The sequence below is a fragment of the Lithobates pipiens genome, unplaced genomic scaffold (assembly GCF_037356315.1).
Source record: "Lithobates pipiens isolate NorthernLeopardFrog02 unplaced genomic scaffold, aLitPip1_a1.2 Scaffold_30, whole genome shotgun sequence".
Classification (NCBI taxonomy): Eukaryota; Metazoa; Chordata; class Amphibia; order Anura; family Ranidae; genus Lithobates; species Lithobates pipiens.
In genome coordinates this window covers 37886-159781 of record NW_027507791.1, presented here as the reverse complement: position 1 = coordinate 159781, position 121896 = coordinate 37886, and the positions used below count along the sequence as shown (strand labels likewise).

The 121896-nt window shown below is 44.5% G+C and overlaps 1 protein-coding gene across 1 annotated transcript; it reads right to left on the bottom strand.

Annotated features, from left to right (window-relative positions):
- Positions 1–1083: 1083 nt before the first annotated feature.
- Positions 1084–87559, bottom strand: NEMF (nuclear export mediator factor). The gene is made up of 33 exons (XM_077463532.1): positions 87394–87559; positions 87112–87180; positions 86192–86294; positions 83552–83677; positions 80789–80937; positions 78109–78176; positions 75453–75539; positions 73408–73481; positions 68382–68452; positions 67437–67512; positions 66751–66813; positions 57738–57815; positions 55810–56018; positions 53987–54169; positions 45934–45997; positions 44240–44328; positions 41883–41986; positions 36702–36764; positions 34939–35051; positions 31181–31238; positions 30467–30525; positions 27068–27188; positions 24584–24860; positions 22609–22657; positions 22482–22528; positions 22057–22195; positions 18407–18484; positions 18132–18326; positions 15317–15349; positions 7474–7580; positions 5571–5614; positions 3147–3226; positions 1084–3034 (listed from the first exon to the last, which is right to left on the bottom strand). The coding sequence occupies exons 1-33, from the start codon at positions 87450–87452 to the stop codon at positions 2957–2959; spliced, it is 3213 nt and encodes a 1070-aa protein (XP_077319658.1). The 5' UTR covers positions 87453–87559; the 3' UTR covers positions 1084–2956.
- Positions 87560–121896: the final 34337 nt, after the last annotated feature.

The following is a 121896-nucleotide window of genomic DNA, read 5'->3' as shown; positions in this document are numbered from 1 at the left end:
TGTATAGGGTGCATTTTTTAATGCTTGTAAGATGCCCCATTCTAAAGCTTGACACCTATACTAACACTATAGGAGTATCTGAAATGCAGTTAAGTGTAAACAAACCCTTATAGAGAACATCTAGTTTAACCTAAACGGCAGCCTCAGAGTGCATGCAATACGATTAACTACTCGTTGTTCTGTTTTAAAGCGTTCACCTTTTTCAGAGAAAAGTAAAATGCAAAGGTGCCTTTCCCCGATCAGTTGTACTGACCCTGTGGGTGATAAGGTGTCACTGCCCATGCAGGGGGTGTAGCGGTAGCGGTCCAGGGATTTGAAATCCCAGCACTCCTTCCTGTAGGGGTAGGTAACCTGGGGCCCTCCAACTGTTGTGGAACTACATTTCCCATGAGGCATTGCAAGGCTGGCAGTTGCAATTACTCCCAGAGGCATGATGGGACTTGTAGTTCTGCAACAGCTGGCAGGACCCAGGTTCAGGTTGCCTACACCTACAGTATCGCTTCCGGGATGCATTAGAGCGATTCCGATTGGTCAAAGCAGTAACGTGCAAGCACTGACTGATCAGAATCGCTCTGTTGCAAGAAGACAAACTGTTCATGTTAAAGGGTCATATACATGGGCCAAATATTTGGGCAGCATGAGCTAGTTTGAAAGAAACCGGATGACATTCAGGCCCGTGTATACTGCAGCCAGGCTGCCTTTTTATGACCAAAATAGGTCTGCTGATTGGCTGGCTGAGAACGGTGACCAGATGTCAGTGCTGATCAGTGTGTTTGAAGGAGGGGGGAGAGAGATCACTGTACTAACACCGGATAGAACAGCAGCTCCTCCCAAACACCTATTTATTTTTCTTTCGGCCCACTGGGTTGAATGAAAAAATGATAGTGTGTGCCAGGCTTTTAAAGCAGGTTGAGCTCACTGCAGACACCTCGGTTACTGGCTTCTCACAGAATTGTTTGATAACATGTCTGATCTCCACTTAACCAATTGTGGCTGGACGTACCCCAGACCAAAGAAGACCGTCCGGTCTACAAATCTTTTTTTTTTTTTTTGTCCAGAAGGATTAAGGTAGGGAAAAGAGAATAAGAAAAATACATAATTGTTTTTTATTTTTCATTGTGCAAAGTGAAAACTTTGAATACACTTATTACATCATAACATTACTTCTCAACTTCTGCTGGCAGTTTTGATTATAAAATTAAAATCTTGTGAGCATTTAGTAGAAGGGTTCTAGTTTGTACACAATCACATCTTCTGCACTATAGAGACGGTGCTCCCGGAGAGCTGGAGATCAGCGCACACAGATGTTTGGAAACTTCAAACACAAGAATATGCTGACAAGCTTCTTAGGGTTGCATTAAATGTATGTCTTGGCTGCATTTGTGCTTTTGCTATGCTTTACATAGTTTGTTTGGGCCAAGCTGGCCCAAACAAACTATGTCCCTCATTAACATGTGCTGTATACGTGTTATCAGTGCTCAACCAATCAGAGAAAGCAACGAATAGAAAACTTGCTCTGGGTGAGTCAGAGGCAGGCTTTTAAAGACACTCAGCCTTTCTAACTCAGCCAATCCGAAATGGCTTTGTATTCAGTGCTAGAATACATTGATTTCTCTGATTGGCTGAGCACGATCAGATACTCTCTTGTGAGCCAGGTAGTCTTGGCTCAAACCCGAAACACAGCGCTATATGTTGCCTCAGCTACATACAATTTGTACATCACATGTTAATAAGGGACATAGTTCATCTGGGCCAGCTTGGCCCATGTAAAGTGTAGCAAAAGCTGAAAGTTCAGCTTTAATTCACAACCTAATTACAGTTGTAAAAATATTCTCAGCCAATCCTCATGTTCTGCTGCTTTTAATTCCTGGGGCTCAGTGGGGTGTTCAGCACAATCTCTGTTACCGGGCTGGTTGCAAACAGGTTTTTCCATCTGGGGGGGGGGGTTGGGCACTGTAATCATTGCACTTTCACTGTGGCCTTGTGCACACGAATGGGTATAGAAAATTGCAATATGCAGCATATAGTGCTGCGGTTGGGAAACCTGTAGAAAAAAAATGACAGGCTGACCATATGTACATAGATGCGTTTTAGGGCTGGACATCTGAAGAAACATGCAAAACCGCAGCAGAGCCTGGCACCGTTCTGTACAGGCTAAGCAGATACAGCTGTCAGCCCAACTGCAACATTACCCTGGCTTTTCCCTTGTGAATGAGGCTTAATACCCAAGAACATTACCCTGTCCCCCCCCAGTATATGTGGCCAGGAACCAAAGCACTGCTGCACCCACTTTTAGAGTTTTTTGGATTTGCAACCAACCTTACTATCCCTTCTCATCTGCCAGTATAAGGTCCAGATAATCTACTAAGAGAACTACCATTTTTGCCCATCTTTAAAGAAAAAGTAGGACAATTTGCTTTTAAAGCTGTTTTCATAGTCGAAGCAGGGTTCTGACAAACTAAAAACAACAATCAGCAGTGGGCATTTAAGGAGGGTGTATTATTTCCTTCCTCCTCCAAGCCAGTTTATGGTTTACAGTGGAACCTGCTGATGGTGTAGGAGCGTGGAAGGGTTAGCACCTCTAGCAAGTTCATACCACTGCATGTTCCCGCCGGGAACCATTTATATCACTACCTATTGCAGTTTCATCAGCACAAGGGCAAGGAAAATCTCTCCAAGGTGGATTATGAAAAGCAATAATCTATCTTGCCCATATATTATATATATTTATTTTGGCTGCAGTTATTTCAGTGGTATTCCATTTTAACTCACAAATCAGAATGTTTCCACCCATCTTTCTTTTAGGATTTTGTAAATACCGGTAATTGTGCGGCTGATTAAAAAAAACTCTGCCCTTTCTTACACTGAAGCCCAATTACATCTTGGAGCAGTTTCATCTCAGTTTTTTTAGCAGCTCCTGATGAATTTCGTATGTACAGTCACTTTGATCAGACTCTCATTTCTTCTTGATATTAAGTAAATTGGGGGCTGAAACTTTCACCTTTCCTGGCATGTTTCTGGACAAATCCGTGTCCTGTGAGACAAAGGAATAGAAATCAGACAAACGCCTTAATCCAGGCTGTAGATGTGTTCTCTATATTATAGAGAGAGAGATATTGGGGTGTTTCCAAGACTGGAATTCCTACCTTGACGCTGCGTAATAAATCCTTTTCTCTAGCAGAGCACTCCTTATAATGCATGAAACTGTTCAGTGCGGTTTTAGCAGCTATGGAAAGAATAAAAAATGTTCAGAAATCCACAGAGGTGAACTGCACAGTGCTGATAACAAGGCTTGAGATTTTAGTGTAGCAGAGGTGCTGTGTTATCTCACTGAACTGAAGCGCCATTTCACTTTTCATTGTTATATCAGTTCAAAAAGTATTAAAAAAAAAAAAAGTGGTGCATTTAACCACTTCAATGCCAGGCACTTGGACACCTTCCTGCCCAAGCCAATTTTCAGCGCTGTCGCAATTTGAATGACAATTGCGCAGTCATGCTACACTGTACTCAAACAATTTTTTTTATTTTTATCGTTTTGTTCCCACAAAGCTTTTTTTTTTTTTTTTTGGTGGTATTTGATCACCTTGTATTTTTTTGTGCAACAAATAAACGACCAAAATGTTCGAATTTTTTTTTTCTTTGTTTCTGTTAATTTTTTGTAAATACGTTTTTCTTCAAGGACGGACACTGGTATGCGGCACTCATAGGCGCCACTGATGGGTACTTATGGGTGGCATTGCTGGGCATCACATTATATAATTGTGACAGTCAGTGCCCATTTGTGAGCACTGATTGGGCATAATTTTCACATGTGGATGGCCATGTAGTACATGTTGCTGGCTTCCCTGGTCCTATCTCCACCCTCTGCCGCCGCTGATAATGTCCCCCCAGTCTTGTTCCGGGTTTTACATCTTTTTTGTTGACTGACGAGGTGGATATGACATGACTTCTGCGCACACAAACGTATGAGAGTTATGCACTTGCCGGCCATATAACTTGCATATACGGCGGCTCTCCTGCATTGCCTCATGTACCTATGGAAGGTATCAATGATTACTTCATGGTGCCAACATCAAACTGCCGACAAATTTTTTTTATTTATTTTTTTCCCCCTTGGATATGGACTGTAAAAAGGCAATCATATTTAAAGTAGAAAAGTAATTTATTACATATTAAATAAGGTAAAGCTGAATGTACATAACAGCAAACTGATGATACACCGACATAGCATGGTAATGGAATAGCAGAGATATCCTGCACCCAAAAGGGTGGATTGTTATATGAAGCCAAGTGCCTTTAAAGTCCATATCCAAGGGGGAAAAAAAAAAAATAGTATTTTTTGTCTGGATCATGTACCTAGTACGTGATCCAGCACTTCTCCGTTGAGAATGTGCCGCCGCTGGTACCGTGGACTTGATCTCCGCCTGCAACCACCGATTGTTCGTTACACAGGCAGAAGGGCAGTCTACCTATGTAAGGAAGGCATTGATCCTCTGTTCCTGCAAAGCAGGGAGATGAACCAATGCCTCTCCCTAGTAAACGCACCTCCTACAGTTTATTAAAACACCAGCTAGGCACACATTTAACCCTTTGATTGCTCCTGGTGTTAACCCCTTCCCAGCCAGTGTCATTAGTACAGTGACAGTGCTTATTTTTATTAAGCACTGATGACAGTTTTGGTGTCGCTCGTCCCCAAAAAGTGCAGTTAGTATCCCGACTGTCCATCGCAATATTGCAGTCCCGCTATAAGTTGCTGATTGTTGCCATTACTAGTAAAAAAAAAAAATCCTATAGTTTGTAGACAATATAAAACTTTTGCGCAAACCAGTATGTAGCAGAATACATTTTAGCCTATTTTCTTTATTTTTTTTTTTTAATTGTCAGTCTTTTTATTTATAGTGCAAAAAAAATAAAAAAACTTCAGAGGTGATCACATACCACCAAAGGAAAGCTCTATTTGTGCGGGAGGAGGGGGAGAAAGGACATAAATGTTATTTGGGTACAGCGTCGCACAGCTGCGCAATTGTCAGTTAAAATAACAGAGTTCCGTATCACAAAAAACTGCCTGTTTATAAAGGGGGGTAAATCTTCCAGCAGTCAATTCATTCTGACATGGGGCAGATGCACAGAGATTGTACACAAGCAGCGCATGCACAAAAAAAATTGCTGGCAGGCAATTAAGACACTTTTTTGGCACTTCTGTAATACTTCCTTGACAGCAAAGTTTAAAGAAAATGCTCTACTTCAGTGACCAGAAAGATCTGAAGAGGCCCTGATTTTCAGAGATTCACCAACAGTTATTGTATGTGTATGAACAGATTGTATGACACACCATGAAGACTGCAGGAACATCCAATTGGTGGTTATTAGAAAACAGGTTTTCCCACTTTAAGTTGTTCTAAAGTCAGAAGTTTTTTTTAAATCTTAATGCATTCTATGCCGTACTCGGCAGCAGGGAGGGGCAAGGAGCAGCGAAGAGGAAGATCGGGGCTGCTCTGTGCAAAACCACTATGTAAATTTGACATGTTTGTTATTTCTAAACAAAAAAACCCCCAAAATTTTAATCTTACCTTTTCCTTTCTTCTGCGTTCCTGGAGTTAGTTTAACTTTATATCTAAAAAAATAAATAAAAGAGTAAACATTTATATACAAACACAATATTGTAAAGTAACAATTACACAACAAAATAAAGGAAACAAACGTTTTAGGATTTTCCTGTTGCAGAAAAGTGGGCCTGCGAGTCAGAAGCATCTCCTCAGAAAAGGACTGCAGCCCCCCGTAAAAAAACACAGGTTACTAACAAAGATCCTGTGTCATGAATAGCTGCTAAACAATACCTTTATATTTTAATGTACACTTACAGTATCTCACAAAAGTGAGTATACCCCTCACATTTGTCTATATATTGTAGTCTATCTTTTCATGTGACAAAACTGAAGAAATTACACTTGTCTACAATGTAAAGTAGTGAGTGTACAGCTTGTATAACAGTGTAAATTTGCTGTCCCCTCAAAATAACTCAACACACAGCCATTAATGTCTAAACCGCTGGCAACAAAAGTGAGTACACCCCTAAGTGAAAATGTCCAAACTGGGCCCAATTAGACATTTCCCTCCCCGGTGTCATGTGACTCGTTAGTGTTACAAGGTCTCGGGTGTGATTTGGGAGCAGGTGTGTTAAATTTGGTGTTTTCACTCTCACTCTCTCATACTGGTCATTTGAAGTGCAACATGGCAGCTCATGGCAAACAACTCTCCGAGGACCTGAACAAAAATAATTATTGCTCTACATAAAGATGGCCTAGGCTATAGGAGGATTGCCAAGACCCTGAAACTGAGCTGCAGCACGGTGGCCAAGACCATACAGCAGTTTAACAGGACAGGTTCCACTCAGAACAGGCCTCGCCATGGTCAACCAAAGAATTTGAGTGTATGGACTCAGTGTCATATCCAGAGGTTGTCTTTGGGAAATAGACATATGAGTGCTGCCAGCATTGTTGCAAAGGTTGAAGGGGTGGGGGGGGTCAGCCTGTTAGTGCTCAGACCATACGCCACACACTGCATCAAATATGTCTGCATGGCTGTCTTTCCACAAGGAAGCCTCTTCTAAAGATGAAGAACAAGAAAGCCTGCAAACAGCTTGTTGACGACAAGCAGACTAAGGACATGGATTACTGGAACCGTGTCCTGTGGTTTGATGAGACCAAGATATACATATTTGTTTCAGATGGTGTCAAGTGTGTGTGGTGGCAACCAGGTGAGGAGTACAAAGACAAGTGTGTCTTGCCTACAGTGAAGTATGGTGGTGGGAGTGTCATGGTCTGGGGCTGCCGGCACTGGGGGGGGGCTACAGTTCATTGAGGGAACCATGAATGCCAACATGTACTGTGACATACTGAAGCAGAGCATGAACCCCTTCCCTTCAGGGACCGGGCCGCAGGGCAGTATTCCAACATGACGACCCCAAATACACCTCCAAGATGACCACTGCCTTGCTAAAGAAGCTGAGGGTAAAGGTGATGGACTGGCCAAGCATGTCTCCAGACCTAAACCCTATTGAGAATCTGTGGGGCATCCTCAAATGGAAGGTGGAGGAGCACAAGGTCTCTAACATCCACCAGCTCTGTGATGTCATCATGGAGGAGTGGAAGAGGACTCCAGTGGTGACCTGTGAAGCTCTGGTGAACTCCATGCCCAAGAGGGTTAAGGCAGTGCTGGAAATAATGGTGGCCACACAAAATATTGACACTTTGGGCCCAAATTGGACATCTTCCCTTTTTCACAATTTTCGGGGGTGTGCTCACCTTTGTTGCCAACGGTTTAGACATTAATGGCTGTGTATTATATTGTATATTGTAGCAAAGTGTTATTTCTTCAGTGTTGTCACATGAAAAGATAGAAGAAAATGTTTAAAAAAATGTGAGGGGTGTACTCACTTTTGTGAGATACTGTATCATTTGATGGTAAACTCACTTGTAATTGATCAAGGCAGTGTAAGGTGCGCAGACCGGTACAGAAAACAGCAGGATATCTTCTGCATCTGGCTGACCAGTCAATGAGTCCAAAAGATTTTCGGCTTCCTGTAGGAAGGTAAGATAAATGACATCAGCAAAGGTATAAGATAATAAAGATAACAGAAATGACTCAGTCCCACCCTGCCAGTATGTGTTATATTAAAGCTATACCCTGAAAGTATTGCTGTTTTGGTTGGAGTTGGTAAAGTTTCATTCTCCCCGCTGGGCCGTGGTTCTCTTTGTCCTCACCCCATGTATCTGATATATACATATTAAATCAGAAGTGACATTAAAAAAAAAGGATGAAAAAAAGGTGCCCACATGTACAGCGAAAATAAAAAGTCTACACACCCGTTAAAATGTCATGTTAATGTGATGTAAAGAAATGAGACAATAACAGATATCAGAACTTTTTCCACCTTTAATGTGACCTATAAACTGTACTCAATTGAACAACAAACTGAAATCTTTTGGGTGGGGGGGGGGGGGGGAAGCTGTGTTCAGAGTTAAGCAATCACATTCAAATTCATGTTAAATAGGAGTCAGTACACACCTGCCATCATTTAACCACTTGCCGCCCGCCCTATTACAAATTGATGGTGGCAAAGTGGTTTCATAATCCTGACCGGACGTCATATGACGTCCTCAGGATTATGAGCCGCTGCGCGCCCCCGGGGGCGCGCATCGCGGCGATCGTTGTTGCGGGGTGTCAGTCTGACACCCGGCAACTACGATCTCGGTAAAGAGTCTCCGGAGACTCTTTACCACATGATCAGCCGTGTCCAATCACGGCTGATCACAGTGTAAATGGGAAGAGCCGGTGATCGGCTTTTCCTCACTCGCGTCTGTCAGACGCGAGTAGAGGAGAGCCGATCGGCTGCTCCTCTGACGGGATGGGGGGGGGGGGGGGGGGGGTCTGTGCTGATCGATTATCAGCACAGCCCCCCCGAGGATGCCCACACTGGACCACCAGGGACGCCACCAGACCGCCAGGGAAAAGGTAATCCTCCCTAGACCACCAGGGATGCCAGTCAGCACAATGGATGCCAATCAGTGCCCATAATGGATGCCAATCAGTGCCCACAATGGGCCTCACTGATTGGCATGCATTATTGTTTGGCACTGATTGGCATCCATAAGTACAGTATAACACCAATGCCGCCTATGAGTGCCCACCTGTGCCGCCTATCAGTGCCCACCTGTGCCGCCTATCAGTGCCCACCTGTGCCGCCTATCAGTGCCCACCTGTACCGCCTATCAGTGCCCACCTGTGCCGCCTATCAGTGCCCACCCAAGCCCATCTGTGCCGCCCACCCATGCCCATCTGTGCCGCCCATCCGTGCCGCCCATCCGTGCCCATCTGTGCCGCCCATCCGTGCCCATCTGTGCCGCCCATCCGTGCCCATCTGTGCCGCCCATCCGTGCCAATTTGTGCCACCCATCAGTGTCCATCCGTGTCGCCCATCCGTGTCGCCCATCCGTGCCGCCCATCAGTGTCGCCTATCAGTGTCGCCTATCAGTGTCGCCTATCAGTGTCCATCAATGCCACCTCATCAGTGCCACTTCATTGGTGCCCATCAGTGCCGCCTTATCAGTGCCCATCAGTGTAGCCCCATCAGTGAAGGAGAAAACGTACTTATTTACAAAGTTTTGAAACTGAAACAAAAAAAAACATTTATTTTTTCAGCGCATTTGTAGCGCAAAAAATAAAAACCGTAGAGGTGATCAAATACCACCAAAATACCACCAAAAGAAAGCTCTATTTGTGGGAAAAAAATGATAAAAATTTCATTTGGGTACAGTGTAGCATGACCGCGCAATTGTCATTCAAAGTGCGACAGCGCTGAAAGCTCAAAATTGGTCTGGGCAGGAAGGTGTTTAAGTACCTGGTATTGAAGTGGTTAAAGTGCCTCTGATTAGCTCCAAATACAGTTCAGCTGTTCTAGTAGGTCTTTCCTGACATTTTCTTAGTCGCATCCTACAGAAAAAGCCATGGTCCACAGAGAGCTTACAAAGCATCAGAGGGATCTCATTGTTAAAAGGTATCAGTCAGGAGAAGGGTACAAAAGAATTTCCAAGGCATTAGATATACCATGGAACACAGTGAAGACCGTCATCAAAGTGGAGAAAATATGGCACAACAGTGACATTACCAAGAACTGGCTGTCCAGATGAGAAAAACAAGTAGAAAACTAGTCAGGGAGGCTGCCAAGAGGCCTACAGCAACATTAACCACTTAAGATCTGGAAGGATTTACTTAATGACCAGGCCATTTTTTTTGCAATATGGCACTGCGTCGCTTTAATTGACAATGGCGCGGTCATGCGACGATGTACCCAAACAAAATTGCTGAACTTCCTTCCCCACAAATAGAGCTTTCTTTTGAGATATTATATATATATATATATATATATATATATATATATATATATACACACACACACACACACACACACACACACACACACACACACACACACACACACACACACACACACTTTTTTTTTTTTACTTTTTGTTATAATAAATATCTCAAAAATTAAAAAAACTTAAATTTCTTCATCAGTTTAGGCTGATATGTATTCTTCTACATATTTTTGTTAAACAAAAAATCCCAATAAGCGTATATTGATTGGTTTGCACAAAGGTTATAGCGACTACAATATAGGGGATAGATGTATGGCATTTTTTATTTATTTTCTTTACTAGTAATGGCGGTGACCAGTGATTTTTAGCTGGACTGTGACATTGCGGCAGACAGGTCAGACACTTTTTTTTTTACCAGTGACATTATTACAGTCATCAGCTAAAAAAATAAATAACCACTGATCACTGTATAAATGTCTTTGGCAGGGAAGGGGTTAACACTAGGGGGCGATCAAAAGGGTTAAGTGTGCCTAGGGAGGCGCTTTCTAGCTGTGGGGGGAAAGAACTGACTGGGAATAGAGAAAGATCGCTGTTCCTGATCACTAGGAACAGACAATCAACTCTGTACTTCCCTGACAGAGCAGGGATCTGTTTGTTTACATTGGCAGATCCCTGTTCTGCCTCTCTAAGGAGCGATCACGGGTGGGCGTTGGACATCGCGGCTGCCAGACCCATGCATTGGCTCCCCTGCTGTGCAGGGTACGTCGTTTCATGCATTAGGGCCGCTCTGCCACAGTATATATGCAGTGGGCAGTCCTTAAGTGGTTAAAGGAGCTGCATAAATAACTGGCAAGTACTGGCTGTGTGGTACAAGTGACAACAATCTCCCGTATTCTTCATATGTCTGGGCTATGGGGTAGAGTGGTAAGACAGAAGCCTTTTCTTACGAAGAAAAACATCCAAGCCCGGCTAAATTTTGCAAAAACATATCTGAAGTCTCCCAAAAGCATGTGGGAAAATGTGTTCTGGTCTGATGAAGCCAAAGTTGAACTTTTTGGCCGTAATTCCAAAAGAGATGTTTGGCGCAAAAAGAACACTGCACATCACCAAAAGAACACCATACCCACCATGAAGCATGGTGGTGGCAGCATCATGTTTTGGGGCTGTTTTTCTTCAGTTGGAACAGGGGCCTTAATCAAGATAGAGGAAATTACGAACAGTTCCAAATACCAGTTATTATTGGCACAAACCCTTCAGGCTTCTGCTAGAAAGCTGAACATGAAGAGGAACTTTATCTTTCAGCATGACAACGACCCAAATCATACATCCAAATCAACAAAGGTATGGCTTCACCAGAAAAATATTAAAGTTTTGGAATGGCCCAGCCATAGACCAGACCTGAATCCCATTGAAAATCTGTGAGGTGATCTGAAGAGGGCTGTGCCCAGGAGATGCCCTCGCAATCTGACAGATTTGGAGTGCTTTTTCAAAGAAGAGTGGGCAAAGATTGTGCCATGCTGGTAGACTCCTACCCAAAAAGACTGAGTGCTGTAATAAAATCAGAATGTGTACTCTCCACTACCTTCGGCTTACCCAGTAAAGACTTCTATATCTTCCTCATGATCCACCACATTCCATCTACATTACCTACATCCACTTTTCATGATCGTCCTGCAAGCACACCGCCCCAGTGTGAAAGCACACACCGCACAGAATGGGAGACAGGTTTCAGGCGCTTTTTAAAGGCCATTTCAAGAGCTAAAATGCCTAAAACTGCCTCTGTGTGAAAGGGGTCTAAAAGTTCCCTTCACTGGAACTAAGGGGTCAAGCCCAACCCCTGAAAAACAACCCCACACCACAATCCTCCCCTCCACCAAATGATTTGGACCGGTGCACAAAGCAAGGTCCATAAAGACATGCATGAGAGAGTTTGTGATGGAGGAACTCGACTGGCCTCAACCGGACCTCAACCCAATAGAAGACCTTTGGGATGAATTGGAGCATGGACTGCGAACCAGGCCTTCTCATCCAACATCAGTGCCTGACCTCACAAATGCGCTTCTGGAAGAATGGTCAAACATTCCCATAGGCACACTCCTAAACCTTGTGGACATCCTTCCCAGAAGAGTTGAAGCTGTTATAGCTGCAAAGGGTGGGTCAACTCAATATTGGACCCTACGGACTAAGACTGGGATGCCATTAAAGTTCATGTGCGTGTAAAGAGAGGACATGAAGACATTCATCTTTGAAACGGATTATACATTGGCAAGAAAAAGAAATAAAAAATTAGGCCAGCGGAGGATAACCTGCCCTGCTACCAGCATGCCTCGGTTTTTGCTAGTTTCCTAGGTGATGGATGTTATTTCTACAGTTCTACTGTGTAAAATACCAACCTTTTACCAACACCGATTCTTTATTATACATCCCAGGACACAGTATGTTCATTAAATTATGATAGCGTTTTTTTTTTTTGTGAAAATATAGCTGAAAAACAGCAGCTAATAAACTCCGCGCCACTTATACAAATGTAAAAAGAGAAATAAACTAATAATCAGTGAATCAAATAAACTAAGTGAAACACTAATAGCTGCTCCCTAGAAACAAGAGAAAAAAAACTTGTCGTGCTGAAAATAAGGTAATAGTAGGAGCGCTGAAAAAATTATAAATATAAATGTCAATTACAAATGTGAAAATTAATAATCATAGAACACCTACAAGTAATAGACAACCTATCACCATGAATTAAAAAACAAATAGTTGCAAAGAAATGGATAATATAGATAATACAATAAAAAATAATAAATAAAGTCCCAATTGGATACTAGAAAAACAAAAAATATATATATATCCACAGTCCAAGGCAGTGATTCATTCAGTGAAAAACTCCGTCTAAATCCATATGCCAGTAGGCGGCTGAAATCTTCTACAAAGTTGTGACACGTCCCTTCACCAAAATTTTTGGACACAGAAAACACCCCAACTGTGAAGATAAAGTTGTCTTCTTACCAGATGCTGTTGACTACTTTATTTAAAAAGATAGTCAAATAGGCTTATGCAGGTGAATTCCCTGCTCACATGGAATAAGGTGGACCTCTTATGGAAAAAACCTTCTCCTCATAGATTAAGACAGGTCATAAAAAAAGGAGAGCAAACAAAATCCATAGTGTGACACCGTTTAATAAAAATAAATTAAAAAACATAAGGCCAAATGGCTGCTTACATATGCCGGTGCCCGGGCACCGGCATATGTAAGCAGCCATTTGGCCTTATGTTTTTTAATTTATTTTTCTATGATTATTAATTTTCACATTTGTAATTGACATTTATATTTATAATTTTTTCAGCGCCCCTACTATTACCTTATTTTCAGCGGTTTTTTTTGCCAACCTTGAGGTGATTGAACCCTGGCAAAAATGACAGGAAGTGCCCTCCTAGGTATGACCCTCCCTGTTAGGCAAGGCTTTGTTTTTTCAGCGTCTTAGGTGAACAAGCATTTTTGGTGGATGCTCAGGTGACACTGTAGGACTAATTCACCTTTCACATTTACAGCATCTAGTTAGAGGGAATTCCAATGATTCCGAATGCCCTTTGCCTTGGTATTCTGACATTGTGAACATGCCAGTGGACAACCCTTGGACCCTTGCAAATCCACCCCCTTTATGCAAGGTCCGATCTTCCATCCTTCTTTACAGTCGCTGGCTTTAAAAACATTGCGGTTGACCACAGAACCTGGAAATATTATTTAGTTTGCGGTGGGGTTAGAGAATTTCATCCTTGCAAGAAATGGGTTGCAGCCTGGCTTTTCCTCAGCGGATGAAGCCTTCTATGTCTTCCACATAGGGACCTTCAAAAGCTTCACTCCAAGCATTTTATAGATTTATTACACACAGAGCGATACATTTCCAGCATTTCTTTTTGAGGATTCTGGCTTATAGCTAGTGAAAACCCGAAAGTCAGTATCTCAGAAAATTTTAACATTGTGAAAAATTAGCTAATTAACTCAAAACACCTGCAAAGGTTCCCTGAGCCTTTAAATGGTCTCAGTTTGGTTCAGTAGGTTACACGATCATGGGGAAGACAGCTGACTTGACAGTTGTCCAGAAGACAGTCATTGACATCTTCTACACGGATGGTAAGTCACAAAAGGTTATTGCTAAGGAAGCTGGTTGTTCACAGAGTGCTGTATCCAAGTATGAGAATGAGAAGTTTTGTGAAAAAAAAAAAGTTTGGTAGAAAAAAGGTTCACAAGCAACAGGAATAACTGCAGCCTTGAGAGGATTGTGAAGCAAAGGCCATTCAAGAATTTGGGGGAGATTCACAAGGAGTGGACTACGGCTGATGTCAGTGCTTTAAGAGCCACAACACACAGACAAATCCAGGACATGAGCTACAGCTGTAGCATTCCTTGTGTCCAGCCACTCCTGACCCAAAGACAACGTCAGAAATGCCTTACCTGAGGCTAAGGAGACATAGGACTGAACTGTTGCTCAGTGGCCCAAAGTTCTGATGAAAAGTACATTTTGCATTTCATTTGGTAATCATGGTCCCCGAGTCTGGAGGAAGAGTGGAGAGGCACAACATCCAAGTTGCATGAGGTCCAGTGTGATGTTTCCACAGTCAGTGATGATTTGTGGAGCCGTGTCATCTGCTGGTGTTGGTCCTCTGTGTCTTATAAAGTCTAAAGTCCATGCAGCCCTCTACCAGGAAGTGCTAGAACACACTTCTCTGCTGACCAGCTTTATGAAGATGCTGATTTCATTTTCCAGCAGGACTTGGCACCTGCCCACACTGCCAAAAGTACCAACACCTGGTTTAATGATCATGGTATAACTGTGCTTGATGAGCCAGCAAACTCACCTGACCTAAACCCCATAGAGAATCTGTGGGGTATTGTCAAGAGGAAGAAGAGAGACACCAGACCCAACAATGCAGACAAGCTGAAGGTTGCTGTCAAAGCAACCTGAGCTTCCATAACACCTCAGCAGTGCCACAGTCCCAACCAAGTATTGAAAGCATACTATACTGTACATAGACATACATTACAGTAAGCCAACATCTCTGTATTAAAAATCTTTTTTTTTTATGGGTCTTATGTAATATTCAAATTTTCCGAGACACAGAATTTTGGGTTTTCACTAGCTGTAAGCCATAATCATCAAAATTAAAAGAAAGAAATGCTTGAAATACATCACTCTGAATGTAATTAATAACATATAGAAGTTTCACTTTTTGAATTAAATTACTGAAATAAATGTACTTTTTGATGACATTCAAATTTTTTGAGATGCACCTGTATATACACACACACTTTTTTACTTGGTATGGAAAATTAGAAACTTAAAGAATTGAGATTAGTTCATAAAAAGAAACACAGAGCTCTGAATACCCAATTGAAGTAGGTGATGTAACATTTAATTAGAGGAGAAGACAAATACCTCTGATCCTGCGGCATCCTGATCTGCATCATCCTGTGTGTGAAACAGAATAACTTATGATGAATGGGTACACATCAACCCTATCTAGAGATTCTTTAAAAAGACCCTGTTAGGTTACAAAAACAGTCATTGCAAGAAACAAGGTAATATAATCAGCCTGTGTCCTTTATTTCCTCTTCATTCCAGCCCTGCAGTCTCTATCAGTGTGTTGGACATTTAACACTTCTGAGATGTCAGATGCCAGCGTTCTGCCACATGGTTGGCTCCATTCTCTAAAGTCTAAACACAATGTAACTGCTGTAGTGATGTTAGGGTTGAAAGAAGGAGCCATGGTATTAGACGGGGGACACAGGCATTCAACACTCTATAAGTGCTGAAATGCTGTGGAGGTCTCAGAGCTAGATCAGTAGGAAGGAGACACGTCTGTCAGAGATGTTAGAATAACACCTCTTCTATTAAGAAGAAAAGTCTGCTCATTTTGAGCGTGGCTCCAGGTAGCCGGGACTAGCGAAGGAAGTGTCGCTGGCCCCGTCACCTGGTATGGAGTTAAAGGGGAAGCCCTACGCCAAAAAAAAACGGTGTGGGGGTCCCCCCCTAGGTTCATATCAGACCCTTACCCGAGCACGCTACCCGGCCGGTCAGGAGCGCGCCCCCCCCCCCCCAAGCCGTACCAAGCCATGTGCCCTTAACATGGGGGGTGCTTTGGGGAAGGGGGGGCTGCGCAGCCCCCCCACCCCAAAACACCTTATCCCCATGTTGATGAGGACAAGGGCCCCTTCCTGACAACCCTGGCCATTGGTTGTCGGGGTCTGCGGGCGGGGGGCTTATCGGAATCCGGGAGTCCCCTTTGATAAGGGGGCCCCCGAATCCCGGCCCTCCCACCCTATGTGAATGAGTATGGGGTACAATGTACCCCTACCCATTCACCCGTGAAAAAAAAAAAAAAAAAAACACCACACAAAAGGGTTGAAAATAATTTATTGCACAGCTCCGGGGGTCTTCTCTCCGGACTCCTCCGCTATCTTCTGCTAGCTCTTTTACTAGCGGAGGAGCCCGGCTTTCTTCTTCGTCGCCGCCTGGGGGTCTTCTTCTGACTTCAGGGGTCTTCCTCCTACTTCGGGGGACTTGTCCCCCTCTTCGGTTCTTCTTGCCGGGCCTCCGCGGCTTTTTCTAGCTCTTTTACAAGCGGTGGCCCAGTCTTCTATCGCCGTTGTTTTCGTCGTCACCTTCTGTTCTTCTCTTCTTGAGCTGTTGACTCGTCACTGTCTCTGGACACAATGACAGGGACGCTGTGTGCGGCGACTTATATAAGGACATCGTCGGGTGATGTCCCCGCCCATTATGATGTCACAGTCCCAGAGGATGCTGGGACTGTGACATCATAATGGGCGGGGGCATCACCCGGCAACGTGACTATATAATTCACTGCATGCCGCGTCCCTGTCATTGTGGCCAGAGACAGTGACGAGTCAACAGCTCAAGAAGAACAGAATGCGGCGACGAAGACAGCAGCGAAAGAAGACCGGGCCACCGCTTGTAAAAGAGCTAGAAGAAGAAGGTGCGGAGGCCCGGCAAGAAAAACCAAAGAGGGGGACAAGACCCCCGAAGTCGGAAGAAGACCTCCGGGCGGCGAAGAAGAAAGCTGGGCTCCTCTGCTAGTAAAAGAGCTAGAAGATTGCGGAGGAGTCCGGCGAGAAGACCCCCCAAGACGGAAGAAGACCCCCGGAGCTGTGCAATAAATTATTTTTAACCCTTGTATGTTGTGTTTTTTTTTACATTTTTTTTCACAGGTGAATGGGTAGGGGTACATTGTACCCCATACTCATTCACATAGAGTGGGGGGCCGGGATCCAGAGGCCCCCTTATTAAAGGGGGCTCCCAGTTTCCGATAAGTCCCCCGCCTGCAGACCCCGACAACCAACCGCCAGGGTTGTCGGGAAGAGGCCCTTGTCCTCATCAACATGGGGACAAGGTGCTTTGGGGTGGGGGTGGCACACGGCCCCCCCTTCCCCAAAGCACCCCCCATGTTGAGGGGACGCAGCCTGGTACGGCTCAGGAGGGTGGGGCACTCGCTCGTCCCCACCCCTTTCCTGACCGGTCGGGTAGCATGCTCGGATAAGGGTCTGATATGGACCTGGGGGGGACCCCCACGCCGGTTTTTCGGCGTAGGGCTTCCCCTTTAACTCCATACCAGGTGACGGGGCCAGCGACGCATTCTTCGCTAGTCCTGTCTACCTGGAGCCGCGTTCAAAATGAACGGACATTCCTCTGTGTGTGTGGGCAAGTCCATTCATTTCAAAAGTACGGCAGATAGTCCGGCGGACCTAGTCCTCTGCAAAAGTACCGTGTGTGGGCAGGTACGCTAGTTCGGACAGTCCGGCAGTTTGTCCGCCAGACTAAGTCTGCCGGATAGTCTGATCGTGTGTATGCGGCATATGGGTTGCTAGTATTTTGACTTTAGAACTTCAGAAAACAGATGTAAACAGTAGAGCTGTGGCCACTGCATTAGGGCTAGCATGCATTTGGAGAGGGTGGGGTAGTTTAGATCAGAGAAGAGAGGCAAAAAGTTTAAGTGTAATTATTTTTTAAAAAGAATATATAGAGGTTTTGCAGATGTTTTTGTCATTGTCAGTATTCAGAACAAGAAGGCAGATCTGGAGTTTTGACTTTACATTGACAAACCTAATCTGCATGCTCATTCCAGGTTAGTAATGCAAAATACAGAAATCAGAGGCAGCCAGCATTTTAAGATGGAGATCAGTAGTAGCAACCCTCCCTATAAAGGGTTCCTGTCCTTCACATCAGATGCACTCACCTTCTCATCCTGCTGCTCCTCTAAGGTAATTTCTTCTAAATTCTGTGTTATAAAGACCTCAGTGGACCCTCCAGATTGTTTCTTTGCAGGTTTGTTGCCCCCTTTACCCTTCTGTGGCTGCTTCTTTGCCGTTTCCTCCTTTTCTTTTCCTTTTTTTCCCTTCTTCCCCTTGTCCTCCTTGTTGGTCCCTGCAGACTACAAAGTTGCAGGATTACTCTCTGCATAAGGGAACGCAAAGAATCTGCTTAATAAAAATGGGCAGCGTACATCCTTACCCCCAACAACTGCATGATAAGCTCTCGGTCTTCATCGTCTTGGTCTTTATACTTCTCTTTCATCTTCTTCATTTTGCTCTGAAAGCGTCAGAAACAAAGAGGAACTTGTCAGAGAAAGGACGACACCAATACCACCACAGGAAGCAAGATAAATCTTAATGGTGTTGCTCTGCTAAGTGAGAAATTGACAATGCACTTGTCATATTGCAGAAGAATACATGCTGTAAAGACAGAAAGCAAGGAAGGGAAGCACTACATTTTTTTATTGAGTTGAAATGCAACCAAGTACTCTACGTGACTCCCGTTGGGGCACTATTCCTCCAAAATGACTCCAACAGTGGGACCCAGTGACACCAATGATGGAGTATAGTGGGACCCAATGACACCAACGATGGAGTATAATTCCTCCCAAAGACACCAATGATGGAGTAAAATTCCTCCCAATGATGGGGTAAAATTCCTCCCAATGATGGGGTAAAATTCCTCCCAATGATGGGGTAAAATTCCTCCCAATGATGGGGTAAAATTCCTCCCAATGATGGGGTAAAATTCCTCCCAATGATGGGGTAAAATTCCTCCCAATGATGGAGTAAAATTCCTCCCAATGATGGAGTAAAATTCCTCCCAATGATGGAGTAAAATTCCTCCCAATGATGGAGTAAAATTCCTCCCAATGATGGAGTAAAATTCCTCCCAATGATGGAGTAAAATTCCTCCCAATGATGGAGTAAAATTCCTCCCAATGATGGAGTAAAACTCCCAATGATGGGGTAAAATTCCTCCCAATGATGGGGTAAAATTCCTCCCAATGATGGGGTAAAATTCCTCCCAATGATGGAGTAAAATTCCTCCCAATGATGGAGTAAAATTCCTCCCAATGATGGAGTAAAATTCCTCCCAATGATGGAGTAAAATTCCTCCCAATCCCAATGATGGAGTATAACTCCTCCCAATGATGGAGTATCATTTCTCCCAGTGACACCAATGATGAGTATAATTCCTCCCAATCACACCAACAACGGGGCACAACTCCTCCCACTGAGGCCAATGATGTGGCACAACTACTCCCACTGAAACAAACGATGGGGCACTACGGACGTTGGGACCTTTTTCTACTCCCAACAGCCACAGTCCGGCCCCTATAAATTCTGAAGGACAGTAAACTGGGCCTTTGTTTATAAAGTTTGGAGACCCCTGTGCTGGACAGATGGGGAACAGATCCCCATTCGTCTTTTTCTGGTGGCACAGATTGGATTGGATGTCGGCGGGTGTAAATAGACACATGTCTGTATACATCCGCCTCCCCATAGAGAACAATGGGTAGTCCAATCAGGTATGCCTGAAAAATGGACAGGCGAACCTGACTGTTCCACTGCTGTGAAAGGACAAACTTTCAGGAGATCCACTTCATTCTTTAGGTAGGGAAGTCATTCTGTGAAGCGCTGGATTCCTTTAGGTGGGTTGAATATCCCCAGGGAATTGGCATGGGAAGGCAATCAGCTGGCTGCTCTCACATGTACAAAGCTCAGCTTTTGTGGGAAACATGTCCAAGGGTTTTAATGATGAATATTTTGTTTATAAGAATCGTTAACCAATTGCGGACCAGCCGTCGCAGTTTTAGTGAGGCAGATTGACTCCGCTGCACGAAATCATGTTATTGTATGTGATCTTGCAAGGCTTGCATAGCAGGTGCTCGCCGCGAGCTCCGCGAGTTTGACCGTAGGTCCCGTGCACTCGATGTCCACGGGGATACCCGCGATCATCTCACGGAGAGGAAGAACGGGAAAATGCTAATCTAAACAAGCATTTCCCTGTTCTGCCTAATGACACTGATCACAGCTCCCTGTAATTGGGAGCGGTGATCAGTGTTGTGTCACACACAACCCCTCCCCCCCCAGTTAGAATCACTCCCTAGGACACACTTAACCCCTGCAGTGCCCCCCCCCGGTTAACTTCTTCACTGCCAGTCACATTTACACAGTAATCCGTGCATTTTTAATCGCATTGATCGCTGTATAAATGTGAATGGTCCCAAAATAGCGCCAAAAGTGTCTGATGTGTCCGCCATAATGTTGCAGTCACAATAAAAATCACTGATCGGCGCAGGAAATGGGTAGGGAGGAACAATTCTCCAAGACCTGGACCTCATGGACTATGTTTCGATATTCCTCAGAATTTATCCCATGGGCCACAGAGGACTCTACCGAGGCACCTGTGTAATCAGGGTGGAATGTCTACCTCTTGATCCCTAAGCTCTTTACTGTCCTGACCCCTCTTCCCTTACTCTCTTCTCCCTTCCCCCCCCCCTTACATGTTGCAGTACTACCCAATTATTGATTACTTGACCTCTAGTCTCATTAGACCGGAATGGTGACACACACAGAGCTTCCCCCCCCAGAGAGAGAACATGGCCAGATTAAGAACAAGAGCCCTAGCCTACCTGTAATGAGTGGGCCTCACTCGTAGAGAGGATAGTGGTGCACACATACCCACTTTAACTTAGACTAGACATTGTAGGTATATAGGCTCTTACATTATACTAGACAATCCGAAGCTCAACATCGTATTTTAATCCCATGATAGTTTGACACCATTGTAACAAAGCTGGTTTCTTCTGATTAAGTATCATTGTACAACGAATCTGTTTGTTTACTTTGTATTTTCTCTATCTTGCTTTCTATATATCAATAAAATTAAGATTGAATTAAAAATCACTGATCGCTGCCATTTCTAGTAAAAAAATAAAATAAATTATTAATAAAAATGCCATAAAATTATCTCCTATTTTGCAGACGCTATAACTTTTGGGAAAACCAATCAATAAACGTTTAATGTGATTTTTTTTAACCAAAAATACATATTCTTCTACATATCGGCCTAAACTGAGAATTTTTTTTATTTTTTATATATTTTTTTGGGATATTTATCATAGTAAAATTAAAAAAATGTGTTTTTTCCCCCAAAATTTTCACTTTTTTTGTTTATAGCACAAAAAATAAAAACCGCAGGGGTGATCAAATACCAGCAAAAGAAAGCTCTATTTGTGGGGAAAAAAGGACGTTGATTTTGTTTGGGAGCCACGTCGCACGACCGCACAATTGTCAGTTAAAGCGACGCAGTGCCAAATTGCAAAAAGTGCTCTGGTCTTTGGCCAGCCAAATGCTCCAGGGCTAAAGTGGTTAAAGCCAACATGTTTCAAGGGGGTCCCCTTCATCAAGGCTTGAAATTAGCTGAACATTTTACCCCTGCTTTAGTACAAGCAGTACTGATACACAGAGATTTAGCAAAATGCTAAGACAAAATATGTAATAGAGGTGTCTTTAACCCCTCTGCTTCCATACCCAATTCTATACCCACAGTTGATCCAGAGGAAGGCAAAAAACCCCAGCAGAGCATGATCCAATTTGCTAAAGCAGGGGAAAAAATTCCTTCCTGATCCCGAGAGGCAATCGTATTTTCCCCAGATCAACCTTGCCTATAAATGCTAGTACCCAGTTATATTATGTACACTTAGGAAATAATATTGACAAAATAATAATTTTGTCTTGTGAAATGTAATAATCTCTGTACTATGAACACTCTAAACTTCCAGGTAATTGTGTCAGCCAGGAGATTACCATTGGCAACCAAATAGCTCAGATAATTCATACCTTTTGCCCTCTCTTTACTGATGGCTGCACTGCGCCCTCTTGTGGAAGAGACTTGGCATTAGTCTTATCCATCTTGTCTGCATCTTCCAACGGTTGAGATATTGCTGAATCATTTGGTTTCTTTTTCTTTTTCAGTTCGCTGATTTAAAAAAATAAAAAAAGAGAATAAATCCTTACTCAGATGATCCACATATGACCACAACACAGATGTATATGTTTAAGAACTATAATATACTGAATCTTATCATCAATGGGTTCTAACAATACTATAAACAAAAATACCAAATGCCAATTTTCAGTGCATATTTGAATCTGGTTGACTGGAAAGTAAATTCAGATATTTTTAAGAATTAAACTATATTTAAATGCCATTTTTTTACATCTCTAAGTAGAACTAATCACTGGTTAGATGAGGTTTTTCTTACCGTCTTTCTTTAGCTGATAAATGTTTGCAACCAACTGACTTGTCATTCTAATGGAAAAAAAATAGAGGATATAAATAATAAAAATAATTATTTTATAGATGAAAGAAAATACTGAACAGATTCTTACCACTGCTGGAGGTTGTGCAAGCTCTGCAGCTGCTGTCTTGGCCATGGTCCTACGGAGACAGAATCGGTTATGTTGGGTCTTGTAGTAAAGAAGTTCCTTTGAGCAACAAATGCAAACTGTCCATAGTGCAATGCAGCAAGTTTTGGACAGAATGAAATTTGCTTTTACTTTCTGTTTTGGTGACAATATTGTCATCATAATAGAAGGGGGAAAAAATTGAAATGGGGACACATACAGAAATAAAAGGCTAAAGGGGGTGTTTAAAGGGAAAAGAGAAAATCTGAAAGGTGAACTTACACCGGTCCCCCGCTGTCAGACACCAGGACTTCACTTCACTGGTCTAGGGAGTTTAAATCCTCTTGGCTTTCTCTCCTCCAGCGCTGACAGGATGGGCTAGATGGATTCTGATTGGTCAGCGCCATTCACGTCAAATTCCCGGGACTGGTGAATCGGCGGCCGACAGCTGGGGATTGTGGGACACTGGTACAGGGAGACCGGGGGGGATGGGGAGAGGCCCAGTGCAAGTTCACCTTGCAGATTTTCTGTAAAGGTGAACTTGCACTTTAGCCTTCCTGTAATCTAATAGCAATGAGTGTATGTATGCTGGATATTGCTGTTACTTTGCAATAAGACCTCATGATGCTGCTGCATGTCTGACCATTCTCCATGGCTGCCTGTGACTTGGTGAAGGAGTGGTCATTGCTTAGACTTCCCATAGGATCATCCTAATGGACAATTCCACCCACCATCAATTCACCAACAGCAGAAGCAGCAGTCTGAGGCATATTAATCCTTTAGGTTCCACTCTAAAAAATATGTTTTTCATAGTTTGTTATAAAATTTTACATAGAGGTATTTTTTTCTCCTTCACTGATGTGCACTGATGAGGCAGCACTGATGGGCAGCAATGATTGCACTGATAATCAGTGTAGATGTCCCTTTCAAACAAGCTGGCTACCAGTGATAATGACCCCCCCCCCTGTACTGTGCAGGGGCAGCGCTTGCGCAGTACGAACCACTACAGAGCCGCCGAAAATACCAGAACATAAACAGCTGTGAGTCGGCTGTACACCGCGCCAATGAACACGACATTGTGCCAGACGATGACGCACGCTCCCGATGCTCGTGCTACTCTTCAAGGGGCGGGTGTATTACTGTTGTGGGGCGCGTTTAAACAAATGAAGAGTGCGGATTTTGCAATCTTGATGGGCGATGTCAAGATTTGCCAGAGTATGAGTGGTTTTAACAATAAAAACGACACGTCTTTAGGTCGTGCAAACCCGCCCATCAGCATTGCAAGACCCGCCCTTCATTTCTTTAAACACGCCCCGCAAACAGCTCTGCCCATTAAAATTCGGCTTCTTCTGTAGCCATCCGCCCCTTACACGATATAACACTAATACACCCGCCCCTCGCAGAGTAGCATGAGTATCAGGAGTGTGCAGCAGCGTCTGGCACAATGTCGTGGTGATTGCGCAGCCGCCGTGTACAGCTGACTCACAGCTGTTCAGCTTCGGCTATTTTTGGCAGCTCCGTTGTGTTTTGTACTGCACAATCACTGCACCTGCACAGAACAGGGGGTCATTATCCACCGGGGGACCTTTCTCGGCAGAACACCGGCTCTCCTCTCGCTGTCAGCGTGAGGAAAGGAATGCTGATAACAGGCTTATGTGTACATCGTGATCAGCTGTGATTGGACACAGCTGATCATGTGGTAAAGGGCTGCTGTGATTGGCCCTTTACCCCGATCAGCTGTGTCCCAAAAACACAGCGATCAGAGCGTGCCGCAGCAGGTGTAATCACTGGAGGGCATTATATGATGCCCTACCAGAACTGACCGAGCATTCGGCTATAGCGTGGTTGGGAAGTGGTTTAACAGTATAGGCACTTACTTTTAATGTTTTACATAGCTATACCCACAAAAGGGACCAGCCACTTTAAATTACTCTAAGTAAAGTCTAAGAAAAGCAGCAACCTCTTTGTCTGAAGATGGGAGAGATCTATGGAGGTGTCGGGGAATTCCGTCTGTTCATCTCCATCCTCTTCTTTAATGGTGCGGTTGTCTTCAGCAGAATGCAAGCTTTCATTATCACTGTCCTCCTCTGAGTGTACATCTTCTTTGAATTCTTCATGGCCTGATGTCTCTGTGACCTCAGCTGTCCCTTCTACAAAATTATCTTGCAGACCGTTAACGTGCGATTTCTCTTCTGGTTCCTCCTCACTGCTGTCTTCACTTCCATCTTCTGGGGCCTCTGGAAACAGACAAGACGCAAATCAACACTCTGTCACATGTCCCAGATGATTGACAGGAGGGAGGGGGCAGAGCTGAGCCCTTCCTGTGCCGAGGGGAAGTGATGTCACCAGCCCAGGCACTGAAGGAGGCAGACTACGAGGGACCCCCTAGTAACAGCCATTTAGAGGCGAATAAAAAAAAAAAGTCCAAACTTTTTTTTTCTTTTTTAGGATTATTCATTACTTTTTTTTGGATGCAACTCCACTTTAAGTTCACGTGAACTTATTGTTTCGCCTTGTGTGAGCAAAGCATAGGTTCACTTTAAGATCATCACATAATATACAACCTGGGTTGAGCGGCGTGCTGACGTCACCGCCATTCCCCGTTGGTCTAGGAAGGACGGGCAGTGTGAACGAGAGAGAGCCGGCCGGCTCGTTATTTTATATACACGCTTGTACACGGCTGAATTGTGAGTTTGCAATCTTGATTTTATATGGTTTAATAAAAGTTTTATACGGAGTTACGCCTTTTCTGTTTGTCTTATCTCACTAAATCAATGTGGTTGGAACGAGAGATGTTCTGAGGAGGGGATATACAGATTGGAGATATCAGCTGTGTTTCTTAAAGGTCCGGATCGGGGGTTAAAATTACAGGCACGTGCGATCTCCTTAAAAAGAGATCTGGCTAGCTGGTAAGCCTTACTGGATCTAGTGGTGGAGGATTCACCCAAGTGGACTGAAGTTTCATCCCTTTATCCTCCTGCCTCTATACTTGATATTACTTTTGGACTACTCATATTTGTTTTTTATTATTGTTTTTCACCTTTTTATTTGTGTTTATATCAATTTTTGTACACATGGTGGTAAATAAGTTTCGTGATGGTGGTAATGATATAATTTAGCACTATTTACGGTACATGATTTTCAGCGCAGCTTTCTTTTTTTTACATTTTTTAAATAATATACAACCTGATTGTACAACCCTCAAACAGCTTAAAGGGGTTGTAAAGGTAAATGTTTTTTCACCTTAATGCATTCTATGCATTAAAGGTGAAAAAACATCTGACAGTGCCGGCTCCCCCAGTCCCCCAATTTTACTTACCTGACCCCTCGAAAGTCCCACGCTCGTCCCCCGGCGTCCTTTCCACCGTTCAGCCTGGCCGCTGATTGGCTGGAGTGGATGGATGGAAAGCAGCGCAGCCATTGGCTCCCGCTGCTGTCAATCACATCCACTGACGTGGAGCGCCGGGGCCGTGTGATACAGCGAGCGGCTATAGCCGCCGGCTGTATGACGGGAGTGCGCCCTCAGATGCTTCTCACCGTGCGAGGGAGCTCGCATTAACGTGAGAAGCACCTGCAGGTGGAAGCAGAGACAGCCGCCGAGGGACCCCAGAAGAGCAGGTTGGGGGACACTCTGTGCAAAACGAACTGCACAGTGGAGGCAAGTATAACATGTTTGTTATTTAACAAAAAAATAATTCACTTTACAATCCCTTTAAGGCTGGTACACACTGTAGTTTCTTTTTTGTGTGAAAAACGGACAGCTCTGGTCGGGAGCCGCTGTACTAACCACACAAGGTTACACCAGCGATCTCCCCCGCTGAGCTGTTGTGTTATGACAGGACTACCGCCCCCCGCCAGAATACTCCAATCAGTGCTTTCTGCCATTGGCTGAGAGCCCTGATCGGGAGTCGGTCAGCTGCTGATTTTCCAGCATGCACGTTCCCGACTTCTGTCAGACAGACCGACATACACACGGGCAGATTGTCTGCTGGTATTTTTTTTGGACCAGAGGTGTCTCCTAACATTCTGCCCATGTGTACAGGGCTTTAGACTCAGTAGCCTTGTAAGATGAAGTTGTGCCCAAACAATCCATTTAATTTATCTGCAATCAATCAGGTCCTTACACTGCAGAGAATTTGAGAACGCTAAAAAGATGATAAAATCTGATTGTAATGAATTTGGCTAGCTTCAAGAACTTTACAGCTTGCAAAAAACTTTTGTAGTTTGTGTATAACTTGTACTGTAACGTTACACTTTCCTAAAAGCTCATGTCAATTGAGCCATTTCCACTAAATAGAAGTTTCTAAAGTTTATAAGTACGGGGGGTGCTTGCATACTTCCTTTAAACTTTGTAGAATGCCCAAAACTTTTAAAAGATCTAATAGACCAGATGGATACAACACATGTTTGATTCACAATGCTATACACAGTTCTACACCCTCACCTAATGCCTCAGTTTCTTCTGCTGCCAGCTCCGAGTTACTTCCCGTCACACTTTCCAGGTCTTCATCCTTAAGTTTCACCTTGCGCTCCCCTTTATGCCTCCAAACACAAGTCTCATCCACCTAGAGGAAGAATAGAACATGTTGCAGCTACCAGCATTTTTAGAGGAGTTGTAAAGGCAGCACCCCCTAATACATGAGCCTCATCTCTGTCCAGCAATGTCCATGAGTGCCTCGGCTGTCCAGGACACTCCCTCCTGATTGGCTGAGACACAGCAGCAGCGCCATAGCCTAACTGACTTTGACAGCCATTCAGGAGAGAGAGGGGGGTGGGGCCGAACAGCAGCTCCATGTCTGAATGGACACACTGAGCTGCAGCTCGGCTCGGGAGCCCCCATAGCAAGCTGCTTGCTGTGGGAGCACCGGGCCAAGAGCACAGAGTAGGGACCCAAGAAGAGGGGGATCCAGGCTGCTCTGTGCAAATCCACTGCACAGAGAACGTAAGCATAGCATGTTTGTTATTTAAAGCGATTGTATACCGGCAAAAAAAAACAAAAACAAAACACCTGTAAGGTAAAGGCATAATGAGCTACTATGCGTTTCTTTGGGGTTCACGTCTCCAGCGCCGAGTGGCCGGACCTGCGATGACTTCACTCCTGCATCCTCTTTCCGGTAAGGGGCTCAGATTTTCTGGCAGGATCCGATGGACCTTCAGAGCGCATGTGCCACATGCAAGGTGAATATCTCCTAAACAGAGATATTCATTTTACCTACAGGTAAGCCTTATTATAGGCTTACCTGTAGCTAAAAAATTGAAAATGGGGTATACAACCGCTTTAAACAAAAATAAAATAAAAAATAAAACAAGACTTTAGTATCACTTTAACTAACATTCAGTGATGTCATTTTGTTGTCTAATTAAAAATAACTTTTTTGTATGCAACAAAATGGTCCCGAAGTTTTCCTAAAATGCTTGAGTGAAAACTATCCTGCACCCAGGACTGCCCTGGAATCCAGAGACAGCTGGCCATGGCAACTAGGGGAGTTATGTTCTGGGTGTGTGGATGTTCCAATTGCCAAATCTTAAAGGAGCAGACTTGGGTGGAAAATTTCAAAATACTAGGATCTATGTGTGGCAGTGGGAAAAATGCTCCTTACATTGGTGGTCAGTGGGAAGAATGCCCCTTACATTGTTGGTCAGTGGGAAGAATGCCCCTTACATTGGTGGTCAGTGGGAAGAATGCCCCTTACATTGGTGGTCAGTGGGAAGAATGCCCCTTACATTGGTGGTCAGTGGGAAGAATGCTCCTTACATTGGTGGTCAGTGGGAAGAATGCCCCTTACATTGGTGGTCAGTCGGAAAAATGCCCCTTACATTGGTGGTCAGTCGGAAGAATGCCCCTTACATTGGTGGTCAGTCGGAAGAATGCCCCTTACATTGGTGGCCAGTCGGAAGAATGCGCCTCACATTGGCGATCAGTGGGAAGAATGCTCCTCACATTCCCATTTACGAATAGCCTAAAAGGGCTTTAGCATCATTGGTTGCCTGACAGGCAGAAACTGCTTGTTGAACCTCTGGAGGAACCCTGGTTGAGAAATACTGATCGTTATCCTGGAGAGTAAATTCTGTAATGAAGAGTAGGCTGCTCTCACACTGGGGCGGGCCTTGATGGTAAAATGCTGCTAGTTTTAGCAGCACTTTACCATAGTTTTAGCAGCGCTATTCGCCGCTAGCGGGGCGCACATTAACCCCGCTAGCGGCCGAATAAAGGGTTAAATGTGCCGCATAACGCTGCTGCCAAAGTGCTTTGGCAGCCAATTCATTTCAATGGGCAGGAGCAGTGTATATACTGCTCCTCCACCGCCCCATAGATACTGATTGCAAGACTTTTTTTTTTAAATGTCCTTCCATCGCAGCACCCCAGTGTGAAAGCACTCGGGCTTTCACACTGGGACTGCAGGGGAGGAGTTTTTCAGATGCTTTACAGGCGCCATTTTTATATGTACCCTTCTTCAATATCTGCCAAGCCCTGAAGAATGGGAACCATTTGATATCCCAAAACACATTCGTTTTAAGTGTATGTGACTTTAACCACTTCCCGACCAGCGCACGACGATGTACGTCGACAGAATGGCACGGGCAGGCATATTGGCGTACAGGTACGTCCAATATTCAATGCCGCTCTGCCATTGGGAGCGCGCCGCCGGCGGCGCGCTCCTGCGCTGGTCGGGACCCCCGTGAGTCCGGTCGTGGGACTCGCGGACTCGATCGCCGCGGGCATTCCCGCGATCGTCTCACGGAGCGGCCGAATGGAGGAAATGCTGTGTAAACAACATTTCTCCATTTTGCCTAGCAACTAGTGACGCTGATCTCTGCTCCATGTGATTGGAGCAGAGATCAGTGTTCACTAAATGAAAGCCCAGCCCCCCCCACAGTTAGTAACACACCCCTAGGAACACTTAACCCCTACACTGCCACCCACTGGTTAACCCTTTCACTGCCAGTGTCATTTACACAGGAATCACTGCATTTATATAGCAGTGATTACTGTATAAAAGGACAATGGTCCCAAAAATGTGTCAAAAATGTCCGATGGGTCCCCCACAATGTCGCAGTCACAATAAAAATCGCTGATCGCCGCCATTACTAGTAAAAAAAAATAATAAAAAATTATTAATAAAAATGCTATAAAACTATCCCTATTTTGTAAACGCTATAACTTTTGCGCAAACCAATCAATAATCGCTTATTGCGATTTTTTTTACCAAAAATATGTAGAAGAATACGTATCGGCCTAAACTGAGGGAAAAAAAATGTTTTTTAATATATTTTTGGGGTATATTTATTATAACAAAAAGTAAAAAATAATGTGTTTTTTTCAAAATTGTCGCTCTATTTTTGGTTATAACGCAAAAAATAAAAACCGCAGGGGTGATCAAATACCACCAAAAGAAAGCTCTATTTGTGGGGAAAAAAAAGACGTCAATTTTGTTTGGGAGCCACGTCGCACGACCGCGCAATTGTCAGTTAAAGCGACGCAGTGCCGAATCGCAAAAAGGGGTCTGGTCTTTGACCAGCAAATTGGTCCGGTCTGCAAGTGGTTAAAAAAACTTCACTTCTGGACATATATATATATAAAGTCTACCCAAGACAAAGCTTTCCTAAAATGACTACACCCTGGAGCTGCCTTGAAGGAAATCTTTTCCTATACTAGACCTGAGATTGAAAGGGAATAAATACTGATAGAGACAATCCACAATTCTCTTGTACCCTGCAATAATAAACACCTGACTGAGGTTTTACCACTTCCCTTCTCTATCCAAAGCGAATAAAATAAAATGTATTATCTAGAGACTAAACTTAGAAAGTGACAAACATTTCAGTTTTCTGATTAACTGACCTTTAATAGAAACCCAAACCCCATCATCAGGTAGGAAGGAGGGAGGAAATTCTTCTTTCCTAACAAAAATAAATAAAAATAAAAGTTAAAACTTCACATGATAGAAACAGCTGGTCTTTCCCCTAGGTTTCTGCATTGGTGCCAGACAGCAACACGCAGAGACATCTTCATAAGAATGAGAAGAGACAAAATAAGCACCGATGTCAGAATACAATATGGCTGCTGATAGAGACACTTCCTTGTAAGTGTAGAGGAATGGGATTATAGCTCTGCGACCAACAATTCATAACAAGCTGAATAAAAACATAAAATTTATTTTTATTAAATACAAAAGGATAAAGACAAGAATAGTCAAGGGGTATAGAGATAATTAAAATCAATGATAGAGCATATACAATTCAAATATTGGGTTGCTGGTGACCCAAGGGAGAAAGAAAAAGTGGTCACAGATGGATGTTGAATCCCAACATGTTTCGCCAATGATGGCTTCCTCAGGGGATAGTGTGGGACCACCACAATAATCCAGCTCTAACATGAAAAGCAAAAAAATATACATGCAAATACATAATAAATGCATTGCCTCTATCAATCCAAAACTAGGAGATGGAAACATTTGTAAATGAGTTGCCTCCCCCAAAACCAGGGAGACAAGGGCAGATGTCCAAAAGCCCCAGCCTAGGAATGATACAGGAGATACTTCCTGTTTCTCCTTACCTCTGATCATGAAGCTTCCCGTTGTCAGGTACTCTCCAGTTGGCGCGGTTTTGGACACCTAAAAGTAAGGAAAACAATGGTAATACAGGCAGAGGTGCACCTTCCAAAACAAAGGCCTTTTTTCAGTATAGAGTAGGGGCAGGTTAAAACCCATCAGGTTTTCTTTTTTGCTGTAGGTGTCCTACGAGGCGTGTCTAAAAAGTTTTCGCGAAGGGTATCAGAAAACAAACAAAACAGGAGCTACAAAAAACCTTTATTGGATTTCAAAATAATCGCCATCCTTCACAACACACTTTTGGCAATGTTCATAAAGCTTCTGGAAACTGTCAGCAAAAGCCTCTTTAGGAACCGATCTCAGAACCGCTGGCACACATTCTTGGATTGCTGCCGCATCCACGACCAACATTGTGTTGATCTTGGAATTTTGCAGAGGACTCTTTTTGTTTGCGGGCAAGATGGCAAACGCCATTCAATCGACTGCCGATTGGATTCCGGGTGGAACTGGTAGCACCCAGTCTCCCCCCCCCATTGACGATGGTTCACAGAAAGGATGGATCCTGGTCACACATGGTCATGAAATCTCCCGAGGTTTCCATCCGTTTTGCTTTCTGTTTGTCAGCTTGTGCAGCAAAAAACGGGAACAGATCTTCCATTCACCCAAATCTTTGCGGACAATGGTGCGCACTGTGTCTTTGCTAATGCCCAATTCCTCCGCCATCAATCGTAGAGTCAGTCGCCCAGCTCGTGCCAGCATTTCTCACACTCGCTCGATCATGTCTGGGGTTCTGTTTATCGATGGCCAACTTGAATGTGGCTCATCCTCAGTCGTTTCCTTCCCATCGTCAAAGCATTTGAATCAGTCTTAAAAACATTTTCATGCTCACGGCTTCCGTCCCGTACACTTGCACCAATATTTCATGCATCTCCATCGCCAGTTTCCCCAATTTGTAGAAGAACCTGATGTTTACTTGTTACTCCATTTCACAGTGGAAGGTTTATCCTGAAAATCACGTGTACTCCATATGCTAGGCGGCACTTGGACTGGTCTCTGGACAGCCACGTGCATGTGCACGCACCTGGCCCATGTTGCCTTTTTGATATTGGACCATTCATCAAACTTTTTAGAAAAACCTCATATTCAAGAGATTTCCCTTAACTTCCTGTCCTGCAGACAAAATAGAAGGCGAGAGGATATACACTGTATTGCCAAAAGTATTGGGATGCCTGTCATGAACCTTAATGGCATTCCAGTCTTAATCTGCAAGGCCTTGCTTTGTGCACTGGTGCGTAGTCATGTTTGAACAGCAAGGGGCCATCCCCAAACTGTTCCCACAAAGTTGTAAGCATGAAATTGTCCAAAATGTTTTGGTCAGTTGATGCCTTAAAGTGATTGCAAACCTTTTTCGTTTTATTTTTTTAAACTAACAAGCATGTCATACTTACCTCCACTGTGCAGCTCGTTTTGCACAGAGTGGTTCCGATCCTCGTCTTCTGGGGTCCCCGGCGGCTCCTTGTCGCATCAGATAACCCCCTAGGAGAAGTGCTCTCCCGGGGGGTTACCATGCAAGCGCGCTCCCGAGTCCAGCATTTCCGTCCAGACATGAATGCCGGATTTGACCCCACCCCCTGGCGCTTGCGTCATTATCCAATCAAGAGCCGGGACTCCATGCAGAGAGGGAGAGCACGTCTTCACCGAGGGAATTACAGGGCTCAGGTAAGTAAAATGGGGGGGCTAGTGGGCCAGTCACTGCCAGAAGTTTTTTCACCTTAATGCATAGGATGCATTAAGGTGAAAAAAAAAAACGAGGGTTTACAACCCCTTTAAGTTTTCTCTTCACTGGAACCAAGAAGCCAACCCCAACCCCTGAAAAAACAAACAAACACACCATAATCCCCCCTCCACCAAATGATTTCGACCAGTGAATTTGTGGGAAGTTTCCCTTCCTGTTACAACATGGCTGTTCACCAGTGCAAAAAGAAAGGTCCATAAAGACATGGATGAGCGAATTTGCGGTGGAGGAACTTGACTGACCTCAATCTGATAAAATACCTTTGGGATGAATTAGAGCGGAGATTGTGAGCCAGGCCTTGTCCAACATCAGTGCCTGACCTCACAAATGTGCTTCTGGAAGAATGGTCAAACATTCCCATAGGCACACTCCCAACCTTGTGGACAGCCTTCCCAGAAGAGTGGAAGCTGTTATAGCTGCAAAGGGTGGGGCAACTCAATATTGAACCCTCCGGACTAAGACTGGGATGCCATTTAAGTTCATGTGTGTGTAAAGGCAGTAGTCCCAATACTTTTGGCAATATAGCGTTGCTTTTCAAAGTGAGGAAATTTCAGCTTTTCATCTCCAGGACAAGAAGAGATGATCCCCAGCACCAACAGATACAGCAACAGGAACCTAACAAAAGGTATTAAAGCCTTACTGCTCAATCCAGAACTATAAAAAAAAGTTTCACTTTTTATAAAAAAACATTTTAACAGACGCAGGAAAAAAAAATGACCTTACGAGTGACATTTTTATGGCGTGGCGGAAGGGGGGGGGGGGGGGCACAATTACTACAAGACATGTTGGGTGGGTAGATATACGCCACCTTATAACTGTAAGCAACGTGACAGTTGTGCAAAGTATCTTTCAGTAATGCTTTCCAATGAATTTCACTGCAGTCTCATCCACACACATTATGAACGGTGGGGTTGTACATCACAGCATTACATGGCAAGGGGCTAAAATCCCACACTGAAGGACTGTGAAAAGCCCAAGTGGAAAGTGTACAATTCAGAGTATAATTAAAGAATACTGTTAGGTTTATTCGGTTGGCAAGCAGACTGGTTGGTGAGTTGAGCTGGGGATTATCTCTGGTTTTCTTTTGCATGCGTTGCCCTTCCATGTGCTCCTTGGTGAGACGGGCAGTTATAGATGGGGGCAGGGGCCATTTGTTACTGGTGTATATATTGGTGAGGGGACACCCTGGACACCTTTGCTGCCATTGTACGGGGTGTCCCGTGCACCCCTGTGCCTTTAAGGAGGTTTGGCTACCTCCAGGCCCACCTGCCCCTTATCTATTCATTTGAATGCATGTGCTCCCACTGTGGAGACACGCATACATTTAGTAGTGTTAGAACTGCAAGCAATACACAGGGTGCCACACATGCGTTTGCAAATGACCCATTTTTAATGCTTACTGTTAGACAGGTTAATTCGGTCAGTGAGTTGAGCTGGGAATTTTCTCTGGTTTTGTCTAATAATTCATTAAAGTGATACTAAAGGATCGTTTTTTTTTTTTTTTTTTTTTAAATAACAAACATGTCATACTTCCCTCCCCTGTGCAGCTCGTTTTGCACACAGTAGCCCCGAACATCCATTTCTGGGGTCCCTCAGCGGCTCCTCCCTGCAATAGATAACCCCCTTGGAGAAGCGCTCTCCTGAGGGGGTTACCTTGCAGGCGGGCTCCCGAGTCCAGCATTTGGCGTCCATAGAGAATGAATGCAGGACTTGGTCCTCCGGTTTCTGTTAAGACATCTTGTAATGAAGGAGTATTATACCTCTAAAGCAGGGGTCTCAAATTGGTGGCCCTCCAGCTGTTGCAGAACTACAAGTCCCATGAGGCATTGCAAGGCTGACAGTTACAAGCAAGAGTCCCAGAGGCAGAGGCATGATGGGACTTGTAGTTTTGCAACAGCTGGAGGGCCGTCAGTTTGAGACCCGTTCTAAAGCCAAGGAATTAAAAGAAGGCCTGACATGGCACATTACCTGATTGTGATGAACCCACCAGGCACTGGTAATAACTCGGGCATCCCAAGCAGCACTATAGCAAACTGCCATGGTGCCAGCCTCTGTGAGGGTACGAGGTGGTATTGGATCACCTAGAAGAGAAGGATGAAGAAATAAAGGAAGTAAAAGTATTCTTACTGATACATACTTAGAACCCCCAAACATTATATATATATTTTTAGCAGAGACCCTAAAGAATAAAACGAGGATCGTTGCAATATTTTAAGTCACACTGCATTTGCGCAGTGGACTTTCAACACAATTTTTTGTATAATGTGAAAGATGATGTTACGCCAAGTAAATAGATACCCAACATGTCATGCTTTAAAATTGCGCACACTTGCGGAATGGCGACAGACTACAGTACTTAAAAATCTCCTAAGGCAACTTTACTTTCAAATTTTAACAGGTTACCCATTTAGAGTTACATATGCGTCCGTGACTTACATATGCGCTGGCTTCTGTGCGCAAGCATGGAGGTATGGGGTGCTTTTTACATTTATTTTCCTTATTCTTACACTGTCTCTATATTTAAAAAAAAAAAAAAATTGAAGATCACTTTAATTCCTATTACAAGGAATGTAAAACATCCCATGAAATAGAAATAAGCATGACAGGTTCTTTAATTGAGAGATATAGGGGTCAAAATGACATCTCTCAATTACCTTTAAAAGCAAAAAATCATTTGTTTAAGCCCAAGAACTGGAATGACATTAGAGGCTGCTCCGGTCCTCCAAGGGCATAGAGCCGAGTGGGGGCCATCTTGCCTTCACTCGACTTACTGCCCAGTGAACGGCCGCATCAGATCGCCTGTAGCCTTTAAAAGTGATCCCGTGGTGAATCTGCTCGTGGGACCACTTTTATCGATTCGAATTTGCCCCTTGGATAACTTATTGATCACCTACAGTAAAAAAAATAAAAATAAAATGATACTGGGCTTATGGCAGCTAGCTTAAACACGTTGCTCCGCATTAAAGATGGTTCGGTGACACTGACCGGGGGACATTCCCTCCCATTTCCACACACAACTTAGGCAAATTAGGTGGCGGCCGAGAGGCTACTGGGAGTGCGAGGCCTTAGGCGACTGCCTAGAGAGCCGCCTCTGCTCTCAAGTGCTGTTGTGGACTAACAACACAGCATTTTTTGTGGTGTCAACTCTGGCCATTTTTCTCTTGCCAAAACTACTGTGACCCACCAACTCGCCCATCTCCGCAACAGAAAGGCTCATCATTCTGTAGATAAGAACTGGGAGAGCTGATTACGCTCCTTAAAATAACACAGGATAGGCACAGGATAGCTCAGATTTTCTGACAGGATCAACTTTTTTTTTGCACTCATTGAAAAGGTATAACAAAAATTTTTCATTGGTATTACCTGGCCAAATAGGAGCAAATTCATTATTATATAAGGGTTTATATACACTTTAAAAGCATCTGACCTATTTTATTTTTTAATTCCTTTATTTTCCAAAAAGTTGCATTTTACAGTCAGGTAAACAGTCAGGTAAACAAAGAGGGAAAAACGCAGTATTTATCAAATGACAATAACCAAGAGGGTCACACCATTTAGATCCATAAGCCAACAGGCAGGTAAGACATAGTATATATGATCTGGCCGATTTTTAAGTTGGCTTCAACTGATCTTTTTTTGTTTTGTTTTTTTAATAACACCAGATTAAATTATGTTTTTTTTTTTTTTTTTAATTCAGCCTTAATTAGCCCTTCCAGTAGAAAGATCGTTACCTGTAGGGTTCTTAATGACACAGCTGGTCGCGCCATGCAGGTCTGCGTGAACATAGATGTCCCCTGTTCATACAGAAGAGAACACAGTCATGTACAATTATTATTATTATTATACAATTATTGTGTAATGCACCAAATTGCATGCTTTCAATGTATGTGGCAATCTCTGTGGTCTCAATTTTCACTTTACCAGCTTATGTCGTTTGGACAAGGACAAAGGGGTTAAGCCTCCATAAAGGACATCCGCATTCACTTGTGCCATTAAATCGAATAGTATACAACCAAAGCTGGTAGAAATGGATACAGCTCATCACACTAATATGTGCAAAGCCACAATACAAGGATCACCTGATGAGGCACGAGCCTGTGGTATGGTCATGTGACCTCCAAAATGGTATGGATCACATGGTTTCTACAGTTCCAGCAATGACTTTCGTGTCTTGCAGGCATTCCCAGTCTGGCGGCTGCTGTAGTGATCGGGTGGCGGGGGTGGGGGGGGGGATGTTGTCCGGTGTGCGGGCTGTCCGCTGCTCCCTGCCAGTTGATTGGGGGGAGAGAAAACACGCGCGAGGCGGAGATCAAAGTTTACACAGTGTAAAATCGACCTATTAAGCTCTTCCCGATGACTACAACTGGTATAGTATAGATGTGCAATTAACTGCTGCCGATTGGAAGACCTACATGGAGTTTTTCCTTTGTGAAATCTCTGGATTGAGAGTTTCATCTGATGTCTATACAGCGAGGTGGACCTCTCTATAACGAGGATCCACTCTGTCCGGTAGATGTGCACTGCCGAAAAATTTATTCGCTTTCGTTTCATTTGTTTTTGCCGAAAATTCAAAAAAATTAGCAAATTCGAAAATTTGGAATTCGTAAACTCGGAATTTGCAAATTTGGAATTCATAAATTCTACAATTCGAAATAAAGGAAAATTCTAAAATTCCAATCAATAACCAACTTACTGATAACTAATGAATTATAGGTATTGGAATTTCCTTTAAAATTTGGCTGTGAACGCAACGAATTATCCGAAATAAAGAATGCCACATCGAAACAAATAGAATGGAACAAAATAATAAGAATCCATTTTTACTATTATTATTAATTTGTTACGTTCCATTTTGGATAATTTGTAACTTTGGATACATTTGTATTCGTTATATTAACAGCCATTTGAATGTAAATTCCAATACCTATAACTTAAATAGTTAGTAAAAGGTGTTATTAGTTATAATTTCAGAATTTTCAGATTTTTGTTATTTTGAATTTTCGGACTTTCATTTGTATTTTTGGATTTCGAATTTCAGGATTTTCTAATTTTTCATTTCTGAATTTAGAATTTCCGAATATTCGGAAATTCTAATATTTCCTTTTTCTCATTTAGTTAAAAACGAGTTGCACATGTCTAATGTCCGGTAAGGAGAACTACTTGATCAATGTGTGGTTCCATCTGTCACACCAAGGCTGGTGCTGGGACACCATCTCTTCCGGTTTTCTTCTCTGTCATACAGATTTATATTAAGCAATGTATGGTAAAAAAAAAAAAAAAAAAAAAAATAAAAAATAATAATAATAATAATAATAATAATAATAATAATAATAATAATAATAATAATATATATATATATATATATATACACACACACACTTTATTTGTAAGCAACAAATGTGATGCTGGTTGCTAATTTATATATTTTATGCTATTATTAGCACGGATATTTTTTTTATTTTGGATTCCCAGTCTGTGGTCAGATGGAGCAGATTACGGAGGCTCCCACATGGGTAATGTTGATTGCACAAGTCTTGCCCGTTTAGGGCTTCTTTTCACCAAAAAGGCTCTTAGGAAGAAGAGTCAATACCAGCCACAGTGATCCAAGTACAAGATGGCAGCATGTCTGAAGGTTCCTATTTATCTATCCAGGTCATGGAATAGCTAGTAGTAGTAATTAAGATTAAACTGGACTTCGCTGCTCATCTGAACAGCTTTAGTTCTAATGAGTGTAATGAACATCCCTGCAACCGGCAGAAGGAATAAGAGCACATGGACCTTCCTGACACTCATCAGAATTGAAGGACTGGTTTGGATGAGCAGTCAATATTACAGAACATTCCAAATGGACTACCACTAGAGCACCGACTCTGGAAAGAAGGAAAAGGAAAGACTTACTATTAGACATGGGCCGACCACCCCTCTGTTCAGCATGCAGCAGAACCCCCGAACAGGGGAAAAGTTGTAACCAGAATGGCGAACTCCATTGAAGTCTATGGGAGCCGAACAGGAAAACCAAGTGCGCATTTTGAAGGCTTATATGCAAGCTATAGGCCATAAAAGGGGTATGGGAGTCCAGGTACTGCCCTGGGGGACATGTATCCACACAAAAAAAAAAATGTAAACAATTGTTTTTTCAGGAGAAGTGATTTTAACCACCGACCACCTCCTCCACTGGACAGTTCTTATATAGGTAAGGGTGGGGCCATCTGGTGGCACTGCCCCTTGTGACCTCATGGACCAGGGCATGCTGGGTTGGTGACATCACGAGGGGGTGGTGCCACCCGGTGATGTCGCCGGGTGACCTTGCCCTTACCTATATAAGAACTGTCAAACAGCAGAGGAGGCATTCGGCGGTCGACCATCAATGAAGGCGGAGCGTTTTTTTTTTGTCTTTTGTTCTTTTTCAGGGGGTGGCGGCGGTGTGATTGATGATGGATTTACATCGGGGGACATTGTTTTTTATCGCTTTTAATAAATTGGAATTGCCAAAAACAGTCTGTGTTTTTATTACTTTTTTTTTTTTTTCGGTGAATGGGTAGGGGTAATTAGTACTCCATGCTCATTCACAAAGGAGGGGCGGGGATCGGGGGCTTCCAGATTCTGATAAGCGCCCCTGCCTGCAGATCCCTATAACCACAGTGCAGAGTTTTGGTGGGGAAGAGACCCTTGTCCCCATCAACAAGGGGAGAAAGTGCTTTGGGGTGGGTGGGGCATTTCCCCCCCCCTCCTTTTTCTGACCTGCCAGGCTGCATGCCCGGATAAGTGTCTGGTATGGAATTTTGGGCTCCACGCTGTTTTTTTTTTTTTTTTTTTTTTTTTTTTAACCGGCAAATGCTTTTTTTTTTGCCCATTAACAGCTGGTGACTCATCAGTTGTTAAAGACACCACCACCAGCATGCCGGCCCCGTTACTTAACAACCAGCTTTTACTGTGCCCTGATTGGGCAAAGCCAACTCAATCAGGGCACAGAATGCACTGTTCAGCACGCAGTGCATTGTAGGGCGTTCAGCGTTCAACAAAAAATACACTTTAATGCAAATATAATGCAAAAAAAAAAAAAAAAACACAATATATAACCCAATTTTTTTGTAAAATATAAAAAGATGATTTTACACTGAGTAAATAGATACCCAACATGTCATGCTTTAAAATTATGCATACTCGTGGAATGACAAAAAAATACGATACTTCTACTACGAATCTCAAGTTATTTAATTTTTACACTGTCCCCATTTTTTTTTTTTTATTATTACTTTTAACCCTATTACAAGAATCATAAACTTCCCTTGTGATAGAAATAAGGGATGACAGGTCCTCTTTATGAAGACATCTTGGGTATATAAGACCCCAGATCTCTCCTCTACCCTGGAAAGAATCCGATCAAAAAAATAAAATCATTCATCTCATGCTTTACACAAAAAAAAAAAAAGAAAAGAAAAAAAAGGTAGTGTTTACATCTGCCCTAACCAGAAGTGACATAGTGCTGTCGCTTCCAGTCTCCTAGACCATAGAGACGGCCAGCTCTACGATAACCCAGCTGTACCAAGGGTTCCCTGATCGCATGGGAGAGGCCAGAGAAGAGCTGATGGGCTGTGGGGGGTTCCAGGGGTGCCTAACCTTTTGAAGAGTGAGGGCCATTTTAGCAACTTGGCAGCTGGTCGTGGGCCACAATGAGCAGAGCAGGCAGATGACAGGTCTGTGTCCACTCTGCATATGCAGAGCAGACAGGGACACAGTCCGCTCTACTCTATGGGCCCTCCGATCTGCCCAGACAGAAGAGGACAGATTACCTTTTGTTTTTTTAAGCAGATCAGATTGGATATTTGCTTAAAAAGTGGGTGTAAAAAGGACGCAGATCAGTTTAAATCTGCAGCTCTATAGAGGTGATCATGTGAAAGGAGCTTAAGGCTGCTTTCACAATGATGCACTGCGCCTTACCTGCACCTTAACTGACCTTAATCTTCACTTCTTCCTCAGGATGCCTGCAGGTATTGCTGGCTGCTGGTGTCTCCTAGCTGGGTATGGCTGGTGGCTGCTGCTGGCTGTACTTCAGGGTGGATACGGCTGGTGGGTCCTGCTGGCTGGTACTGATGGCTAGTACTGGTGGGTACTGCTTTCTGGTACTGGTGGGTACTGCTGGCTGATACTGGTGGGTCATTTTTAGTACTGCTGGGTGGTGCTTGTGGGTACTGCTGGCTGGTACTTCTAGGTACTTTTTGGTACTGCCGAGTGGTGCTTCTGGGTACTAGTGGCTAGTAATTCTGGGTACTGCTGGCTGGTACTTCTGTGTACTGGTGTGTACTTTTTGGTACTGCTGGGTGGTACTTCTGGGTACTGGCGAGCACTGCTGGCTGGTATTTCTGGGTATTAGTGGCTGGTTCTTTATCCCCTATACCTGCCATCAGTGTGACAGGAGCGGCGCTGGAAGAAGCATATGGCTGTAGTAGAGAGCAGAACCGATGCTTCCTGTATCGCGCTGGGAACTGTCACAGGCAGAGTACATTTTTTATCACTCTGCCTGAGACAGAAGCCGGCGCTATACAGGAAGCATCTGCTCTGCTTTCTCTAGCGCCAGCTCAAATCTTCCCACTGGTGCTCGGGGGTTGTGGGTCATGAACCCGCAATCTGGGCTTGCCGAGCCTCCATCTCAGAGCAGGAGGTGGCGGGTCACATCAGAGGACGCCGCGGGCCACACGTGGTCCATGGGCCAGCACTTGGGCACCCATGGTTTAAGACATACAGCTGCAGCCATAAGCCCCGTAAAAGCATTGGAAGTCAATAAAGTTCATGTACCCGATTTGGTGTCAAGTGGTTAAACCAAACTAAAAACTAGACATGAGACGTATATCAATGTTTATTTCATCACCTACTATTCACTGAGCAGACAAGAGATTTAATAAGTCACTTACCAGGCCGCAAATACCTCTTGACAATCATCTCATTCTGTTGCTGATCTCGCCCAGCTATTATCAGGTAGTTCTCCGAGCTTATAAACCATAAAAACTTCTCAAACCTAAAGAAAGATCAAAGCAGTACTATATAAAATATGGAAATCTTCCAAAATAATACAGCTGCCTACAGTGGATGGTAAAGAACAACTTGTGTCATTCTTTAAAGAGTAACTTCACTTCGTGAGAAAAACATCCCCCCGGGTAATCTACATTACTGCAAAGATGTTAAATATAGTAATCTATATTATTGCAAAGATGTAAAATGCTGTTGCAAATTCCTATCTTTTGTTATTATGAAAAAATAGCAGTTTGTTTGTCTGTGTCCATGTGGAGAGTGAATCTGTATGGCAGTGATTTTAAAATTATAAATAAGCTGCTGAACATGCAGGGTTCCGGTGAGGAAATTGGCAGGGTCTGCATGCATTTAGACATGATTTCCTTTGGGTAGTATCTCACAAAAAAAAAAGACATTTTTGTTGCAGGGGATGCCAAAAATCTGACTTGTATCTTGGTGTAGACTTCTGGGAAAATCATTAAGTCAATCACACAAGCGGGAAACTACATTTGCATCTGTGTACAGAATATGTCCAGGTTGCCATATTGCATTTTACAGAAAACTACAGCTCTGCAGATTTGAAAAAGGAAAGGTAGTTTTTAATAGCATTCAATTATAAATATGTGCGTCGCAACTGAATATGCTATATTGGTGTTTTTTTGTATTTGCTTTTTTTTTTCCTCACAAAAGTGGAGTTACCCTTTAACCTGGTGTCTAACCTGCGGACATTCATTAATTATTTTGCACCCCATGAATCCCACGACTTCCTTACCAAAGACTGGCTTCTAGTAGTCTGGTTTATTTAGGTTTACACGATCTTACTTTTTCAAGTGCTATCCATCTCTTTTCTCTGTATATTTTTTATTATAGCTCTTGCTGCAAGAAATACCAAAGGTGCCAACTTTAAGATGCCTATAGGGAGCCTGCTGTAGTATTGATTTTTTTAAGGGGGTGTAAGAGCAATGACCTTTAGCAGTCTTGTGGAACATGTCCGTAGTCTCCAACAACTGCAACAGCATGTCTCTGACCGTCTCTAGAATCAGGTCTGCAGTCCGCGGCCGTCTCTAGAATCAGGTCTGCAGTCCGCGGCCGTCTCTAGAATCAGGTCTGCAGTCCGCGGCCGTCTCTAGAATCAGGTCTGCAGTCCGCGGCCGTCTCTAGAATCAGGTCTGCAGTCCGCGGCCGTCTCTAGAATCAGGTCTGCAGTCCGCGGCCGTCTCTAGAATCAGGTCTGCAGTCCGCGGCCGTCTCTAGAATCAGGTCTGCAGTCCGCGGCCGTCTCTAGAATCAGGTCTGCAGTCCGCGGCCGTCTCTATAATCAGGTCCGCAGTCTCCGCCTGTTGCTGACCGTTTCTCCAGACTACCGAGGAAGGTCAAACTGCCACTTAAATTGTTCGTTAAAAAAAAAAAATGAATCCTTTTCCCTTAAAGCATGTTATACAACACAGTGCTTGTGCTGTGTCATTTGGCCCCCTTAACACATGTAATACCGGGATGATCTTGCCAGTTTCTACCCTCCCCCTTGTATGCTGACCACAATATATATCAGGGCTGCTGAGCCCTGACACCGTGGTCAGCGTACATGCCTCCATTATCCGCAGCTCTCCCCCTTTGTCCTCCCCTCCTTGCCTGTTAGCTCTCACTAGCGCTGCTCTGCTCCTCTCCCTGCTGCTTCAAAAATATCTGACCCTTATATCATCCCCTCTGTCAGATAAAAAGCTATATTCTAGTGCCTGTGCTATATAAAAAAAATAAAAAAATAAAAAGAATTCTACCCGCTTTAACAGCATCTCCCAGCGATCACATGTCTTCAGGCTCTCTGCTCCTCGCTGCCCTGGCTGACATAAGCAGGAGAGTCTCAGCCCCGCCTGCTCGAGCTATCAGACAAGGGGAGCAGAGAGCCTGGAGTCACGTGACTGCTGGAAGAGGCTGTTAAAACAAGTAGAAATATGCAATTTTTTTTATTTTTTTTATAAAGCACAGGCACTAGGATACAGCTTTTTATCTGACTTTAACAGTCTTTGCAACTTTTACTGAAAAAACGTACAGTGTCTGCATTCCTTTAGTAGAGAACAGGCCTAAGAAGTATGTCAATAAAAATGTAAACTCCGACTGAATAGCAACAAGAGGTAAGGCTGCACTATAACAATTCCAGAGTAATACAAATGTCCCTTTGTGACAAGGTTTAGTCAATCATCTAAGCATGGCTGAGCATCTGTTCTTTTATGAAGAGTAGTAGTAACATAAGTTCTGAGCTCACCAGTACACCTTCCTGGCTTTCTGAATTGTGGTGACGGTCTGCACCTCCTTCAATGTCTGTTTGGTTTTCTTTTCAGCAGACTTAAATGCCTGTAATAGATATAACAAATTTTAAAGACCCCATCGTCAGACCATTTCCTTTAACAAAAATCTTCCCATAAGATTTAATGCACATTTACTGTAATTTGTCAGCATACCAAGACATTTTGGAAAATTTCATGCTCCCAACTTTGTGGAGACGGCCCCTTCCTGTTCCAATATGACTGTGCACCAGTGTGCAAAGCAAGGTCCATAAAGACATGGATGAGCAAATTTGGGGTGGAGGAACTTGACTGGCCTGCACAGAGTCCTGACCTCAACCCGACAGAACACCTTTGGGAAGAATTAGAGTGGAGACTGTGAGCCAGGCCTTCTGGTCCACATCAGTGCCTGACCTCACAAATGCGCTTCTGGAAGAATGCTCTAACATTCCCATAGACACACTCCTAAGACTGAGGAAGGGTGTAGGCACAACCACCATAGAATTGGTGTCTATCATAGACACAGTGTTGATGCAGGATTCACCTTACAATGCTCAACACCACTCCCCCCTCCCCCAAATCCACTTTATACCATTTAGTTCTTTTTTTCTTAAAACAGCTAATTAGACATGAAAAAGTGGTTTAATTTCTTGGCAGCGACAGTATGCAAATATAAGGCATCTCTATATTGAGGCCCACCCACTGAGAGGCTGCAAATTTGCATACTGTCGCCGCCAAGAAGTTAAACCACTTTTTCATGTCCAATTAGCCATTTTAATAAAAAAAAAAAAAAGAAGGAATAAATGGTATGAAGTAAATTTGGGGCGGAGAGTGGTACTGAGCGCATTGTAAGGTGGATCCTGGAACTGCCCATTTCATCGACATGCTGTCTATAAAAGACAACAATTCCATTTACATGCCAGAATGTAAACACAGCTGTGCTGAGAGCGCCCTCCTGCACAGTTACCAGTGGCTAAAGGAAAGCTGATTGGCAGCTTTCCGATCATATGACCATTGTGACAGCCAATCGCGGTGGTCACGTGATTATAAACCACGCCCCCACCTCTGGTAATCCCTTAAAAGGCCAGAAGGTGCTGGCACCAGGGAGGTTAAATTTACCAGTCACATGATTAAGATCACCCAAAAGAGCAGTGGAGGGTCCTGTGTGGCACCATACATCACTTCTGACTTACTGCCATGCGCCACAAAAACTACAATTTAAAGAGCCTGTTCCTCAAATATTTTATATGGGGAAAGGAGTGAATGGGTAAGGAAGGGAGTGAAAAAATGGGAAGTCAGAAGAAGAGAGACTCCACCCCCTACAGCGCGGAGGATGTAATGTAAGCCAGAACTACAGTAGGGCTATTATATGACTGGTCATCTGCTCATGGAAAGCAGAAATGGTTGCCCTGCTGCTATATTTCAGATGCATTTGAAAATGTTTTATGACTACTCTGCTGCAATACTGCTGGTAGGGCAAGGTATTGCCAATGTATTTATATATTGTTCTTCCTGGAGTTTAGCCTTAAATAAAAAATAAAAAAATCAGTTATGGATTAAACACAAGTGGAACCACAAGCGGATTTTGGAAATAGACTGTAGAGCAGTGGTCATCAACCCTGAGGACAGGGTTGATGACCACTGCTGTAGAGGATCTGGCTGAACAGGTAGGTACCTTTTCTGCAGCTTCTACTGTCTTCTGAGTTTTCTTTGCAGCATTCCTCTTGTGATCATAGTACCTGAAAACAGACAAGATACCATAACGATTACAGGCCCATCTGACACATGCGTCCAAGAGCTTTCTGATTAATTTAAAGTGTATCTAAACTCTAAAACAAACATGTAAGATATTGGCGTACATCAAGTCAAAGCCTGCTCTGCGATAGTGAATGGCAGTCTCAGCCTGGACCCCCTGCCAGGCCATGCCCCCAATGTATTTCACATCCCCTTGAATAAGCTCAGGTGAGCGACGTGAAACGCATTGGGGGTGTGCCTAGGTGGGGGTCCAGGCTGAGACTGCCATTCACTATCAAACAGCAGGCTTTGACTTGATGTACGGCTTCCAGGATACCCATCACTCTACTATGGATGAGCAGTGTTGTCAGCTTAGGAGAGGAGGTGTAATTGGACTACAGAACAATTCCGCTCCCATCTTTTCCTTTACATAGGTTAAGAGGCATTTTGTAATTCCCAGAGAGAACTTGGAAAGGTGATAACATTATTTGAAATGTCAGTTAAGTACACAGAGCATTACAAGGACACTACACAGTCAAGATCAACAGATAAAAAAAAAACCCTTAGACTTACTGGTGACGGTATTTCTGCGAGCCTATCAGGACAGCACCTTGGATAGAGCGTAGCTCCACCTCTTCACAGGAAACACCGCGTGACAACGCCCCTTTAAATTCAGCTGCTTCCACCATGCCATCAGTTGTTACCCGAGAATTCCTCCGACATGCTGGAAGATATAAGCAGACAATTACCAAGCCCAGCGATTATAAATGATACGTAATGACCTAGTGAGGGAAGTAGGCTGCTGTTCTGAAAGGCTCATAGAAATAGTCACCGGTAAGTATTAAGGTAAGGTTTTCTCCCTTTGCCTTTCAGGACAGCACCTTGGAGATGAGAACTTACTTGAGGGTGGGACCACTGCTTGTAAAACCTTCCTACTGAAGAACTGGTCTGAGGCAGACAGTAGATCCAACCTGTAGTGCCTTATGAAGGTCGAGAAACTGGACCATGTGGCAGCCTTGCATACCTTCTCTGGTGATGCCCCGGACTTCTCTGCCCACAAAGTCGGCAAAAATCCCTCCGGAGGTTCTAAACTGAAGGACGGGTATGCTTCTTTAATGGCTTGTTTTAGCCACCTTCCTAGGGTACTTTTGGAAGCTTTATCCCATTTGTGACTTCCTTCCATTAGGATAAAAAGAGAAGATGACTCTCCAAGATTTTTCGTTACTTCAAACTACTTTAGGAGGCACATTCTAGAGTATGGAAGGCTTCTTCTCCTGGCCCCAAGGCATGGGGCAGAAACTAGGAGTATGATCTCCTGTATGTGGTGAAAAACCAAAGACACCTTAAGTAGTAAGGCTGGATCTGTCCTCAGCAGTATCCTGTATGGCAGACACCTCATAAAGGACTCCTTGATTGATAATGCCTGTAATTCGCTGATTCTACGTGCAGATGTCATGGACACCAGGAGCATCATCGTTAGGGTCAGGTATCTTAAAGATGTCTCTCCTAGTGGCTCAAACAGTGACTTAGTGAGTCCCTGAAGAACCAAAGATGAATCCCACTTGGGAAAACTAATAAGAGGCCTAGGCCTAATTTTTGCCATAGCTTTAAAAAAAAAAAATCTGACCATCAAGGGTTCCCTTGACAGGGTCTGTCCTAGAAAAACTGATAACGCAGTTACCTGTGTCTTGAGAGTACTTGCTGCTAAACCCTTCTCCATTCCTTCCTGGAGAAATTCTAAAACTGAAATAGTGCTAATGAAATTTAAGTTCTTGCTGGAAAACCAGGACTTGTAACACTTCCAGACTTTGAAGTAAATAGCCCTGGTGACCTTCTTCCTATTTGCTAGAAGGGTATTGACAAGTTTTTCAGATAGTCCCCTTTTCCTTAGAATTTCTTCCTCAGAAATGAGGTGGTTAGATTTAGGTACGCTGGATCTGGATGCAAAATCTGATCTTGACCCAGAAGGTCCTCCCTGATTGGTAATCTCCAGGGAGGTTTTGCTGAGAGATTCATTAGGGTTGAGAACCAGGGTCTCTTTGATCAATAGGGAGCAATTAGGATCAAATCTGTGGACTCTGCTCTGAACTTTGCTAACAATCTTGGTATTAATGGAAATGGGGGGGTCCCATTTGTGAGGTAACACTGTCTCTGGAGAGAAAAGAAGGCCGATGTTTTTGCATTTTATTTGGTTTGCAAAGAGGTCACCTGAGGAAGGCCCCAACTTTCGGTGATTGTCTCGAATCACTTCCTTTACTTCCCTCCTGCTGAGAAGGTCTGCTAGGGCGTTTTTCGTGTCTTTCAGATGTACTGCGGACAGCGAAGTCAAATTGTTCTCTGCCTAGCTCTGGATTTGATGAGCTAGTTCCATCAGGGTCTTGCTCATTGTGCCTCCCTACTTTGTTAGGTATAATACTGCCGTCATGTTGTTCGATAAAACCTGGATATGCTGTTCCCCTGCTGGAATAATAGGAGGCTTTGATGGATAGCCTTTAACTCCCTCCAATTTGAGGACCTTTTTGCCTCTGGCTTGGGCCATACGCCCTGTGTTGTCTGTTCCTAGAGGCAAGCTCCCCACCCCCATGCGCTATCATCTGTCGTTAATCTCTGAGTGCCCGGAAAAGTCCAGGGGAGTCCTTTTGAGGTGTTCCTCTGGTCTCTCCACCACCAAAGTGATCTTTTTGCCTTTGTTCCGACTTCTTTTCCAGAGGCTCCTGGTGTGTCCAATTCAGTAGAATGTCTGACTGCTGATGTTGAGCATGAAGCCTGGCCCGCTGCACTGAAGCGATTGCTGCTGTCAATAGGTCTAGAACTGAAATGGCTTCCCTTACTGAAACCTCTGTGTTGGTTTGAAGTGTTCTCAGAGCTATCTGCATTTTTTCCATCTTCTCTTGAGGGAGGAAGATTTTCTGTTCTATTGAATCTATTTTGTGTCCCAGATTCGATTTCTGAAGGTTCAGAAGCCAACCCAGGCTGTTTAGATGTCCCTGGGTTATTTGCAGATTGACCACTACCTGATCTTTTGAGTCTGTGAACAGTAGTAGGTCATCCAGATAAGGCACTAGGGAGACCTCCTTCAGTCTCAGGGACTCCAAAGCCTCTGCCATCACTTTCGTGAATACTCTGGGAGAGGAGGAAAGGCCGAAGGGCAGCTCCCTGAACTGATGGTGCCAAATCCCCCCCCCCCCCAATTGACTGCTAGTCATAGGAATTTCTACAGTGAAGCTGAAATTGATATGTGGACATAAGCATACCTGAGGTCAATGGATGCAGCTGGGGGTGAGTAAATGCTTCACAGAGATAATTGTGTCCATCTGGAACTTTTTGTACTTTATAGATTGATTCTTGACCTAAAGATTCTGAATCAGATGAAATTTCCCTGATGGTTTCTTGACCAAAAAAATTGTGGGAGTAAAAACCCCTCCCTTCCTGGTCCTTCGGGATTTTGGAAAGAACACCCTGCTGCATCAGTTCTCTCAGGAGAGACGTCATAGCCAGGGCCTTCTCCTGATTCCTCAGAAGGTTTGTAATGTAAAACAGACTTTGGGGTGTCTGTGAAAACTCTAGCCGATAGCCTTGACTGATTAGATTCAGAACAAATGGACTTTTTGCTGCTTTTTCCCCAACCTGGCAAGGCGGTCTGCAGCCTCCCGCCTACTGGGAGATGGTCGTCATTGCTTTTTTGAGGTTTGCTCGGGGGATCTAAACAGCACCCCTCCTCTGCCTCTCCCCCTTTGAGGGTTCCAGGGTCTTTTCTGGGTCTGATCTTTTTCTTTATGGGCTTGCTGAATCGGACGAAAATTGTTCCATTGCTGCACCACTTTCTTTTTCTGCGGAAAAACATCCTTCTTATCCGCTGTCCTAACGAGGACGGTCTAACTCTGGCCCAACCATCAGATCTCCTGTAAAGGGAATTCCGCACAACTTCACTTTTGATGTTCAGGTTTTAAGCCAGAGAGTCCTCCTGAATTAACAAGGGCTGAAGACCTGGCCGACATCCTGATGGATTCTGCCGAGGCATCTGCCATATACTTGACTGCTTTTAAAAGGGTGTAGAGGCCATTGCCAGCTTTAAGTTAGATAAGGACAAATCCAAAGCTTTCTCAATGCAAGATTAGTCTGTCTTGACACATGGGAAAAGGCGGCATACATTTTTGCTTGTTTTATTCCAAATTAATAACTCATCCTCCTCAAAAGGAAACCTTTTAAGGACCCTAGAAAAAAAAAAAAAATCCTTTTTCTGGATCCTTCCATTCCTTACCAATTGTGTCAGCCAATACTTTATGAACTGGAATTACTCTGTGTCTGGCCTCCTCTAGCCCCTGGTACATTTTGTCATGTTACAATAGTTTGGCTTTTTCTTTTTGGAGTTCTATGGTGGTATAGACTGCTTTCAGTAAGTCGTCCACCTCTTCAAACGTCAGTTTAGATCTAGACGCTCTTGTTTCCTCCTCCCCCTCATCCTCCTCTGAATCGATTGTTGAGGGAGGAATACTCTCTCTCTCTTCATCGGACTCACTTTAAATTGATCTAGAAGTGGCAGGAAGAAGATTGGACTGGGAGCTCTGTTCTTGGCTGGAACTCTGGCCCTGCTTCTTTATGAGGGAACGTACTGTCCCTAGAGTCTCTGCCAATTCTTTTCTCACTGAGGAAAAGAGCTCCTTACACTCCTGTGCAGACTCCTCCCTAACCAATCCCGCAATACAACATCTGCAAAGCGGCTTGGCCCGTGAGTCCCTTAGTGGGTTCTTGCATGAAGGGCATTTTCTTCCCATAGTTCTCTCTGTTTTAGTAATGGTTTTCTACAAGACAGAAAAAAAAAACAGACCCACCTTTTAGGGTGAGATCTACACCAAAACAGGGAAAAGAGAGAAAGAGAGAAAGGGTGCCTAAAGCGACCACCACAAAAAGTGCCCCAGAGTCTTCCATCCATGCTGAGTCACTAGTATGATGTAACCCTATAGCAGACAGCTGCAGGTTAAGTCACATATCACACATAAACCCAATGAAAAAGGAAAGAGGCACCGCTGCACCTCTCCTACTTGGGCCTGGCCAGGATTCTGGGTGCCTGCAATCACCATTGCTGCAAGCGATTCTGCCTCCTCCATCACGAGCACCATCAGTGTTTCCATGATGGCAGAGGAAAGCATGGTGGAAGCAGCTGAATTTAAAGGGGAGTTGTCACACAGCGTTTCTTGTCAAGAGGTGGCGCTACGCTCTCTCCTATGTGCTGTCCTGAAAGGCGAAGGGAGAAAATGTACTTGCAGCCTATAAAAAAAAAAAAAATCAAGCTAATGCAACCTCTATATTTAACAATTGGTAAGCTGCAATATATTACAATTTTTTTTATCTTGGGTTTAGATATACTAGTAAATCTGTGCTGAAATTTCTGGATTCCTTCTAAAGATGCAGGTTGCCTGACTGTCTCTAACGTCAATGCTTTCGAAATTACTGACCTGCATCAAGCATGCAGCGAGTAAAGTCTCAAAGTGAAGAACTATTACTGCTAATACTTGTGTTAGTTCAGTGAATAATATGTAAATGACTGCTTCCTAACTACAGTGTAACCTTGGATTACAAGCATAATCCGTTCCAGGAGAATGCTTGTAATCCAAAGCACTCACATATCAAAGCAAGTTTCCCCAAATAATTCAATGGAAACAAAGATAATTCATTCAACACTTCAATTACATGCAGCATGTGTCCAGAGGTGGGGGTGAACGTCCGAACGGCTCTGAGTGTCACCGGCGCCCCCCAATGCAGTACTGCACACCGCAGAAAAAAAAATAAAAATAAAAGTATAGCTCGTATTGCAAAACGCTTGTTAACCGCGTTACTCGTAATCCGAAGTATTACTGTATGTATATAAAAATACAATTCTACAGAAAATAATGTGGTATTTCACATGTATAGAATATTGCAACGCAGACTGTCTCTCCACTGCAGCAGCTATTGAAGGCTAAGGCAGGCTGAGGAGTAGTTATTATAACATCCCATCTATAGGATTACAAGAGTAATAAGAAAATATCAGTCCAGCATTCCCAGCTAATAAACATTAAAGTGGTTGTAAAGGATAAAACAAACATTTTTTTAAAATAAAATAACATGTTTTACTTAACTGCCCTTTGCCACGCTTTTACGCAAGGTGGCCCCAAACTTTCTCTTCTGGGGTCCCCCACCAGTATGCCCCATTTCTTCTCTTCCTATGGGGTCACTCCTGAGCTGGGCTGTGTGCATCTATAGACACAACAGTGTGTCTTAGCCCTGCCCCCTCACAGGATTAGATTGACAGCAGCAGAAGCCAATGGCTCCCGCTGCTGTCTGTCTGTTTCTGTGAGGGTTGTGGGAATAATCCAGCGCTGCTGCAGATGGACACAGCACTCAATCGATACAGGACTCAGGTAAATATTTAGAGAAGTGAGGGGGAGCAACACATCTACTGGGATATTTTTTACCTTTAAGGATAGGTTTAGGTTGTAAAATGTTCCCAATGCTGCAGCTGCTGCCTGATCGCACCCCCCCCCGTGACAGCAGTACAGGGAAAAGTTCTTCATACTAGCTGTCGCTTTTTGAAATCAGCACAGCCAAGTGGGGCTTAACCCACACCGCTGCGTCATTCATTCACATATCTGTGTGTGTAAATGAACTACAAGCTCCGACACCCTTTGCGACTGTCGGCTTGTAGTTCTCAGTGAACTATCACGGAGCTGTGAAGTGCCGTGGTAGTTCATTGATTCTTCCTGTCTGGATCTATCTGCCTGCCCATGTGATGTACGGGCACACAGATGCACAGAAAGATCTGCAGAAGACCTGCATGCCACCACTGATCTGTTGATCACTGGTGCAATGCTTTACAGGCTCAAAAATAAAATGCACAATTTTTTTTGCCAGGTAAAAAACATTTTTTTTTATATTTTATATATATATATACACACACACACACACACACACACTTTTTTAACCTGAAAGAAACAAAAAACGTGCATTTGTTTTTGTTGTTAGCACTTTCACCTAGCAGCAATAGGGTTGCTGGTTCAAATCCCCAACCACAACACTATCTGCCTGGCGTTTGCATGTTCTCCCTGTGCCTGCGTGGGTTTCCTCGGGGTACTCCGGTTTCCTCCCACACTCCAAAGACATGCTGGTAGGTTAATTAGACCCTATCCAAAAAAATTGGCCATAATGTGTGTATGTCAATGTTGTAAGTGGGCCGGGACCCTACAGGTTAAAGCGGAGGTCCACCCTAAAGTGGACCTTCCGCTCATCGGAACCCTCCCCCCCTCCGGTGCCACAATTGGCACCTTTCAGGGGGGAGGGGGGTGCAGGTACCTGTACAGTACAGGTATCTGCACCCACTTCCGGGATAGCTCTCTGCGGAAAGGGGCGTCGATTACGCCCCTTTCCGCAAGTGCCCGCCCCTTTCCGCAAGTGCCCCGCTGCCTGCTGGGAAACACACAGATCCCAGAGGCAGCGGGGACCGTCCTTATTGCGCAGCGCGACTTGCGCATGCGCAGTAGGGAACCGGGAAATGAAGCCGAAAGGCTTCATTTCCTGATTCCCATACCCAAGATGGCGGCGGCAGCACCTGAGAGACGATCTAGAGATCGGCTTCGGGTGCCGACATCGCGGGCGCGCTGGACAGGTAAGTGTCACTATTTTAAAAGTCAGCAGCTGCAGTATTTGTAGCTGCCGGCTTTTAAAAAAAAAAAAAAAAAAAAAAAGCGGAGTCCCGGCGGACTCCTGCTTTAAAGGACCGCATTTAAGCTGCAGATGGACACCGGTGACAAGAAACCGCCCTGAGGCGATTCAGTTCGCATAGGTAGCGCTATACAAGTCACTCAAAGTGAACTTATCCTTTAACGCAAGATTGCCTATACAACCACTTTAAAAGATTACATATTTGGAGGCCTATTTAAAGCTGAACTCCAAGCTCTACAACAAAGTTGTTGTAGCCTGACGATTTATATAGAATGTAGAAACACCACGTGACTCACTTTTTGGCATTGGCGTATGCCGACAGGCTGAGGTCCACATCCACAAGAACTGGTTTGTTTTTCTGCGTTTTCTTTGGCTGTTGCTTACTTTTACCCTTTTTCTTCTTTCCTTTCGGCTCTTCTGACTCTGGTTTTAACTCTTCTTCATCTTCATCCTCCTCGTCAGAAAGTATGAACGGGTTCCTGTAAGGAGACTACACTCAGATGGGCCCGGTACAGTCTTGCAATGTGTTCTCCCAACTCAATTCTTCCTGTAGCTCCCTCTGCCTGGCTAACTATGGATCAGATGCTGCACCCAGGCAAGGGGATCTGCAGAGGGACTTGGAGAGAAGAGCAGCAGAATGTGTTAATAGGGGACTTTTCCCCCCATTCACCCCAGCACTGCAAAGTAATCTCCTTTAAAAAAAACAAAAAAAAACAACAACAACAACTCCAGGCTCACACATGCATGTAAAATGGTTTTGTACATCTTATTAGGATTAGAACGAAAAAAAAAATCAGGTTGCACGCACAGCTGAATAAATCAGAATACTTCAGAGTGGTCATGTGCCTTCACTGTCCAATCAGCAAGCTAGGGAATAGGTTGGTGAACAAAATGTACTTTTTAACTGTAGTGGAGAAATGTGTGGTCAATGTCCTAGCTTTACTGTATGGCACACATGTGAATCACAAAATTGGGCAGGTCTGTAACTGACCTGTGCTGACTATGGTTTGCACCAACTCTAAGGCTGGCCATACAAGGAGTTTCCTGCCATCCATGTAACCATGGATGGCAGGAAAGAAATTAGCTTGATTCCCCTATCAACAGACAGTATTGACAGTATTGATGCGGGCATCCCTCCTGCCAGGCCATTGTATACTCCCAGAGGGGCTGGGTGGGAGTAACCATCACCGCCAGGAGCAGACCGTGATAACTGCTAGCGGCTATAGCAGCCACTAGAGGAAAAAAAAAAGTGACCAATTTGGTACATTCAGCCTGCTCATTAACGGTTCGAATCTCGGCTGGTTCCTGCTAAACCAGCCAGGATTCGAACTGTGTATGGCTGGCCTACTAACCTGCACAACTGCTTTAACAGGAACAAAGAGATAAAACTATGAAAATGGGCATGGTTAGTAAACCAGCCAATTGCTGAAATGGATTGAGCTTTAGGACACACATTGTCAGGATGTAGATCTACTGCTCTGTTGGGGCCCATGTTGACAGACTTTTGTTGGCTTGAAAAGGGCTTTGCATTCCCATTCAAATATACAGTATGGGAATTTGCAAATCTGCTTGAAAGCTGGTCAAATGAACATGTCAAGGATTTCTTAAGGATCTTAGAAAAGTCTCAAACTGATGTCAAGCTGATAAAGCTCAAAACCGTCCGACACTAGATTTTATGCCGCGTACACACGACCAGACTTTCTGGCAGACTAGGTCCAAAGGGATTATTAATCCGTTGGACAATCCGATCGTGTGTGGGCTAGTCTGATCATTTTAAAAAATAAAATAAAATAAAATAAAATCAGACGGACCTAGAAATAGAACATGTTTCAAATCTATCCGACGGACTCAATTCCGACGGACTAAAATCTGGAAAATCATTCGTCTGTGTGGCTACTGGTTATTGAACTTCCTTGTTTAGTCCCGTATACATCATCACGTTCAAAATAAACTAACTTTCGAACTTAATCCGTTCGTGTGGGGCCAAGTCTGTCGGAACTCTGCCGAAAGTATGTTGGGAAGGCCGTCGGACCTAGTATGCCGGAAAGTCTGGTCGTGTGTACACGGCATTAGTGTTCCATTTTGGGATAAGGAACTAATGTGTACACTTGACACTTACTTAAGCAGCATGGTAATATGATTAGTCTGCAACTTCAGCTCTTTAATGGCAAGAGCAACAGGGTCTCCCTGTACTTGTGCCTCCTTCACTATCTGTCCAATCTCCGACCAGTCGATCTGATTGGCCAGGGCACTGCGTACGACCTGCACCGCTCGATCAACAATGTCCAAGTTCATTTCAATCAGCTCTCCTTTGGACTTGTCAATTTCCTATTGGGGAGAGATTTGACATAGTTGATGAAGGCGAATATATTTTATCATACTCTGTAATGCACTTTTTAAAATAAAAGGAATAATAACAAATTATAAACTGGTCAGGCACATACAGAGTTTTTATGAATTTCAGTGACAGGTGAGACATTTGCCAATATTGTCGTATCTGTGAAACAGCTAAACCCTTGAGGCATGCAATTATTCGTTTTAAAGATTTCTCACCAGGATCATCATTAATATCAATGTTAATAGAACAGATTTTAATGGAGTCCAAATGTGTTCTTCATGTTTCCAGAAATAGAATTTGCCTCTCATTCCCAAAACACTGGGGCCCCTCCACCATGGCTCTCATTCCACTGCCATCCCCACCACTTATCTCACACAGTGCAATATTTGGCCAAATGTTTGTGGACGTCTCACCATCACACCTACTGTATGGCCAACAGTACGTGGACATCTCACCATCACGCCTACTGTATGGTCAACAGTACATGGACATCTCACCATCACACCTACTGTATGGCCAACAGCACGTGGACATCTCACCATCACACCTACTGTATGGAGTTCCAGTGAAAGGTTCAGTTAATACTACAGCATATAAAGTCATTTTAGACAATTGTGCCCCTTCCAACCTTGTGGTAACAGTATGGGGAAGGCTCTTGTCTGTTCTACCATGACTGTGTCCTGTGCACAAAACCAACTCCCATAGTTTGACAAGTTTGATGTAAAGGAACTCTAGGGTCCTGCACACAGCCCTGACCTTTTCCCTTCTAAACACCTTTGGGATGAACTGGAATGCCGATTGCGAGCCAGGTCTTCTTGTCAAAATTAGTATCTAACCTCACAAATTCCCTATGATTGAATAGGCACAAATTTCCACAGACACTCCAAAATCCTTTGGTAGGCCCTCCCAGAAGACAACAGGCTGTTATAGCATCGAGAGGGGGGTAAACCTAATATTATTGTCCATGGTTTTGGAATGGGATGTCTGACATGCTTATAGGTGTGATGGTCAGGTGTCCACAACATTTTTAACTGCTCTCTGCCCCTTTCTCCATTACAGCAGCGCTCAACAGAGGTTGTGCGACCCCATAGATATTCTATATAAAGCCTTAAATGTCCACCATTTCTGGCTCCAGTGTTTAATTTAGGGGAACCTTTGCTTCACCGAGAGACAGTGCTTCCCAAAATATGGTGGGATATTATCATTTATGAGCACTGCAAGATGAAAAAAAAATCTGGCTGTCCTAATTCCAACCACCCTTTGTTTTCAACTTTGAATAGAATAGGGAAGAATTTAAATTCCTATAAGATTTTTATTTCTGTATGTGACCCCATTGTAGAGATTTTTCCTCGATTCCTGGCTTTGAAACACCTGTGCAAGAAAAAGGGTAGAGTAGCCGTCACCAGGATTGGAAGGATAGAAAGCAATGAAAATACAGCCAGAGGTTCTAGCTCTTCCCCACTCTACTAAAAATGTGTTTGTCTGCATCACAGTTGGAGAGCTTTCCCATTATTTTCTGTCCTGGTAGTAAGTGGAAATCTTTATGTTAGAAACACAGAAGGCATTCCAGATCAGATTTAAGAAAGCAGTGCTTCAAAATCCGATCAGCAATGATGACCTTCCCTGAATGAATTGCTTCTTTTGCCTCCATACGTGGAGCGATGTGCATTACTCTCCAGCAATAAAAGGTGCGCTGGCTAGTAACTTACCTGAGTAGTCTGCAGTGACTCCAGGCGATGCTCATGGTCTTTCCGGAAATTTTCTAACTTTTTAAGAGCTTGTTTTTCCTGTAAGCATCAGATAAAACCTTGTGTCAGTATTTTCAAAATGATTACAGTTTATAATCATTAGCTGAGAATATATACTTTTGAACATTAACCACTTGCCGACCAGCTGCCGCAGTTTTACTGCCTCAGAATGGCACGGCTGGGCGAAACGACATTATGTTACGTTGCTATGCCCTGTGGCCACTGGGGGGAAGGCCCGCTGCTCGCCCCTGGGCTCCCGCGATTACTCATAAAAACACACCGAGAACCGGGGATGTGTGTGTATAAACACACGGTTTGAACACACTGTATGAACAGCCATCTGTCATCTCCCCTACACAGTCCCCTCCCTCCTTCAGTTAGAACACAGAGAGGGAACACAATTAACCCCTTGATCGCCCCCTAGTGTTAACCCCTTCCCCTGCTAGTGACATTTTTACAGTAAGCACATTTTTATGGCACTGATCGCTGTATAAGGCCCCTTTCACACTGAGGCACTTCTAAACTGCCAGTAAAACACTGAGAGCTTTTAAAGAGCCTTTCAGGCACTTTTGAAGTGCATTTCAATGGAGAGGGGTGTTTTTTCACTGCCCCAGTGTGATGGCATTCATTGATTTTAATGGAAATACATTTTCGTGAGCTTTTCAGGCGCTTTTTTTTGCATGAAAGCGCCTGAAAAGCGGTCTAAATGCCAAAAAAATGTGTCAAACGTGTCCAATGTGTCTGCCATAATGTCGTAGTTCCAATAAAAATCGCAGATCGATGCCATTACTAGTAAAAAGAATAATAATAAAAATGCCATAAAACGATCCCCTATTTTGTAGACGCTATAACTTTGTGCAAACCAATCAATATACGGTTATTGCGAATTTGTTTACCAAAAATATGTAGAACAATACATATCGGCCCAAACCAAGGGGAAAAAATGTTATATTTATATTTTTTTTTTTTTGGGGGGATATTATAGCAAAAAGTATAAAATATATTGCGTTTTATTCAAAACGCTTTTTTTGTTTGTAGCGCAAAAAAAAAAAAAAAAAAAACAGAGGTGATCAAATACCACCAAAAGAAAGCTCTATTTGTGGGAGGAAAAAAAAGGATGCCTTTTTTTTTTATGGATGCAACGTCACACGACCGCGTAATTGTCAGTTAAATCAACGCAGTGCCGTATCGCAAAAAGTGCTCTGGTTAGGAAGCGGGTAAAATCTTCCGGGGCTGAAGCGGTTAAAAGATGAACTCCGAACAGACAAAAAACAGACACAGACTAAATGTACCGCTTTATTAATTGTATATATTTTTTTTCAACACAAGCGGTGTATCTGGTATTGAGCTGGCATTAGCCTGTTGCAGCCTCTGCCGTACCTGCTGTACTTACCTCCTGTGACCCTGAACGATCAGGGCTCCTGTAAGCTGCTCCCCCGGTCAGGGGATTTGAAATCCCCGCTGCTTTTTCTCCTTCCTCTCCGTCGAGCACTGCATAGATGGCCAAAGGGATTCCGATCGGTCAGCGCCCCTCCATGTGACAGTGCTGCCCAATCAGAATCCGTCTGGTATGTCCTGGCAGTGCTGGGTGGAAAGGATTGGGGGATTTCAATATCCTGGATCGGTGGAGCGGCTTGCTGGAGCCCTGACAGCTCAGGATTGCGGGAGTACAATGGGGGAAGGGGGGGGGGGGTCTGGTGTTAGATCACCTATACATATTTTCTGTAAAGGTGAACACTTTAGGCGTTAGTTAACTACAGCAGAGAAATATCAAGTCTCCTGCCCTGTCCAGTAGGGCTGTGCTGTGTCTAAATCTAAAAGCTGGGCAAACAGAAAAATAAATCCTTTAGCGTGTAAAACAGTTCATATATACAGTCATGGCCGAAAATTGTTGGCACCCCAGAAATGTTTCCAGAAAATCAAGTATTTCTCACAGAAAAGTATTGCAGTAACTAGAGGTCGACCGATACGGGTTTTTCTCTGGCCGATGCCGATATTTAAAAATCATGGCAGCCGATGGCCGATATATGATGCCGATTTTTTTTGGGCCGATATGTTAGGCCGATTTTTTTTTATTTTCCTTTTTTTTCCCCCCTTTCATCTCATAAAACCTAACAGACACCTTTCCCACTGGGGCGTTTTTTTAGGTGCTTTTGGGCTAAAAATAGCGCCTGTAAAGTGCCTGCAAAACGGCTCCCCTGCAGTCTCTGTGAAAGACAGAGTGCTTTCACACTGAGGCGATGCGCTGGCAGGATGTTAAAAAAAGTCCTGCAAGAAGCACGTTTGGAGTGGTGTACACCGCTCCTCCACCACTCCTGCCCATTGATATTAATGGGCACCACTGCCGAAGCGCATGCAATGCAATTTGGCAGCGGTGCTTCACGGCCGCATTTAACCTCTTCCTCGGTCGCTAGCTGGATTATATGCGCCCCACTAGCAGCCGAATAGCACCGCTAAAATGATGGTAAAGCGCCGCTAAAACTAGCAGCGTTTTACCATCAACGCCTGCTTCCTCCAGTGTGAAAGCAGCCTTCATAAGCGATACAGAAAATGCCTTACATTTAAACATTTATTAAACAAAACAAACCTCCAATCAGTTTACTTGTATGTATGATTTAGATAAAAAAATAAAATAAATAAAAAAAAAACATATAAAATAAAGACAGGTAGTCAAAACTTTTGGCCGGAAAAAATGGGCTAACTATACTGTTTTAGGTTTATTTATTTTTTTTAATCAGTTAGTGTATTTTTTTTCCCCAAAAACATTGCATTTGAAAGACCTCTGCGCAAATGCCGTGCGACAACCACTAATTGTATTCCCTAGGATCTCTGCTAAAAAAATATATATCATTTTTTGGGGGTCCAAGTGATTTTCTGGCAGAAAATACAGGACTTACTTGTAAGCAACAAGTGTCAGAAAAGATTTAGTCTTTAAATGGTTAAACTGAGAACTTCTACACACAGAGTCGAGTTCATTCATTCAAAGTGTAAACATTGTATCTTTTTGCTCTTTTCTTGGCAGACTGCCCAGAGAGGAGGAAACAAGTTGCTTCTATGAAGACTCAGAGTCGGTTCACACAGGGGCGACTCAGATCAGACTTTGGGTCGCCCCTAGTCGCCTCAGGTCGGACATGTAAAAATCAATGTAAGTGAATGAGAGCCGTCTTAAAGCGGTAGTAAACCCGCATTTTTTTTTTTTTTTTTTTAAAAACCTGCAAAGCAAAAGGCATAATGAGCTAGTATGCACCGCATACTAGCTCATTATGAAATACTTACCTTAGAACGAGGCCCCGACATCTCGCCCGATCCACGCCGAGGAAGCCGACATGCTCCCTCGGCGTCTCTTCCGGGTATCGCGGCTCCGGCGCTGTGAGTGGCCGGAGCCGCGATATCGTCACTCCCGCGCATGCGCGCGGGAGATTTAAATCCGGCCGGACGAGCGCTGCCGGATTTTCGCGGAGAGAACCCCCTTGTGCGCATGCGCCGCTGCAGTCAGCGGCGCATACCGAGGGGAATATCTCCTAAACCGTACAGGTTTAGAAGATATTTTTTTTACCTACAGGTAAGCCTTATTATAGGCTTTCCTGTAGGTAAAAGTTAAAAAAGTGGGTTTACTTCCACTTTAATGCACACTACTGAAGTCGCTCCGACTTCAGAAAAGGTTCCTGTACTACTTCAATCTGACTTGTAGGCGACTGGTACCCATTAATTTCAATGGAGGTCGCCTACAAGTCGGATCTCCGTCTATATGGAGGCGACTCTCACAGAATTATCAGCTCTCAAGAGGGAACACCACGCCAAATTTATAAAAAAAAAAAAAAAAAAAAAAATCGGCGTGGGTTCCCCCTTCGAGAGCATACCAGGCCCTTAGGTCTGGTATGGATTTTAAGGGGAACCCTCTACGCTGAAAAAATGGCGTGGGGGTTCCCCCAGATCCATACCAGACCCTTATCCGAGCACGCTACCTAGCCAGCCAGGAACGGGGGTGGGGACGAGCGGGCGTCCCCCCCACCCCTCCTGAGCCGTAACAGGCCGCGTGCCCTCAACATGGGGGGTGCCTTGGGGAAGGGGGGGCCACGTGGCCCCCCCACCCCAAAGCACCCTGTCCCCATGTTGATGAGGACAAGGGCCTCTTCCCGACAACCCTGGCCGTTGGTTGTCGGGGTCTGCTGGCGGGGGGCTTATCGGAATCCGGGAGCCCCCTTTAATAAGTGAGCCCCCAGATCCCGGTCCCCCACCCTATGTGATGAAGTATTGGGGTACAATGTACCCCTACCCATTCACCTGTGAAAAAAAAATGTACAAAAAAAAAAAAAAAAACACAACACACAAGGGTTAAAATAGTTTATTGCACAGCTCTGGGGGTCTTCTTCCGTCTTCGGGGGTCTTCTCACCGGACTCCTCCGCTATCTTCTGCTAGCTCTTTCACTAGCGGAGGAGCCCGGCTTTCTTCTTCGCCGCCGCCCTCTTCTTCCGACTTCGGGGGTCTTGTTCCCCTCTTCGGTTCTTCTTGCTGGGCCAACGCGCCTTTTTCTAGCTCTTTTACAAGCGGTGGCCCGGTCTTCTGTCGCCGCTGCCTTCTATTCTTGAGATGTTGCCTCGTCGCTGTCTCTGCTCACAATGACAGAGGATGCTGGGACTGTGACATCATAGTGGGCGGGGACATCATCTGGGATGTCCCTATATAAGTCGCCGCACGCCGCGTCCCTGTCATTGTGAGCAGAGACAGCGACGAGGCAACATCTCCTGAAGAGGAGAAGAAAAGAACAGAAGACGGCGGCGACAGAAGACCGGGCCACCGCTTGTAAAAGAGCTAGAAGAAGGCACGGTGGCCCGGCAAGAAGAATCTAAGAGGGGGGACAAGACCCCCGAAGTCGGAAGAAGAGGGCGGCGGCGAAGAAGAAAGCCGGGCTCCTCCACTAGTAAAAGAGCTAGCAGAAGATAGCGGAGGAGTCCAGCGAGAAGACCCCCCGAAGACCCCTGGATCTGTGCAATAAACTATTTTAACCCTTGTGTGTTGTGTTTTTTTACATTTTTTTCCCGCAGGTGAATGGGTAGGGGTATATTGTACCCCATACTCATTCACATAGTGAGGGGGGGCCAGGATCCGGGGGCCCCCTTATTAAAGGGGGCTCCCGGATTCCGATAAGCCCCCCGTCCGCAGACCCCAACAACCAATGGCCAGGGTTGTCGGGAAGGGGTATATTGTACCCCATACTCATTCACATAGGGTGGGGGGGCCAGGATCCGGGGGCCCCCTTATTAAAGGGGGCTCCCGGATTCCGATAAGCCCCCGTCCGCAGACCCCAACAACCAATGGCCAGGGTTGTCGGGAAGAGGCCCTTGTCCTCATCAACATGGGGACAAGGTGCTTTGGGGTGGGGGGGCCGCGCGGCCCCCCCTTCCCCAAGGCACCCCCATGTTGAGGGCACGCGGCCTGGTATGGCTTAGAGGGGGGGGGGGGGGGGGGCGCTCGCTCTTCCCCACCCCCTTTCCTGGTCGGCCGGGTAGCATGCTCGGATGAGGGTCTGGTATGGATCTGGGGGGGACCCCCACGCCATTTTTTCGGCGTAGAGGGTTCCCCTTAAAATCCATACCAGACCTAAGGGCCTGGTAAGCTCTCGGAGGGGGAACCCATGCCGTTTTTTTTTTTTTTTAATTTGGCGTGGAGTTCCCTCTTGAGAGCTCATTCTGATTGACCACGGCAAAAGTCACCTGGCCTGGGGTGATTTAAATTCGTGTTGTAAGTCGCCCCAAGTCGTGCCCAAGTTGTGTCCAAGTTGCCTCCAAAAGTCGTGTTGCCCCTGTGTGAACCGGCTCTCAGGCAACTTACACTGACTTCTATTACAGAAGTCATTTGCAAGTCGCTTTGTAGTTCTAAATCAGCCTTTTTATCAGCTCAATCGGCCGATGCCGATTAATTAAAAAACTGCAAATATCGGGCGATATATCGGTCGACCTCTAGCAGTAACACGTTTTACTATATGTATGTCTATTCCCTTTGTGTGTATTGGAATAAAACAAAAAAAAAAAAAAAAAAAGCATATTGGACATAATGTCACACAAAATTCCAAAAACGGGCTGGTCAAAAATTCTTGGCACCCTTTCAAAATTGTGGATAAATAAGATTGTTTCAAGCATGTGATGCGCCTTTAAACTCACGTGGAGCAAGTAAGGCCGCGTACACACGCGGGGACTGTTCGCTCAACTTTGTCCGCTGAACAGTGTTTCAGCGGACAGTCCGCTCGTGTGTGGGCTTCAGCGGACAGTTTCAGCGAACAGTCTGCTGAACAAAGTTTTTCGGAATTTCCGAAAAACTGTCCGCTGAAACTTTGTTTCAGCGAACAGTCCCCTCGTGTGTAGGCTTGTTCGTCAAACTAAGTTCCGCGCATGCTCAGAAAGGATTTACACGCCGAAGGTTGCATTGCAGTGTATAGGATGTCGTTTTCTAGTCCCCTCGTACGTGCCGTTCACGTCATCGCGCACGGTTTCAGCGGACTGTTCGTTCATCGTGTGTGGCCAAGTCCGTCCATGCTAAGTTTGAGCGGACTGTCCGCTGAAACTGTTTGACAAACAAAGTTGAGCGAACAGTCCCCGCGTGTGTACGCGGTCTAACAGGTGTGGGCAATATAAAAATCACACCTGAAGGCAGATAAAAAGGAGAGAAGTTCACTTAGTCTTTGCATTGTGTGTCTGTGTGTGCCACACTTATGCCCCGTACACACGATCAGAAAATCGTACGGAAAATACTGCTTTCGAAGCGATCGTACGATAATCGGATCGTTAGTACAGAGCTTTCGAGAACCGATTAGGACAGTTCATCCGATATTATTCTATCGGACATGCACGGAACTTATTTTCGTACGATGCCAGATCGTACGATTTTCGTTTAATCAGTACAGCTATCGTTCGAAAATGCAATACAAATGCATTACAACACATGACATCACTTCCGAAAAAAAATTCTGTCGTGCAGGAATTTTCGTGACTTTAGTAAACTCATCAGATTCGATCTGAGATTAGCATGCAATAACAAACGGGCGATCATTCGTCCGATAACCTCATCATGTTTATGGGGCATAAGCATGGACAACAGAAAGAGGAGAAGAGAACTGTCTGAGGACTTGAGAACCAAAATTGTGGAAAAATATCAACAATCTCAAGTTACAAGTCCATCTCCAGAGATCTAGATTTTCCTTTGTCCACAGTGCAAAGCTTTATCAAGAAGTTTGCAACCCATGGCACTGTAGCTAATCTCTCTTGGCGTGGACGGAAGAGAAAAAAAAATAAAAATCGATGAAAGGTTGTAACACAGGATAGTCCGGATGATGGTTAAGCAGCCCCAAACAAGTTCCAAAGAAATTCAAGCTGTCCTGCAGGCTCAGGGAACATCACTGTCAGCACAAACTATCTGATGACATTTAAATTAAATGAAATGCTATGGCAGGAGACCCAGGAGGATCCCAATGCTGACACAGAGACATAAAAAAAATCAAGACTACAGTTTGTCAAAATGTACTTAAAGAGGAAGTAAACCCTGATGAGTTTACTTCCTCTTTGATTCCCTGCAAAGGTAAAGCATAAAGGACTACTATGCATTGCATAGTAGTCCATTATGTGTCACTTACCTGACACAGGAGCCAGCGATGTCACCGCTGTCCCCTGTAGTCCGGAGCATCCATCTTCTCGGTGGGTCTCGCTGCTCGTCCGCTGTCATTTGGCGAAGCCGCGATGACGTCACTCCCGCGCATGCGCACGGGAGCCGCCACGAGCGGCATATCGCCGTTGACGGGTGCCGCGCTCAGTGCGGCTGCGCCATAGACAGGGGTGCCTGTCTTTCGGCTAATATTTCTTGGACCTACAGGTAAGCCTTAATCTAGGCTTACCTGTAGGTGAAAGTGTGTTGTAAGGGTTTACAACCACTTTAAGCCACAATCCTTCTGAGAAAACATCTTGTAGACAGATGAGTCCAAGATAGAGCTTTTTGGTAAAGCACATCATTCTACTGTTTACCGAAAATAGAATGAGGCCTACAAAGAAAAGAAGTACCTACAGTGAAATATGGTGGAGGTTCAATGATGTTTTGGGGTTGTTTTGCTGCCTGGGGGTGCCTTGAAGGAGTGCAAGGCATCATGAAATCTGAGGATTACTAAAGGATTTTGGGTCGCACTGTAGAGCCCAGTGTCAGAATGCTGGGCTTGCGTCCGAGATTTTGGGTCTTCCAGCAGGACAATGACCCCAAACATATGTCAAAAAGCACCCAGAAATGGATGGCAAAAAAGCGCTGGAGAGTTCTAAAGTGGCCAGCAATGAGTCCAGATCTAAATCCCATTGAACACCTGTGGAGAAATCTTAAAATTGCTGTTGGGAAAAGGAGCCCTTCCAATAAGAGAGACCTGGGGCAGTTTGCAAAGGAAGAGTGGTCCAAAATTCCGGGTGAGAGGTGTAAGAAGCCTATTGATGGTTATAGGAAGTGACTGATTTCAGTTATTTTTTCCAAAGGGTGTGCAACCAAATATTAAGTTAAGGATGCCAAGTATTTTGACCTGCCCATTTTTGCAATTTTGTGTGACACTGCTTTTTTTTCCTCCCTTTTTTTGTTTTGTTCCAATACACACAAAGGGAATAAACATGTGTATAGCAAAACATGTGTTACTGCAATACTTTTCTGTAAGAAATATTTGATTTTCTGGAAAAATTTCTGGGGTGCCAACAATTTCCGCCATGACTGTACGTATTTTAAACGATGTATTTAGCCTTTTTCTTGAAGTTCCACTTTACAGTGCATGGTATTTGGGGCAAATCCTGAAGCTACACTTTAAAAGCTGTGACTTTGTTAGCCAAAATGGTATCCGGCACAGAGAAACGGACTGCATTGCAATGTCATATCTCCCACAATTGCTATATTGGCTATATAAATGAAAAAAATATTATGCATCAATAAATTATGCATACAAGCAGCAGAGATACAGACCAGCTGAAGAGCTTTGATATCAATCTTCTGACCTTCCAGCTTGGAGTAAAATTCATCAACAGCCTTTAAGGGAAGAAGAGAAGTCAGAATAATGCTTTTCCTTAGGTCAAAGACAGTCTACTTAAAACTGAACTTCAGGCAGCAAGATTTCTCTATGTGAGCTTCTGACCCCCACCTAGCAGCCCTATCCTACTCTCCCGGATAGATTACACTGAACCACAACCATTGAGAAAATTCAATAAAACGTAATGCAGCCAGACTATTCCTTTTGAATGAATCCCTATGTTAATTTGTTTACCAATCACTGGCTGCAATTTCAATTAAAACCTTTATAGCTTTAGTCATCCCAATACAATGCAGGTTCAAAAAAAGGTGTGCAAAATCAGTTTATTTTCTTTAGAAAGCAGCCCCATTCTGAGTGGAAAAGCCTTTAAATTGCCAGTGTGATGCAGAGAAGGACCTTTGTTCTCTATGTGGAAGCAGCGACCTCTCTGCAGCGGTCTGACATGTCACCTACTGTTCTAACTCTGCAATCAGTAAAGCTCATGCTCTCCAGTGACTGGGAAGCTCTAGATCAGACCAAGCAAGAAGCGTGTCAAACCACTGGCTTCCACAACAGAGGACAAGGGTCCCTCTCTGCAGGGTGCTATGAAAATATGTGCTTACCAGCCCCTTTGTTAACATACCTTATCAAAGGAATCAAATTCCACATGTGGACTGTTAATATGCTGGGCAAAAAGAAATGGATGGAATTCTTCATATCTATAAAAAAAAAAAAAACAAACAACAAAAACAATCTAGGTTGAATAAAACGATCAGAAGAAAAAAAAAAAAGAACAAGTCAACTATTTAGATTAAATTAATCTTAGAGCATTATTGAATATTGACTTTATTGAGGAACGGTGGGTAGTACAAACGGGCAACATTTTTGGGTTTGTTTAGCCGTTTTTACTTTTTCTTTCTTTAGTAATTTACGGTCATATGCAAACAAGAAAATGAGAAAGATAGAGGATTGAGTTCTGCTCCTACTTTTAACCTCAGAGGGATAAGTTCTGGTATACAGTGGAACCTTGGTTTACGAGTAACGCGGTTAACAAGCGTTTTAAAAGACGAGCACCTTTTTTTAAATTCTTACTCGGTTTGCGAGCGTTGTCTCACAAAACTAGCAGAAATCAAGATAATGGGCGGTGCAGTAACGCATTTGACCAGAGGTGGTGCAGGGGACGCTCGGAACGGTTCGGAGTTGTTCGAAAACACTCGTAAGGGACTCGGAAATACTCTGTTCCCGAGTTCAGCCGAACTGTCCCCGAGTATTTCCGAGGCTATACGGCGCCCCCCTCCCCACCTCTGGCCACATGTGGTATTGCATGTAATAGAAGTCAATGCGGAACAAATTATCTTTCCATGGACTTCTATGGGGGCCTCGCTTTGATATGTGAGTGCTTTGCATTACAAGCATTCTCCTGGAACAGATTATACTCGTAATCCAAGGTTCCACTGTACTTGAAACGTATGTATAACTACGTCAACTTTCATGTGTTCATTGTATACTTTTTCGTGTATGTTAAAAAAAATAAAAAAATAAATAAATAATAATAATTTATCTCAACAAAAAAATGGTGTCCGCTCACGTTAGAATGTCTTCAGATGGCTTATCTGGCTCCAGACTTGGTTTCTTCTCCCTCTTCTGTATTATGTAGCCCTGTTGGCGACACCGGGATTAAATAAATACTGACCAAACTCCACACAGAAAATACTACTGAAATTTTACTATCCTGCCCCAACTGTTACCAGCTCCCCAAAGGTAGTATCTTGGGCAACCAACGTAATTTTCTCACATTGGGCCTCCATTATTAAAAGATCAAAAACATACTTACCTAGGTGTATGCAGCATCAGTCCGATGCTGCAACTGTCCCCCATCGGCTCCAAGACTGAGACCTCCCTGAGCAGATAGCTGGTGTCGTTCAGTTCACTCATTGAAGTGCTGGGCTGTGGAGGGGGTGGGAGTGGCTAGCTCAGGCGCTCAGCTGCTCACTTATAGGCTGCAGGTGCAGGGTTGTGGGCGGATCACGACTTTATTGTCCTGATCTTGCCCCAGCTTAGACCGGCTCTGTGGCTTCAGCCCGCTGTCCCCTGAAAACGGGTCAGAGGAATGCAGAACCTGACTGGACCCTCCATTCACCCCTATGGAGCAGCGGATGTCCGCTGACATCCGTCGCTATCTGATCTAATCCTGTCCGAAAAATCCAGACTAATGGTGGTCCTATTTTCCATCCGTCTGGTGGATCAAATCAGAATAAAAATGGATAGGCTGTCCATTTTCCTCCGATTACCCCATAGAGGAGAGCGGGACTCTGTCCGTCTCCACTCTGCATAGTGAGTGAAGTTGGAGCCATCATCCGCCTGCTCAGTGAGGATCAGCAAAGCTATCCCTGCTGAGCAAGTGGAGTCCATCAAACGGATCTGCCCCGTGTGAAAAAGGGCATTAAAAGCCAAAGGCATTTTGGGATTCAGGGGGTCCCCTTTTGTCCAGGAAGTGTAAAATAACAAAATTTGGAGTTTCTGAAGGGGTTTGTTTAGGTAAATAGGAGCGGGCATCTCATTCACCTATTCTAAACCACCCCAGATCTTTTTTGTTTAGGGTTCCCACGCCGTGCATCGGATAAATAGTAACCACTTGCAGACCAGGCCTTTTCTGGTACTTTTTGTTTACATGCAACAATCAGTTTTTACTAGAAAATTTCTTAGACCCCTCCAAATATTATATATGTTTTAAGGCAGAGGCCCTAGAACAGGCATGTCCAAAGTCCGGCCCGCGGGCTGTTATGGTTTTGAACGGCCCGCCTGGTTATTTGGACATATATATCTTTTGTGGCCCCTGACGATCTCCCAGAGCCGGGGCCACAAAAGATGTATATGCCATGGAGGGACAGGGAGGAGGTGGGACAAGAGCCATACACACACACAGGAGAATTTCCTGTTTACGGGTGGCCTCTGTAATAGGAAGTCCTGTCTCCGGGGCTGCCATTGGATGACTGTTCTGTCCAAAGGAGGCAGGACTTTCTATTAAAGAGGCCACCGTGTAAACAGGAGATTCTCCTGTAGGTAATCTTTGGCGCTCGTGAGTGCGATCCTGGCAATGGCGAGTGCAATCCTGGCAATGGCGAGTGCAATCCTGGCAATGGCGAGTGCAATCCTGGCAATGGCGAGTGCAATCCTGGCAATGGCGAGTGCAATCCTGGCAATGGCGAGTGCAATCCTGGCAATGGCGAGTGCAATCCTGGCAATGGCGAGTGCAATCCTGGCAATGGCGAGTGCAATCCTGGCAATGGCGAGTGCAATCCTGGCAATGGCGAGTGCAATCCTGGCAATGGCGAGTGCATACCTGGCAATGGCGAGTGCAATCCTGGCAATGGCGAGTGCATACCTGGCAATGGCGAGTGCATACCTGGCAATGGCGAGTGCAATCCTGGCAATGGCGAGTAGAGGTCGACCGATATATCGGCCGATATTTGCCGTTTTTTAATTAATCGGCATCGGCCGATTGTGCTGGTAAAAAGCCGATATAGAACTGCAGCGGGACTTTGAAATGACTTCTCTAATAGAAGTCGGTGTAAGTTGCCATAGAAACGTCTTCCTCCTCTCTGGGCAGGCTGCCAAGAAAAGAACTAAATGATACAATGTTTACACTGAATGAATGAAGTTATCTCTGTGTGTAGAAGTTCTCAGTTTAACCATTTAAAGACTAAATCTTTTCTGACACTTGTTGCTTACAAGTAAAAATCCTGTATTTTCTGCCAGAAAATCACTTAGACCCCCCAAAAATTATATATATATTTTTTTAGCAGAGATCCTAGGGAATAAAATAGCGGTTGTTTCAATATTTTTTGTCACACAGCATTTGCACAGAGGTCTTTCAAATGCATTTTTTGGGGAAAAAAATACACTATTTAAAAAAATAAAAATAAAATAAAAACAGTAAAGTTAGCCCATTTTTTTTTTTTTCGTCCAAAAGTTTTGACTACCTGTTTTTATTTAATATATAGTTTTTTTTTTTTTTTTTTATCTAAATCATACATACAAGTAAACTGATTGGAGGTTTGTTTTGTTTAATAAATGTTTAAATGTAAGAAATTTTCTGTATCACTTATGAAGACTGCTTTCACACTGGAGCGGGCAGGCAGGCGTTGATGGTAAAACGCAAGTTTTAGCGGCTCTTTACCATCATTTTAGCGGTGCTATTTGGCTGCTAGTGGGGCACATCTAACCCAGCTAGCGGCCAAGGAAGAGGTTAAATGCGCCCATGAAGCACTGCTGCCAAATCGCATTGCATGCGCTTCGGCAGTGGTGCCCATTCATATCAATGGGCAGGAGTGGTGGAGGAGCGGTATACACCACTCCAAATGTGCTGCTTGCAGGACTTTTTTTTTAAGATCCTGCCAGCGCATCGCCTCAGTGTGAAAGCACTCTGTCTTTCACACAGACTGCAGGGGAGCCGTTTTGCAGGCACTTTACAGGCGCTATTTTTAGCCCAAAAGCGCCTGAAAAACACCCCAGTGGGAAAGGTGTGTTAGATCAAGGGGAATTAAAAAAAATTAATAAATAAATAAAAAAGGAAAAAAAATAAATAAATAAAATAAAATCGGCCTAACATATCGGCCCAAAAAAAAATCGGCATCATATATCGGCTATCGGCCGCCATGATTTCTAAATATCGGCATCGGCCAGAGAAAAACCCATATCGGTCGACCTCTAATGGCGAGTGCAATCCTGGCAATGGTGCAAAATGCACTGGTGCTGCATTCTGGCCAATAGTGGGTGCTGCATTCCTAGCAATAGTGAGGCTACATTCATGGCAGTGGTGGGTCTGCAGATAGGCACTTGTGAGAGGGCAGGTGGGCACTGACCCTTATTTTACTTCACAGTTCTTTATTTAAAAAAAAAAAAAAATTCTCTGAAACTTCCCTCTTAAAATGAAGGTGCGTGTTATACGCCAATAAATATGGAAGAAACATACTTATGCCCTGTACACATGGTCAGACATTCCGACGACCAAATCCGTCATATTTTTTCCGACTGATTTTGGCCCAAACTTGTCTTGCATACACACGGTCGCACAAAGTTGTCGGAAAATCCAGTCGTTGAGAAGGAGGTGACGTACAACGGGACTATAAAGAGGGCAGTAGCCAATAGCTTTCGTCTCGTCATTTATTCTCAGCATGAATTGAGACCCTCACGCACATTCACTTCATCAAAACTGGCCCTCTTTGAAAAAAGTTTGGACACTCCTGACCTAGAGAATAAATTGGTTTGTTTTGAATTTTTTTTATGTCACAGTGGTTTTTCTAACGCAATTTTTTGGGGAAAAAAAAATAATTTTTGATTTTAAACGAAGAAAAAAAAAAGAATGACATATTCCAATTTTTTGGTAAATTATAAAAAAGATGATGTTATGCTGAATATATAGTTACCAAAACATATCACACTTTAAAATTATGCATGCCCGTACAACCGCGACAAACAACAAAAATGTAACTATCCTTGGGCGACAATTTAAAAGCCTTTAGAGGTTACCAATTTAGAGACTTACACAGGAGGTCTGGTACTATAATTACTGCCTATGATCTGTCGTTCCTGGTGATACCTCACATGGGTGGGAAGATTGCTGTTCGCGTGCGTGCAGGACTGACAGATGCATTCTTTCTGCATTGGCAAGGGGGGGGGGGGGGGGGTTGTTTTGCTTGCTTGCTTTGATGAAGGCTTCCTAGCCGAAAAGCCTGCACCCATGTACCCAATAAAGTACTTTTATTCAAGAGCATCTGAGTTGCCAATCTTCCTGTTTTAAGTACAGGGGGGTGGAGGCACTTTCATTTTTATTTTTTACCATCACTGTCATTTTTTTACATTTTTTTTTATCACTTTTATTGCTGTCAGAAGGAATGTAAACATCCCTTGGTACAGTAATAGACAGTGACAGGTACTCTTTATGGAAAGATCTGGGGGGTCTATAAGACCCCAAATCTCTCCTCTGCCTTTAAAAGCATTGATGTGCTTGAATGCTTTTGTTTTTTGAAAATTCCGCCATTGACATCCAGGTTAACCAAAAGTGATATCAGGTCATTGCTTTGGCTCTCCGATCAGCCAGGAAGCGCTGGCTGGTCGATTAACAAAATCTCCTGTACAACTGGGAGTCCCAAAGTCGTGAAAGGCGGCGGGGAAGAGGGGATGTCCCGTCCCTCTGCTTGTAAAGGCGATCCAGTGGCTAGTTACCCACTAGAATTGCGTTAACATGAGAGCTGACCGTTAGCTCTAAAAAAACGGTACTGGGATGATCCCAGTATAACCAGTTGAAGTCCAGTGACATACAGGTTACGTCGCTGGTTGGCAAGTGGGTAATAAACCATATTTTGAAAGCAATAGCTGTCCTGATATCCTCTTTATATCTTTGGATTTTTCTATCCAAGATTTAAAAAAATATATATAAAAATGTTTGCCTTGTCCCACCCACTAAACCTGCACTAGAAAAAGAAACCGGAACTATGAATCTGGTGGCGATCGCGTCTTTTTTAGGATGCTTTAATAAATATGGTAATCTGGTGTCAATCCTAGAAGATCCAACCGTAGGCAATCACTGACAAAACTTTTCATCTTCTCACCTTTCCCGTATAATTCATCGTTTTGTCCATATAATCCTCAGCCTTCTGCAATGCCAAGTTAACCTTTTCAAAGTCTACAAATCAGAAATGAAAAGTTAAAAATCTACAGGCAACTTCTAGAAAATCAGCTAAATGTCTATTGGGGCAAAGAATTTGTAATGCAATCCAATTAGTTGATAATTTTGAAAAAAAAAATAATAATATTTTACTTTCTGCTTTAAAACATAGCAAATTATTATTATTATTTTTTTTTAAATCTAAAATGTCTTCATCAATTTAGGCCAACATGTATTCTGCTACATATTTTTGGTAAAAAAAAAAAAAATCACAATAAGCGTATAGTGATTGGTTTGTGCTAAAGTTGTAGAGTCTACAAACGTCATACTGCATGTATGAAGATTCAAGGATATGGACTAATTTATGAATGAAACAAGTTTGTTTATGTATTTATTCATTCTTCATTTCACTTTTTTTGTTTTTTCAATTGATTATTGCAAAATTGGTCTAATTGCTTATTGCAAATGTATTTATCAGGAGTACACAAGTGGGGTTTTGTTTTTATGTAACCAGGTAGCGCTCAAAACACCTCTGTATGTTATTTAGCCACTTGCTGACCGTCTCACGCCGGTATACGTCGGCAAAGTGGCACGTTTCCGCGAATCGCCGTACGGGTACGTCTTCACCTTTAAGAGCCGCCGGGCGCGTTTGTCGTCAGCCACTGGCGATTGCTGGAATGAGAGCTAGAATGGGGATTTGTGTGTGTGAACACAAATCCCTGTTCCGTCTGGGGAGAGAAGACATATCGTATGCTCCTACTAAATAGAAACAATGATATGATATGTCTCCTCCCCCAGTCAGGCCTATCAGGCCTATCCCCATACAGTTAGATACACTAACTAGGGAACACATTTAACCCCTTGATCGGCCCCTAGTGTTAACTCCTTCCCTGCCAGTGACACTTACACAGTAATCAGTGCATTTTTATAGCTCTGAACGCTGTATAAATATCACTAGTCCCAAAAACGTGTCAAAAGTGTCTGATCTGTCCACCACAATGTCACAGTACCGCTAAAAATGGCAGATCAAAAAAAACGCCATAAATCTTTACCATAGTTTGTAGACATTATAACTTTTGCGCAACCCAATCAATTTATGATTATTGTGATTTTGTTTACCAAAAATATGTAGCAGAATATATTTTTTTGTTAATAGCACAAAAAATAAAAACCGCAGAGGTGATCGAATACCACAAAAAGAAAGAGCTATTTGTGGGGGAAGAAAAAAAAGGATGTCAATTTTGTTTGGGTAAAGTGTCGTACGACCGCACAATTGTCAGTTAAAGTGACGCAAAGAAAGGCAAAAAATGGCCTGGTCATTAAACAGCCAACTCTTCCGGTCTGTAAGCGGTTAAAGGTACCTTAACAGAGCAGCAGCCAGTGATTTAGTTAATTCACATTGGTTAACATCCTAACATTAGTTCTAAAAATGAGGGGAGACTTAAAACGAGTTGTAAAGGCAGAAGATTTTTTTAACCTAATGCATTAAGATAAAAAAAACCTTCTGTGTGTAGCAGTCCTCCTAATTACCTAACTGAGCTCCTTCTCTCTCTCCAGTGATGTCCATGATCCCCTCAGCCATCCAGGAAACTCCTCCTAATTGGCTGAGACAGAGCATCGGCGCCATTGGCTCCGGTGGCTGTCAAAGTCAGCCAGCCAATCAGGGGAGAGAGGGAGCGGGGCCAGGGATTCGTGTCTGAATGGATACACGGAGCTCTAACTCAGCTTGGGTGCCCCCTGCAGCAAGATGCTGGCTGAGGGGCACTCAAAGGAGGGAGGGGCTAGGAGCAGCAAAGAGGAACCCAAGAAGAGGAGGATCAAGGCTGCTCTGTGCAAAATCAACTGCACAGAGAAGTATAATATCTTGGTTATAAAAAATAAAATAAAAACAAACAAGCCTTTACAATAACTTTGCTCTCGAGGTGCTCAAAGGTCTTTGTCTGAGGACCTAAAATCTTATTTATATAGACCTTTAAAATATTCACTTACCCGTTTCCTCTGTTATCTGGTCAACCTTGACATTAGCAGACAATCCAGTTTCCAGAAGGCAATGTTCGATCAGTGTAGCTCCATAAGCTAGAACAGACAAGGAACAAAGAATTTTCTCCAGAGTTCAGCTTTAATGAAGTGACCCTGTCAGGTTTGAAATATAAGATTAAGAACAAAAAGGACCATGCAACAGAAAATACTATACTCACCTCTTTGGCATCCCAGATCTCCTACCTTCCCCTCCTTTCCGGTGCTACTGGCTCTTCGGCATTCAACACTTCTAGGAGTGCTTTTTCCACCACCATGTGCCATGTCCCTATCCTCTGACCCCCATGTCAAGAAATGTCAATTATGTATTAGGCCAGACGATGGACCTACAACACATGGAGGGCACAGGCATCCAACATTCCTTAAAGTGTTAAACGAAGAAGAGTCATATGGAGGCTGCAGCACTGAAACAGAAGTGAAGGAAGGAGACATGGGGGTTTATTTGCTAAAACTGGAGAGTGAAAAATCTGGTGCCACTCTACATAGAGACCAATCAACTTTCATGTATTATTGCCAAAGCTTAAATGAGCAAACTGAAATTAGAAGCCGATTGGCTGCCATGCACAGCTGCATCAGATTCCGAGTGCAACAGGTTTAGTAAATCTCCTCCATAGATTGCTAATGAGAAGAACACACTACATCTTCTGGTGCATGGACTTTTTTTTTTAACCTTACAGGGTTGCTTTAAAATCAGAACTGGAAAACACAGTTCTAGGAAATGATATTAACCACTACAATACAGGGCACTTTCACCCCCTTCCTTCCCAGCCCAATTTTCAGCTTTCAGCGCTCTAGCGCTTTCAGTGACAATTGCGCGGTCATGCTACACTGTACCCAAATGAAATTGTTATCATTTTGTTCGCACAAATAGAGCTTTATTTTGGTGTTATTTATTCACGACTCCGTTTTTTTTTTTTTTGCGATATAAGCGCAAAAATAGCGGAAATTTGGAAAAAAAACAATATTTTCTTTTTTCTATTTGAAAAGAAATCCAATAAAATCAAATTTTGTCATAAATTTAAGCCAAAATGTATTCTGCTACATGTTTTTGGTAAAAAAAATTCCGTTAAGTGTATAATAATTGCTTTGTGTGATCACGGACATATGTACGCAAATGATCATGTACATATGTGTGCAGGTGATCACGTACATATGTGTGCAGATAATCATTGGGACATGTGATTTTAGTGGGACATATGTGGGGGACATGTTTTTATTATTAGGGACATGTGTTTTTATTATTTGGGGACATGTATGTTTTGGGGACGTGTGTTTTGGGGACATATGTGGGGACTGTGTTTGTACTGTGTGGTGTGTTGTGTGTTTACACTACACTGATGATCAGTGAGTAAAAAGCTGTAAAAAGCAGCCCATACTCACTGATCATCAGCCGGCTGCAGCGTTCCGCTCTCCTCAGCGGTGACTTCCGTGTGAGGAGAGGAGAGCCGATTGCCTAGCAACCGGCTGTTTGTTTACATCACATGACGGCCGTGATTGGACACGGCCGTCATGTGATCAGGAGGGCCAATCACAGAGCCCTCCTGCCGATCTGAGATGTGCCGTGTCCAGGTGACACGAGCACATCGGGATCGCGCCGCTGCGCGGGCGATCCCGCTACTCCTGAATGACGTGCCTGAACGTCCTATCAGGAGTAGACGGCTCCCACCCGGCCGTATATATGCATTGGCCGGGTGGGAAGTGGTTAAAGAAACTGGAAAAGGGGTCTTAATATAAATTATTAACAAGTTGATGAGGGGCAGAATGAGGAACCAGAAAAGGAAAATATAAAGCAGATTAAGTTCCAACTTTAACATTGAAGGACTTTCTTTCATAATCCCGTACAGCACAAGCAATGGAAATGGATAGCTAGGGCTACTCAGACTAGAAAAACGGGAGTCCCCTAGTGGTGGACTTTAGAGGCACGTACCACAATAAAGTAAAATATAAAATGTATTTATTCATTAGATTAATATAAAATCATATCATAGAGAAATGCATTATATAGTGATCAAAAAAACATAGTACAAATAGCTGATAAGCTTGTCACCCATACAAAATACAATTGGCTATAGAGCTCGTCACCATACGCGTTTCGGAGCGCTGGGAGTCTCCTTCCTCAGGAGTGTATAGTGTTATACGACAACAACATGTCACACATGTATAACACTATATTCTGATATGTAAGTATAGAGATATATAAAAAAAAAAAAAAAAAACACTATTCTCTATGAATTTTTCCATCATCAATGTCCTATTTGTATTTCTATTAGAATTGCGCTCTATGCTATATATCTACCCCTGAGGAAGGAGACTCCCAGAAACGCGTAGGGTGACGAACTCTATAGCCGATTGTATTTTGTATGGGTGACCAGCTTATCAGCCATTTGTACTATGTTTTGTTGATCACTATCTTATGCATGTCTCTAAGATATGATTTTATATTAAATTAATGAATAAATACATTTTATATTTTACTTTATTGTGGTACATGCCTCTAAAGTCCACCACTAGGGGACCCCCTTTTTTCTAGTCTTTCATTATTGGATGTGGCACAACAAAATTGCAAAACTTTGCCATTCTTTAATCTTTCCCAGCTATGGCTACTTACGGAGATGTGGGTTAAGGGCTCTCTTCAGCTGATCTCCTTTTTGAGCGTTTGCTACAATCTCTTTTATCCTTAAAAAAAATAAAATATTAGCAATTTTAATAACAGTTTGTTAAAATCCCATTATAACACAACTATCTGATCTTACTGTTTAATTAAGTGTTGTTAGGGTCTAAATACTTATACTAACGTGAGATTTCAGCCTTTCCTTTTTAATAAATTCACAGATATTTCTAAAATTCTGTTTTCCCTTCCTCATTGTGGGGTACTGAGTGTAGATCAATGAGAATAAAAATGAATTTTAAAAACTATACTATACAGCTGCAACATAACAAAATTGAAAAAAAAAAAAAAAAAAAAGCGAAGAGGGTCCGAATACTTTATGAATGCACTGTGTATATACCGTATATGCATAAGCTGTAGTGCCCACACCAAAAGGGACCTCTGTATATATTGCGGTCCTAAATTTAATTGGGTGCAGGGACACACTGGGTGTCATGTGCATCCCTGTGCCCAAGGAGGGTCGGCTCCCTCCAGACCCACCTGCCCTTAATCTATCCATTCTTATATGTGTTCCTACTATGCAAACTCTGGAAATTTTGAGTTAGGACCCACAGTATATACAGAGGTCCCTTTGTGTGTGCAGTGCTGCTTATGCATATACACTATATTACCCATATATGTAATTCATGCGGTCAGCAAATGGTTAAACAATAAAAATAGGTCACCTCTCCCAGCACCCCAATGAGCTCATCCCTTCTACTCACTCCGATCTCTTCTCCTCCAAGCATACTTTTTCTCAGCTCATCTGCAGCCTAAAAAATCTGACTGGGTTGGGTTGTGCCCAGAAAAATATGAGGGCAAATTTTCCAATGGTGACAGACTAGTTCTGGTGACCCAGAGGGGTCCAAGGAATTCCCTTAATTTGCAGTGAAGGTAAATCTCCCCGTGGAAATGCAGATGGAAAAAATATAAACTGACTGGAGTTATATTCCTCTCATACTCTATACAAAATGAAAAAAAAAAAAAAAAAAAGTTTTGCCTATAGTTCTTCTTTAACCCTATCATGCCAACCGTACGCAAATATGTGGCCCTGGCATAAAGGGGTTGCACCGGGTTGATGCATGCAGCTGCAGGCATCACCCTGGTACCGTTCTTTAGATCCAGCGGTTGGCTTTCTTGTGATGACAACCGATGTGGCTAAGAAGCTGCCCAGCTGTTATCCCAAGTAGCTGGAGGTAACAACCACCCCCCCCCCCCCCCCCCCCCGCAGCTTGCCCAGGCTTTCCCATCCCACCGGGAGCCCCGAGCGACCAGCCGACACATCTGCCGGCTGGCCGGAGACCCAAATGCAGCTGGAATCGGCTTCGACTGGGTCTCGGCTCTAGTAAGCCCGCAGCGATGTCATGACACCACTTCCGGTTTACAGAAGATTTAAAGGTGTCAAATTTTAAAAAACGACAACATTCAAAACTGCCAAACTTGAATGCTTTTAAGTGCAAAGGAAAGATTTGGGGTCTTATAGATCCCAGATCCCTCCATAAAGAGTACCTGTCATGGTCTATTACTACCACAAGGGATGTTTACATTCCTTGTGACAGCAGTAAAAGTGATCAGAATTTTATTTTATTTTTTAAAGGGACAGTGTAAAAATAAAAAAATTCAATAAATAAGAATTTTTTTTTTTTTTTTTAAAGTGTTCTGTCACTCCATGCTCCTGCGCAGAAGTGAATGCATAAGTACACAAGTCGTGCCTCCAAATGTAAACGATGTTCAAACCACACATGTGAGGTATCGCCACCAACGTTAGAGCGAGAGCAATAATTCTAGCACTAGACCTCCTGTGTAACTCGAAAAGAATAACCTGGAGACATTTTTAAAGCGTCGTCTCTGGAGATTTTTAAGAACCGTCGTTTGTCGCCATTTCAGGAGTGTGCTCAATTTTAAAGCGTGACATGTAGGTCAGCACAGTGGTGTACTGGTTAGCACTCATCTAGCAGTAAAAGGGGTCGCTGGTTCGAATCCCAACCACAACTCTACATGTTCTCCCTGTGCCTGCATGGGTTTCCTCCCACACTCCAAAGACATGCAGGTAGGTTAATTGGCTTCTGTCCAAAATTGGCCCTAGTAAATGAATGGGGACCTTGGATTGTGGGCTCCTTGAGGGTAGGGACCAATATGAGTGTGCAATGTACAGGGATAGGGACAATTGTAGACACTCAGGTTAAACTGGATGGACTGGTGTCTTTATTCAACCTTACTAACTATGTAACTATGTTAGGTATCCATTTACTCGGCATAACATCATCTTTCACATTATATAAAAAAAGTTGGGGTACTGTTTTGTTTTTTTATGCATGAAAGTGTATTTCTTCTAAAAAAAAAAAAAATAAATAAAAAAAAATGCATTTGAAAGACAGCTGCACAAATACAGTGCGACATAAAATATCATCAAAATCATCACCATTTTATTCTCTAGGGTTTCTCCTAAAAAAAATATTGTATGTAAGTGTGAGAGAGGATATAGAGAGAAATTATATATATATTTATTATTTTTATATTAGTTTGGGGATTTCAAGTAATTTTCTAGCAAAATATATGTATTTTAACTTGTAAGCAACAAATGTCAGAAAAAGGCTTAAGCACGAATGGCTGAATGAATATATGCTGTTCAGAATCATACCTCTCTATTGTAATAAGAGGCTCAGGGCCTTTGGCGTTGCCAACAGGATAATGTTCTCTAACTGCAAATTTGACATCATCAGCTTCATCTGTGCGGAACCTCAAGATATTAAGAATGAGATACTCATGGTCTGTGAGCACAATGTTGCCCTGGAATAACACAAGAGTAAGGAAATCCAGAAATCAGAGAGTTAGTCTTTAGTGTGTCTACACTTAGTGATTATAAATTTTCATTCATTTTTTAAAATAATTAACATTTTATACTTACCTGCTCTGTGTAATGATTTTGTAAAGGAACGAGACATACACTCTGTGTCCATGGACACAGAGTGTATGAGAGGGGAGCGCGCCTGCAAGGTAACCCCCTCAGTAGAGGGCTTCCCGAGGGGGTTAGCTATTGCATGGAGGAGCCGAGAGAGCCGCCGTGGGACCCCAGAACAGGAGGATCGGGGCCACTCTGCGCAAAACAAGCTGCACAGTGGAAGTATGACATGTTTGTTATTTTTAAAAAATAAACCTTTACAACCCCTTTAAATACCTAAACCACAATAACACCACTCCCGCTCATGCGCACGGGAGCCACATTGCAGCGGCACAGATCAGGGCCGCAAGCGTTTGCTGAGTTGCACATGCGCAGCTCAGTTGACAAAACAGCTGGAAGGCAAGAGGAAGCATTTATGACAGAAGAGATCAATAGGGTCTCTTCTGTTATACATATCCTGTCTGTCAACAATTTAAAAAGAAAAAAAAAAAAAAAAAGTTTACTACTAATTTAAAGCGGAGGTCCACCCTAAAGTGGACCTTCCGCTCATCGGAACCCTCCCCCCCTCCGGCGCCACAATTGGCACCTTTCAGGGGGGAGGGGGGTGCAGATACCTGTACAGTACAGGTAACTGCACCCACTTCCGGGATAGCTCTCTGCGGAAAGGGGCGTAGATTACGCCCCTTTCCGCAAGTGCCCGACCCTTTCCGCAAGTGCCCCGCTGCCTGCTGGGAAACACACAGATCCCAAAGGCCGCGGGGACCGTCCTTATTGCGCAGCGCGGCTCGCGCATGCGCAGTAGGGAACCGGGAAATGAAGCCGAAAGGCTCCATTTCCTGATTCCCATACCCAAGATGGCGGTGGCAGCACCCGAGAGACGATCTAAAGATCGGCTTCGGGTGCCGACATCGCGGGCGCGCTGGACAGGTAAGTGTCACTATTTTAAAAGTCAGCAGCTGCAGTATTTGTAGCTGCTGGCTTTTAAAAAAAAAAAAAAAAACGCGGAGTCCCGGCGGACTCCCGCTTTAAGTCATAAACCACTTTTTGCTAAGTAATCACCATAAATACACCCATATGTTTTGTTTTTTTGTTTTTTACTGCAGCCTGCAAAGCATTGCATCCATTATCAGTGGTTGGCGGGTGCAATTCTTAGGCTCCTGCAGATTATTCCTCCAGTTGCAGTTATGGGACTGGGGGACGTATGAATGGCCTACAAGTGTGGAGATGACACTACACTTGGGCTCCATTGAAAACGAAACCTTCTTCCATTGTAGTCGTTTTGTCATTCACAAATTCCTGTTTAAGAATGTTGCAGCTGTGCAGGTGGGGGGGCAGGAGCCGTGTAAATAGGAGCATGTTATGCAACACCCTAAATACCAGTGTAACCATTAAAGCTGAACACCAGGAACAAACTTTAAATTTTAGCATAGATTCTTTAATTCAATAGCCCCAAAGGGCATACATCCACTTTATGTGAACCTGATGCCTTTGTGAATCCAGGTATTACCTTGTAAAAGTGACATCATCCCTGTACTACACATAGCCTTGTGCAGTCAGCAGAACTGTGAGAAGGATCCAGCAGGCCCACCCTCTACAGTCTGCCTGCAGAAAACTAGAGGAGGGGGGTGCAGACAAGACCAGCCACTCTGCACAAAGAAAGGGCAGCGGTGACCGGTCTTTATTACAAGAAATGCATAAGAGAAATGCATTAGAGAGACCAAAGTGCAGGTTTTTTCAGGTTTGATTAATGCGCAGATGTGAAAGAAATACTCAAAATTCACGTAAGAATGCACATACGTCTTGTAGCTAGACAATATTTGTTTAGCCTGAAATTCAGCTTAAAAAAAAAAAAAAAAAAAAAAAAAAACAGCATTACCCAGTTGTCAGTCTATGCTGGGAAAAGCTTAGAGCATATTGAAAAAGAAATACAGTGAAACCTTGGATTATGAGCATGATGCGTTCCAGGAGAATGCTTGGAATCCAAAGCACTTGCATATTAAAGCGAGTTTCCACATAGAAGTCAATGGAAACAAAGATAATTTGTTCCGCATTGACTTCTATTGCATGCAATACCAAATGTGGCTAGAGGTGGGGGGGGGGGCCAAAGAGACTCGGAAATACTCAGGAACAGCTCGGCTGAACTCGGAAATACTCGGGAACTGAGTATTTCTGAGTGTTTCAGAGTGATTCCGAGTATTTCCAAACATCTCCGAACAGTTCTGGTGTCACCGGCGCCCCCCACCTCTGCCCAAATGCCGTACTGCACACTCCATTAGGTTGAATTCTGCTAGTTTTGCAAAATAACACTCGCAAACCTAGTAAGAATTAAAAAAAATAAAAATAATAAGTTGCTTGTCTTTTAAACCGCGTTACTCGTTAACCGCGTTACTCGTTAACCAAGGTTCCACTGTACAGAGATATCAGTCAAGGCTACAAAGCTCAGCCAACACATTAGAGATATGATCTTTAGAAATGTTTTCCTAGTGGCTCTATGTATCTTACCCTGTCATAGAGCTCAACAATGAGATGGTAAGCGGCATCATCGGAGCCAAACTGGAAATCCACAATCCTGTCCACTCCAAGCTGCTTAATGCTGACCAGCCGCCTGGAGCGCAGATGCTTCCTGCACTGGAGAGACAGAAAAGCAGAAGACGGGTTTCAGACAAGGTTATCATGTCAGGTAAACAAGATATGTGTAGGGTAAGAGAAAATCGAAATCAGGATCCAACTTTTTAGAGGCGGCTCCCTGTCAACTGAAGAGCCCCAAAATGCATTGAAATTTTGACCTTGTCATGAAAAATACATAATGATTGGACTCATTCAAGTTAAGCGGTGCTCTCATTCTTTTTAACGTTCTCCAGTTGAAAACACAAGAAAGCAGAAACTGTTATCTTTAAATAAAGTGTATAACATGGGCTCAGCAAATAAAAACAAAAGACAAAAGTCTTTTTTTTTTTTTTTATAAACACATAAGCGTTCCGTTATGTTTCTACATAGGTTGCACTGCTGCCAATACAAAGCATTTTTGGTTGAGTATTCCTACTCATGCAAATACTCTGATACCTAAAACCAAATACCGGACGTGACGTCAGTTTGTGGGCGGACAGTGGCATTGCTAGGGGGGGGTGCGTGCCACACTCGGGGGACACCCGCATTGGAAACCGTGCTGGCTAGGGCTGCTCCTTTTGCCCCCGTGCCGCTCACCTGGCCTATCCACAGATTTCATTACTTCCTGTTTCGGCTCTTTATTTACCTGCCCATTAGTGGCCAGTGAAGCAAACGATCAGACCAATCTGTGTCTGATCAGCTGCTTGGAGGCCAGCAGAGAGATTTGGGGTGTAATAGACCCCAGATCTCTCCTTAAAGAGGAACTGACACAGCCCATGCTATTACAAGGGATGTTGTCAATCCCTTGTAATAGCAATAAAGTTGATTATATATATATATATATATATATATATAAATAAAAAAAAGAAGAGGGTACAACAAAAATGTTAATAAAATAACAAAAAACAGATTTAAAAAAAAAAAAGGTATCGGTAATTGGTATTGGCAGGTGTTTGAGGAAAAGTATCAGTACTTGTGCTCAGTCTTAAAAAAAAAAACTGGTATTAGTGCATCCCTAGTTTCTACCCCTCCCCATAATGAGGACTGCTGGAAGTCTGTACTAAGTAATAACTCCAAATAGGGTTAGAGAAATGCTGTTCTATGGCGGCTCACTGGGCAGACAAACTGGCCTTTGGGGCATGAGGCACAGCTCCAACTTTCAAGCTGAAAAGTCAGTATTTGCATTTGGAGTGCCCTGGTATGGCAACCCCCTAGGTGCCCGTTTTAGTCCCTTCCTGTCAAACGGACGGCTTTATTGATGCGAGTTTTGTGCTTTAACTGCTTCAATACCAGGCACTTTTACCCCTTCCTGCCTAGGCTAATTTTAAGCTTTCGGCGCTGTCACTCTGAATGCCAATTACTGCACCCAAATGACATTTTTATCATTTTAAAGACAATAAGAGCTTTCTTTTGGTGGTATTTAATCACCACTAGGTTGGGTTTTTTTCTTTTTGTTGCTATATACACAAAAATACTGTATATACACAAAAACCGTCAGACATATTTTTTTACTGGCCACTTCTAACTGTCACTGGTATTTACTGGCAGTAGAAAAGTGCCTGTTATTTACTGGCTGCCAGCATAAATACTGACGATTGGCAACAATGTCACTGTGATTGGTCACCGCAATCACAAGGTACCAGGGCCGGTGTTCTGCCGAGAAAGTTCCCCCTGGCGGATAAGGACTGCCCTGTACTGCGCATGCGCAGCGCTTGCACAGTACGAACCACAACAGAGCCGCCGAAAATAGCTGAAGCTGAACATGCGGGCTCGCTGAGCTCAGCACGCTTGGGGCACGGCCTCGCCATGCTTCAGGCGCACCCTCGCCACGCTTCGGGCGCGGCCTCGGCATATTATTATTCTAACTCTATGTCCACTTGGATGGTGGGGCTTGAACCTGGACATAGGGCAGAATGTTGTGCGCAGGAGCCATGTACAGCTGACTCACTGGGTTCAGCTTCTGCTATTTTCGGTGGCTCCGTAGTCATTTGTACTGCACAAGCGCAGTACAGGGGGGTCCTTATCCGCAGGGGGAACTTTCTCGGCAAGACACCGGCCTGGTATAGTGATCTGTCTTCCGCTGTCTGGTGGACACAGCAGGTGACAGATTGTGTTACTGCACGGCCCCTAGGGGACACCCAAGGCGTGCAACCGGGAGGGTGTCATATAATGTCCACTCAGAATAAAAGAGGCTCCGGGGCGGCTGTAATTTTACAATAGACCAGGCAGGAAGTGGTTAAACCCTACACAGCTAGAATGCCTAAAGGCTTTTCTTAAATAAAGTTGGCCCAAGGCCATCTCAAAACGATCCTCCTGCTCAACAGACGACCATATCAATCAAATAGTACTTGGGAAGCTGGTGAGAAACATAGAAGGATGGTGCCAGAAAAAGGCCATCCATGTAGTCTGAGGGCCTTCCATGTACTACATAACTATTCCAAAAGGGGTTTGTGTAATAAGAATGTAATGACTAAATTCAGAAGACCATGGACATGTCAATGTTTTGAGTGAGATTGCAATTGATTTCCTTCAAACCTTCATTGCAAACCCAGATGGCATCATATTCTTGGGCCATTCAAACTCCGTGGTGTGAATTCTGATCCCGGATTCCACCAGAACAACGGCTTTAGAGTCTGGCCTGTCAATCAAAAGGAAAATAGCCAGTTAGGACTGCGACAAAGAGAAGCAATTGTTGGAAAACAAGTTAAATATACGCAAAATAATTGTATATGTAGTTCTGTAATATAATATAAGTAATATGCCATAAAAATATCCCCAATTTTTAGACGCTATAAATTGTGCGCAAAACCAATCCATATACGCTTATTGCGATTTTTTTTTATTTTTACCAAAAATATGTAGAAGAATACATATCGGCCTAAACTGAGATTAAAAAAAATTGTGTTTTTTTTATTTTTTTTTTAGATATTTTTGGGGAATATTTATTATAGCAAAAAGTAAAAAATAATGCGTTATATTCAAAGTTGTCCCTTTTTCTTTTATAGCGCAAAAAAAAAAAAAAAAAAAACGCAGAGGTGATCAAATAACACCAAAAGAAAGCTCTATTTGTGGGGGAAAAAAAGACGTCAATTTTGTTTTGGGACCGCGCAATTGTCAGTTAAAACGACGCAGTGCCGGATTGCAGAAAGTACTCTGGTCAGGAAGGGGGTTAAAATCTTCCGGGGCTGAAGCAGTTAAACTTAAATGGGTTGTTTTATAGTTATCTTTCTTTTTTGTTCCTGAAAAAATAATAAGTTATATTTGAAAAAAATAAAAGCTTAAATGGGTTGTTTTACAAGGTGATCATTTACAATCACTTTAAAACCCCTTTTTATGGTACACCAGGTCTCCTCCTTGTTGTAAAGCCCCCCCCCCCCCCCACTTTCTTGGGCCGCCAGTCACCGGTACACACAGACATCCTAGACCCCAATCCCAGGAAATCCATCTCCTCTTACTTTTGTAGGCGGATGAGGTAAGTCTTGTTATCCACATCGTAGACATTGTACACGCGCATGCCCAGCAGACTGAGGGATGAAGAGAGACAACACACAGGATTATTGATCAGTTATAAACCCCCCCCCCCCCCCATTCATAATAATGATCAGCACTGCACACCAGCAGCTCAGGCAGGGTAAGCTGGGACTTGCAGTCCCCCAACAGCTGGAGAGGAAGATTCCCCACTCCCAAAGCTGATGTCCCATCCCCCCTGCAGCTCACACAGCCCTCCTTGTAGCCACCTGTCCTGCAGCTCTGAGATGACAGCCCGGATATCTATGGTATTGAATCTGTTCTTCATGCTGCCAGCTCCCACTTCTGCACTCACTACAGCCGGCCATACACTTCCTGCATCACATGGCACGGCGAGCCATAGGGATCAATTCTGTAAGAGCGTTCAGAAAACTGTGCGACATCTAGTGGCGGTAGATGGAACAGCGTGCAGGCTTTAGATGCATTATTAACTTTTCTCCAGCAGAGGTCAGTGCTGCGCCCAGAGAATTCCATACTAAAATATACACTATAAGAAATTCCTTTAAGCTTTATAATTACCCATAAATTAACCACTGCAATACCAGCAATACCAGTGCCCGTTCCTGCCCAGGACAATTTTCAGCTTTCAGCGCTATCGCACTTTGAATGACAATTGCGCGGTCATGCTACACTGCACCCACACTGAAGTTTTATCATTTTCTTCCCACAAATAGAGCTTTCTTTTGATGGTATTTGATCACCACTGGGGTTTTTGTTTTCTGCTAAACAAACTAAAAAATGACCAACATTTTTGAAAAAATAAAATTTTTTCTTAGTTTTCTCCTTCACTGACGGGTGCTGACGAGGTGGCACTGATGGGCACTGAAGAGGAGGCATTGATATGTAGAATTGATGGGCACTGCTATGTGGCACTAATATGCAGCACTTATGGGCACCAATAGGTGGCACTGATATGCAGCACTGGTGGGCACTGACAGGTGGCACTGATGAGGCGGCACTGATATGTAGAATTTATGGGCACTGATATGCAGCACTTATGGGCACTGATATGCAGCACTGGTGGGCAATAACAGATGACACTATTGGGCACTGACATGCGGCACTGACCGGTGGTCAAAAAAAAAAAGGGTGTATAAAAATAAAGAAATACATTTAAAAAATAAAGATAAAAAGGGTGTATAAAATAATAAATAATAATGATAAATATAATAGTTAAAAAATAACTCTAAATAAGGGTGTATAAAATTAAGGAAAAAATTATGAGGATAGTAATTAATTAATGTAAAAATAAGTACAAATCAGGATGTATAAAAATAACAAATGCATATTAGAAAAAGAAAAAAAAAAGTATAATAATGAGTAAATGTAAAAATAAATAACGGTGTATAAAAATGGGTGCGTGATGACATGAATAATGAATAAAAGTAAATAAAGGGGTATAAAAATAATAAATAAAAGCCTTTGTAAATAAAATGAATAATTTGTAAAAAACAAAACAAAAAAGAGAGACTGTGTTTCACTGTATTGTCCAGGCTGCTCTACACCGACTATTCACAGGCGCGATCCCACTACTGATCAGCACGGGGGTTTTGACCTGCTCCGTTTCCGGCCTGGGCCGATTCACCCCTCCTTAGGGCAACCTGGTGGCCCTGAGCTCCCCTGGGGCCACCATATTGATACCGAACTTAGCGTGGACACCCGATCGACATAGCGCAGGGTAGACCAGAACTCCTGGACTCAAGCAATCCGACAACCTCAGCCTCCCAAGTAGCTGGGATTACAGACGCACGCCACCGCGCCCGGTGAGGAGATTGCAATGCTCTCTGTGTCTAGAAGCAGGATTGTCAGTGATGTCATCGGTTCAGCACTACCATCTAGAGGCAGCATTGGGAATCACACCCACATTTTTGCTGGGCTGAATATAGCACAAGCTGTAGCTATCTAAATGGGCTGCTACAAGGCAGCAGCAACTGAGCCGCTAATAGGGGTCAAGTAGGCATAATCCAGGCGCTAGTAAATACTAGGGGACAAAAAAGGGTGTAGAAAAAAATAAATAAAAAAATACAATAATGAGTAAATATAAATAGCGGTGTATAAAAATAAAAAATGGGTGCGTGATGACATTAATAATGAATAAATCTAAATAAAAGATTGTGAATGAAAAAAAATAGGTCAATTAAATATAACCAAATAAAAGTATTATAAAATAAATAAATAAGAGACTATAAATATACATAAAAAATAATGAATAAAAATGCATCTAAAAAATTAAAAAGGATACATTTATGAATAAATTTAAAGAATAAAAATAAAAAAAGGGTGTATAAAATAATACATAATAATGATAAATATAATAATTAATAAATATAAAAATAACTACAAATCAAGGTGTATCAAAATAATAAATGCATATTAAAAATAAAAAAGGGTGTAGAAAAAAGGAAAAAAAAAACAATAAATATAATAATGAGTAAATCTAAAAATAAATAACGGTGTATAACAATATTAATATAATAATAAATAAATCTAAAAATAAATAGCGGTGTATAAAAATAAAAATGGTCCAAAAGTAAATGTAAGTTCAAATCAGGCGCATCAGGGGTAATAGTGGCAAATCAGGAGCTAATAGGTGCAACAATATAATATATATATAATATAATAGTTGTGGAAGAATGGGGGGGGGGGGGCTGGAGAGGTGCTGCAATGCATGCTATTGAGGACGTCTTATCTTATACATAAACGTGTACTTTGGTGCATTCACCTGCGTCACAGTGTGCAGCTCAGTGCACGTGTTGAGATGCGATTTGATGGATTCCCATCAATTTCATTGGCAAACACATCAAGCAAAAAAAATGTTAATGGGCTCATTCTCACTTTAGCGTTTTTACGGAAAAACAACGCATGCGTGTGCAATGAGGATGCTCAGAATTTTGCAGTTGCTCTGCTTTATGAAAAATGAGGCGTTCCTGTTTTTCTGTGCATTTGTATGTGCCATGATGGCACATGAATAATGAATAATGAGAACCCATGTGAATATGATACAACGGCCAAAAAGACAAAAGTGAAAAATCATTCCCATTGGTCCAACAGATCTGGGGGTGGGCGGATATAGTCGGGTGCAAGTCCAATTACATCCGTCCACTTATAGTGATGTATTCCTGCCAGTATTGATCACTGTAATTCAATGGGAAGAGGCCTGAAAATGAATGGAATCCCTTGGGAGACCCCCCAGGTCACCAGAACTAATGCCCCATTGGAAGATATCCCCCTCTATTACTTCTCAGGGGACAATCCAAAATGTGGGATCTTCTTTATTTTAGCTTTCAATGATAATGGTGAACATAGAGGGAGACTCTCCATAACAGGGGCACAGACAGCAATAAAAATCAACAGGTGTTCTAATCCCTCTGCTTCTAGCTTAAAAAAAAAAAAAAAGTTTTGCCTTTAGTTACACTGTAACCACTTCAGCCCCGGAAGATTTGGCTGCTGAATGACCGGGACATTTTTTTGCGTTTCGGCACTGCATAGTTTTAACTGACAATTGCACGGTCGTGCAATGCTGCACCCAAACAAAATTGACGTCCTTTTTTTCCCACAAATAGAGCTTTCTTTTGGTGGTATTTGATCGCCTCTGTGGTTTTTATTTTTTGCACTATAAACAAAAAAAGAATGACGATTTTGAAAAAAACACAATCATTTTGTACTTTTTGCTATAATAAATATCCCCAATTTTTTTTGATATGTATTCTTCTACATATTTTTGGTAAAAAAATAATCGCAATAAGCATATATTCATTGGTTTGCGCAAAAGTTATAGCGTCTACAAAATAGGGGATAGATTTATAGCATTTTTATTATTATTATTTTTTTCTAATGGCGGCGATCTGCGATTTTTATTGGGATTGCGACATTATGGAGCACACATGGGACACTTTTGGGACCATTTGCAGTTATACAGCGATCAGTGCTATAAAAATGCACTGATTACTGTAAAAATGTCACTAGCAGGGAAGTGTTTAACACTAGGGGGCGATCAAGGGGTTAACTGTGTTCCCTAGAACGGGTTTCTAACTGAAGGATTTTTTATATATTTTTTTGTCAAAGCTTAAAGCAGAACTCCACTGAAAGGGGTAATTTCTTCTTGTCAGCCTCCCCCCCTCCCCCTCCTTGTGGGGGGGGGGGCGGTATTTGGCTTTGACAGGTACCTACTCCCACTTCCTGCTGAGCTGAAAGTTAGGCCCTCATTCCGCATTGAGAAAGCACAGCGCAATCCACGCATGGAAAGTAGGAAACCAGCTATGAACTCGTAAGACTTCACTGCCGTTTCTCTTACCCAAGATGGTGGCTTGGGTGAGGACACCGCTGCATCCCTGGACAGGTAAGTGTCCTAATAGAAAAAGTCAGTAGCTATAGTATTTGTAGCTGCTGACTAGGGATGAGCCAAACACCCCCCGGTTCGGTTCGCACCAGAACTTGCGAACGGACCAAAAGTTTGCACGAACGTTAGAACCCTATTAATTACAATGGACACGAACGTTCAAAATCTAAAGTGCTAATTATGACGGCCAATATGCATGCTATTGTCCTAAAAAAAAGGGTTTAATGCCCCAGGGGACATGTATCAATGCAAAAAGAAGTTTTAAAAACTAACGTTTTTTCTGGAGCAGTAATTTTAATGATGCATAAAGTGAAAAAAAAAAAGTGAAATATTCCTTTAAATATCGTACCTGGGGGGTGTCTAAAGTATCCCATGTTTAGAACAGTCCCTGCACAAAATTACATTTGTAAAGGAAAAAAAAACATTTAAAACTGCTTGCGGCTTTAATGTAATGTCTTGTCCTGGCAATATGGATGAAAATATTTGAGAAAAATGGCATGGCTACCCCATCACCCCCCTACCCCAGCCCATTACCAGCCCCTTTGGGTCTTGTGTGGATATTAAGGGGAACCCCACACCCAAAATGTGTTATGTTAATGTTAGGCAGATGCCTCTGTTGCACAAAACTACACAACACAAGTAACGAGGGGATAGATTCAGGTGTATGCTGTGCAGGAGGCACACTACACTGACTGAATATTAGGCAGATGCCTGTGTTGCAAAAATCAACTACACAACACCAGCAATGAGGGGGGTAGATTCAGGTGTATGCTGTGCAGGAGGCACACTACACTCACTGTAACAGCGCTAGGTTAGGAAGCAAAGCAAAGCTGACACTGTCCCTGCCTATCCTGCTCTCTCCCTGAACACTTCACTCACTGTAACAGCGCTATCTAAAGAAGTAAAGCACAGCTGACACTGTCCCTTTAGTTAGTGGGTTTCACTATACACTTAAGCATAGATATATGAAGATTTATATATCTCTATGTATACAAAGTTGGTGGTACTTATAGTGATTGCACTTATAGCACTTGTATTTTGTATTGCATATTTATATGTGATTAGATATATTGTTAGTTTCACTTGTGTGAATATATGTTATTTAGGTAGACAGCGTGAGTTGAATTATTCACATTTTATATCGCTACGTGGCACTAGCTATTTTTTCGTTTAAAAAGAAACAATATTTGGTGCACCCATTTGATAGAATTTTTTATTTAAGTAGCAGCTTAGGTTAGGGTGGTAGAGATTGGAGCGCTGTGGTGATACACTATTTGGAGGGAACGTGATTGGTGTATCTATTTTTTGACACTGTCCCTGCCTATCCTTCTCTCTATGAACGCCGCAACACACTACACAAGGCCACCGCGCTGGCGGCCTTATATAGTGTGGGGCATGCACTAAACCCCCTGAGCTATAATTGGCCACAGGCATCCAACCTGTGGCCAATTATGGCTCTCCTCCCTACCGGCACTGTGATTGGCCAAGCATGCGGGGTCACAGTGCATGTTTGACCAATCATCAGAGCAGTGCATTGTGGGCCGTTCGTATCACACTAATTTGATGCGAACGGCCCATAATATTCTGGTTTTGATGAACAGACGAACGGCCGATGTTCGATTCGAACATGGGTTTGAATCGAACACCGGGCTCATCCCTACTGCTGACTTATATTTTTTTGGTGGGGAGCTGGAGCTCCTCTTTAAAGTGGTTGAAAACCCCAGGGCAAAAAAAAACAAACCTGCAAGATAAAGGCATAATGAGCTAGTATGCATAGCATAGCATACTAACTTATTATGAATTACTTACCTGAGAACGAAGCCCCTGCAGCTTTCCTCGTACACCGCTCCGGTGGCCGACATCGCTCCCGGAGTTACTTCTCCGGTGCTGTGAATGGCCGGAGCCGTGATGATGTCACTCCTGTGTATGCGCGCGGGAGCTGTCAGTAACGGTACACTCACTAAAGCAACGGCATGTACGTACCATTGATTCAGTTTGCTTCACTGGGCATGTGCCGATGAGGTCGACACATACATGCAAATACAGAGATATCTCCTAAACCGTTCAGGTTTAGGAGATATCCGGGGTAGCTACAGGTAAGCCTTATTATTGAAATGGATAAGAACTACAATCTAGTTCAAGGTCATCTGCTGCTGTTTCTAATTAAAAAGTATAAATGTGCATGCACATTAGAAGTAAACACTCTCTGAGACACGTTCAGCTCGGTTACTTCTAACTTCTGATTTATTCATGGGCGGTGTTAATATTTTATACAGAAAGATACGTCATTGCTATGTCAGTCTAATTGGTACATCTTATTGGTTAAAATACAAGAGAAATGGAGAAACTTGATGCTTGAAGACTGGTTGAAGCTGGTTCTGTTATCTCATATGCATTCTTCTAATGCGTGGGAAGCAGGGGTTACCCACCATCTTGAACGCCAAACAGAGAGCCAATCTGTATACTACATAATAAGTAAGGAGTTGCATAGAAACATGTATACACATAAGCAAATAGACATTTTCTGATTATAATTATGTACATTACATTCTTTCACAGTCCCCCCTAAAATGGCTATTTTCTTCTGTCCCTCATCTAAAGGTCCTACTCATCTGGCCCATTCTCCTAACCAACTCTTTTAGGCTGTATATAGAGTTAGGCAGCAACTAGTTCACTACCCCCCTCGATACAGCTGGAGAAGGGCAATCAGGTGCTATCTATCCCCATAACCCTATAGGATTGTGAGATTTTGGACAGGGAGTGACTGTAGAGGAGTGAAGGGTTTGTCATCCTCCATCATAAGAGGGTCCTCTTCTTCTTGGTGGAGAAATGTAGGTGTGCTGTTGTCTACAGCCTTGCTCGTTAAATTCTTTACGAAAGGTAGAATACAGCATACAATCAGGGCTAAAAGAACCAGGATTATTAGTACCGTTACCCCTATCTGGGCGAGCACCTTTTGCCATCCAGCTAAAATATTGATCCCATGGGTCTGTAATACCTAAGTTCTTCTTCAACTCCAATGACAAATCTTCTAATTTCTTTATAGCTAAAGTTACTTTACCATTTGAGTCAGTATTATCAGGAATGTAGGTGCAACAGGTTCCCGTTTTTTCTATCATTTTACAGACACCTCCTTTCTCAGCTAACACCATGTCTAAGGCCATCCGGTTCTGGAATGTCATGTAGGAAGTGGGGGCTAACTGGTCAGCAATTCCCTGGAGGGCATCTTTAGTGTAATTCACAAATCTTTGTTGGTTGTAGTAAATGTAATTGATCCAATCTACATTCTTGTTCAGTTATTATGGGGATCAAAGACTCAAAACCAGCTTTTACCTGATCCCTGGCTTTGAATTCATCAGGGACCCCCCTTGGAACTCCTATAGCATCTATGTACACATGAGGGTAAAGCTTCCGGAGAGAGCTGCTCGCTTCCTCCTCTGACTGTGTTCTGGGTCAGTGTATGTATCAGGAGTATCTTCTGCTAGGATATGGAGGGGCATAATGACCTTTTCAAGGGCACATTCACTCTAATCTGGTCCTATGTTCCAACCCACTGTCCCTCCCAGGAACCACAATTCTGGCCCCAGTAACTGTCCGTAAAACACACATATATATCCTTACCATCAGAGATGTCACTGTACCAATGGCATTGCCATGAAAGGGTCAAACAGACAAGGTACTATGTCACAGTAATCAAAGGTAAAGGTGGTCACATGTGTACCTGAAGAGTTATAACAAAATGTAATTATGTTATCATTTTTTTGTGATGGCCACCTCCTGGGCCTCCCCCCTAGACCAAACAGAAAAAGGATATGCAGCATTGTCGTCATGAAGTGGGCAGGATCTTGTCCTCAGGGGTTGGAGCTTTCTTGCAGTGGGAAGCGTGTATTCAGGTATTCTTCCCGGCCAATTCGACTGAGGTGGCTGTGGTCAGCAAAACTTGGAATCAGGGCCGTTTTTAAGGCAGATCAAAAGGGGCAGCTGCCCTGGGCCCTGTCATTGTTGTGGGGCCCAAAACAGCTGCCTCATACTTGCCAACTATCCAGGTTTAAATTCCCTTGTCCCTTGAAGTTTTATTACTGTGCTGTGTCCCAATATCTTAGTGTGCAGTGCTGGTACTAATGCTGCCCGGCTCTGCCCTATTGTTGTGTGCAGATGACTCACCTGCAGATCCTATGTTTACATGTAAATAACCGGCAATCGTATGTAAATCGTGGCGACAATACTAAGTAAATAGCTGCGGCCAGCGGCATTGGTATGCAAATAAAGGCAGCATTCCTATGTATATCATGCTCCCCTGCTGTGAGGAGGTGATGTGCTGTAACCTCTAGCAACTAATCAGTGAGCCGTAATGTGTGCTGTTACTTCTAGCAACTAGTCAGTAAGCAGGAATGAAATGCTGTAACTGCTGGCAACCAATCGCAATTGCTGCCTGATCTGATACAGAAATCTGATTTTAAGTCTAGCTGCTATTTATCGTATGTCTCAGAGTAAGTGGAGAGGGAAATTGCATGGGGGCCCCAAGAATTTTTTTGCCCAGGGTCCAATCTATACTAAAGATGGCCCTGCTTGGAATGGACCATCATATCTGGGTTCAAGAGAATGTTTTCTCAAAAATGTCTTTACCAGCCCCCAATCTCCAGGCAGTAGTTGGTGTGTTCCTGTATCTAATTCAGGATCTGGAATGGAAGAAAACACCTGGACATGCATTAGGGTTATTTCTCGTGATAATGCGGTTACATAATTAGTCAACACATCAGATTGCAACTGTAACTGTTGTGGAAAGTAACAGCCAAGTATGGGGGCTGAAGCAAACAAAATTTTATAAGGGGATAGGGCATGTTACCCCCAGGGAATGTGTCTGACACTGAACAGGGCAATGGGCAAACTGTCTGGCCAACTCATGTTAGTCTTTTGGGCCATCTTTAACATCCTGTTTTTTTAGTGTCCCTTTCATGCTTTCTACCTTCCTGCCACTTTGAGGGTGGTAAGGGGTGTGCAGAGCCAACTGAACCCCCAGTGCTGCCCAAATCTCTTTTTTAAGGGTTACTGTGAAGGCTGGGCCCTGATCGCTCTCTTATCACCTCTGGGGCCTCAAATCTACACTCAGTAGTTCCTTAGCTGTGGTCCTGGCAGTCATGTCCACCTCCACTAGGGCGTATTCGAATCTGCCACTCCTTGGCATTTGGGAGTGATCAATTTGTATCCTCTGGAAAGGGGTATAGGGCTTTTGCCAGGTGCTTTTTCTGTACATTCTGGGTTACATTTGTCCCAGATAGTGCATGATCTGCAGAAGTTGTTGGTCAATGGAGCAACTCCTGGTGCTACATAGTACTTGATAAGAGAGTTCATAAGAGTCTTTGTCAAGTGGGCAGCTCCATTTGCCCATTACACCACAGCTGGGTACATACTCTTGGGTAGACAAGGCTTCTTGTTGCACTCAAATAGTCCATCTCTGAGAGTTCCTCCTCTCCATTTTCCAGCTTTCCTTCTCATCCGAACTTGCTGCTTCCTGTAATTCTTCCAGATAAACTCTGTCCACTGGGAGAGTCTGTAGGATAAGCACAGGGTGGTCTTCTTCTACCACTCTGCTGTCCACTTCCTGTGGACCACTGGCTGTCTGGCAGCTGAATCGGCTAGATTACCTCAAGCTTCCTTCGAGTTGAGTTTGTTGTGTGCTTTTACTTTTACAATAGTCACTTGGGTTGGGAGAAGCAGGGCGTCCATCAAGTCCTTGATGGCTGAGCTGTGTTTCACAGGTGTTCCTGCAGCCGTAAGCAACCCTCTGTCCTTCCAGATAACACCAAAATCATGGGCAACACTGAAAGCATATCTTGAGTCCGAATGAATGTTGGCTCTTTTTCCCTCTGCCAATTTACATGCTGTAGTAAGTACTTGCAGCTCTGCAACCTGTGCAGACATCACCGGTGGTAAGGTTTCAGTTTGGAAAACTGATTTTTCAGTGGTGACCTGGATCCTGCAGGGGTATTTCACTCACAGTGGGGAGATGCGTGGTTTCAAGCCGCATTAGTTCGATGCAGTCATGGGGTGACAAGTCAAGACTCGACTCCTCCTCCTTTCCCCCCTCGAGAAGTAAAAGAAGGGTGGTAGGTTTCAGTGTTTGACAACGTAATAGAATAATGCTGTCTAGAAGGCGGGAACACAGGAGTCTCAAGTGTCTGGCAGTGGACAGATGTTTCGGCTGGATCTTGGTTGAGTATGGGAGCAATGTCATGGGGAGAAAGCAGAATGAGGCAGAGTCCGAGGGCCAAGCCTGAAGTTTTGTCAAACAAGGCTTGTGCAGCAAAGACAGCTCGCAGACACGATGGGCCTCCTCTTGCTATCGCATCCAGCCTACAGGAATAATATCCTATGGGGTGTAGGCAGATGCCGTGTAATTGGGTGAGTACACCTGCAGCATGCCCTAGACATTGGGATACAAAGGGCTTGAACGTTTTGTCATAGTCTGGGAGCCCTAGCGCCAGAGATGGCACGGTTGAGGGCCTCAAAGTTGGATATTGCTTCAGGAGACATCTGGAAGGGGTCTGATTTCAGGGCATCATACAAAGGTTGCATCAGTAGGGAGCCTTCTGGAATCCATGCTCTGCAAAAGGAAATTAGTCCAAGGAAGGAATGAAGGGGCTTCTGGCCTTGTGGCAGTGGGATGTCGGAGATTGCTTTCACCCTGTCTTCAGTGAGGTGTCTTGTCCCATGGGACAAGACAGTGTCCAAGAAAAATTACAGATGTTGAGCACCACTGCAATTTGGGCTTTGATGCTTTGCAACCCTGGTTGGCAAGATAGCACAACTGGCTTTCTGAGGTGACTTCAACAGTGGGTAAGTCAGCTGCACAGTGGAGAAGGTCATCAACATATTGGAGGAGAATCACTTCCAGGTGATCCTCTTGTTATGTGTCAAGGATGATAGCCATAGCTTTTGCAAACTAGCTTGGAGAGTTCTCTGCCTCTTTTGGCATAACTGTCTAGGTATGTTGCTGTTTTTTTTGTGGGTGAATGCAAAAGGTACCAGCAGGAGGGGTGAGGGTATACACTGAAGAGAGCGTTTGCATGGTCCACCACTGTGAGGTACATTGCAGTCAGGGACACCCCCGCAAGTAGCTGGTTCTCTTTTAGGGGTTCTCTTCTTCCTAGAGAACAGAGGTGTGTTGCATGGAGATGCGCAGGGTATCAGGGCTCCAATTGACACGAGGGCCTTGACATGCTTCGAAATAGCTGCAGATTGGGCTAACTTTAGGGGGGGTATTGTGGTTTCCGGGGCAATGATGCACCCTCTTTGAACTTGACTGAAACTGGTGGCATCTTTAAGTGACAATTGTCTTCTGGTCCTGTGGATCATAGGCACGCAGGGATTCTGTCAAGTACTTCCTGCGGTATTGAACTTGGAGTTATTGCTTCATGAAGTGTCATCCGGAAGAGGCAGAGAATACAAAGCAGATGAGTCTTCTAAAGATAGGGGAGCAAGCTTTTTCTGATATCTTCTTTGAGCCCTGAGACAAAAGCAGTTGATAACGTGTGTGTGTGCGCCTTTCCATAGTGGGAGAAATCCAGATCATCAAAGGCCTTTATGAGTCTTGCATAATACTTCTCCACATACTCCCCTTTATCTTGGGTTGTGCCAATTTCTCCTTTGCCCAGTCACGGAGTTGTGCACAGAACTCCACGCCTGAGGTATAGGAAATGGCACTTGTCAGGCAGACATCATAGTAGGGCCGCCTGTATGACCGGCAAAAAGACATGGCCTACTTTAATTTGGCATAGGCTGATCAAGTCTCTTGTATCCGTATTATCCTGCGGTAGAAGGGCATTGGCTGTTTTTCTGGGTCAGGCAGACTTGTCACTAAGGCCGCTGCTTGTGATGGGGTAAAAGCGACATACATCACCGGTGCCCCTTCTGGTAACCGAGACTGGTGTTGGGGCGGGGCTGAGAATGGGCACTGTTTCTTATGGTTGCCAGCATATGTTTGCGGTCCTCTCGGAACTGTAAGTCCGGAGCCGGATTGGGGGTTAAATCAGCAGGTGGCCTTGCTGCCTGTTGTTGGTCTTCCCACTCGGACGCTTCTTCATCATTAGCATATCCGGCCTGTGAAAGTAGTGCTTCCATATTGGGGAAGACAGGTGTATGGTAGGAACCATCCTGGTTTAAAACAGGAAGGACTGGGTATAGGTTGGGCCTACTGTGTGTACCAAGATGGCCACCGACAGGAAGTGCACTGGGCTGTGCCTGAAGTGAGGGCTTGGGTGTACCAAGATAGCTGCTGGCAGGAAGTGCACTGGGCTGTGCCTGAAGTGAGGGCTTGGGTGTACCAAGATGGCTGTCACTGGGAGTTGTCACAGTGGGTTGTGCTTGGGTTGGGGTGGTGAGAAGGGAGTGGGCGTAAGGCGGATGGCAGGTTTGTCCCTCTCCTCCTTTGTTCCAGTTTTTTGTATATGGGGGCGGTACAGCCACATTATCAACTCTGTGATACACATACATAGTACAATTGGCACTTTGTTCTCTTATCAGCACACGCCATTCCTCTGCTTGTAGTCTAACAACACAGTTTTTCAAATCACAAACCTTCACTATCTTGGACAACCTTTTAACTGCTTCACTGCCCTCTCTCCTCTTCACAATATCACAAGCTAGCATTCCTTTCTCCGGCTTAGTGTTCTTGTGATCCATCTCCCCCTCCTCTCTTTGGGCCTCCCAACACGTAACCATTGTTTTTTACTCTGTTCTGCTCCTCTACAGCAGTCTCGGCTGACGTTTTGAGGGGGGAGTGAGGACAACTGATAGCTTGATAACCCTCCTGCGTGGCTCTCTGTTCTATCTCTTCGAGGGTCTGCCCAAACCCCCCTTTCACTGGGTAATGTACGTTTAATCTCAAAACTAGCACGTCAGGGGTGGTGGCGAGCAGTGGCTTATGGCCAGGGGAGGGCTGGGCCAGGGGGCAGGGATGCAATTGCCCCCTGGGCTGCTCTGATATGCGGTGGCAAAGGCTGCTGTGCCGTCAGCTCAAGACCGCAACATGCACAGTTCTTGAGCTGGCCGAGTCCAGTACTGTGAGCCAGCGATGTCTTCATGTCAGGGCTGACAGTCTGTGTTACACAGCACAGCCCCGCCCAGCCCCTCTCTACTCCACACCATTGGCTGGCAGAGGCTGGACCTGCTCTCTGCTCAATCTGGCTGGAATCCAGTGAGGCTCCTGGGAGGCTGGGACCATCCAAATAAGTGAGCTCCTCCTCTCTCCTCCTCTCTGCAGCCAAAGAGTTTTTTTCTAGCAGCCTGTGCCAGTACCTTGCCCTCCTAGGGCTAGGTGGTATGATGTGGGCTCTCACTGACATGCTGCAGTTTGGCTGCAGTGCTGGTGTACTGGCAGTCATCATGCATGTTGCCCCTGGGACATGGATGCACATTTTTACTGCATGTTCTGAAAGTGCACAAAACGTCCTGCATGCTGCATGTTTGGTGCACTTTCAGGACATGCAGCAACAATGAGTAACCTAAAAGAAGTCTAAGGGGGTGTGACACCCACCAGTACACCCGCACTACAGCCAAACCGCAGCACACCAGTGTGAGCCTAAATGCTTGTATTCACTTGCAGCAGCCACTGCCACTCCTCTGAAAAGTGATCCATGCTCAGGTCACTTTTTAGAGGCATTTGACAGGCAGTGAATAGTTGATATCACATTTCATCCCTGCCTGCTTTAACCCCCCTAAATGCCAATCCCTGCAGGTAATGACACAGTTCACTTTGAACTCCACCTTATTTCCATTACTCTCTGTAGGTATTAGATGTGGTCTCACCTTTTTGTTTGCACATCTAATACCAAAGGGTACTTTCACACTGGGGCGATGTGGGCGGTAGTGGTACAGCGCTGCTCGTTTTAGTGGTGCTTTATCATTGTTTTAGTGGCGCTAGCGGGGCACTTTTAACCCCCACTAGTGGCCAAAGAAAGTGTTAAAAACGGCCGTGTTGCATTCATTTCAATGGGCTGGGCACCTCTCCCAAACCGCCCCAATAATGCTGCTTGCTGGACTTTTCAGAATGTCCTTCAAGCGCACCGCCCCAGTGGGAAACCTGGGGTGGCATAAGAAGCGCTTTACAGGTGCTATTTTTTAGCACTAAAACACCTGTACAGCGCCTTCAGTGTTAAAGGACCCTAAAGAGAGTCAGTGGCGGCCCGCCCATAGGGGGCGCCCGGGCGCCGCCCCCCCTCTCCCTAGGTGTAAAAAAAAAAAAAAGTAAAAAAAAAAAAAAAAAAGTAAAAAAAAAAAAAAAAAAATAAAAAAACGGGCCCTTTAAGACATTAAAAAAAAAAAAAAAAAATGTCATTTAACAATTTAACATAGTGTACTGTGGCGCCGGTCACAGTGCACTATGAGAAGCGCCACGTCCATGCAATCACAAGATTGCATTCATGGCGCTTCATTTGCGGGTTAAAAACCCGCCTTGTGGCGCACTGCAGAACGCCGACTAGCTTCCGCCCGTAAAATCACTGTGATTCTACGGGCGGGAGCATTGTCATTCTTAGACAGGCAGTCACTTCCGGCTTTCGGCTGCTTCACGAAACCCGGAAGTGACATAGGCAGCTCCGTTCCTTAGCCCGAGCGGAGCTGCCAGACAGTGAGAGGTGAGTCACCGCATAAAGGCTTTCTAGCCTCTACTTTGTGGAGAATGTTCGTGCATTTAGCTGAATGAATGCAAAAAGCTTTCACAGCCAGAAAGGTTTCCCCAGGCCAGGCGACTTTTGCCCTGGCCAATCAGAGAATGAGCTCTGAAGGGGGAACTCCACGCCAAATTTCTGAAAAAAAATTTGACGTGGGTTCCCCCTCCGAGAGCATACCAGGCCCTTAGGTCTGGTATGGATTCCAAGGGGAACCCCCTACGCCGAAAAAACGGCGTGGGGTTCCCCCCCAGATCCACACCAGACCCTTATCCGAGCACGCTACCTGGCCGGCCAGGAAAGGGGGTGGGGACGAGCGGGCGGCCCCCCCCCTCCTGAGCCGTACCAGGCCGCGTGCCCTCAACATGGGGGGGTGCCTTGGGGGAGGGGGGGCTTGCGGCCCCCCCACCCCAAAGCACCTTGTCCCCATGTTGATGAGGACAAGGGCCTCTTCCCGACAACCCTGGCCGTTGGTTGTCGGGGTCTGCGGGCGGGGGGCTTATCGGAATCCGGGAGCCCCCTTTAATAAGGGGGCCCCCGGATACCGGCCCCCCACCCTATGTGAATGAGTATGGGGTACAATGTACCCCTACCCATTCACCTGTGAAAAAAAGTACAAAAAAAAAACACAACACAGGGTTAAAATATTTTATTGCACAGCTCCGGGGGTCTTCCGTCTTCGGGGGTCTTCTCGCCGGACTCCTCCGCTATCTTCTTGTAGCTCTTTTGCTAGCGGAGGAGTCCGGCTTTCTTCCTCGCTGCCGGCCTCTTCTCCCGACTTCGGGGGTCTTGTCCCCCTCTTCGGTTCTTCTGCCGGGCCACCGCGCCTTCTTATAGCTCTTTTACAGGCGGTGGCCCGGTCTTCTGCTGCCGCCGCCGCCGCCCGTTCTTCTTCTTCTTCTTCTTCTTCTTCTTCTTCTTCTTCTTCTCCAGGAGATGTTGCCTCGACGATCTCCCTGGCCGGAATGCCAGGGACGCGCTGCGCTGCTACTTATATAGGGACAATGGGGCGGTGTCACATGGGTTGGTCACATGGGTTGATGTCACATCCCCTCCCCCAAGGCACCCCCCCATGTTGAGGGCACGCGGCCTGGTACGGCTCAGGAGGGGGGGGCCGCCCGCTCGTCCCCACCCCCTTTCCTGGCCGGCCAGGTAGCGTGCTCGGATAAGGGTCTGGTGTGGATCTGGGGGGGAACCCCACGCCGTTTTTTCGGTGTAGGGGGTTCCCCTTGGAATCCATACCAGACCTAAGGGCCTGGTATGCTCTCGGAGGGGGAACCCACATCAAATTTTTTTTCCGATTACATAAGGGGCGTGTTTTATGAGAAGTGGGAGGGGCCAAAATGGTGGGCGGGGTCATGATGGGCGGGGTTTGGCGCCCCCCCATCCAAAAACTTCACCAGCCGCCACTGAAGAGAGTTCTGGAAATAAGGTGGAGTTCTAAGTGAATTTCTACACCTAAGTGGAGCCCCCTTTCAGAAGATTTGAGGATATTATTAAACCCAGAGACTGGTGGACTTAGGCCACAATAGACAGATTGAAATTCTGCCGGTTCAGCAGACATTTCAATCTATCTCTGTGCAGACTGGTTGTACAGAATTTGACTCCATCAACTGACAGTACAACCAGCGTGTCTTTATGTTTTTTAGCAATCAGTGCTGGCTGCTATAGCTGCCAGTAGGGATGAGCCGAACACCCCCCGGTTCGGTTTGCACCAGAACTTGCGAACGGCCCCCGCGTTCGTTACGAACGTTAGAACCCCATTGAAGTCTATGGGACTCGAACGTTCGAAATGGAAAGTGCTAATTTTAACGGCTAATATGCAAGATACTGTCCTAAAAAGGGTTTGGGGACCTGACTCCTGCCTCAGGGGACATGGGTCAATGCAAAAAAAAGTTTTAAAAACGGCCGTTTTGGCGGGAGCACTGATTTTAATGACGATTAAAGTGAAAAAAAAAAGTGAAATATTACTTTAAATATGGTGCCTGGGGGGTGTCTGTAGTATGCCTGTGAAATGCCACGTGTTTCCCGTGTTTAGAACAGTCCCTGCACAAAATGACATTTAACGGAAATAACACCATTTAAAACTGCTTGCGGTTTTAATGTTATATCTGGTTCCTGCAATATGGTTGAAAATCATTCAGAAAAATGGCATGGGTAGCCCTCCCTGCCCATTACCAGCCTATTTGGGTCTTGTACGCATATTAAGGGGAACCCTGTACCCATATTAAAAAAAGGAAATGCGTGTGGCCCCCAGGCCCTATATACTCAGAACAGCAGTATACAGGCGGTGCAAACAAGACAGGGACTGTGTAGGTTTGTTGTGTTAAGTTGAATCTGTTTGTAATTTTCAACTGGTACATTTTTAAAGTGTAGCTCCAGTCAAAAAAACTATTTTTAAGCTTTTTGGAAAACATAGGGAAGGGTTATCACCCCTGTATAATTTGTTTTGCCATCCGTCTTTTTTCATCTCACTTGCTGCTGTCTCCTTCCGTTTGCAAGTAGGAGATGTTTGTAAGTTGGATGTGTGAAAGTAGGGGCCTGCCCTATATTATAGCGGTATGTACTGGGTACAGAGCACGCAGACAGCACGCACTATCTCCTAACACTACTGACTGCAAGCTCTATTATTAACCACTTGACCACTGGGCACTTAAACACCCTTAATAACCAGACCAATTTTCAGCTTTTGGTGCTCTCACATTTTGAATGACAATTACTCAGTCATGCAACACTGGACCTATATGAAATGTTTGTCCTTTTTTTCACACAAATAGAGCTTTCTTTTGGTGTTATTTAATCACCTCTCAGTTTTTTTATTTTTTGTGCTATAAAAGAAAAATGACCGGAAATTCTGCGAAAAAATGAATTTTTCTTTGTTTCTGTTATAAAATTTAGCAGATTAGTAATTTTTTCTTCATACATTTTTTTTATACTGGTTACATGTTTTGAGTTGCAGAGGAGGTCTAGGACTAGAATTATTGCTCTCGCTCTAACGTTCTCGGCAATACCTCACATGTGTGGTTTGAACACCGTTTTCATATGTGGGCGGGGCTTACGCATGCGTTCGCTTCTGCATGCGAGCACATGGGGACATGGGCGCTTAAATTTTTTTTTTTTTTTTATTGTTCATTTTACTTTATTTATTTTAGTTTGGCATTTTTTTCCCCAAAAATATATTTTTGATCACTTTTATTCCTATTACAAGGAATGTAAACATCCCTTGTAATAGGAATATGGGGTGACAGGTCCTCTTTACAGTGAAATCTGGGGGTCAATATGACCCCACATCTCACCTCTAGGCTGGGAAGCCTGAAATAAAAAAATTAAAAAAAGATTCTGGCTTTGATCGTACTGGCGAGTTGGTAGAAGCACCGGAGGGCGGTGAGGGGTGGGGGGCGTCTATGGCTGGGTATTTCAGGGTATCACCGAGTATGGCTGGGTATCTCCGAGTATGGCTGGGTATGGCAATTTATGGCAGGGTATTGCAGAGTATTGGCGGGGTACTACAGAGTAATAGCAGGGTACTGCAGAGTATTGGGGAGTACTACAGAGTAATGGCAGGGTACTGCAGAGTAAAGGCAGGGTACTGCAGAGTAATGGGGGGTACTGCAGAGTAATGGCAGGGTACTGCAGAGTATGCACTGGTATTGCAGAGTATTGGCGGGGTATTGGCGGGGTACTACAGAGTAATAGCAGGGTACTGCAGAGTATTGGGGAGTACTACAGAGTAATGGCAGGGTACTGCAGAGTAAAGGCAGGGTACTGCAGAGTAATGGCAGGGTACTGCAGAGTAATGGCAGGGTACTGCACTGCAGAGTAATGGCGGGGTACTGCAGAGTAATGGCGGGTACTGCAGAGTATTGGGGGGTACTGCAGAGTAATGGCAGGGTACTGCAGAGTAATGGGGGTTACTGCAGAGTAATGGGGGGTACTGCAGAGTAAAGGCAGGGTACTGCAGAGTAATGGGGGGTACTGCAGAGTAATGGCAGGGTACTGCAGAGTATGTACTGGTATTGCAGAGTATTGGCAGGGAATTGAGGGGTTAAATTCGGTGAGCAGCGATGTGGGCACTGCAGATGCAGCCCACATCGCTGCTGACACCGATCTCTTTCCCCTCCGCTGTACCGATCGGTACAGAGAGGGGAGGGAGGAACCGGCGTCATAACATGACGCCGGTTTGTTTACAAGTGATCACTCCGTCATTTGACGGAGTGATCACGTGGTAAACGGCCGCGACGAGCGGCCGTTTACCGTGATCCGTGACAGGACCCGGCGGTCACGGATGCTCTCGAGTGCGCGCCCCAGGGGGCGCGCGAGAGCAGAATTCTGGGAGGCCGTTAATTAACGGCCTCTCAGAGTTAAACAACCGCCCTGAAGCCGTTAATCGGCAATGGGCGGTTGTTAAGTGGTTAAAGATAGATCACTAGCTAGCTATATAGGTGAGGTGAATATAGTGTAGTGGTGCATACTGCGGTCAGGGCACAGACAATAACCACTACACAAGAGCAAGATAGGAAATCAGCCAAAAACGATTGGTGTGTAACTGTGTTGAAGGTACACAGAACACCCACTGCTTCAGATTCCAACACACTACACGAGGCCGCCTCAAAGGCGGCCTTATATAGTGTGGGGCGTGCACTACACAGCCTGAGCTATGATTGGCCACAGGCAGGATGCCTGTGGCCAATCATGGCTCTCCTCGCTGCTGGCGCTGCGATTGGCCAAGCATGCGGGGTCACAGTGCATGCTTGGCCAATCATGAGCCAGCAATGCACTGCGCCATCGCAGTGCATTGTGGTCTGCGCGCGCCATACGAATTTTGACGCGAACGGACCAAGAGTTCGGATTTCGCCGAACGCCCGAACAGCCAATGTTCGAGTCGAACATACGTTCGACTCGAACACGAAGCTCATCCCTAGCTGCCAGCAGTGATCACTGCATTCTGATGGCTTGGAAACTTTCACCTCAGAGCACACACCGACACACGGCTCTTACGGAAGCTTGGTAATTCAAGTTCTGGGCTTCCCTAACATTACAGCCCTGTGGGGCTGTGACCAAGTCTGGGCAAGAGCTGGGATATGACATTACTTACCTCATATCCCTGCCACTCCTAAACCTGCTCCACTGCAGCACCAGGCCCACAATGCCCTTAATCTGTCCGGTGCTCCAGCATGTGTCTGCATGGGCATTTCTTACTATCCGCAATTGAGACAGGAGGAACCTGCACCCTTGTGAATCTGGTGTTCATGCCGGGGAGACAGCAGGACTTGCGTGTTTAGCCTGCTGCGCTCACTGTGACTCTCAGCTACTCTGCTTGCTTGGCTTGCCCAGTGGTGTGGTGCTCACTCACCAGAGAAGCTCCGGACTTCACAGGTAGTGCTTAGTGTGGTGGCAGTGACAGCACAGTCTTTAGTCTTCATCTTCCTGCAGTCTCATTGGTCTGTGTACTGGGTGTGGGGAAGGGGCAAGCTCCTTTTCTCAGTCTCTCTGGGGGCAATCATGCAGTCTCTTTCTGAGAGACTGCTCCATTCTCTGAGAGACTGCTCCACTTCACACTGCCTGTACAGAGACTGACTGCTTCACAGTGCCTGCACAGAAAGTGACTGCTCTCTCTGTGCAGGCAGTGTGAAGCAGGGTCTGTGCAGGCAGTGTGAAGTGGGGTCTCTCTCTGTGCAGGCAGTGTGAAGCGGTCTCTCTCTGTGGAGGCAGTGTGAAGCGGGGTCTCTCTCTGTGCAGGCAGTGTGAAGCGGTCTCTCTCTGTGGAGGCAGTGTGAAGCAGTCTCTCTCTCTTTGGGGCAATGTAGAGCAGTCTCCCTCTCTCTCTCTACGGGGAATGTGGTGTAGATGGGTGGTGAGCTGATTCAGTGGTTCAATGGGCCACTTGACTGGACTTGCCCCCCAGGCCTAAGGCTGCCAACCCTCCCCTGCTTATGGCCCAACTGATCCTTCAGGTAGCCACCTTCTCTCACCTTCACCAATTCCCAACCCTCCTCATGTATGGCAAACAGTAATCCACAAATACACTCAGGACAAGACATTACACCTGACACTCTTTGAACTGCAAAGATAGCCCTCAGGGGCAGCTCATCTGAGTTGCAAGACTGCCAAATTCCAGCAAGCCTTCATTCAGTCTGCCAAATTCCGCAGCTCAGAAAAACCCTCAGGAAAAGCTCACCCGAGAAAACCGTTTATAGACGTTTGTGAGACTGCCAAATTCCAGCAAACCTTCTATCAGACTGCCAATTTCCGCTGCTGAGAAACCCCTCAAGGGTCCTACACTGTCAACCTCGAGTAACCCATCTATAAACGCCTGCAGAATTCCACCCCACCACTAGAGGTAGAATCTAGGGGTGAGGATGGACACACACCTGCAGCTGCACTTTCAGTCTGCTAAATTTCTGAAGTGTCCTTCAGAATGACAGACACTGAACAGATAATAGTCAGCAGAAAACCATTGGCAGGTTTGTTAAAACAGCCCCAGGTGAGAAATAAGTTACCTGCCTCTTTGAACAATTTAAAGGAGCCAACGAGACAAAACCAACCAGCCCAATCAGAGAAGTCATACAGTGGTAAGAATAAATATGCTTACCGTACTGTTAGGGCTGCTCGCTTAACCCCCTTATCTGATATGGCCAGCTGTTCAGTCCTGGAATGCGGTCTTCCTTTGATTGAAGCCTGGAGCCCCCACGTTCTGGGCGCCAATTGAAATGGATAAGAACTACAATCTAGTTCAAGGTTATCTGCTGTTGTTTCTAATTAAAAAGTATAAATGTGCATGCACATTAGAAGTAAACACTCTCTTAAACACGTTCAGCTCGGTTACTTCTAACTTCTGATTTATTTGTGGGAGGTGTTAATATTTTATACAGAAAGATACGTCATTGCTATGTCAGTCTAATTGGTACATCTTATTGGTTAAAATACAAGAGAAATGGAGAAACTTGATGCTTGAAGACTGGTTGAAGCTGGTTCTGTTATCTCATATGCATTCTTCTAATGCGTAGGAAGCAGGGGGTACCCGCCATCTTTAACGCCAAACAGACAGAGAGACAATCTGTATACTACATAATAAGTAAGGAGTTGCATAGAAACATGTATACACATAAGCAAATAGACATTTTCTGATTATCATTATGTACATTACATTCCTTCACATTATAGGCTTATCTGTAGCAAAAAGTGGTCTGTAAGGGTTTATAAACACTTTAATTGAACAAGCTGAAGTTAGAAGCTGATTGGCTACCATGCACAGATGCACAAGATTTTGCAGTCTCCAGTTTTAGTAAATCAACCCCAATGTGTGCCAATAGACATAAACAGGACTGCCAGCATGCAGATGAATGAAACACCTGTGCATCCCACGCAGGCAAAGGGGTGAAAGGATAAGCATGGCTGTGTGAATGAGGCCTTTAAATGTATGTAAAGCCACTAGAAGCTGAAGCTATATAAAGTCAAAGTCCTGCCATTATTACTAATTGCAAGTGATTTATTAGACTGGCCACTGGCCATACACCTATTGATTATCTGCAGATTTTCTATGGTCAGATGGAAAAAGTGGAACAGATTCCTCCATCTACGCTGAACTGTGTGGATGGAAGAATCTCCCACTGGCCCAAGCTTCCATATCTTGCTAGTCGGCCCCGCTGGCTCTCACAATACCTGAACATTCTGATTGGGTGCAGGCATTGTTTAGGTTGGGAGCCAGCGGGGCCGACTAGCAAGATACTGAAGCTTGGCCCAGTGGGAGATTCCTCCATCCACACAGTATAGCATACATGGAGAAATCTGTTGCACTTTTTCCATCTAACCATAGAAAACCTGCAGATAATCTATAGGTATATGGCCAGCTTCAGGCCCCTTCCACACTGACAGACTGATCGGGTCCACCTGTCAGTGTTCCAGGTGGATCCAATCAGAACATCCATTGCTCTTTATGGAGCGGCAGATCCACTCCTGTTTGCTAAAAACGGATGTATGGGGGATCCATTCCCCATCTGTCTGGCGGATTGGATGACAGTGTGATGATAGTGGGATGAAAACGGACAATCGGTCTGTTTCCATCTAACAGCTCATAGAGAACAGCAATCTGTGTCCACTCTGCATCAGCGGAAAAAGTCTGTGTCTCACCGTATTGTCCAGGCTGCTCTATACCGGCTTTTTACAGGCATGATCCCACTATTGATCAGCATGGGGGTTGTGACGGGGGCTGGTTCCCCCCTCCTTAGGACAACATGGAGACTCCAGGCTCCCCTGGGGCCACCATATTGATACCAAACTTGGTGTGGACACCCAATCAACTATACCCAGCAATGGTGACTGCTTGAAATGAGACACTAGAAGCTGAAAGCTACATGAAGTTAAAGTCCTGCCATCTAGTGTCATTATTGCTAACTGCAAGTGCTTCATTAACTTGTTCAGATCTGCTCTATAGCCGAATGACGGCTACAGCGCGACTCTGCTTTGCCAGGAGGCCATCAATAAACGTCCTCCCCTTTGCAAGCTGACCACGCCCCCTAAATGGGCTCGCTGCACGCACTGTGATTCCCCGAGTCAATGAGACTCGAGTGATCACAGATCCAAGTAAGGGGCGATCCCGGGCCCTTACCATGTGATCAGCTGTCAGCCAATGACAGCTGATCATGTGATGTAAACAGAAGATCGCTAATCGTTTGTTTGTTTTTCTTCTCACACTGACAATGTGAGAAAATAAAAAGCTGATCACCAGCTTCTGTTTGAAGAGACATCGGTCCCGAAGAGGAAGAGGCAAAGCTGCCTCATATATGCCCACAAGTATCGCCTGGCAGTGCCACCTGCCAGTGCCACAAATCAGTGCCCACAGTGTCCCCAATCAGTGGCAGCAATCAGTGCCTCCTGTCAGTGCCCACAAGTGTATCCTATCAATGCCCACCATGGGTGCCAATCAGCGCATCCTCAGTGCCACCTAGCAGTGCTGCCTATCAGTGTCACCTACCAGTGCCGATCAGTGCCCATCACTGCCACCCATAAGTGCCAGCTATCAGTGACACCTATTACTAGTGCCCACCAGTGCAGCCTATCAGCTCCCATCAGTGTAGCCTCATCACCATACATCAATGAAGGAGAAAAATTACCTGTTTGTAAAATTTATTAACAAAATATAAAACTGTTTTGTATTTTTTTTTAATCGGTCTTTTTAATTTTTTTTAACAAAATATAAAAAAATCGCAGAGGTAATCAAATACCACCAAAAGAAAGCTCTATTTGTGGGGAAAAAAATATAAAATTTTAATTTGGGTCTATGACTACGCAATTGTCTTTCAAAGAGTGACAGCGCTAAAAGATGAAAATTGGTCTGGGCAGGATGTGGGTTTAGGTGCCCAGTAAGCAAGTGGTTAATACAACCACCGTTACCAAAGATTCAGTTACCAGATTAAGGTGAGGGGGAGAGGGTAGGGTAGAGGGGTTTCACAGGAAGGTACATGAGCTTCTTTTAAACCAAAAGCATTGGCATGTTATTCATAGTTACATTGGTCGAACCTGAAAAGGTGCAAACTGCAAAATGCTTGGAAAAATGCTCAAAACCGCCCCATCCCATGTTTTTATTCCTTTTGGGGGATTCGTGAAGATTCAGCAAGCCTCATCTGTAAGACACATACTGTAGCTACATAGTTAATCTGGTAAAAAAAAAAAAAATACACAAACCCATCCAGTTCAACTACAATAGGAAAGAAAACACACACACACTAACCCTGACACTGCTACTAACTAATACAAATACTGACACAAAACCCGATCCTGATCTAGTTTAAGTGGTTCTAAAGGCAGAACACTGTTTACATAAAAACTTTCTGCATTTAGCTTCCCCCACAAGCCCCTCCTTATACTTACCTGAGCCTGATCTAGCGATGTACTCAAGACTCTCGGCTGTCTGTCTCCTCACTGGCTCAGCGACAGCAACGTGAGCCATTGGTTCCCCCTGCTGTCAATCACAGCCAGTGAGAAGGGAGCATGGGTCTTATGGACACAGAGAGCCGGCTTGACAGCAATCACACACAAAAGTCAATTGCAATGGTGGTCACTCGAAGGGAGACCCAAGAAGAGGATGATCCAGGCTTCTCGGGTAAGTATAACATGTTTCTTATTTAAAATATAAAATCATTTAAACCTTTACAATCACCTTATACTGTATTTTATTTATTTTTTTCAACTAACTTTTTTCTTTTTTTTTTTTAATTTTTTTTACAGACTTCTCCTAATACAGGAGGAAAAGATACAATGCATCTTTTCCCCTACACAGAGGAGAAACAACCCTGGGCTAATCACAGTGATCACACGATCAGGAGCAATTGGCTTTGGATTGTTAGAACAAGACCCGGAGCTATTCGTAACATCTCACTCTTACTGCGGGGAGAGCGATCCACCACAATCACAGGATCGTATATAAGTGGCACCCAGGAATTTCACCCTGGGACTGGCTACCAGTCATCTGCATTACAACCTATTTTCTACTTTATAATTTATATTTCAAATAAATGAGGAACTAATACAGATAATAGAAACACTGAATAAAAATAAAGTTAATAGTTGGAAAAAAGTCTGTGTCCCACTGTATTGTCCAGGCTGCTCTACACCAGCTATTCACAGGCGCAGTCCCACTACTGATCAGCACAACCAGGTGGCTCTGGGTCTGAACTTAGTATGGACACCCGATCAACATAGCGCAGGGTAGATCAGAACTCCTGGGGTCAAGCAATCCAACAACCTCAGCCTCACAAGTAGCTGGGATTACAGATGCACACCACTGCAACCAGCAAAGGACAGTGCTTGTTCTGTGATACTAGAAGCTGAAAGCTACATGACGTCATATCTCCGCCTTCCAATATTAATATTTCTAATTGCAAGCGTGTCATTAACATTACAATAAACATGTTACCAAAGTACAGTATGAATGAAAAACTACAAATTCTATTAACACATTGGGGTGAGGGAGGATGGGGATTCACAGGGAGGTGAAATAATTGTGTAATCCTGAAAAGAGGGGGAAAAAAAGAAGGAGAGCTAATACAATGTCTCTAATTTCACCCTGGGACTGTCTACGAGTCAAAATTGTATAACCCCTAAGTGTAAAAAATAAGGTATAAATAGAACAACAGAGTACCATCATCCCAATCGATTGAAATAGACAAATAAAGGGGCCTGTTCACAAATGGTCCCTCAGAACAAAAACGGAGTATGGACTATTGCGGTACAGATAGAATTGATCAGGGGCGTTGCTAGGTTGCAGAAAGACCAGGGGCTTCAGCCTGAAGTCCGAGTCTGGCACCGGGGGGGGGGGGGGGGGGTATGTTACACACACTGACCTACATTGAACCACCTGACACACACTGACCTACCTTCAAATGAAGCCACTGTGCCCATCAAATGCAGCCATAGAGTGAGAGAGAGGAAGGAAGAGAGAGAGAATGAGAGAAAGGGGAGGAAGAGAGTGAGAATGAGAGAGAGGGGAGGAAGAGAGAGAGAATGAGAGAGAGGGGAGGAAGAGAGAGAGTGGGAGGAAGAGAGAGAGAATGAGAGAGAGTGGAGGAAGAGAGAGAGGGGGGAGGAAGAGAGAGGTGGGAGGGAGAGAGAGGGGGAGGGAGAGAGGGATAGGAAGAGAGAGAGGGAGGAAGAGAGAGGGGAGGAAGAGAGAGAGGAGGAGAGAGAGAGAGGGGGGGAGGGGGGAGAAAGAGAGAAGGGGGAGGGGATAGAGAGAGGGGGAGGGAGAGAGAAGGGGGAGGGGGAGAGAGAGGGGGGAGGAAGAGAGAGAGAGAGGGGAGGAAGAGAGAGAGAGAGAAGGGGAAGGAAAAGAGAGAGGGGTGGAGGGGAGGAAGAGGGGGGGAGAGAGAGAGAATGAGAGAAGGGGAGGAAGAGAGAGGGGGAGAGAGATGGGGGGAGGGAGAGAGAGAGAGAGAGAGAAGGGGAGGAAGAGAAAGAGATAATTAGAGAGGGGGAGGAAGAGAGAGAGGGGGGAGGAAGAGAGGGAGGGGGAGAGAGAGAGGGGGCAGTGTGGTGGAGATTTTGAAATATAATATTTATAGCAAGGAGCTTAAAGGAAACCATTCTAAATGTATGATTTAATATTCTCAGGTTTATGTGTAGGTGGACAGAGATTTTTTACTGTCTCTTATCTTGTGGGAACCATTGAACGTCCCCAGTAGTGATGACCGAACGGTTCGCCCGACGGTCATTTCGCGGCGAATTTCGGCTGTTCGCGGTCCGCCCGATCGGCGGACTATTGCCGCCGTTCGCCCGGCGGACTTCCGTGTTTACTGTGTAAAATAACTTTGACCTATGATGACACATCCATCATGGGGTACAGGACAGCCAATTGAGACATTACAGCACATGGACACTTGGACATTCCCCCTAACTTATAAATACACCTGATCCGGCAGCCATTTTACATTCTTTCTTCTGTCACTATAGGGAGAGGTTGCTGTGTGGAGCAGGGAGAGATTGCAGTGACCCAAATCGCTAGCTATTTGTTACACAAAAGTTATTTTCAGGACTGGTATAGGTGTTAAGTGTAGTTCAGGATATAGGTTTGAGGCAGTGCTGTGCTAGTGATTGTTGCAGCAGCCTGAGTGTATTTTGTCAGTTTAGAGAAAGGGACAGGATGGTGTGTGCTGCAGGGACAGTCAGTTTAATCATTAGCTGTTACTATCAGATCCACAAAAGTGCTATTCAAGTTACTGTTCCAGCAGCCTCTGTTTTGTCAGTTTATATAGGGACAGGCAGGAAGCTGTGTGTGAGGCAGTGAGGGACAGTCAGTTTAATCAGGAGCTGTTACTATATTAGGTCCACAAAGGTTCTTTTCAGGACTGATATCAGTGGTATGGTAATAGGCTTGTACACGTATAATATTCTTTCTTCCAAATATAGAAAGAATATTATACTTGACTGCTGCCCTTCTGCTGCAGTCTGCTAATCAGTCACAACTAGGGATGAGCTGAACACCCCCTGGTTCGGTTCGCACCAGAACTTTCGACCCCACGTTCGTTACGAACGTTAGAACCCCATTGAAGTCTATGGGACTCGAACGTTCGAAATGGAAAGTGCTAATTTTAACGGCTAATATGCAGGATACTGTCCTAAAAAGGGTTTAGAGACCTGGCTCCTGCCCCAGGGGACATGGGTCAATGCAAAAAAAAGTTTTAAAAACGGCCGTTTTGGCGGGAGCACTGATTTTAATGACGATTAAAGTGAAAAAAAAAAGTTAAATATTCCTTTAAATATGGTGTCTGTGGGGTGTCTGTAGTATGCCTGTGAAGTGCCACGTGTTTCCCGTGTTTAGAACAGTCCCTGCACAAAATGACATTTAACGGAAATAACACCATTTAAAACTGCTTGCGGTTTTAATGTTATATCTGGTTCCTGCAATATGGTTGAAAATCATTCAGAAAAATGGCATGGGTAGCCCTCCCTGCCCATTACCAGCCTATTTGGGTCTTGTACGCATATTAAGGGGAACCCTGTACCCATATTAAAAAAAGGAAATGCGTGTGGCCCCCAGGCCCTATATACTCAGAACAGCAGTATACAGGCGGTGCAAACAAGACAGGGACTGTGTAGGTTTGTTGTGTTAAGTTGAATCTGTTTGTAATTTTCAACTGGTACATTTTTAAAGTGTAGCTCCAGTCAAAAAAACTATTTTTAAGCTTTTTGGAAAACATAGGGAAAGGTTATCACCCCTGTATAATTTGTTTTGTCGTCCATCTTTTTTCATCTCACTTGCTGCTGTCTCCTTGCGTTTGCAAGTAGGAGATGTTTGTAAGTTGGATGTTTGAAAGTAGGGGCCTGCCCTATATGCTCTGCAGAAATGGCGGAACAAGGTGTTGGTTTTGCCACAACATTGTAAGCCCTCAAAGTGACTCTTGGTGGGCGCTGGAGCGCCCTGCTGTGAACGATTATATCAAGAATTGTAATTACATGCCATTGTTGAACAGTGGTAGAAAAATTGACCTTTGGTGGTTGTGGTGCTGGTGCCACAACACTATAAGTCCTCACCGTTACTCTGGGTGGGCAGAGGAAGGGGCCCTCCTGTGAAATATTATATCAAGAATTGTAATTACATGTCCCTGTTAAACAGGGGCAGAAAAATTTGGCCTTAGGCACTGCTGCTGGTGCCACCACACTGCAACCTCTTCCATATACTCTAGTTTTTTTGCTGGAATTAGCCCTGCTGCAAAGCATTGCATCAAAAATTGTACTTAAACGCCCCTGTTAAACAGGGGCAGAAAAATTGGGCCTTAGGCACTGGTGCTGGTGCCACCACACTGCAACCTCTGCCATATACTCTAGTTTTATTGAAGGAATTAGCCCTGCTGCAAAGCATTGCATCAAAAATTGTACTAAAATGCCCCTGTTAAACAGGGGCAGAAAAATTGGGCCTTAGGCACTGGTGCTGGTGCCACCACACTGCAACCTCTGCCATATACTCTAGTTTTATTGCAGGAATTAGCCCTGCTGCAAAGCATTGCATCAAAAATTGTACTTAAACGCCCCTGTTAAACAGGGGCAGAAAAATTGGGCCTTAGGCACTGGTGCTTGTGCCACCACACTGCAACCTCTGCCATATACTCTAGTTTTATTGCAGGAATTAGCCCTGCTGCAAAGCATTGCATCAAAAATTGTACTTAAAGCCCCTGTTAAACAGGGGCAGAAAAATTGGGCCTTAGGCACTGGTGCTGGTGCCACCACACTGCAACCTCTGCCATATACTCTAGTTTTATTGCAGGAATTAGCCCTGCTGCAAAGCATTGCATCAAAAATTGTACTTAAACGCCCCTGTTAAACAGGGGCAGAAAAATTGGGCCTTAGGCACTGCTGCTGGTGCCACCACACTGCAACCTCTTCCATATACTCTAGTTTTTTTGCTGGAATTAGCCCTGCTGCAAAGCATTGCATCAAAAATTGTACTTAAACGCCCCTGTTAAACAGGGGCAGAAAAATTGGGCCTTAGGCACTGGTGCTTGTGCCACCACACTGCAACCTCTGCCATATACTCTAGTTTTATTGCAGGAATTAGCCCTGCTGCAAAGCATTGCATCAAAAATTGTACTTAAAGCCCCTGTTAAACAGGGGCAGAAAAATTGGGCCTTAGGCACTGGTGCTGGTGCCACCACACTGCAACCTCTGCCATATACTCTAGTTTTATTGCAGGAATTAGCCCTGCTGCAAAGCATTGCATCAAAAATTGTACTTAAACGCCCCTGTTAAACAGGGGCAGAAAAATTGGGCCTTAGGCACTGCTGCTGGTGCCACCACACTGCAACCTCTTCCATATACTCTAGTTTTTTTGCTGGAATTAGCCCTGCTGCAAAGCATTGCATCAAAAATTGTACTTAAACGCCCCTGTTAAACAGGGGCAGAAAAATTGGGCCTTAGGCACTGGTGCTGGTGCCACCACACTGCAACCTCTGCCATATACTCTAGTTTTATTGCAGGAATTAGCCCTGCTGCAAAGCATAGCATCAAAAATTGTACTTAAACGCCCCTGTTAAACAGGGGCAGAAAAATTGGGCCTTAGGCACTGGTGCTGGTGCCACCACACTGCAACCTCTGCCATATACTCTAGTTTTATTGCAGGAATTAGCCCTGCTGCAAAGCATTGCATCAAAAATTGTACTTAAACGCCCCTGTTAAACAGGGGCAGAAAAATTGAGCTGCTGGCATCACCCAGAACCAAAAATGTTCTTCCAACATATCAGCGGAGGAGGAAGAGGATAGACAATCAACATAACAGGACAGTCACTCAGCATCAGCATAGGCAGTCTTGAAGGGATGTGGTATTTAAAAAAAAAACAGGTGCTTGGTAGCTGTGGGTGATCCAAGACTGATTCATCTTGATGAAGGTCAGTCGATCAACTGATTCGGTGGACAGGCGCACCCTGTGATCGGTAACAAAGCCACCAGCAGCACTGAAGGTGCGTTCCGAAAGAATGCTGGATGCAGGACAGGCCAGTAGCTCAATTGCATACTGTGCAAGCTCTGGCCAGTGATCCATCCTCAAGACCCAGTAAGCCAGAGGATTTTCGGTGGGAAAGGTGTCCAAGTCTGACCTTGCCCCTAGGTATTCCTGCACCATGTAAATCAGACGCTGGCGATGGGTGCTGGAACCAATCATACCTTGGGGCTGCGGACTAAAAAATTGTCTGAAAGCATCAGTCAGACGGCCACCTTCTCCACCGCTCCTTCTGACCGATGCCTCAGCAACACGTTGTCAAGGACCAGGAGTTTGTAACCTCCCAGTCTCTGGGAACGCGTTGCACAGAGCTTTCTGCAAGGCCTCCCGGAGATGTCTCATCCTCTGCTCCCTCTGCGATGGCAAGATAAGGTCGGCAACCTTACCCTTGTACCGTGGATCAAGGAGAGTGGCCAGCCAGTAATGGTCCCTCTCCTTGATCCGAAGAATACGAGGATCCTTCCGCAGGCTTTGCAGGATCAGGGAGGCCATGCAGCGTAGGTTAGCTGAGGCATTCGGTCCGGAGTCCTCTGGGTCACTAAGGACAACATGATCCGCAGCTACCTCCTCCCAGCCACGTACAAGTCCACGTGTTTCTTGGGACTGTAAATCATCCCTATAAGACTGCTGCTGCTGCTGCTGCTGATGCTGAGTGCCAACCTCCACCTCCATGCTGACACAATCATCCTCCTCCTCCTCTTCCTCCTCCTCATCCTCTTCCTGTGTGATGGGTGGCACAGCAGGAACATTGTCTGGATAAAGGGGGCCTTGGGAGGCAAGGATGCCCTCCTCTTCCTGCCTCTGTTCTGCCTCAAGTGCCCTGTCCATTATTCCACGCAGCGTATGCTCCAAGAGGTGGACAAGAGGTACAGTGTCACTGATGCATGCACTGTCACTGCTCACCATCCTTGTGGCCTCCTCAAACGGTGACAGGACAGTGCATGCATCCCTGATCATGCCCCACTGGCGTGGTGAGAAAAAACCAAGCTCCCCTGACCCTGTCCTGGTGCCGTAGTCGCACAGGTACTCATTGATGGCCCTCTGCTGCGTGTGCAGCCGCTGCAGCATGGCCAATGTTGAGTTCCATCTGGTGGGCATGTCACATATAAGGCGGTTCTTGGGCAGGTTCAACTCCTTTTGGAGCTCAGCCAGCCGAGCACAGGCATTAAATGATCGGCGGAAATGCACAGACTTTCCTGGCCTGCTTCAGGACATCCTGTAAGCCGGGGTACCTGCCCAAGAACAGCTGCACCACCAGGTTAAGGACGTGAGCTACACAGGGCACATGGGTCAGTTGTCCCTGTCGGAGGGTGGAGAGGAGGTTGGTGCCATTGTCGCAAACCACCATTCCTGGCTTAAGCTGGCGTGGCGTCAACCACCTCTCGGCCTGCCCCTGCAGAGCTGACAAAACATCCGCCCCAGTGTGGCTCCTGTCCCCCAAACAAACCAGCGCAAGCACGGCATGGCATTGTTTTGCCTGCGTACTTGCGTAGCCCCTGGAACGCCTACGGAGCACCGCTGGTTCTGAGGACAGAGCACTGGAAGAGGCCATGGAGGAAGAAGAAGAGGAGGGGGTGGAGGAGAGAGGTGTGTCACAACCAATAGTAGCATTTTGGAGGCGTGGTGGCGGAACAACCTCCAACACTACTGCACCTTGTCCTGCATCCTTCCCAGCAGCCAGAAGAGTGACCCAATGGGCCGTGAAAGACAGGTAACGTCCCTGTCCATGCCTGCTGGACCATGAGTCAGCGGTAATATGCACCTTACCGCTGACCGCCCTGTCCAGCGAGGCAAGGACATTGCCTTCCACATGCCGGTAGAGAGCCGGAATCGCCTTCCGTGAGAAAAAGTGGCGTTTGGGGACCTGCCACTGAGGAACCGCACATTGTACAAACTCACGGAAGGGGGCCGAGTCTACCAACTGAAAAGGCAGCAGTTGAAGTGCTAGCAATTTAGCCAAGCTAGCATTCAACTGCTGGGCATGTGGATGGCTGGGAGTAAACTTCTTCCGCCGGTCCAGCAGCTGGGGCAGGGACATTTGCCTGCTATAATCGGACGTGGGTGTACCGCTAGCAGAGTTCCCGGAAGCACTTGGGTGTCACACACATAATTCTACACCTTCATTCCTCTCAGAGCAGGTTTCAGAGAGGACTGAAGGTCTAGTGGGGTTGGAGATGCCAGCTGATGAGGAGCAAGGAGAGGTCCGCTTTGTTCTTTGGTGTGGGTCTTTGAGGTACGCTTGCCAACGAGCTTCATGGCAGGTCAACATATGTCTGGTCAAGCATGTGGTGCCCAAGCGGCTGATGTTTTGGCCACGTGAGATACGCTTGAGACATATGTTGCAAATAGCAGCGGTGCGATCTGATGCACTCGTCTCAAAAAAGGCCCACACCAAAGAACTTTTAGAATAACGCTCAGAGGCAGCGCTCTGCACAGGCGGAGCTCTGCGGTGTGATTCAGTCGGTGTGCTGCCCCTAAGCTGGCCCCCGGAGGGCATCCTGCCTCGTTGAACATGTGCCTCCTCCTCCTCCTCCTCCTCCCCCCTCCTTCCAGGCACCCACGTGGAGTCAGTGCCCTCATCATCCCCTCCCTCTTCATCGCTGTAGCAAACCTGGCAGTATGCTGCAGCTTGTGGAACATGACTGCCAGATTGCTGTCCTTCTTGAGCATCCCCTCTCTCTGCGCTCACGCTACTGCCTTCCTCTAGCTGAGTGTCATCATCAGAGCCCACCAAACACTGGGCATCCTCCTGGAGCATGTACCCAACACTGTGCTCAAAGAGTTCAGGAGACTCCTCAGGAGGACGTGGTGGGTCTAGGGAAGGAGTCACTGATGATGACATTGAGAGGAGGGAAGACGATGCGTTGGCAGCTGCTTTGCGACTACCCTGAGACTGGGTGGGAGAGGATGAGGAGGATGAAGAGGGCTTGGTCATCCACTCTACCAAGTCGTTGGCATGTTGCGGTTCAACATGTCCAGCTGCCGAAAAGAAGGACAAGCATGTCCCATGGCCACGTGCTGATGACAATGCACCGCGTCCACGACCAGCACTGTTGTCTCTAGACACAGAGCCTGCTTGCCCTCTTTTATCGGCTCGCGCCTGTCTGCCTCTCCTTGCTGGCCTTTCAGACATGGTAATGGCCTGAAGGGAGTTGGGTAAAACAGCAGTTGGGTAGTTTATATTGTGCTGGAGGCACACACAACTTCCAATAACTCCTGCAGATAGCAATTGGGCTCAAATAGAGAACAGCTATGTAGGTGGATTATAGCGGTATGTACTGGGTACAGAGCACGCAGACAGCACGCACTATCTCCTAACACTACTGACTGCAAGCTCTATTATTAAAGATAGATCACTAGCTATATAGGTGAGGTGAATATCGCGGTGTATACTGCGGTCAGGGCACGCAGACAATAACCAGAAAACAGCAGAGATAAAGGGGTATATACAAATGTATACTGTGCTGTGCTGGAGGCACACACAACTTCCAATAACTCCTGCAGATGGCAATTGGGCTCAAATAGAGAACAGCTATGTAGGTGGATTATAGCGGTATGTACTGGGTACAGAGCACGCAGACAGCACGCACTCCTAACACTACTGACTGCAAGCTCTATTATTAAAGATACATCACTAGCTATATAGGTGAGGTGAATATAGTGGTGTATACTGCGGTCAGGGCACAGACAATAACCACTACACAACAGAAAGATAGGAAAT

Coding starts and splice junctions, on each gene's coding strand:
- NEMF (XM_077463532.1), bottom strand. CDS start 87,452: ATGAAGAACAGATTCAATACCATAGATATCCGGGCTGTCATCTCAGAG. Junction 73,482..75,452: donor CCAGATAACAGAGGAAACGG/GTAAGTGAATAT, acceptor TCTGATTTGTAG/ACTTTGAAAAGGTTAACTTG. Junction 22,529..22,608: donor TTGCACAACCTCCAGCAGTG/GTAAGAATCTGT, acceptor TTTTTCCATTAG/AATGACAAGTCAGTTGGTTG.